Raw genomic sequence first — 144,179 nt, 5'->3', positions numbered from 1 at the left:
TTGTGCAGCAGGTTGTATACCATATCTAAGTGACAGTCTGAATCCTAGATGCTCTACTTCCAATCTAACTTCTTGTTAACGTGCCTGGGAAGTTAGTGGACAACGATGCAAGTGCTTGGACTCTTGCTACCCATGTCGGAGAACAAGATGAAGTTCTAGGCTCCTGGCATGGGTCTAACTCAGCCCTGGCTGTTACAGCTGCTTGCAGAATGGACCAGAAGATATAAGATCTCTCTCTCTGTATGCTTCTCTTTCTGTTGTTCTGTTTTTCAAATGAATGAATGAATGAATGAATGAATCCTTTAAAAATTCCATATCATCTACAATAGAATTTAGTTATTTGCTCTTATACATTTCTTTAAGGGTATATTTTTTGTTAAGGCCTTTCTTTCTTGTTTGGATACTGAGAATATTTATACCTTGATCTGCATAATGTTTAAACTTATAAATACTGGTGTAAAATTCTTCTATCTGTATATGTAAAATTTGTAAACTTATCTTGAAGTCATACCTCTATTAAAAAGGGCAATTTAAAAAATTGCTGCTAAAACCATTTATAAGTTAGTGAAGGAAATTTGAACACACCTTAGATGTTAATGGATAATAGATAATCATCTAGACGTGATGAGTATTTGTGGCTTTATATAAAATATGCATATATTTAGGGATATATAATCAATGACTTATTGATAAAAAAGATAGAATGTCTAAAGTTCATTTCAAATGAAGAAGAATGTTAGTATAATTGAAACAGTATTGATCATAGTCAATAATCTTTTAATTCAGATGATAATTACATTAAATTAATTATATTATTCTCTCAATCTATGTATATATGCATATTTCAATAGCAAAATTTGTTTTTTGAAGATTTATTTATATATTTGAAAGTCAGAGTTACAGAGAGAGACAGAAAGAGATCTTCAATCCCCAGATGGCTGCAAAGACTGCAACTGGGCCACACTGAAGCCAGGATCCAGGAGCTTCTTCTGGGTCTCCCTTGAGGATGGTAGGGGCCTCCCATGAGGGAGGCAGGGGCCCAAACACTTGGCCATCTTCCATTGCTTTTCCCGGGACATTAGTATGGAGCTGGATTGGAAGTAGAGCAGCCAGGACATGAACTGGTGCCCAGATGGGGTGCCAGTATCACATTGATTTACCCACAATTTACCAACAATGCTAGCCCTCAAAAATCTGTTTTTTAAATGATTACTTAATTCAGATTTCTAGCCTCAAAATATTACATTCTAGAGTTCCTTCCAATACAGGTTGGTGCTATCTCTCTTCACCCTCTATGCTGTGATCTTGTATTAATAGTAGTAACAATGATTGTTTACTGGCTTCGTAACAATCATTAAGCTTTTACACTCGTGAAGGAAAGATAGATGATAGATAGTTTGATAGATGATAAATAGATCGATTAATAAGTAAATGTCCAAATGGAGCCTGGCACTTGGTGCATCATTTAAGACACTGTTTGGGTTGCCTGAATTCTATATTTGAATGATTTGAATGCCTGGGTTCCAGCTGTTGCTCTTCTCCCTATTTCAACTTCTTGTTAATGCACACCCTGTGAGGCAGCAACTGAGGAGCAAAATAGTTGGGTCCCTGCCACCTAAATGAAGATCCAGATTGAATTCCAAGCTCCTGGCTTCAACCATGTCTAATCCCGGATGCTGCAGGCTTTTGGGGGCTTGATCTAACAAGTAGATCTCTCCATCTCTCTATACTTCAAATAAAAAGTGAAAAAGAAATTAATAAAAGACAACTTGTATCTTCATCTTTTACCCTTTTTTACAATCAGGTCTTAAAATGCAGCCTTTGTTTCTTAAATTTTAAAGACTGTACAAATAGGTTTGAAAGAAAATATTGAAAGCATCCATGGGCTATTTGATTGACTGAATTGTAAAACTCAGAGATTATTCATGGAAAAGATTAGAAAAGGCGAGAGAGAAGGCTTGGAAAAACCAGTCAAGCATGGATTCCATGCAGAGAATTATAGAGTTTGGGAGGAAAAAGAAGTTACAGGCAGCCAACATGCTGAACTATGTAAAAGACAATGGTGAAAATATTTTAAAAAAATGTGTTGGTCATGAAGCTTATAAAAATTAGCTACGTTATATATAATAATATTATATTTACATTTATGTTTCTAAAGAGTGTATTAAAGTCTCTGAGGAGTCTTGATTTAAAAAAATGCATATAATTATATGCATATAGTTACTTTTCGATCTCAATGATTGTCTTCTCAGTGTAATGGTTGGGACATCCTTTCTCACATGTATAATCCAACTAATATGTACTGTTTTGAAAACATCCTCTCTGCTGGTGACCAGGATTTTGTATGATCTTTATTTCTATCTGTAGCTCAGTCTATGACCTTCTACACTTTGTTGATGACAGTCTGTTCTGACATCTTTGTTCATATCATCAAACACCCCATCTAACTCTCAATTTGCTCGGCTGATATTACAAATTCCAGTTGGATCATCATTCTGGGGAGTTTCAAATGTAATATTGTATGTTTTTTATCATTTTGTTTTAAAAAGTGTTTCTTTTAGAAGCAAATGTACATATGGGGAGAATATTCTCTAAGAATAATATTTCTTAAGGAGAACTGGAAGGCATTTCTAAATAACACTGAAAACATGCTACTTCAATTGTGTTTCTTTTTTTTTTTCTTTTTTGACAGGCAGAGTGGACAGTGAGAGAGAGAGAGACAGAGAGACAGATCTTCCTTTGCCGTTGGTTCACCCTCCAATGGCCGCCGCGGCCGGCGCGCTGCGGCCAGCGCAACGCGCTGATCTGATGGCAGGAGCCAGGTGCTTCTCCTGGTCTCCCATGGGGTGCAGGGCCCAAGCACTTGGACCATCCTCCACTGCACTCCCTAGCCACAGCAGAGAGCTGGCCTGGAAGAGGGGCAACTGGGACAGAATCCAGAGCCCCGGCCGGGACTAGAACCCGGTGTGCTGGCGCTGCTAGGTGGAGGATTAGCCTAATGAGCTGTGGCGCCGGCCCCTCCAATTGTGTTTATGAATCAAGTAGTAGTGAATGTGCTTTTCACTGAATCACCTTGGTAAGTTATTTTTTTTCAACATGCTGTAAGAAGCTGGTACTGAAGTAGGCAGGCATATAGGTTAAAATTGATGAAGTTTGTGAGCTGGAAGACCACACCTTCACCATGCCCCTGTATGACCTCATGCCCCTACCTGGCCACACCTGGGTGCGCACCAGCCAATCAGGTTAATTAACCACTCCCCTTTGGAAGTGGGTTAAAAGCTTGGGACATGGTATGTCCAGGCCTGTCTCTTTGCCCTGGCCTCCTGCCAGGAGGGGGCTGGCTGTAGCCCTGCACTTCCAGGACACATGGCCTTCAGCCCACCCGCCCTAGGCTTCCTGGCCTCGATGCCCCTCCACATGGCTGGTTCCTGGTGCTCGATATGAACCCAGATTTACCTCTCTCTCTTAATAAAGCTCTCACTCTCCTATGCATCTTTCTCACTAATGGCTTAAAATGTACCATGCTGCTTCATTTATTGATGCTGGTATTTAGAATTCTTCTCTAAATATTAGGCAAGAACCCTCTTGGGTTTATTAATAAAATACTGGGGATTTATTAATATTCATGTGGTAAAATCATATGGCACCCCAAGTTCCAGTAGCATATGTGGCACCCCAGATAGTATTTCTGGGGAACTTTAAGGGGCCACATTTCTGTATCGATTTTAGGGGGTCATCTCCGATTTCAGTACTATGTCAGTGAAGAAGCTGGAGTAAACTTGGGCCCCCTTACAATTTGATGTCAAACAGCATTTTTGATGACAAATGTCACAGTCACAGAAACTATGCTCATCTATTCATAGTTTCAGAGAGATGGCTATTCTGAAAACCAAATTTAACTAGATCTTTCAGTTAGGCCCCGTTTTACAAGACTTCATGAAAAGAATTATAATAGGAAAAAATGGAAAGGGTGGACCTATTTTCCTTAAATAGAAATGTGAGTATATTGCCTCTAAAATATTCCTTAATATAAAATGAGGGAAACATGGTGGTGCCATAAAACTGAGTCATTCATTTATACTTCAGTTGCTGCCCTATATTAGTTTTTATATCTTTTATGTGATTTTGCATTTTCCTAAGTAAAATATACTGACCTGAGAATAAGAATCATACTTTTTTAATGATTTATTTATTTGAAAGGCAGAGAGAAAAAGAGAGACACAGAGAGAGAATCTTTCATCTACTGACTCTCAGCAAATGCCTACAACAGCTGGGGCTGGGCCATGTCAAAGCAAGAAGCTAAAAACTCCACCCTCATTTTCTACTTGGGTGGGAGTGACGTAAGTCCTTGAGCCATTGTCTGCTAACTTACCAGGTGAATGAACAGGAAGTTGAATTGAAAGCACAGGAAAGGGGACCCACACTGACACTCAGATGCTGGTGTCCCAAGTGCTGGCTTAACCTGTTGTGCCACAGTGGTAGCCCCAAGCATCAGATATGATATGGATTTGTACCCATTCAATTGCTAAAATGCGGGTGCAATATATCTTGAAACACATAATAAATGACTGGAAGAATGAAGATGAGTCGTCAGAAGCAAAGAGGAATCAACTGAGTTAATGTGAACCTAACAGCCAAAGAATCATAGAACAATTATCAGGCAAAAGTATGCCAAGAGGAATATGACCAAGAGTCTAAAAGATAAGAAAGTGACTGAAAATCCTTAAAAGAGAAGCCTTTGGATTTGAACAAAAGATTAAAAATAATGATAACTTCAAAAGTATGAGTGAAGATTAGTGGAGTAGAGAGAAGCATAAAATGTATGCTCAGAACCAGGATAATGTGACAGGGAGAAAACAGATAGTTATTCAAGGTTGTTTATCCAAAAAAAAAAAAAAAAAAGCACAAGAAAGGATAATAAAGGTTTATCTCTAAAAAGGATATTGAGAAATTAACTATGTAAAACTTGAGAACTTGGTGCTATTTAGAATTGAAGGGAGAGAAAACAATGAGAAGAATTTGAATTATCATAAAGACAACTTTGATCATTAGAGATTACAAAAGAAGTTCAGTTTATAGAGGTTGCTATCCAGTTGATCTTTCTCTGGGACTTGATATGAAGGAAGATATATTTAAAATAGAACTCTGAGTTTTTAGCCATTATAATAAACTTTAGTCCAAAAACAGTACTGAAATCACATTGTTGTTAGGAAAGGAAAACCTGCCATTCACACAAACTCCATTTCTATTATCCTATTTTATAATGGAGTTCACTCTTTAACATAGCTAGAAATACCTAACATTAGAGAAATTTTTCAAATTAGATAAGAATACTGAAAGCATAATTCACAATGGCATAATTTTCCAAAGGTATATGTAAAATAATGCTGTAATATATATATACATTATACAAATATATATTAATGTATATATACTATTAATTATATATACTATTATATATATTATATATATTAATATATATATACTATTCTTTATCCTAATCTTTTTTTTTTTTTTTTTTGGCTAAAGTTGATATTAGAATCCAGGATGAAAGTAGAGTGAGAAAAAAGCATGGGTTAAAAGAGTTGAGTTGTTGATAAGTCAGGCTTCATTGAAGAAGAGAGCTCATTAGAGTTGAATGTAAAGTTATGGAATAAGAAGAAGGAGTCCATCTTGGAACTAGTGAAATCCTACTGACTACTTCACATATATCCACAACTTAACTGGACAAAGATATGGCGTGTTCCTCCTCCTCCTGAGAACTCTGCTATTAAAGCATTTTCCTTGTCACCAAACAGCAAAGCTTTTGTGACAACTCAACATCTTTGTATTTAACCTAAACCAAGTTAAGAGTGGCCTTCTGGTCTTACTGTAGGCCTAACCCCTGTACCACCAAGTTCAGTTATGATACTTCCTCTCACAATGGTGATACAACACCCTAAGTTTAACCCCACACTTGGCACACTGTCACATGTGTTGAGTGGACAATTTCATTTTTAAAAAGATAATGAATAGAAAGCCTGTTAGGAAACTGGCACAGTTTTAGCCAGGTGGCCGCATGGCCCAGCTACTTGAGCCAGGCTCCACCCCCATCCTAATGGGATTCACTGCTCTTCCCTGCACACCCTCTGGCAAAGTATTAAAAGGGCCTGAACACATGCTCTCTTGGTTCTTCTCTCTTGGCTCTGCTCTGTTGGTCCTTCTCTCCTGTGCTCTCTTGGCCTCTCTTGGCTCCTCTCCTCCTCTCGTCTCTCTTCTCTCTCCTCTCTGTTCTCTCCTCTCTCATAGCTCCTCTCCTCTCTGTCTCTCTCTTATACTCTCTTTCTCTCTTTTTCCTTCGCCGCCCCTTCACTCCGGTCTGTTGGGTGTTCCCCAAAAAACCCTTTCACTTACTCCAGTGTCTGGTGTGTTTCGCGACAGCTAACATTAATATGTAACAAAGTCTAAAACCCAACTGAGCATCTTCCTCTGGGCAACCTAAGTCTTGCTACGGCTTGAATTTTAAGTCATTCCAATAGATGTTTATAAAGTCTTTCTGCTTCTGAGAAGGTAACTTTGGAACTAGTGATGTGTCCATGACTCAGTTGAAGGACTTGGCATGAACCACAGCACATGACCATGGTTGGGCAAGAGGAAAGAAGGAAATGAAAGTGCTCTCCCAAGGAGGCTGAGATTGTACTGGACGCTCTGCTCAGTTTGGAAATAAAGAAACATCACAGTTTTTAGATGAATGTTACAATTTTAGATGAATGTTACAGCTTTACTTTTATTTTAAGAAATGGCAACAGAATCTATAAAAAATTGCTGAAGGCACTGTTTCCATGGTAAGAAAAATATATATATAAATAATTCCCTCATGGAAAGAGACTCTAAATCAGCAGCCAAAAATTAACCAAATGCTGTATTTCTATTTTCATAGTATTTCATGTCAGGAAAATCCCAGACTGTCAGTATTGAGGATTATCTACTCTTTAAATTGTCATTTAATAGCAGAGAAATGCATTTTGTGGATTCCTGTTTTAGGAAGATAGCTTGTGACCAATTCTTCAGAAACATCCTCTGATCTGGAGCCATGTGAATGTTCTAACAGAGTATCCATGCAAAGTGGAGATTCAAATACTGGTAGCTTGTTCCAACACAGACATTCTGATGACAAATACAACTGTATGTTTTTATCTTATTTGAGGAGGTCTTTTCTCTTAATGCTGAGAATATAGCAATGTGAATTTATTTATTTGATTTATTTTTAAGAAAACCTAACACACTTGATTCCCTTATATTTAGAAGAGTAATAAACGTCTATCTTTGATCTGGCAAATATAATCAAGCTTTGCTAACCAGTTACCTACATTTTCCTTGTCTATTTCATGTGAAATCATTCAAGGATTTGTAGATCATTTCATGAAAAGATTGGAAATACCAACTGCAAAAGCAAGCCTTGGGAGCTTCTTATAAATGCAGAATCTCAGGTCCCAGCCCAGAGGTGATAACAAAATTTGTATTTTAAGAAGATCCCCTGGTGACTGGAATGAGCATTAAACTGTGAGAAGCCATGGTGTAGACTATAATGGTAACACCTAGAAGCAGTCTTGTTGGGTTAATGACAATATGTGATTAGGTAAATGAATTTTAAATAAGACTGTTGGAAATAACTCATTTCTCACATATGCCAGTTAATTCAGTCTCAAGTCTTATTACTTAACTACTTTCTCAATATTACTATGCTATCTCACTTGTAAAATGTTCTTGATGTACTTGGCTTTTCGTTTTCATACTTTGGGTTGGGAAAACCACAAATTATCTTTCAAATATTTCTATAGTCTTATGAGTTACAATTATGATGAATATCCAGAACATGAGCTGAAAATGCACTCAAATGTATTGTTTGTTAGTGTCTCATAATTGTGTGAAGCACTAGGGATAGGTACTACTTGGGGGAAAGCTGGGACCACTGCCTAGCCGCTCCCACCCTGACGCACAAGCCCAATCCCTCCAAAAGATGAACTATTATTATGCTTAGTTAACAAATGTTGGTAGTCATAGAGGTGGGATTATTTATGGGTGGGAAAGCAAGTAAATGTTCTTCTTTAAACTTTCTCTAGCCTCAATGCACAACACTGCAATATAGTTGAATTTCCTACTCTTTGATCAGGTTGGTGCAATCCCCAAGGAGGAGAAAATGCTTTCTCAGCTTTAGATATCCCGAATTTAAAGCATCTTCAATCTATTGCCAGACCTAAAATGGAATGGTTTAGCGCAGAAATGACTAATCTTGGCCACCCATAATTTTGAGGGCTACCCAATTAACTCATTTTCTTTTTGTCAGCTTGGGTGGAAAGAATGAGACAAGATTACAGAACTATGAATTATTTTACTATGAAGCTTGTTAATTATGCTCACCTCTATTTTTGATTTGTAAAGATATGCGATAGTCCTTTCAGCTTAGAATTATCCAAGTTTTCATTAGTGAGTTTTGCAGCTGCTTGGAGTTCCTGGCAGGCAACAGAGTTTAAGGCTGTGTAAATCTAAAATGTTTTCCCTAAAGTTTCAGTTCATATTGAAAACAGACACACACTCTTGAATGTTTAAAGCAGAATTGTTTCTGGCCAAATTTTCTGTGTCAACACAAAATACTGCAGAAGAAATTACATTTTAGTTTTCATTTTTATTTTAGTTTTTTGAGGAACTCAAATAACAGGAAAAAAAGAGAATGAAAGGTAAGAGAAAGAAATGAAGGAAAAAGAGAGGAGGAGAAAATCCTCAATGTAATTTAACTCATGTTTATGTAAATTAATTTTGAGGAAGTCATTCCTGATTACTAAGTTTTCCCCAAAAGGTTTATGTAAATCTAACATTTAAAGAGCTTTTCTTCCAAGGCTATGAAACTCAAAACCAAACCAAAACAAAAATAACAAGTAACAAACAAACAACCTTTTATAGAAACAAGTTAGTCTTCATGTATTATAATTCACCCTCAAATGACTAAGTGATTGCAGCAAAGAACCTCCTTTCAGTGGATTTTTTTTATTTTCCACAGAAAAATTGTAGAGCAGATTGATTATCAGGAAGAGTAGAAGAGGAGCAGTGTTTGGCTTGGTGGTTGGGTCACTGTGTCCTGCATGAGTGATATGTTTTACACCCAACTCAGCTCCTGAGTTGGCTTCCTACTTGTTCAGGCCTCGGGAGGCAGCAGTGATGGCTTGAGCAATTTCATTCCTGCCACCTACTTTGGAGACCAGCACTAATTTCTTGGTTCCTGGTTTAGGGAACCTTTTAAGGGCGAACCAACGAATGGGAGCTTCTTTCTCTCTCTGGCTCCTCACTATCTCTCTGGCTCTCAAAAGTAAGTAAAGACGATTTTACAAAATAACACAAAATACACTATTACTTATATCATTGTGTCCAACTACACAATGATTGAAATATTTTAGCTTTTAAGATTTTAAGAGTAGATTTTTTTTCCACAGTGTAGCATTCTTATATCTGAGATATTGGTTTTAGGATCCCCTCTGAAAAACAAAATCCATGGATACTCAGGTTCCTTATATAGTATTTGTATTTGATCTGTGAAATTCATCCCATATACTTTAAATAATTTTTGTATTACTTATAATGCCACAACTAATATAAATGCAATGTAAATAGTTGCTGCTCTTTGTTGTTAATAACAAGAATAAAAATTCTGTACATGTTTAATTCAGATGCAAATTTTATATTTTAAATATTTTTATCTTGATTTATTGAATCCATGAATGCAGAACAAAAGGTCAACCATCCTTATATTCACCATACTTCTCAACAAAATTACCTTGAAGGGATGGATTCATTCATTGTTTGAAGGTGTTGTAACACCTGGTGGTGAAAGAACAGAACAAGAAAGCATTCTCATTGAAAACAAACAGAATTTGTAGAAAGATAATCTATGAAATTGATTGCATTATCTTAAAAGTTTTTGTGTTGTTAAAATTTTTGCTAAAATATTTATGATATGTATTAAAGTGTAATGTGTGGAATAGTACAAATATGTAAACTGAAACTGGGTACTATCAAAACCTACAGAATATTTTAACATAGAAAATTGACCTTTGTCAATTAAAATTAATTCTTATCTTGTTTTTCTAAGTCAATTTTATCTCAATTTTATATTTTAGAATACCACTTGGAAACTTTTTTTAGCCATAAAATTATAATTTTTTGTTATGAGAATAGAATGGATCTGAAATTACAAGGTAAATAAGGAACTAAGATGGTCAGGTTAATTACCTGAAACCTAAGAACATAAAAGTCATCAAACGTATTTTGTGAGTGGGGAAATAATAGAAAGCACTTAATTATCAGAAAGCAACGGGCATGTTCATATGAAGGGCTTACCTATAAAAGTTAGGAAAGGATGCAGAAAGTTATTGCAAACTTAAGAAATAAAGATAGGATCACTGAAAATGTTTTAATTTCATTAAAATGAGGTCAAGAAAGCCCTCTCTTTATCTATGTTATTACTTTATAGAAAATTTTATCATGATCATCATCACCACCATTTATCACCATGCCCCAAATATTGTCCACATAGGCTCACTGCTAGATAGATCCACGAATCCAATTTAAATTTCCTGCCTTATCATCACCCAATGGTCAAACCCAGTCCAAACAATGAAATTGGAGTTGTCATAGTCTTGTGTGCTTTTTTCTAATTTTAACATTTACTTATTTTTTATTTTTTAGTCTTTTTTTCAATTTTCAGTTAGTTTTTAACAGTTTCAATATGGTGCATAGATACAATTCACAGGACATAATGAGAATCCCTTCCTCCCTCCCCCATTCTTCCTTCTCCCTCCCATCCTGCTTTCTTCTTCTGTTCTTTCTTTTTATATTTTTGAGTAAGATATTTTAAATTTATATTATAATAAAAAGACTTACCATTTCACCAAATAAGAAGTTTAACAAGTAAAAAGCAAAAATACTCTAGTTTAGTGAGAACATAGACAATGGTTACAAACCATAATTAAATGGAAAAATGATCATTTCACCCATATACCAAAAGTTTAAAGTAATCAGAGGTCATAAAACCAATTCATAAGGCTAGGAAGAAACAAGATATAACTGAGAAAAACATGCTGAACTGTGGTCCCTCAGTTAGGTTCTCAAAGGTTAATATTTAGTTTAATTACATATGAGCAAAGAGAGCACCATACATGATAGGTCACCTAAGAGAAAATAGAATTATAAGATATGGGACACAATGTACATGAAGTAGTTTACAAAGATTGAAGATAAAATTAACAAGCAAGATAAAAGTATAATCAAAATGAATAGGCAACTAGAAATTGAGGCAAAGAGAAATTGTAGAAAAAAGAAACACATAAATGACAGGAAAAATGGAATTATTAGTGAAATTATTAGTAACCCTGGTGAAGAGAATACATTAAATATATATAATATAACTAGTATTAAATTTTGTTGTGGGCTTTTTACAAGGAATGGCTAATAAAATTCACATTTAACCACTGGAAAAATAAACATAATATGCATTCTAAAACTGGAACAATGTGAAAAGTTAAAAAAATTATTTTAAATTCAGAGTTATATAGAGAGAGGGAAAGACAGAGAGTGAGAAAGAGATCTTTCATCAGCTAGTCTACTCCCCAGATGGCTGCAACAACCCAGTCGGGGCCAGGATGAGGCTAAGAGCCAGAGGCTTTATTTGCATTTTCCACCTGGATGGCAAAGCCCCAAACACATGCACCCTCTTCCACTGCTTTTCCAGCAATTAGCAGGGAGCTGGTTCAGAAGTGGAGCAACTAGGATACAAACTGGTGCCCAAATGCGATGCTGCCACAGCAGGCCTGGCTTTACTGTCCATACCACAATACCGGTCCAACAATGGAAAATTTTAAAAAGAAAATATACCAAACCAAGTTAAGGAATAAGCAGAAGAACATTAAAAAGTAGGAAAGCACATAGTAAAACATTAGAAATGTAAAATCATATATTAAAAATCACAATCAATATAAATACATCATTTTAAGATTGATATTCAAAAATTCAGTAATAATCATTTGCTACCTGCTATTTTTTTGAGAAACATTCAAGACATAAAGGCATGGAAAACTTGAAAATAAGTTGAGGCTATACAAACATGACAAACGAATGATTCAAAAATATGAAAAACTCACAATCAGCATCATATTGAATGGGAAAAGATGGAAGCATTCCCACTAAGATCCTTAACCAGAAAATGATGTCCACAATCACCATTGCTATTCAAAATATAGTTCTGGAAGTTTTATGCAAGCATTAGAACAAAAAGAAAGAAAGAAATCAAAGGGATAGAAATGGGAAAGAAGGAATTAAAATAATCCCTATTGCAGATGATAAGATCTTACACATAGAAGAACCAAAACACTCCACTAAGAGATTATTGGAACTCAAAAGAGAGTTTTGCAGAATTGTAGGATATAAACTCAACACACAAAAACCAATAGCCTTTGTATAAACAACCAACGCCATGACAGAAAAAACTTAACAAGATCAGTCCAATTCATAATAACTATAAAAACTTTAAATACCTTGGGATAAGTTTAATCAAAGGTGTGAAAGATCTCTATAATTAAAATTGTAAAACATTAAGGAAAGAAAGTGAAGGCACCCAAAAAATGGAATAATCTTCCATGTCCATGGATTGGAAGAATTAATGTCATCAAAATGTCCATATTACCCAAAGGAATTTATTGATTCAACATGATCCCAATCAAAATACCAAAGACGTTCTTTTCAGATCTAGAAAACAAAATAACTCTAAAATTCATATGGACTCACAGTGGCCCCAAATAGCTAAAGCAGTCCTAAACAATAAAAACAAAGCTGGAGGCATCATAATACCAGTCACAAGACATATTACAAGGCAGTTATAATCAAAACAACCTGGTACTGGCACAAGAATAGACATGTGGACCAATGGAACAGATTAGAGATCCCAGGAAATAATATGCATGCAAAACCAACCAATTTCTGAAAAATGAGATAAAATCAGTCCTTGGAGAAAGGACAGTGTTTTCAACAAATGGTGTTGGTAAAACTGGATCTCTGCATGTAAAAGTATGAAACAATACTTCTACCTTACACCCTATCCAAAAGTAAACTCAGAGTGGATAAGGGATCTAAACCTAGAATCTGAAGCTATCAAATAACTACAGGAAAACATTGGGAAAACACTGCAACACATTGGCATAGGCAAGCACATCCTGAATAAGACCCCAGAAGCAGAGGCAATAGAGGCAAAAACAGACAAATGGGATTACAGCAAGCTAAGAATCTTCTGTAGAGCAAAGGAAACACCCAACAAAGTAGAGAGGCACCCAACAGAATGGAAGAAAATATTTGCAAATTATACATCTGATAAAGAATTAATATCCAGAATATATAAGGAGCTCAAGAAACTCAGCAATAACAAAACTAATAACCTAGTTAAGGAATAGGCTAAGGATAGCAACAGGCATGTTTCAAAGAATGAAATACACATGGCCAACAGACACATGGAAAGATGTTCAGGGTCACTAGCAATCAGGGAAGTGCAAATCAAATCACCTTGAGGCTTCAGCCGAGCCCAGTCAGAATGGCTGTCCTATGAAATCAAAAAGTAGCAAATGTTGGTGAGAATGTGTGGGGAAAAGTACCCTAATACACTGTTCATGGGAATGTAAACTAGCACAACTATTGTGAAACTCACTATTGAGATTCCTCAGAAATCTGAAAATAGATCTACTTTACGATCCTGGGAAGTATCAAAAGAAAATAAAATCAGCATACAAAAGAGTTATCTGTACCCCCATGTACCCTCAGCTAAAAATAATTAAGGTATGGAGGGTAGGATGGGAAGTATCACTGTGTTCTTTTTCAAAATGCTGTGTATTTATTTTAAAAATTTATTTATTTATTTGAAAGGCAGAGCTACAGATAGGCAGAAGCAGAGAGAAGTCTTCCATCTGCTGTTTCACTCCCCAGATGACCGCAATGGCCAGAGCCAAGCTGATCGAAAGCCAGGAGTCAAGAGATTTTTTTCTGGACTTCTCAAGCAGGTACAGGGGCCCAAGGACTTCCGCCATCTTCTACTGCTTTCCCAGGTCATAGCAGAGAGCTGGATCAGAAGAGGAACAGCTGGGATTCGAACAAGTGCCCATACGGGATGCTGGCAGTGCAGGTGGCGGCTTTACCTGCTATGCCACAGTGCCACCCCCTCATTATGTTCTTAAAAGTGTATATATGAAACATTTGAACTTTGTTCCTTTTCTGTAAATAAAATTAAAGATCCAAAAAGAAAACTGAAAAGAGTTAAGTTAAAATCAAACAAAAAAATTTTATGTAAAAAATTATTAGGAGAAAATTAAGTCATATAAAATGATTTTTAATAAAATCAGAGTAACTGTGGCCGGCGCCGTGGCTCACTAGGCTAATCCTCCGCCTTGCGGCTCCGGCACACCGGCTTCTAGTACCAGTCGGGGCACCGGATTCTGTCCCGGTTGCCCCTCTTCCAGGCCAGCCCTCTGCTGTGGCCAGGGAGTGCAGTGGAGGATGGCCCAAGTACTTGGGCCCTGCACCCCATGGGAGACCAGGAGAAGTACCTGGCTGCTGGCTTCAGATCAGCGCGGTGCGCCGGCCGCAGCGTGCTGGCCGCGGCGGCCATTGGAGGGTGAACCAATGGCAAAGGAAGACCTTTGTCTCTCTCTCTCACTGTCCACTCTGCCTGTCAAAATAAATAAATAAATAAATAAATATAAAAAAAAATCAGAGTAACTGCAATTTAAAATAGATACATGTTGAATTAAAGAATCTTAAATTGAGCAAATAATGAGGAAAAATTGAAAAACCCTGTACCAAAATGTTATTGATGCTACTGTCTTATAACATAACTACCTTACATTACTGAATAGAAAATACTCTAATTTTTGTTTTGTTTTGTTTTTGTTTTTTAGATTTATTTATTTACTTGGAAGTCAGAGTTACACAGAGAGAGAAGCAGAGGCAGAAAGAGAGGTCTTCCATCTGCTGGTTCACTCCTCAGTTGACTGCAATGGCCAGAGCTGTGCCAATCCAAAGTCAGGAGCCAGGAGCTTCTTCTGGGTTTCCCACTTGGGTTCAGGGGCACACAGACTTGGGACATCTTCCAACATTGCTTTTCTAGCAGGGAGCAGGATCGGAAGAGGAGCAACCCGGACTTGAACCAGTGCCAATACGGGATGCTGGTACCGCAGGCGGCAGCTTTACCAGCTATGTCACAGCGCCGGCTCTTGTGTCTTTTTTTTTTTTTTTCCATATAATTCAACAATGTTTGTGTGATACTTAACTGGAGATCATGTTAAAATATAGGTTCTGGTGTGGATTCAGAAGTTCTAGTGTTCTAACCAGCTCCTACCTAGTGCTGATGACACAACTCAAGGTGGTCCATATTTTGACCAGCAAGAAATATTTGTAATGGACAATGGAGGGAGGGTAAACATCTTTCCTTTCAGTAAAAAGTCTCAAGGTGTCCACTTAATTTTCAGTTTCCATTAATATGCATGCATTCATGGAGCTGGAAGACTATATTTCTGAGGGCATCCTGGAAGGAGCTGAATTGGTGAGTTATGGAAAAGTACATGAATGGACAAAAAGTGTGTCATGCCAGTGCCAACAGAGAACATCCACTACAGAGGAGGTGGGTAATAACCAGGTTTAACTTATCTGGAGGAGGTCAATGAGTCTCTATTCTTGACCGCTCTTATGCTTGAACAATGGACCTAATCAGGTCACCATAGAGCTGGAGGTTTGTATGAGGCCACTCTCTCCTAATAAGTGCATCGCAAGTGTTGCAAAAACTGGTGTTGAGTCCTTGATATGGAACCATTCTACAGGAGACCAGGTAGTCTATTAGCAGCAAATCCAATATAGAGGGCTGCCTTCTGCTGTGAAAAGCATAGCAGTATGAATTCACTGGAGTTGGCAGTTACTCAAGACATGACCTTTCTTTCCTTGCTTGTGATTCTGCCAACATCCAAAAATTTAGATAAAAGCTGATTTACTGACTGTCGTTAAGTAACTTATCCTGTCAGTGGAATGATATGTTGTATGATAAAATAGGTGCATCAATGGGTGCATGACCAAAGGACAATTAAACTGTTGTAACAGCCTACTGAAGGAAGAGCCAGTTACAACAGGAATTGGAAATAATTTTTCTGAGCAGTTACATGGCAAATAATTTAGGCTTTGCATGTCATAGGGTCTTTGTCACACCTAACAATTCTTCAGTTAAAGTGGGAAAAAAAATCCAATAAATAAATGAATCATAATGTCTGTGTGCCAACAGACACAATAAAGGTTCTGTTGGAACTGAAACTGCAGTTATCATCTGATTACTTTGGACTTCTCATGTTAGTGCAATAGCAGCCAAAGAACAGAGTTACTGCATTGGCCAGGATAATCAAATCTAATTATCGTAAAGTACAATAGTTTATAATCAATTAAGTGAGTTCTGCAGCATACACTGCTTCCATTCCCTGTGTAAATTTTGGATAGGCAATTTCATTAACTGTGACTTGGTCAAGAGAAGTTAATCAAGGGATCATACTTCATTAAGATGAGAGCGTAGGTCAGGACACAGGAATGCAATCTAGATTACTATCAATTTTGGGAAAAATATTATGTTCATGGAGGAAAATTCTAAATATTAAATATGATCATACATGAGAATACTTTAAAAAGTTTGTGACCAATTATAAATCAAATATAAAAATAAAAATATAAACTTAATATATCAATATAAGTTCCATCAAGTTTGAGACACTTTTATAAGAGGTCATATCAGCCATTTAGCCCATCTTAAAGAGTCCTCAGAATTTAACCATGTCAATTTAATTTATTTTTACATTATTTACTAAAGAAAAATGGGTGTAATTTAAAAAAATTAGCATTATGGGACTGAAGCAAAACAGAAGAAGCCACGTGGGAACTATAAGGTGGCTGGTTAATTTTTTCCTATTAAAACTCTCACAAAATGGATTACTTACTTTTTTTGATGAAAAGAGTGAGGAGAATCATTGTCATGGTAGAGAAGGACTGGTGACACTCTCCCAGGCATTTTTTTTTTCTGATAAAGCTTTGGCTAACCCTCTAAGAACACTTTTATTAGGCAGATGTTATCATTCGTTGGCCCCCAAGAAAGGCAAGCAAAATGCCTGATCATCCCAAGAAGCTGTTGCCATGATTTTTTTCTCATGGTCAGTCTGCTTTCACTTTGACTGGACCCCTTTTTCTTCTTGGTAGCCATTGTTTTGATTGTGCTTTGTCTTCAGGATTGTACCTAGGAAACCACGTTTTATTTCCTTTTTAAATATGCAAAGTAATAATTCAAGATCATACTACATGGCTTCATTTTCTGCCTGAGTCTCCTTCAGTTGGGAGGAGCTGGTTATTTCTAGAAGGTTTTTATAGAGAATTGATAGGAAAGAATAGCAAATGAAATAAAAAATTGGATGTGACAGAAAGTAATAAAAGTGAAAATAGGAGATTAAATATTAGAAGAAAGAAATTGTACCTCACATAATGTAGTTTTTTTCTCATCTCCACTATATGCCTCAGATGAATTTAGGGATGCGGTACTGGATGTAAATTATCCACACACGTGTGCAAAACTTGGTATGTAAAAGTGAACTAAAGGACATTTGGGAAGCCAGATCATAAACATATGCTAGATGTTGGTGTCTCCATGTGCATGGTGTTGTAATCAGTGTCATGGCTATGAGGAAGAGTTGAGTTGTGGTATTAATGACATCAGTGGCAGTGACCTGACCACTGAATTGCAAATAGTGTACTGTGGCCTTTAACTCAATAGTCCAATGGTGATCACAACTTCTAATCCTGCAGAGCCTTTTAATGTATTTGTATACAGTCACTTGATATATCTCTTGATATATTTAGAATGGGTGCCTTTTTTCCTGTTCTTGGCTTATTTGAGTCAAGGTTATATCCTGCTGCTTGTTTAATTTCTCCACATTTTAAAAAGTCATGGCAGAACAACTTTCCTATTTAAACTGGAGTTACTCTTTTCAATTGAAAACAGTCTTTCTATATAATATAATGCATTAGATTCTTGGATGAGGCCTCAGCTAATTCTAAATTGTACAACTCCAGTTTCCTAAAATTATAACATTACAGTTCTTACTTAAGCACAATTAAATACAAAACCTAATTTAAGTAAGAAGGAAAGCACTTGTATCTTAGGCATCAACTCATCTCTTGGTTTGGTTCCATGCCAGACTTACGCATGTGTCTGCCAATTCATCTCTCTATGTGCCACAGCTAATGCAGTTGCCAAACATTCCAGGTGTCAATTGCTTTACTTATGCTATGTTGGAAAGGATAAAAAGAAACTCAATAGGAAATATTGCCAATTAAGAAAAATAGTTTTTTTTAAATGGGACATATTATTTTCTTCTTAAATTCCACTTGGTACTTAGCTTTCAGTTTTTCATATGTTTTATAGATTCTAAGATGAATTTCCAGTTTGGCATGTTTATAGTTTGGCCACATTTGAATATGTACATAAGAAAATGCATTTACAGAACAGATCAATCTTGGTTTCTGCCATATCATCACCTCTCAATGGGAACCACTCCATTCCCACCATTGGTTGAGGGAAGCCCCAGGCATGGCCCTATCTGTGCCTTGTAATTCCCCATCAAGAATCACATGTAGTAGATACAGAGAGGGCACTCCACCTAAAGACAGGAGACTATCAGGATGGTCATGGATCTATAATACTGTCTTGTATTTAAAGATCTGCCCAAAGATTATAATGGTTAGCTTGGCCTAACACATATACTTCTTCTTAGGAATTTGAACTACTGTCAGTTCACTAGTGATTAGAAAACTAACAGGACATACAAATTGGAGCAGAGAAAGTTCAAGGATTATGGCTCTTCAATGAGTGCATGATTTGAAGTGGTTATGAAAACCACTTGAACAATGTGGGTAGCCAGAGAATCAGATAGTGAATATAAAAGACATTTTAAAAATGCCATTTTTGTCTGAAACAAATTTATGATATTGCCCTTATACTCAGGATTCCAAAACCATGTATAATTTGAATAATAATAGTAACAGTTCAATTATTTGTTCCAACTGATATCTTAGCTTCATATTCTAAATCCATCACAATCTCAATGGCTCATTGAGGTAGTGCATAATAATATTTCATTTTCCAAAATGTGTACAAAAATCCATGAATTAGGAACCATGTTTGTACATATGTAAATACTAGACATTGCTTTCATGAGCCTAAATATATTATATAAAGTGTATACATGTGATGCATAGATATACAAGAAATGAAGCCTGTTCCTACACTGCTTTTGGCTGTGCCATGCATGTCTTCCTATCACTTTTGTGTTCTCAGTACATTGTAAGATATATGTTATGTAACATGTATCTCATATTCAGATTAATTACAACTGTGACATAGTTACCACATAAATGAAATAAACTTGATTAAAGTCAAAACTTAAAATATTTCCTTTCTATCTAAAAAGTTTACCCTTTCACTGAAATGCATTCAGCAAAGAGCTATGTGGAGGCAGCTGGATCCCAGCCTAAGTTGCCGGATCAGTTTAATCAGCTCTAGAAGGCAATGGAGTGAGAGTTGCCCAAACCATATCTCACTTGCACCCCCATCAAGTCAGCGATTCCTGTTCACCCAACTGTTATTGTGGAAGATTAAAAAGGATCCCGCCTCTGGCAGCTTGCAGTGTGATTTTGAAAACAAAAATATGTAGAAGGAAATGTAATCAAAGGCAGGCTATAATAAGATTTAAAATAGGATCATGGACTAATTACAAAAGCACAACAATGTAAAGAAAGATTATTTGGGGGCTGGTAATTAATGTTAAAGACTCAAAGGTGTGGACTCCTGTTTGACTTTAGAAGCTATAGAGAACTTCATTGTTTTAAAGTTGTGAGCAGAGAACATTTTAACTCTGCTGACATACACTATAACATTACTTCAGTTTTCATTTAACTTCTTTATGGCTGGCCTTTCTTTTGTTTCTTTCATATATTCATAGATAATCTAAAATTTTATAGAATATTATTTCTTTGCCATGTCTTTCCCACTACACAGGATCCCTCTTTATTTGATAATTATTTTCCAAATTCCAAAAAGGTTTTAAGACATTTATACACTGCTTCCTTCATATTTTTCATGGTTCAATTGAAGTTTTTGGTAGATAACATCATTCTCATATTCCTCAATTTAATATTAATAAAAGAACCATGTGCTCAGTAATTTATGGGGAGTTTTAGCTTCCAACTTTGATTAGCTATATTTGATTCATATTTATTAGCGCCCCTCATGTCTGTGCAAAATAATTTTTGCTATTGTTTGCTTCAGCAGGTAACAATGAGTCAAGAATTCTAGTCTTATCACAAAAAGCACTCTCTGTGGTGCTGTAGCCTGTGCTCATCTTCAGCAAGGAAAAATAAAAGTAAATTCAAGAAAAAATTGAGATTGTTCCAATTATTCCTTTCTACTGCTTTGTCTCAATTAGTTGATATTTCGCTAAAAAGAATTATGGACCTGAATTATTTAGGTAAGTGGATAACTGGTAGCATTTTAGAGATGCAAAACTTTGCTTATATGTGGGGTAATAGTCTGTCACCTCCAGTCTTATTTATTACATGCAGAACAGCACCACTAATTCTTCTAAGATATAATGAAACCATTTAGCGCATTATTGCTAAAATACATCAGGGAGATTCATAGAATTATCTTAAACTATATTGAATTGAATTTTAAATATTATGCTGCACGGTTTATTATTACAGACAAAATGCTAATTTTCTTTGTGTTTTGCAATCTTCTTATGGATGTTCCAAAGCTTTGTTTTATTCCCCATGGGTCTTTGGCCTTATTATAATTGTACAGTCTTTCCAAACAATTTTATGTTTTATTATTATTAATATTGTTTAATATATTCTAAATGGTAATCTAGTGGCTTACCAAATTATAGAAACCTCCCTGGGCTGCTCATTACTATCAGAGAGGAACAGCTGTAAAGAAGAATGAAGCTTATTGAAGTGTACTCCGGGCTAGACGGCCCCTAACATGTACAAACCTGAAATCAAAGATCCTCGGTAGACATTTCGTGCAGCAGTCACCTCACTGCTTGGGATGCCTACATAGTACACCTGAGTGCCTGTTTCAAGTCCCTGTTCCTCTTCATCCAATCCGGCTTCCTTCTAATACGCACCCTGGGGGCAGCAGAAGATGCCTCATGTACTCAGGACCCTTCCATCCACACGGGATACCCGGTTGAAGTTATTGGCTCCTGTTTCTCCTGGCCAAACCCTGACCCTTGAGGGCATTTTGAAGAGTGAATCAGCAGATGGAAGATGGCTCTCTGTCTCTGTCTCTCTCTCTCTGCCATTCAAATTAATGAAAATAAGTAAAATTTTTTAAAAAAGAATAAAAACAAATATTTCAAAAAACAATGCTTCAATTTCTAGCAGAATTCTTTCTCTTCAGTGGCTCTTGGGGGAATTTTCTACTGTTTTCCCAGGGGCATTCGTGGAGAGCTGGGTTGGAAATGGAGTAGGTGGGACTGCACGAGTGCTCACACAGGATGCTGGCATTGCAAGTGATGGCTTAATCCACCGTGCCACAATGTCAGCCCCTCAAAAAACAGTCTATCTAGACTACTTATTGCTAATTTTGGAGTCATACATGCCCATTATTGAAGTGCAATGTGGAAAAGAGCCCACTGAATAAACTGTCTTGGAGTAACTATGTATTTGAGAAAGTTAAATATCCACTTCTTTGGGATTATTAATTGGAATGGGTTTCTTTGCTAATTCTGATTTGTCAGCACTTGAAATGCCCCTTTGATTCAGGTAAAGTTAGAATATAAATAGGTTTTGTCTATGACTTGACTCAATGGCCCAGGGAGACTCCAAATTATCTTTGAGTTAATCCCCAAATTTCTTGGTATTTCTCAGCAACAGTAGAATCTCTATAAAACACCTTTAGTAGAGACACTTATACCTCTGCCATCAAGCACACACAAAAACTGCAAACCAACAATAAATAAAGTGCTTACTTTATAAAGAAGAAAAGGAAATATAAAAACTATAATTAAGAGAAAATAGATTAAAATATGACATAAGAAAATATATAACTTTATGGTCATATATCATTCTAATATATTCTATTTATAATACTGAGAAAGCTGTATTTTTCAAAAGAAAACAATTATTGCATAGATTTGTTAAAAATAAATACTGGAAATTATATATAAGTTTAATTTAGTGTAGATAAAAAGAGAAAAATATTAGGAGTAATTTTTTTTTTAGTTTAGGGAATTCAGATGGGACACTGTCGCTTTGTTCTATGATGTGAGAAATGATAGGTACCGCAGAGTTCACCTAGATCATTTGAAGACTTTAGGTGATAAAGGAAAGGGATTAAATTCTGTTTCCTAATGCCTAGCCCAGTCATGTTCCCTCTCATCACAGTGTTCTAGGGGAATAAATATAAGACAGGCTAGAGACACAATTAGATGTGGATATAGGTACAAAATACAAATATATGTGTAAGTTTCTACAGAAACATGTACACACTATTAAAATTTTTAAAAGTAATAGCATTGGGATAGGAGCTACTGTATATGGTTAATGGTTACCAATAGACAATAAGTCAGCGTTCTTAGTGTTGTCAAGTTTTATGAATGTCATTGTGTGTTTTTGTGTAGAAGAAGATGCATATAATTTACTTGGATCTTTCAGCCCATCAGCTGATAATCACTCATATGAAAAGACACATTAGTCACATAACTGCTAAATTGTATTGAGTGTGATAGAACATACATAAGGATGATAGAACATATATAAATATATATATAAAGTTAATTATATTCACCTTTTTTAAACTTAAATTTAACTTACAAACAAACCCTTTACCACAGTAAATTCATGGACAAAGTATATGGACCTGACAGCAGTAGCTAACCCTCAAGGCAGTGGCTGCTGCTGGTCATGACATTGCTTTCGAGTGTCAAGAAATGTTCATGTGCGCTGCTACTGTAAACGTTTGAGAAGAGAAACCACTTTTGACAGTTCTATTGACATGTCTCATCTGATTTAACAAAATAATTTTGAAGAAACACTCATTATCTAATTTTTACATATTTCAAAAATGTGAAAACTTTCTTAGAAAGTAATGGAATGACTAACCATATATTAACTATTTTGAAAAAACACATAGGTGATAATGTAGGATGCTGCCATTTTGATCAACAGGTGATGGTGCTTAGTAGTAATTGCATCTTCCCAGTTGGATTCCCTGTAAATTTGTGACATAACAACTTTGCTGTCCCTAGATTACTACTTCTTTTCAAAGAGCAAAACCAAATGTGAGTGTACTGCAAATAATTAATGGGAAATGTAAGCAAACATTAAGTTCACTGTGGTGCAGAAAAATTTTGAAATCCATGAATAGTTTTTTATAACACATTTTTCACGAGCTGTTTGAAGACTCCTTTGTATGCATGGCTTTACATTTTTTTTGCAACAGAACAAACACCTTTAATTTAATTTCTTCATGAACTTTTAGAAGTATGTAGGGATATAATCCAATTTTATTGTCTATAATTTATCCTTTTCTGTAGAGCACCCCTGGATTTGAAAATAAGAATTGCAATCCCATCAAGGTGGCATGTACCAATGCCATCTCACTATTCCAAGTGATCAATTTCAGTTCACAATTGATCATAATGAAAGGACTAAGAGTCAAAGGGAGCACATAAACAAGTCTAGTACCTGCTAACACTAACCGATGGAATAAATAAAGGGGAGAGTGATCCAACATGGGAAGTGAGATACTCAGCAGACTCATAGAATGGCAGATGTCCTAAATAGCACTCTGGCCTCAGAATCAGCCCTAAAGGCATTCGGATCTGGCTGAAAAGCCCATGAGAGTATTTCAGGCATGGAAAGCCAAGACACTCTGGCAAAAGATCTCTGTGAGTGAGATCCCAGTGGAAAGAACAGGTCTTCAAAGAAGGAGGTACCTTTCTCTGAAGGGAGGAGAGAACCTCCACTTTGACTATGACCTTGTCTAAACAAGATAAGAATCGGAGAACTCAGAGGGCTTCCATAGTCTTGGAAACTCATGACTGGAGCATAGGGAGACTACTGATGCCATAGACAGGAGTGTCAATTGGTAAAGTCAACAACAGGAGTCACTGTGCACTTACTCCTCATGTAGGATCTCTGTCCTTAATGTGCTGTGTATTGAGATTTAATGCTATAACGAGTACTCAAACAATATATTTCACTTTGTGTTTCTATGGGGGTGCAAACTGTTGAAATCTTTACTTAATGTATACTAAACTGATCCTCTGTAAAAAAAAAAAAAATTATCAACTCCCAACTTGACTCTCACTGGGATTAAACATGACAATAGGTCTGATCTGATTTCATCATCATTTAAAAAAAAATCATCTATTATTTTTCACTTTATGTTTCTGTGTGGGAGCAAACTGTTGAAATCCTTACTTAATGTATATTAAGAGAATCGAAAATGAATCTTGATGTGAATGGAAGGGGAGAGGGAGTGGGAAAGGGGAGGGTTGTGGGTGGGAGGGACGGTATGTGGGGGAAGCCATTGTAATCCATAAATCGTACTTTGGAAATTTATATTCATTAAATAAAAGTTAAAAAAAAAGTTAAAATGAATGAAATTAAAGAAAAGTAAAAAAAAAAAGAAAATAAGAATTGAAATAATTTTATGTTTGCATAAATTGAATTTATGATAATTATATTAAATATATTTACAAATTAATTCCTCCTCTTGCATTAAAATGTTTTAGAAATAATTTCTTGATTTTGATTTTTTGGTAATTCTTTAGTAATCAAGTATGCCTTTTCTTGATGTAATGAATATTGGTTTTCTGAATGTAAATTCTAAAATTATATTTTACATTATTTACCTAATTTATTTATTTATTTTATTTTGTTTAATTTATTTTATTTTGGCCAATATGATGCTGTTTAGAACAAGAGCATCTTCCTCGCTAACTCCCTATCCACAAATATGTGGAATAATAATGTTATAGTGCTCATGGAGTAGATTCTTTCCACAAGATAAAATAAATCCAAGTGTGTTGTGTATAAGATGTAATGGCATATTCCAAATTTATATTTTGGAGCAATTATAAATTAATTATAAATTATATATTAAGATTCCATTAGAACCAATGAACAACACGACATGCCTCTCCTTAGTGCACTAATCAAGATGTAAGAGAAAGACACTATATTCTTGGTGCTGGTGTTTGGCTTAGCTGTCAAGATACTAATTAAGCCATTTACACACCATGTTGGAAGGCCTGGGTTCAATGCCCATCTCTGACTCCTGATTCCAGGTTCTGATTAATGTAGATCAGCGGAGACAGCAAGGAAGTGTCAAGTAATTGTGACCATCCACAGAGAGACCTGCACTGAGCTTCTGACTCCAGGCTTTGGCACTGGCACAGCCTCAGCTGTGGGCATTGGGGGAGTGAGTGTCCTCCCTCTATCTCACCCTCCCCTTTCTGTCTCTCAAACTAAACAAAGCAAAGCAAAGCAAAACAAAACAAACAAAAAAACCTACATCCCAGATGCAGAGGAAGCTCTGAGGGAATGTCCATGTTGCTTTTTATTTTTTCTGTAAATTTTACATGCAGAATATATATATATATAATATATATGTAACATATATACACACATACATGTCACACATACATGTTTGTGTTTACTTGTCCTGATTATACATATGTGTGTATTTGCATTCCTAAAAACTTTCAATAGAATAATATACAATAAATTCCTTAAATTACTCTCAAATTGTTTAAGATTCCAAAATCTTATGACAATGGTGTTGCAGAAGTCTACAAAAAAAAGTTTTCTTTTATGTTCTTTGTCTTTCCAATGTAAATATCTAGAAATAGGGTGGAAAAACAGTAATAGATAATTTTTTAGAGTAAACAATTTTAGATGCCAAAAAGAAAAAGTAGAGCAAAGAGATCCAAGCAGGAAAAATTGTCTTCAATGTTATTGAAGAGTCTGATCCAAAATGAGAATTTCAATGCATATTTTTTAACCTTTCCTATTATAAAATCCTAGATGGAGGGCTTATAGTTATGCAAAACTGAATACATTTACAACAGTGTTAATAGTTGACGGGTGATTCACACAAGGTCAAGTATTTTTCAGTACTCCAAAGGAGTAAAAAGAATTAGAACTGAAATACACATAAATCAGGAAAAAGGAATATCCCAACAGGGATAAACTGAGATGGGGGTCATGCTTCCTAAAGTACAGCCTCTAAGTTTGGAAACTCTGGCCTAAGGCTACACTTCGGAAGGCGAGTAGAAGCAAGGAATTTCCTCAGGAAGTATAAGGTACCAATGAGTTATATAGTCCATCACTACTCAATTTCCCTCCCCTGAGCCTGTGATTGCAAAAGCATTGGAAATGGGATACTACTCCCTCCTAGGTTCAAGTCAAGCTGAGCCCTACTCTTCAAAACAAAACAAAACAAAACACAACAGAACACAACACAACAAAACAAAACAAGAAAGCCACTCAATACAAGAAAACATACTTTTCTAAAGAGGGCCAAGATACGTACTGTGGTATTGAGAAATCATTCTTATCTTGAATTGTAGGCAAGTCTCCCTGATTGCTTCTTATAATTTATTCAAATATGAAGTCCATGCCATGCACATAGCAGGATTCTGTGTTAGAACTCCCTTTCCAGAGAAGGCACAGTCAGTGGATTTCCAAACATGAATCAGGGAAAACAGACCATGTGTGGTGGCATTTAGGAAGTAGGACTTGTGTGGCCCGGATGATCATTTGACTTCTCCTTGCTCCTTAGAATGTTTGACTTTTATAATCCTAGCATCTCATAATGGAAGAAATTACAGCAAAACTATACCATTGAAAAAAAAACTGAAAAAAAAGAAAGTCTCCCAGATTATATATGCTATAATATGAAACATTGACCTTGGAAAATCATCCTGTGCACAAAAGCAACATTTCTTTCCTTACTGAGCTGTCTGTGCCATTTGTGTTTTGTAGGTTTTTTTTTAATATTTAGTAAAGAAAAACGCTAGTACATATTTAGAACAAATATTTACAGTATTGGTAAGGACCATAATTTTCCACACTCAGAATGTGCATAATTACATGGTAATAACAGCAGAAAGAACATTTCCTGGCAATTAGATTCTGATAGAAATAGCAGTACTGAAGTCAGGCCACTCTTGCCATCTGGCTATTTTTAGTATCCTAGGAAATGTCTCCTCATCAGTAGTGACTGGTGTCGGAAATGTTGGCACACCAACTTAAACAAACATACTTATGTGTGCAGTGAGGCTACCCAGAACTCAAAGTTCCCCTATGTAAAGAACTGCACAGTAAGAAATTCAGGAGACTGCTCCACACTAGGGCTTCTAAAATTAGCAGTATTGACATTTTGGATTGCAGACTTATTTTTTTTTTTTGAAGGTGGAGAGGTTGTCTCACGTGTTGTTGAACAATACCACTGAAAACCAAAAATGTCCCCAGACCTTATCATATCTCTTGTAGGGACAAACCACCGCATTAAAGTTTATTGCCTGGAGCTATGGTGAAGCTGGTTAAGCCACTGCCTGAAGCAATGGCATCCAATATGGGCCAGTTTGAGTCCTGGCTGCTCTCCTTTCTATCCAGCTCCCTGCTAATGTGCCTGAGAAAGCAGTGGAAGATGACCAGAGTGCTTGGACCCCTGCCACCCATGTGGGCAGAAGCTCCTCGTTCCCGGATTCAGCCTGGCCAGCCCTGGCCATTGTGGCTGTCTGGAAAGCGAGCCAGCAGATGGAAGATCAATCTCTGACTCCCCCTCTTCTCTCCGTAACTCTAACTTTAAAACAACTAAATAACTCTTAAAAAAAAAAAAGATTTCTTGATAACCATGCTCCAGAAACAGAAGATAGCCTGTAATAGTCTCCGCTTCAATGTGTTCCACTCTGCCGGCTGCCTGGGATTGTTCTTGGCTAAAAATTAGGCATTTAAAAGGGCCATAGACCTTGAAAGAACACAAGTAAACTCTTCCTAATATTTAGGGGCTCTTGCAGCCAGCTTCTGCATTTCCATCTGTTTGTAAAAGAAAAGAGATTCACTGCCATTTTCAGTTGCCATTTTTCGTTTTCTACTTCAGAATAGTCTAAAAGTAAAGACAGCCATAGGGAAACCATGGGTAAGCTTCCATCTTTTGCAAAACTGTGAATTCAGACCTGTGCAATTAATAACCCTCATCTACACAGCTTTACAGGAACTTACAGTTCAGGTCCAAGCACCTAGGACAACACTCAACAGTAATATTGTTTTTCTAGCTTTAAATAGGAAAAAAAATGATGCTTTCCCAAAATTTCAACCTTAACATTATGATTCATTTGTCAAAAATAAAATCTTTCTTTCTTTCTTTCTTTCTTTCTTTCTTTCTTTCTTTCTTTCTTTCTTTCTTTCTTTCTTTCTTTCTTTCTTTCTCTTTCTTTCTTTCTTTCTTTCTTTCTTTCTTTCTTTCTTTCTTTCTTTCTTTCTTTCTTTCTTTCTCTCTCTCTCTCTCTTCCTTCCTTCCTTCCTTCCTTCCTTCCTTCCTTCCTTCCTTTCTTTCTTTCTTTCTTTTATCTTTCTCCTTCTCAAATATTTCTTTTTTATTTGAAAGACAGAGTTACAAAGAGAAAGAGAAGGAAAGACAAGTCTTCCATCTGCTGGTTCACTCCCCAAATGGCTGTAACAGCCCAGGCCGGGCTGGACCACGCAGAAGCCAGGAGCCAGGAGCTTCTTCCAGGTATGCCACAAAGATACAGGGGCCCAACCATTTGGGCCATCTTTTTACTGCTTTCCCAGGCACATTAGCAAGGAGCTGGATTGAAAGTAGAGCAGCTGGGACTCGAACCAGTGCCCATATGGGATGCTAGCAATGCAGATAGCGGCTTAACTCCAGATAATCTTTTTTTTTTTTTCCTAAAAGTTTATTTTATTTATTTTAAAGCCAGAGTTACAGAAAGAGAGAGAGAGAGGGAGAGAGGGAGAGATCTTCCATCCACTGATTCACCCCCGAAATGTCCACAAAGGTGTGGACCTGGGCAGATCTGAAGCCAAGAGCTTCATCTGAAGCTCCCATATGGGTGCACTGGCCCCAGCACTTGGAGCTTCCACTTGTGTTTTCCCAGGTGCACTAGCAAGGAGTTGGGTTGGAATTGGAGCAGATGGGACTCAAACTGGGGCCCTCATGGAATGCTGGCCTTGCAGGGAGTGGTTTACACACAGCCCCAGAATATTTCCTTATAAAATGATGTTTGTGAAAACCAGGATAGTAGCCTATATTTCATCAGATATCATTTTTAATATTTTCTTATAGCTTTTCAATTCATGGATGACAATAGAAACTCAAAATTAGGTGAGCACAAAATTTGTCCAAAGAGACAATATTGATTAACTCAGTTTCTCTGAGAAATGAAACAATGAAGTACTGTGTAATGAACTTGAGAATCAATTTGCTGAATTTTAATTGTGAAGCATGTGGATAACTTTTATTCCCTTTGGTTATGTATTGGTTAGGAATATAATGAGGTGATTTCAGTTGATAAAAAAGCTAAAACTACTGTTATTTTTATTATTGATAGCAAAGATACTAGTCACAGATTATGTGGAATTACATAAATTGGATATTCTATGCTTGAAATCAAACTTAAGAATTTATAATTTTAGGTATATTAAACAAAAAGAATCCACCAAATACTCCAGTTATTATTAATCTGAATTGCTAGTGAAAAGGCTGGGGATATGTAGGACCAGAATGATGAAGGTTGAGGATGTTAATTTATGATGAATCGTTCGGAAAAAGAATGCCTAATCCAAAGAGAAACCTTAGCCTGCCCAAAGCAATATGACAGCACTGGGTGCGAGCAATGATTGTGCACATAATTGGTGGAAGATTTGAAAGCAGCAATGGAATTACTAAATGTGGTCCCAACATTTATTATCAGCCTGTGCTGATGATTGTAAACATTGTCAAAAATAAAATACTCTTTCCTGAAGAAATCCTCATAAGACTAAATTCTGAACAGTCCTTCTTCCTGATGAGATTGATAATATGTGCATGTATGCTTCAAAGAGTATGTTTTTATTAGTTATCCTTTAACAGACAAGTTAAACGAAGTTATGTGGAAAACTCTCAGTAATGTACAGAAATGCGTGTACTCTGCTATAGAATCTCTTTGAAAAACAAATTCTTAAGAATTTACAATCATTGAATATTGCATGTGGTGTGACTTGTGATGGTAATTTTATGTAAGTATTGATAGGATAGTAATTGACAAATCAAGAAACAGAAGTTGAGTTGCATAAAATCTGTCATTCTCTGATAACTTGGAATTTTGATTTGTGTAAAAGTTTTGTATATTTGAAAATTTCTAGAACAGAACATAATAGAATAAAAGACTGGATAGTAAGTTGGTTTCTAGAATCTACTATGAAATTGAATTTTCATAGATCTTTGCCAGTCTTATTCTTATGGTTAAGGCATTTTCTAACTATTTATGCATCTAAGGTGGCATGCAAAAGGAACTTCTCAAAATTGAAAATGAATGCAAATTATTCATTTGTCCCTGTAACTGATTACAGGTTGTCAAGTCTGTCTCTCCTGTCTACTGAACCTGGAAATGTGAAGATCAATCTCGACAGTCATAGTGATAGATTTGGAAATGTTAAGGCTCAATAAAAATCATGTAGTTTTTATTCGTTAATGAAACAGAGCAGTACATAGACATCACTTTCCTCTTTTTACCCAGGCATGCATTCACCTACTTAAAAAAATAATAGTCAAATACACCTTTTCCTTATTAATGCTTCAAACTTTAAAATTTTATATAATTTCATATATGAAACTTTTCACTGAGTATATTTGTTTGGGGGCTATTATTATCATTTTCTTATTGTTCCTAATTATAATTCAAAGGCAGATGCTTTAAAGGTGATTTCAAATATTTTGATGGACAAATTTGATTCAGTTCAGAAAAAAAAATTGCAGCAATCTAGAGTACACAATTACCAAGTGCATATGTTTATCCTGTGAGAAGATTGTGTGTGTGTGTGTGTGTGTGTGTGTGTTTTCCCAAATGAGTTCAGGAAGAGTTTGTGATCACTTCAGTGAGTTAGGGCAGAGGGGATTAATACACAAGGAATTTGGACTAACAACCTTCCAACTCTACATTTCAATTCTCAAGGCAAAATACTCCCTTTCTGATACTTTCTCAAGCAAAAGAAATAATACAACATGTGTCTAATATGAGAGGTTATACTCTTTGTTAGATGGATCTTGCTAACTCCTCCAGTTTCATTGATTTAAAATGCCTAGGTATATTTTTCAGATCCTGGGATTTTGCTTTCTATAACCATGTTAGTCGATTCCTTATAATTTCTCTCTCTCTCTGTCTCCATTCTCTGTCTCCATTCTATTCTTTTTTTTCTGGAGAACCTAAATATTATACAATATAATGCAAAATACCGGGGGAAAAAGCAAAATATGTCTGATTGCTTAGACTTTATATCAACAACTCCTATAAATAGTTGTTTTTGCTGTGGAATTTTCAGGTTGCTATTCACAGCCCTTGACGTTTTCTTTCTTTTTTAAAGTAATGTTTATTGAGTTGAAAGGGTTACAGAAGGAATGGGAGAGACAGAGAGAAACTGTACTACCAATTGCAGTATCATAACAAGTTAACACATGCAGTCCCATGTGATTGGCAGCATTTTATAAACAATTATATTTATGAATATATATGAATATGTGTTATTTTATTTAAGATATGCAAATTTTATATACACAAATTTAGGAACATAGAGATACTTAGCACCCAACCTCCCTCCCACCCACGCTCCCACCCTTCATCCTCCTTCCTCTCTTATCCTTGCTGCTTATTTTCACAGTGATGTTCTTTCCATTTACCTTATATTCATAAGATTAACCCTATACCAAGTGAAGAGTTCAACAAATACTAACAAGAAAGGACCAGTGATCTTCAACAGTAGAGACAAGGGCTATAAACAATTACCATATCTCAAAAGTGAATTTCATATTCACATTTCACATTACATTTTTGGTACACTATTAGATGTCCACCAATAATGTGTGTCATAATGTGTGTATAGGTATGTGTGTGTGTGGGTGCGTGTGTGTGTGTTTATTTTTTCTCACTCCTTCTATGTGTTTCATTTTCCTGTATTAACTAAATATTATTGATTTATATTTAATGATATTTTTACATTATTCATCTACAATTTCATTCTATCCCACTAATCATTTTCTATTTGAGATAGATTCATATATAATGCAAAAAATTGTTTGTAATTTAGAATGTATCTGTCACAAGTATTAAAGTTATTCTATGAATTCTACTTTTTAAAAGGGTATGCATGGGTGCTCGCATAGATGAGCACATATGCATGTAACTATTTATACTGGTTCCAATGGTTTTCTGCATTTTGAAAAATCACACTTAATTTAGTGGCAAATAATTCTCAATTCTTATTTTTTTACATTAGCAATAAGAGCCACATAAAGACAACCCTCTCTAAACTTTGTGAGTCAATTTTTGTTGTAGACCAAGTGTTACTTGTTTTATTGTGTGTGACATGATCAGAGGCAAAAATAATTTGTGGCACCTCAGTCATGTGCAATAACCATTTCACATCAAAAGCAAACAACCAATCTGACTTTTACTATTACACGGTTCATAAGAAATGTGGTTACTAGACCTGAAGCAGCAAGCAAGCATGAAATGCAAAATTGTTTAACACTCAATGGAAAAATTGAGAGGGAATTAAAGAAAAAATATTTTAAAAAGAAAAGAGGTGTAAAATCGGTAGAAAGAAAAACTGTAGTTCACATAAAGTCTGTAAGAAGCTGAATTGCTAGAGGCCTAATCTTGTGGATGACTGCCTGGCTCCCTGGTGCATGCAACAAGAAAACAGTAATTAATAAACTAGTCTTTCTACAGGGCATCCAGTTTTGTTCAAAACGATGGGAAGCTTTGATGTGAGAGATTCTTTTATTATCGGGCAGTGGTTTTGAGAATCTGTAGACACTGAATTTTGATCAGGTTTCTACAAGGGCATAAATATCTTGTGACTTGAAAGTAAAGGAGTTTGAAATTGTAGAAAGTCTTTGAGAAGAGAAAGTTGTAATATTACTTAGTGCACCAAAGGAATATAGATAAAGGACTATAAGATAAAGAGTACATCGAAAACTTTATAAAGAAATGAGAGAAAGTGAGCCAAACTTTTCTCTCTTGAACGGTTGTAAAGTACAAGACGTATTTTAAACTTAAGACGACATATTTAAAACTTAAGACAATTTTGTGTGTGTATGTATATGTGTTTCCCCAAAGAAACCTTTCATTTAAGGAATACAAACTTGATGTATTTCATAAGTACAACTTTAGGAACATAGTGATTCTCCCACAAGACTTAGTGAATTTACAGAAATTGCTGCCAGCATTGTTTTTAAAGAATCCTAATTCAGCAATTACAATCGAGGTTAAAAGTTGTTTCCAATGTGAAAGCTGCCCGTGCTGAAGTAAATAAATGTTGATGACCACAGTCATTTCCTGACTGATAATAAGCTAGATGAACATGTACAAGTGTGAAAGAGGCTCCTTCCAAAACTGTAATTTTTCCAGAAAATAAGGCACAGGCTTTTGCATGAGGTAAAAACTTAAAATGGCCTTGTTTTCTACTAACTTGCATAATAGATTTAATTCAATGACTATTGTACAACTTCTCTCAAAATGCAGTGATGCTTGTCTGATAGAGCTTGCAATTTAATATTTGGCTAAGAAACAAAAAGGAATACAATCAAAATCTCAAAATTTGCACTGTCATTAAGAAGCATACATTGAATCCCACAGGGTTACACAGAAGTGAAACAATAGCTATGGAACTGTTAGAAGAACATTTGTCAACTTCAGGAAGGGTGGAGCCTTCGGACAGCAATTGGAGGATTAGTGGCAACAGACCCAGGCATGGAGTTGTGAGTGAGTGCGGGGTGTAGAAGTGGCTGGAGGGACCAGGCCAAAGCAGGGGCAAGCTAGTGAGCATCTTAGCTGATCCATTTTGGCAGGAGGACAGGCTCCTTGTAAAACAGGAAAAAAAGCAGGCAGTGAAGAAGTGAGTTTAACAGAAGATGATGAATGCCAGGCTGGGATAGTGTTTCATCTTTGAAGCAGTCGAAAAGCACTGGAAGTTTTCGTAGAGGGAATATGCAGTGTGGGTGCTCTGAGGATTTTAGGTTTGAGCCCAGCTTCTCTGACTGGAGGGCTTGTGTATCACCTAGAAATGCACGTGACTGCTTGTGTGTGTGTGGTTTTGTGGATGCGTTTAGTGGTTTGAGGCTGAAACCTAAGAATTTCTCAACCAGATTCTCCCACCCAGGACTTCTGATAGAAATCTCAGACTCGGGGCTGACACTGTGAAACGCTTTCCCACAAAGATATTGATTTTTGTCTTGTAAGATGCCCAGCTTGCTCGTCATACTACTTTGATATCAAATGGAGTATGCTTGTCTTTTGCTTTTCGTTCATGCTAATATTGTTATTTATGTTCATTTGATGCTGACGCTATCATTTCCTTTGCTGTCAGATTAGAATGCGTTCTTTTTTGCTGTTTCTGTGTATGCACAAGCAGTCTCTTGTGTTCTGCTTCATTTCAGACTGAAACAATGTTAGTGTTGCTCTTTGCCCTAAAACATGAAGAATTGTCCCCAGGTTGCTCCATGAAGGCCCTTTATTCTCTTGAAGTGAGCAATTTCAATCACCAGATAGTCCCTCTGTTCTGAAAAACACCCCTTTAGGAGCGAGTTTTAGATTTTCCTGTACAGCAATGCTTTGGGTATTCAGATTTTGAGGCAAGATGTCGCCTTATCTCAGTCAGTGAAGTGCAGAGTTAACAGTCCAAAAAGAAACGCTAATAACTGAAGAATAATGATCCTTCTAGGTGAGCAAGAGGACCTCAATGTCAGCTTTAGACAACTTGCAAGTTTTCTAGTAGCCGTAGGAGTATTGCTGGGAGGGAGGTGGGGGGAAAGAAGCATCATGTTCCCAAATCTGCATATATCAAATGCATTAGGTTGTATTCCTTAAATAAAATAAAATATAAACAAAAGCAGGTGAAATCAATTTTAATAATATACTGTGTTTAACTCAATATGCCCAAAATAATTTCATTCAACATGTTATTGCTAATAAAATTACTAACAAAATAATCTTGTTCTCATGCCAAGTCAATGCAATCCGTTGTGTATTTTAAACTAACTGCACATCCTGACTCAAAGTAGTGCATATAGCCTCATGTGGTTCACGACTGCTCTGTGGAACAGCGGGGCTCCCCATCATGATGCCCCTTTCCCAGCAGAATAAAGACTTGCGTGATGATTGAGATATCCATGATTTTCCTGCCTATCCATGAGGACAGAGGAGCAGGCTCTTGACAAGTAGTTAAGTTGCCCGCATCCCGAATCACAGATGTTGTTCTAATTCTGGCAGCTCCACATCTGATCCAGCTTCTTGCTAAGGTGTATCATGGGAGACAGCAGAGAAGGCTCAGGAACTTGGGTCACTGCTACATGTATGAGAGGCCTGGATGGAGTTCCAGGTTCCTGATGTCGGCCTGGCGCAGCCCTGCCTGTTGTAGACCTTTGGGCAGTTGGAAAATCCTCTCTCTCTCTCTCACAGCAGACAGCTGTGCTAAGAACAGTTCACAGGAAGACAACTGAGAAATTCCATGCCTAAGCCCTCATGCTCACCACCCTGGCTTCCAGAGGGGTGCCATTTAGCTATGGCTTTACAAGCTTCTCCCTCACTCGTCTTCTTTTCCACCTTCCTGTCCTTTCCAAGAGTTGCCTGTAGTCGTCCCAGGAACCCCGATCCATGCCATAGCCACACAACTCATTCATGTCTAGAATGATTATTTTTGGTCCATCCTAGAAAGAAATCAGTGGTCTATTTGTGATCCTGGATTTTAAGACATTGCAGAGCAAGATAATAGAAATAGGAGGAAGTCTGTTGTGTAGTACATTATAAAAAGTAAAACCTTTTCTATCAAAGTGTGAATGTACAGGACAAAGATGAATGTAACCAGAAATCCCCTCCTACTGTAACTACACTAGTTTTTCTTCAAGAACTCCAAGCAATAATAATAGAACTTTTATTCAAGTCAAGAGCACTTTTAAGTTCCAATATTGTTGTTTCTAAAAACATTCAACTGTGATTATTGATAAACATGAATATAAGTGTCATATTATTTAGATATATGGAGGTATTGAATAAATCAGAAAAAATAAATGAAAGTGACTGTTACTGAAGAAAAGGAATATTTGGAAAGATATGGCAGGGTGGATGAATGCCATATTTATATAAGCCATGTAGCTTTATTAATTTGTTTTACATTACATGTTGCTAATAAAAATTATGTTAAAATATTCAATCAGCAAGATTAGTAAAATGTGTATTAGTCCACCACTACTGCATTTTATTGCTCTAGTTACAAAGAAAAATACCTACCTAGAATAAACAAAAGAAATATTTTTTTCACATGTATATATACATGTGCTCATGTATATATAAGCCCGATAAATAAACTAAGAAAAATTATTTTTAATGGAAATTCATCACTATTGGTATAATTCTGAAAAAGTAATTACATATATAAACGCACAATGAAAACATATATGGAGGGCTGGCTCCGTGGCTCACTTGGTTAATCCTCCGCCTGTGGCTCTGGCATCCCAGGTGGGCACTGGGTTCTGGTCCCAGTTGCTCCTCTTCCAGTCCGGCTCTCTGCTGTGGTCCAGGAAGGCAGTGGAGGATAGCCCAAGTGCTTGAACCCCTGTACCTGCTTGGGAGACCAGGAGGAGGTACCTGGCTCCTGGCTTCGGATTGGCGCAGTTCTGGCCTTGGCGGCCATTTCGGGAGTGAACCAGTGGAGGGAAGACCTTTTCTCTGTCTCTCTCTCTCTCTCTCTCACTGTCTATAACTCTACCTGTAAAATAAAAAAAAAAAAATCTATGGAATCAGATGATACAAATGATTACAAGACAAATATGTTTATTTATTACAGATGATTCAACGTAGGAAAATCAATTTGAGATGACACTAAGATGAATGAGAGGAAGAGATCAACATTTTAAAATGTTGGGATGGCAAACCAATGATACTGGCCAAAGCTGAAGCTAGAAAACACAAAATTCAAGAAGGGATTAGACACGTTTTTAGAACAGATTTTATGTTAAGAACAGATTGTTGTATGGTAAGAGTTAAAGAGCAAAGAAGAGTTGAAATAGTATTGTGCAGTTCCCAGAAAACTGAGCTACAGTGAATTCTCACCCTGCTGCACCACTACAAAACCCCCGATAGAAACAGTGCAGGCACAAGCGTCCTCTTATTTTGAGTGGTTGTAAAGGAAATAAATAATGATTTGCTCACTCAGGGAAATTCAAAAATGAATCTATTCTTTTGATATGTAGTTTGTAGTACCAATAAATATTTTAAGCTAAAATTATGAAACATCAAATGCACTGGGCATTTAAGATAATTTTATTAAAGCCGTTGCAGTAGGGACATCATTCATTAGTGAAGAACTTCTGAAGGAAAAAAGGGGCCTGGACTATTACAGACAGAAAAACAAGGGAATCATCACGTTCTTGTACGGGCTGTGGGAAATTCTGTTCAAACTAATGTACTATGCAACAGAATTATTGAAATAGAGTTAAAATAATGACTCAACTTGATTCAGCACAAATTACATATTTAGTCATCACAAACATTTGATGAAATTAATGCTGGCTTATTCAAACTGCACACCTGTGTAAGGTCAGGAAGAACATACCAGTGTAAAATAGTTGTATCCTTATATATATATTTTTTTTTTGACAGGCAGAGTGGACAGTGAGAGAGAGAGACAGAGAGAAAGGTCTTCCTTTTGCCGTTGGTTCACCCTCCAATGGTCGCCGCGGCCAGCGCGCTGCAGCCGGCGCACCGCGCTGATCTGATGGCAGGAGCCAGGAGCCAGGTGCTTCTCCTGGTCTCCCATGGGGTGCAGGGCCCAAGCACCTGGGCCATCCTCCACTGCACTCCCAGGCCACAGCAGAGAGCTGGCCTGGAAGAGGGGCAACCAGGACAGAATCCGGCGCCCCATCCGGGACTAGAACCCGGAGTGCTGGCGCCGCAAGGCGGGTGTCCTTATATTATATTCAATATTTTAAAATGTGACATCAGAGAAACATAGCTGTTGATTAAATCAAACATACTAAAGTAACTGTGTTTACCAGGGACGTGCCTAAATTACATTAATGTGAATACTTAAAATGTTTCTGAGGTAAGTTCTTTTAAAAAAATTTTAACGCACTGCAAGTGCTAGAGTTTCAATATTATTTTCAGGGATGATTTAAAGAATTATCTAGGGGACTGGCACTGTTGGTGTAGCCAGTTAAGCTGCCTCCTGCAGTGCTGACATCCCATATGGGTGCTGGTTCAAGTCCCGGCTTCTCTACTTCCAATGCAGCTCCCTTCTATGGCCTGGGAAAGCAGTGGAAGATGGCCCAAGTCCTTGGGTCCCTGCACCTGCGTGGGAGACCCGGAAGAAGCTCCTGGCTCCTGGCTTCGGATGGGTGCATCTCCAGCCATTGAGGCCATTTGGGGAATAAATCAGTGGATGGGAGACTTTCTCTCTCTCTCTCTCTGCCTCTGCCTCTCTGTAACTTTGCTTGTCAAATAAATAAATAAATCTTTAAAAAAAAAGGTCTCCCCCAGCAAAACCTACTTACTACCTGGCCTAGTGCAAGCCTCATGCATATGCTTAAATAAAAAAAGGAATAATGTGAATGCTACTTTATTACTAAACTTATCAGAAATGATCTACTTTAACAGGTAAGGGGTAAGGAAACAGCAATGGTAAGGAAAATGACATAAATAACGAAAGACAAAAGTCTTTATGATTTATAGATATATAAAAACTCATACCCAGAGCAAAAGTTTATAGCCTCAAATATAAAATATCACCCTATGTCAAACATAAAAACAGAAATACAAAACTCACCTCATGAGATATACATTTTTGCAACCCTTATATTATGTAATTCTTTATTGATCTGAGCAGAGTAGACAAATTGATGAACAGGAAAGTCTAACAGATTGACTGCTGTTACTCACCCAACAGAGACAAGAACTCTACAAATGATCCATTTAGAGAGATCTCCAAATGATGTGACTATGAATCCAAGAGAAATTGGTGCTGGAAATCAAGTCAGTATTCAAAAATAATGGAAATCAAATCTTTACTGTATAACAGCAGACAAAAGTGTGGAATGCAAGGTTGGGAGCTAGACTTGCCATTGGTTCCCAGCACTCTAGGGAGGAATGAGCAAAACACAAAAGCTACCACTGTGATAGAATAAACCATGACCCAGTGGTAAGTTCCAATACCGTTGAACCATGGCCCCAGACCTCTAAGGAAAATGCACCGGATATTTAAACAGATGATTTCATTCAGGCGATTGTGATAGTGAGGAACTTGTCAAGAAGATAAGGGGACCTAAGGTTTTACAGAAGCGGATAAGCAGTGGAGTCACCAGCTAATCCAAGGGACTACAAGAGAAGGGGGTAAACACGTTTTCCAGAGTCACTGGGGTGACGTGGAGATAGGACGCATCTCAGAGTACATGATAGCCCTGTTTCTCTTTGCAGCCAGCAATCCTAGGAACATAAAAAAGGTGTTCTCCACCATTGCTGCTTTCCAGGGACAGAGAGGGCTCAGGCAAAGTTCCATAAGGGTGGTCTTGTCTGATAATTGCAAATGAGTTTCTGTAACAAAATTGATTTTTCTTTTCAGAAAAATATATACTGGTGGTTTAGGAAGCATCAACTCATTTAACAAAAGATGAATTGGAGGAAAATGGATAACAAATAATTACAGTACTTTAGATAATTTATTTCTCTTTTGGAAACTTTCATTTTTAATTGACAATTTTTATTACTAAAAGTAATGTTTGTATTACTGTTTTCTGGTTATATAAGTAATGTTTATCATAGTATATAAGTAAATTCCAAAGAGTGAAAGCAAGAAAAGTAAGCAACTCATGTATCTGTGATCCAACAAAGTAGATATTAATATTTTCCAGCCCTTTTATATAAAACATAAACTTTCGTGTTCTTATTTTCATATCAAGGTATAAATATGATTGAACAAAAGTTACATTAAAGTTATTTCCCAAAATTTTTCCTCAAAGGAAATGAACCTTAAAATGATTATATCTAGCCGGCGCCGCGGCTCACTAGGCTAATCCTCCGCCTAGCGGCGCCGGCACACCGGGTTCTAGTCCCGGTCGGGGCGCCGGATTCTGTCCCGGTTGCCCCTCTTCCAGGCCAGCTCTCTGCTGTGGCCCGAGAGTGCAGTGGAGGATGGCCCAGGTGCTTGGGCCCTGCACCCCATGGGAGACCAGGAAAAGCACCTGGCTCCTGGCTCCTGCCATCAGATCAGCGCGGTGCGCCGGTCGCATCGCGCTGGCCGCGGCGGCCATTGGAGGGTGAACCAACGGCAAAGGAAGACCTTTCTCTCTGTCTCTCTCTCTCTCACTGTCCACTCTGCCTGTCAAAAAATAAATAAATAAATAAAAATAAAAAAATAAAAAATAAAAAAAAATGATTATATCTATTTTCTTACAGCCCATTGCATAAATTTTGGATTATGCAGCATTACAAAATGCTAAATGAGAAATTAAAATTTATCACTGATTCTATAAGAATTCACCAGCTGATTGCTAAGAGAGGACTTCCCTGAGCACTGTATCTAAAATAAGTCGCTCTCTCTTTCTTCGGTATCATAACTCCTTATTTAGTTTCTTCTTGACATTTAACCAAAATCACTGCCAAATACTTGAGCCCTTGCACCCACATGGGAGACCTATAAGAAGCTCCTGGTTCCTGGCTTTGTGGTCATTTGAGGAGTGAACAGGAATGGAGGATCTCTCTCTCTCTTTTTCTCTCTCTCCAGCTCTGCCTTACAATTAAATAAATAAATATATAAAAAGAAAATCTAATCCCATGTAGAAGTATATTATTTTGCCATGTGCTGTTCAGTTCCAGTGCTTACTTTATTTTCAGATTACCTACTTCAGATCCTCCTTCACCAACTGTCTCATTGCCCTCCCCTTGTTCCTCCCAAGTCTACTTTGCAAATGGGAATTTATCAGTATCTAGAGAAATAGGTACCCTTAGGATTTGGACATTGTTATTAACAGTACCCAGAAAATAATTGGGCAGGGGGCTGACTCTTTGACTCTCTGGTGCTCCACTTCCAATCCAGCTCCCTGCTATGGCCTGGGAAAGCAACTGAAGATGGCCCAAGTCCTTGAGCCGCTGCACGTGTGTGGGAGACCTGGAAGAAGCTCCTGGCTCCTAGCTTTGGTCTGGCCCAGCTCTGGCCATTGTGGCCATTTGTAGAGTAAACCAGTGGATGGAAGACCTTTCTCTCTCTCTCTCTCTCTCTCTCTCTCTCTCTCTCTTTATCTCTCTGTAACTCTGCCTTTCAAAGAAATAAATAAATCTTTAAAAAAAAATTGAGCAGTTGTATAACTTTTAGTGTGTTGTAACTCTTGTGTTTCTAAATAGGAGAGGAACCAGTTGAGAAAGATGCAAGTTCTCACTGCACAGTTCATATAGGCTTGTGCTGACTCTTTTGATATAACATAAACAACATAATTAACCCACTGGAATGTATTGAAGCTATTTTTATTTAAATTTATCAGCCTTGCCTTTAGTCAAATTTTCTTCTAGATTATAAAGTGGGATTGCTTATTGGTTACCATTTTCTGCGTGTGTTGTTATTTGTGTATTGTGCTCTGATCATAGTTTTTGGTAGAAATTAGGAGAGGGAGCCAGTGAATGCTTGCCAGATGCCACATTAAACTTGAACTTTCAGGCCCTAGGTTTTAATGTCTAAAGTAACCATTGCCAAATTGCTTTCTCAAAGATTCCTTCTACCACAAAACCCAAATAGCAATATGTGAAAGGGGCTGAGATGGTCATTATTTGGTTTCTATAATTTTAGTCTGTCCAATAGTAATCGTTTTAAAATTCTTAGACAGTATTACAATATTAAATAAGTGAATTACTTTTGCTTATTACATATGTTATCTTAACTGATGATTTGAAGGACATGGTTCTTGAAAATTTGTAGCAGGAATATATATGTTCAGACATTTACTATTAAACCTGATATAATGTGTTATATGAGTTCCATAAGTACAATGCCAATACACATCAGAAGATAAGGAACAAACTTAAGGCTAGGCTGTTGTGGAGACTTCATTAAAAAAAGTCGAATGTAGAAACAGACATTGAAGAAGTGACAGGATAATAAAATGGATTGTGAGGGTCATCGAAAGGAGAAAACTTGCTCTGAGTAAATTTCCAGCTTAATGTAAAGCAGTATACCAAGATGTTGGCACAAAGCAAGGCATCATGCTGGGATGCAGGACTGTATAAAGGGATATGGGACTTGTTCAGAAAATGTGTGAATAGGCAGTGTTTTGGGACTAGATAATTTGCATTGTGGAAATAGTTTAAGATAAAGATTCTGAATAGCTCGGGGGAGATATTTAATTAACTTTGAACTTCTTTGTAGACAACATGCAATTGAAATGTCCCACAAAATTATATGATAAAGCTTTAAAAGTACAGTTCTAGAATGACAGTAAGGGCCTGTTAACTGGACACTAAATGAGAGTGAAACAACCGGTAAAGGGATCTCCAAGATCAAGGTAGAATGTTTAAAAAAAAAAAAGCCATTATCTAAATTCCGGTAATTGGACTGCAAATAAAAAAGCAGCTGCAAGACTCATTTTATGTGCAAACAAACAAGACTTCAAACACTGCTGAAGTGGGAAAAATAAAACTATGCTCTTGCTTATGATTATAAGGCCTCAAACCTAAATATCTGAAAATACAGTGGTACTATTTGTAAAAGATCTTTAAAAAACAAAGATTTATGAAAAACTGATTTATATTTTAAATATAACCATTTTTCTGTTATTTTACTGGAGAAAAATTAACTTAGCTAATTTAAGACATTATCTATAAGACTAGCCATGTTTCGATGATGAAATGCAAACATTAGTTTGAAGGCTTTCTTAACCTATTTTTGGAAGTAAATATATAGTCATGATTGTGTGGCATTGAACACCATCGCTGGTTGGGGAACAGCAGGTTAAATTGCCACCTGCTATGCTGGTATTTCATATCGGAGGGATGGTTGAAGTCCCATCTTAGCTTCCAATCCAGCTCCCAGTTAACGTGCCTGGGAAAGCAGTAAATGATAGCCAAGATACTGGGGCCCCCGCCACCCTTGTAGTAGAACCAAATGGGATTCCAGGCTCCTGGCTTTGGCCTGGCCCAGTTGCAGCCATTGCAGCTGTTTGGAGAATGAACCAGCTGATAAATATCTCTCTTTATCTCTCTCTCTCTCTCTAACTGCCTTTCAAATAAACATATAAATCTAAAAAATCACTCTCTCTGTAACTCTTGACTTTAATTAAATAAATAAATCTTTAAAAAAAGTCATATGTTAAATGAGTTGTGGGCATAAATATTTGTTCATATCTCTATAAAATACATATATTTAAATTTTTCTCATATTTAAATTTATGGAAAAGTGAAATGAAATTTTTTTCAAGATAGAACATTTCTTGTTCTTAGATCTTAGGAAATGTTAGCAGTTATGCTGTATGTTAAGTTTTTCAGTGAGAAAAGTAAAAATAAACAGGACACTCTCTTAGCACTATGTTTTATTATAGTAAATAGAATTATGTGCAACATTTCTCAGCTTCTTTTTTCTCCTTTAAGTTTTCCATCTGTTATTTTTTGTGCCTTACACCTGCTGGGTTTGAGGAAATTATATGAAAACTAGAGAGACCAATCCATTTTTTTGCAGAGATATTTTTATATAGCACTTTATTCTGAAACTAATAAAAATTGCAAAGTTACTAGACACTTTGTCTAGTCTCTGGTTTGGAGAAAGTAGAATTTTTCAAAAAAATAACATACATTAGATGCAGAGAGGAATAAATGTTTCTTAAATTTCATTTTGCTAAAATGTTTACCAAAGTCATTGACTGGAACAAATAATATTTTGGTACGACCATTGGAATGTCTGTATTAATTGGTCACTTTATAGTTTTTGTTATGAGTAACATGAGAAACATAGATTCACCTATCAAATTACACTTACCTTCTAAAAAATATGTAAGAATATAGTATTCAACTTCCTTTATTGTTCAGTTGTGGATAATTTCAAATATTTATAAATATTAATCCCCTTCAGGAAAATGCTAAAGAACTACTTTTACTTGAGGAACTCCTAGAACATTGAGGGGGCATACTAACAAGCATTTAAAGGAACTGTCATACACTACAAACAGAGGCCATGGAGATGAATAAGAATTTGACCCTGTTGTTGGAGATCTTATGAAAAGTGCAGCGAAATGCATAATGAATGTAATGGTGTTAAAGTACTCTAGTAGTGCAAAGTGGTAGATGTGGCAACAGAAACATGCAACATTTATGAAGTCTGAGAAGTTTCAGTGTGGCACTTATGTGTGGACGATCTTGAGATGGAGTAAATGTCACAGACATAATGCCAGGTGGTCCCTGTACCATGTGCATTGCCTTCCTTTCCCCAGGCACATACAAGGGATCCTTACATATGGAATTCTTGCATATGGATTAGTTCTTGTAATCTGAGGATGGTATGTGAACAGGAATCATTTAGGCCACTTCCAGGTCATGCCCTAAGAAGTTCCCACAGTGTAATAGTGACTCTGAAATATAAATCATGATAGCTATTTGAAAGGCAGAGACAGACAGACAGTGAATATCTTCCATCTACTGGTTAATTCTCCAATTGCTCCCAAAAGTCACAGGCTGGAATTGGGTCAGGGCCAGAGACAGGAGCTGGAATGCAATCCAGGTCTCCCATTAGGGTGGAAGGAATCCAATTACTTGAGCTATCACTGCTGTGTCCCTGTGAGTACATCAGCAGCAAGCGAGGGTCTGGAACAGGAACCTGAATTGAACCTCGTTATTCTGATGTGCGGCTTGGGTATCTTCTCTGCTAGGATAAATACTGTCCTGAGAACAATCTTTTTAGCTTGTGTCTGTAGCTTGAGATTCATACTTACTATTTTAAGATTAATGTGAACTATATGCCTTTCCTTAAACAGCTTAAAATTTAGGTGCAGTATGAAAATTTCAAAGGGAAGATTAAAATAGAGCACAATACACTAATTTATACATCAAAAAACATGAGACATATATTATTGATGTATTTGTTTGCCAATATTATGTCTTTCACTAAGATAACCTTGAAACATACAAATTAAACTTCTTAAAACTATGTTGGCTGGCCCACGGCTCACTAGGCTAATCCTCCGCCTTGCGGCGCCGGCACCCCGGGTTCTATTCCTGGTTGCTCCTCTTCTAGTCCAGCTCTCTGCTGTGGCCCAGGAAGGCAGTGGAGGATGGCCCAAGTGCTTGGGCCTGGCACCTGCATGAGAGACCAGGAGGAAGCACCTGGCTCCTGGCTTCAGAGCGGCCCAGTGCGCCGGCCGTAGCGGCCATTCGTGGAGTGAACCAACAGAAGGAAGACCCTTCTCTCCGTCTCTCTCTGTGTATCTAACTCTGCCTGTTAAAAAAAAAAATATGTTGCACAAAACTGTGTAATTTTGATTAAATGATACTATAGCATTGGGTCCTGTAAACATATAATTTCTATATTAATTTGTTATAAATCAAGTATATGTTGATGTTTCAATACTGTCCTGAAAATAATTCCATGTCTATCCATAGTTCTTTATACAATTAACAAATATCTGTGAAAAACTTCTCCAAAGTGATTTTATATAAAACTTCATAAGAATAAAAGAATCACATTGATTAAAATATTCTAATGGTTGTGGAAAAAAAGCACCCCACTGGATCTTCTTCAGTGTTTGCTCATGTTTGTTCATTTTTCCATGGTAGGTCACACAACTTAAGGAAGTTGGACCCTTAAGCCAGTGTTAACAACATTATTGTACTGAAGAATTACTCTCCCTGATTAGAGCTGTGAAGCCTTCAAGATAAAAAAAATATCTTGAACAGGTTCATGTATTGAGCTATTGATTAGAGTCAGTATCATTCTTTACCTTGATTAACTTCAGTGGTAAGTGATCTCTAAAGGAGGAAGATATAAAGAAATCGAGGTAGTGTGGATATTGGAACCATGAATGATCGCCAATGAAAAATACACATTCACCATAATCAGAGTGTTCATAGAGTCCTAAATTTTGTAATGTAAAATCAAGTGATAAACCGGGAGGCCAATGCTGTTGCACAGCTGGTTAAACCATAGCTTGCACTGTCAGTATCCCGTAACAGAGTTCCGGTTCCAGTTCCAGCTGCTCTGCTTCCTGTTTAGCTTCCTGAAGCTGTGCCTTGGAAGACAGCGGAAACTGACTGAAGTATCTGGGCTCCTGAAACCCACGTGGGAGACCAAGATGGAGTTCCTGGCTCCTGGCTTTGGCTTTGCCCAGCCCTGACTGTTGTGAATGTTTGATGTACGAACTTATAGATACAGGATCTCTTTCTTTGTCTGTCTTCTCCCATCCCCTCCCCTCCTCTACTCTGTTGCTCTGCATTTCAAGTAAATAAATAAATCTTAGAAAAAAAAACCACAATTGATAGTAATACCAAGAGGACTAGCTTTTAAGAATTCAGGAAAATAGAACATCTGAGAGAAAATATAAAACTCCCAACAGTGTTAAATGCTGCAGAAAAGCCACATCTGATAGCAGTTCAAAATAGAAGATTACAATAATGTCTTAAAAAGGATCATCTTTGATTCAGTTTGCCTTGCTGCCTCTCAAATAATATTCTACAAGTCATTTAAATGTTGAGGTGAACCCACGGCATGGTGTGTAGTGACTATGTACTCAGTATCTCTAAGAGCAGACTGCCTTTTGAGGGATATCTTCAGTGATAGTAGACACATGGGTTAAAGGATATAAAAGACATATTTACACAAACATTAATAGAAAGGATATAATCAGTGCAAGGCTGGAATGCATTGAAAAAAGTTAAAGACAGGCCGGCGCCGTGGAATAGGCTAATCCTCCGCCTTGTGGCACCGGCACACCGGGTTCTAGTCCCGGTCAGGGTGCCAGATTCTGTCCCGGTTGCCCCTCTTCCAGGCCAGCTCTCTGCTGTGGCCCGGGAGTGCAGTGGAGGATGGCCCAAGTGCTTGGGCCCTGCACCCCATGGGAGACCAGGATAAGTACCTGGCTCCTGCCATCGGATCAGCGTGGTGCGCTGGCCGTGGCGGCCATTGGAGGGTGAACCAACAGCAAAGGAAGACCTTTCTCTCTGTCTCTCTCTCTCATTGTCCACTCTGCCTGTCAAAAATTTAAAAAAAAAAAAAAAAGAAAGAAAAAAATTAAAGACAGATGCTAGTTCAGGGTACAGAAAAGCATAGGGAGAAAGGAAAACGATGGGAACAACATGCGATGTTCTCAGCTTTCTCTGGAAAGGAGGGGGCTCATCTTCCTGGATTTTTGAAAACCAAATCCAACACAAGTGTTTCTAGACAGCATTTTACTCCCAACACAATCTTATTTGCATTTAATAGCATGGGTGTCAATCACAAGAAGAGAAGTATACACCACTTATGCTTCAAAATCTTGACATTCCTAAGAATATACCCCAAACTTACTCTGGCAGATGGTGTCATAAAGGAAGTTTTGGAGAAGAGGAGATTGGTGAATTCAGCATGTTTTGTGTCACTGATGATTGTTCTGGAAAAGACCATTGACCTCAACTCATTATATTAGGTCAATATAAGAGTTAAAGATGAAGACAGATGCTAGTTAAAATACTGAGGACAGATTTTAAGCACTAATATGCGACAGTCTTGCAGTAGGGAAACAGAATCTGCGGTGAAGTGACCTTAATGTGGTACAGAGGTGACTCCTCATTTTAGCTGAAGAATGAAGTTGACAGGACATGAACAGAGACGCAGCAGAATAGCAGAAGTGAAACATTACAAAAATCGGTAAGAGAGGATTGGTCTCTGTGAAATGCTTCTGACTTTAACTGGTGTTGGCAGAAGTGAGGCTCCTACTATCTCACACAGACTGAGAACATACCCCTGTATTCAGGTTCTAAGTGGGAAAATTTTCAAAAGTTTATGACAACCTGGAGTTTTCTTAAGCAGGCACTTTATTTATTTTATTTTTTTATTTATTTTATTTTTTTTATTATTTTTGACAGGCAGAGTGGACAGTGAGAGAGAGAGAGACAGACAGAGAGAAAGGTCTTCCTTTGCCGTTGGTTCACCCTCCAATGGCCGCCGCGGCTGGCGCGCTGCGGCCGGCGCACCGCGCTGATCCGATGGCAGGAGCCAGGAGCCAGGTGCTTCTCCTGGTCTCCCATGGGGTGCAGGGCCCAAGCACCTGGGCCATCCTCCACTTAAGCAGGCACTTTAAGGGGTGGGGGGGCAAGATCACCCTAGGGATGCAACATTGAGCTGTTAGAAACTGTGTTCATGTCTAGTTCAAGTCTTCAAAGGACGAGGTTGAGGCCAAGAAATGGCTCTGATGAGTGTGGCAAGAGTTTGCTCAGAGAATCAGACTATTCTTGATGCTATCAGTGGAAAACAATCCTTACTAAAATCCCTTCCAATGCCAATAGTAGGGCATGTAGCTAGCCAGATTATTGAGTGCTTCTGTTTCTTTGGATAATTCTATAGCATCTACCTTCATATTTTTCTATTCTTCAGGTTGAATAACACCTGATTCTACCTTTTATTCTTTGCAGAATTTTTGTCTTTTTTTATTTTTATTTTTTGACAGGCAGAGTTAGACAGAGAGAGAGAGAAAGATCTTCCTTTTGCCATTGGTTCACCCCCCAAGTGGCCGCTACAGTCGGTGCGCTGCACGGATCCAAAGCCAGGAGCCAGGTGCTTCCTCCTGGTCTCCCATGGGGGTGCAGAGCCCAAGGACCTGGGCCATCCTCCACTGCCTTCCCGGGCCACAGCAGAGAGCTGGACTGGAAGAGGAGCAACCGGGACAGAATCCAGCGCCCCAACCAGGACTAGAACCTGGGGTGCCGGTGCCGCAAGGCGGAGGATTAGCCTAGAGAGCCGCGGCGCCGACCCAGTATTTTTTTTATTTGTTTATTTTGGGAATATGAAATACATTTACTTATTTTTTGTGGATTTTTACTTCAGTTTTTTATTTTTAACACATTTAATATAGTTCATAGATACACTTTTAAGAATATATTGAATTTTTAAAAATAATACAGCCCATCCTCTCTAAATGCTCTTCACTCATTTTTTGAGAAAAATTTATTTGAAAAATCAGATTTGCAGAGAGAGAGATGGAGAGACAGAGAGAGAAAGAGAGGTCTTCTATCCACTGGTTTACTCCCCAGGTGGCCACAAAGTCCAGGGCTGAGCCAGGCTGAAGCCAGGAGCCAGGAGATTTATCCAGTTGTCCTATGTGGTTGGCAGGGGCCTGAACAATTGTGTCATCTTCTGCTGCTTTTCCCAGCCCATTAACAGGGAGCTGGATCAGAAGTGGAGCAGCTGGGACATAAACAAATACCAGCATGGGATGCCAACACTGCAGGTGGAAGCTTTACCTGCTACATCACAACACTGGCCCCTCTTCATTCACTTCAATAAGTAGAAACTATGGTTAGTTATGCATGTAGCAAAATAATGAAGATGACCATGGGTGGGGAGACAAAAATGCTAATGAAAGGTGGGAAGGGTTATAATTAGCATTAACTGAGAAACAACAGTGTGCTATAAAGTGATAGCTACTTTATAAATTATTTAATATCTCTAATCACATTCTTTTTTTTTAAAGAAACAAATTTTTAAACTTTTATTTAACAAATATAAATTTCCAAAGTACAGCTTATGGATTCCAGTAGCTTTTTCCCTGCCATAACTTCCCTCCCACCCACAATCCTCCCATCTCCCACTCCCTCTCCCATTCCATTCACATCAAGATTCATTTTCAATAATCTTTATATACAGAAGATCAATTTAGTATATATTAAGTAAAGATTTTAACAGTTTACACCCACACAGAAACACAAATGTAAAGTACTGTTTGCGTACTAGTTATAGCATTAATTCACATTGAACAATACATTAAGGACAGAGATCCTACATGAGGAGTACGTGCACAGTGACTCCTGTTGTTGACTTAACAAATTGACACTCTTGTTTATGGCATCAGTAATCACCCTAGGCTCTTGTCATGAGTTACCAAGGCTATGGAAGCTTTTTGAGTTAGCCAACTCTGATCTTATTTAGACAAGGTCATAGTCAAAGTGGAAGTTCTCTCCTCCCTCTAATCACATTCTAATATTGCAGAACAAGGAATTAAGATTTGCCTAATTAATCCTTTAAAATTACACAATTTATAAAGTGCAAATGTTTGTCAACTCACATATGCTTTATCTATTTGAGAGGTAGAAAGACACTTACTCATACAAGAGAGAGCCCACCCACTGGCTCATTTCCCAAATGCCTGGGAGCTGAGAACCCAATTCGTGTCTCCCTGTCTCCCATACAGACAGCAGAATCATGCACCTGAGCCATCACCCATTGCCTCCTAAGATGTGCTTTAGTAGGAAGTTGGAGGCAGGAGCCAGATCCAGGACTCTGACCAATGTACTCAAATATGGGAAGCAGACATCCCAACTGGCATCTTAGCCACTGGACCAAATGGCCATCCCTGCTTATTCTGCAGAAGGATGAGGGTTGGAGAGCTTGGGAGGGGGTGGCTCCAATTTTTTGTACTGCCTCCTAAAAAAATATCCTTTAAGCTTTATTGGTTTCCAGATTCTCTTTGTCTGCAGCAGATTGAAAACATTACGTTTGCCGGGTGTTCTGAGAGTTCTAGTGTTTTATTATAGTGAAGGACATGGATTTCTTCTTTGTGTCAAGCTCAGATCCCTCATTTGCAAGAAAAAAAAAAAAAAGGATCTACAGTTGCAGGACACATGCTCTCTCTCAACGTTTTGTGAACAGCAAGAATTCAGAAAGACTTACCAGAATATTCCACTATCTAACATCTTTCAAAAACATTTACCTTAGATATAATCATCTGACTCTGCTGTTACTGTCAACATCAGTAACATTAAAATTAAAAGGAAAATAACAATGAGAATAAACTTGATATGTAGGTTTTGCGCTACATTCTATACTCAGAATAAGTTACTACTTTCAAACTAACAGGTTCTCAGCTTGTTAAAAGTTAAATTGCTCATATGATTCTCATCTGTATTAGGAAAAATTTAAAAGTACTCCCTTTTATTATGGTTGGGAATAAGCCTAAGTAGTTCTTAGGCTGAATAATACCAGCAGAATTGTTTGTTTTGGAATTCAAGTTAATTCAATAAATATTTATGGAATACCTATATTTGCAAGTCTGGGACTAACATTTAGAAATTGGTGGTCTCTTCTGAAATTTCATTTGAAGGTGCCTGATTCCTAGTTTTTTTTTTTTTTTTAATCATTTTCAAAGCTTAGGAAGAGTGCCTTAGTATGCCCATTGAGAATTAGCTTTTAATCCTTACAGAGGTTTGGACAGACCAGACCCTCAAATCACAGTAGGGACTTCATTACAGCCTCAGGTGTGCTGGCCCACCATGGATTAAGATGCATGCAGAGATCACATTGTTTTCTAACCCAAGAACACACACCACAGAGGCTGCCGCAGATGGGAATGCTACACTGGCATCCACCTTTCCCTAGTGTTTGGGTTTCTTCTGCTACTTATGTATTTTCCATGTAGCTCAGCTGCCAAGTCTCACACCTAAAGGGTCAATCCCTCATTGCACGTAGTTTAAGTAAAATTCCACATCTACTTCCAAACTGATGCTTATACCAAGGGATTTCCAACCATTTGGTTAAAAAAAAAATGCTAGAGGTAGACATATCACTTGGTACTGTCTCACTTACAGATTACTCAGACAGACTTGCGGTGACTTCCCTCACTTGCTAATGACCAGTGCAGACCTTAACTGCTTGTCACAAGCTTTTCATTACGCAGTCCATGTTACTGACTGAAGCTTTTGTGGAGAGAGAACACAAATCTTCACAACTAGAATATTTTTCCAGTACTGCTAGATATTTCTGTAGGGACAATTTCCTGCTGTCACTATTGTGTATTGTTAGGGAAATGATATTACATTAAAATAGTTTGTGTAGTCAGTGTGAATTCACAGAGCCAACTGGCACTAACCTTACCTCAATCCCTTGAAGGAAATAACAGGAGAGCAGATTTAGTACCAATATAATACTAAGCAAAGCTACCTAAAGGGAAAAATGTACTTTCCACTTTATTATTACGATTTTAGAGTCCTTATATAAAGGCCTAGGTCAGGAATTTCAGTCTTGTGTTTCTCTACACACTTGTACAGATTTAATGATTTAGATATGGCACTGACCCATTTTGGTTTTCTATGTTCTAGGTTTTTTTAAAGCAACTATATACTTTATCTAATGATAAGCACTGTTGCAGGGATGGGTATTTGGCTTAGCAGTTAAGATGTCTGTTGGGATGTCCTCGTCTCGTATTAGAGTGCCTGGGATGGAGACCTGCCCCTGTTCCCAAATACAGCTTCCTACTAATGCACGCCTGGGAAGGCAGTAGGCAACAGCTCAAGTTGTTGGGTCCTGACTACCCACATGGGAGGCTGGGACTGAATTCTCTATTCCTGTCTTTGATCCTAGAGAAGCCTGGCCATTGTAGGCATTAAGGGAGTGAACAAGTGGATAGGAGCTCTCTTTCTATCTGACCTTCTATCTGTCTCTCTGTCTCTCAGATACCAATAATAATAATAATAATAATAATGAATGCTATAAGAATTCTATTTACAGAAATAATAAATAATAATTAGAAACTTCATGCTGGAATCTTCAGAGCTTCTTTAGGGGTTGATTAATTTCTAGACAGAATTTCTGAGATGTAAATAAGCTATTGGATCAAAACAAAAAGAAAAAAATGGGAAATAAAAGATCGATGGTGACTGAGAACCTACAACATATCAGAAATTGTGTTGTATATTTTATAGACATTCCCTCACATAGTTATAGGTACTAGAAACTAATTACTTGTTTATCACTCATATAGGAACAAGAAATGAATTAATAATTCAAATTAAGGCCGGCGCCGCGGCTCACTAGGCTAATCCTCCGCCTAGCGGCGCCGGCACACCGGGTCTAGTCCTGGTTGGGGCGCCGGATTCTGTCCCGGTTGCCCCTCTTCCAGTCCAGCTCTCTGCTGTGGCCAGGGAGTGCAGTGGAGGATGGCCCAGGTGCTTGGGCCCTGCACCCCATGGGAGACCAGGAAAAGCACCTGGCTCCTGGCTCCTGCCATCGGATCAGCGCGGTGCGCCGGCCGCAGCGCGCCGGCCGCGGCGGCCATTGGAGGGTGAACCAACGGCAAAAGGAAGACCTTTCTCTCTGTCTCTCTCTCTCACTGTCCACTCTGCCTGTCAAAAAATAAAATAAAATAATAATTCAAATTAATTTTACTTAGAATACCAGCTGGGGACAGGCCCTGGAAAATTCAAAATGAAGGAATATGAAGTCCAAGCACTCATTTCCTTTTTTTTTTTTTTTTTTTTTTTGTTTTGTTTTGTTTTGTTTTTTTGCATGAAGATTAAGACAGGAGAATAAAGGATCATAGAACAGAGAATTGAAAACAAATAATTCACTTTACCATACATTTTCAAACGCTTTGCTGATCAACCTATACCATGCTTATTCCCCCATAAGGCACTTTTTAGTTTTGGGGAATGGTTACATAGGGTGGAAAAAGCTCTACTTCTTATCCGGTTTCTACTTTTTCTTTTTTTTTTTTTTTAAGATTTATTTATTTATTTGAAAGGCAGAGTTACAGAGAGGCAGAGAGAGAGGTCTTCCATCTGCTGGTTCACTCCCCAGATGGCCATGGCAGCTGGTGCTGTGCCAATCTGAAGCCAGATGCCAGCCAGGAGCTTCTTCCAGGTCTCTCACGTGCAGGGGCCCAAAGACTTGGACCATCTTCTACTGCTTTCTGAGACCATAGCAGAGAGCTGGATCGGAAGGGGAGCAGCCGAGACTCAAACCATGGTCCATATGGGATGCCAGCACTGCAGGCGGTGCCAAAGTGCTAGCCCCTCTGCTTGTTCTTGATGCAGATGGAGAGGCCTGGACACCATAAGTGCTGGGTTTTTAATTTTTTTGGTTTTGATTTCTCATTTGTTTTTTTTTTTTTTAAATTTTTTAACAGACTATGTCTTAAGATTTAAAGAGCTGAATTATCAGAGTATAAAATATGTATTATATGTTAATATAGATGTTTATTATTAATATTCTGCCAAAATATTCTTGTTAAGTTAACCCACAGAATTGTGCTTCCTCTGCGGTCAGTATTTCAGGTAATGGGCTGACTACAGTGCCTTTCTAGGTTAATCCTCTATGGTATTACTCACTGGTTAATGAGCCTCCCTTCTTCAGGTGATGCTGGAGAAGAAATACCTTCAGCCTAAAAGAAATTGAAAACCAAAATATTCTGTAATCATGACCATAAAATAATTCTTCAGAATCTTTGGGGATTTCTACATATAACAGAGCCAATTTGTTTTCAAAAGCTGTGTTTGGGAGAGAAAGAGGAAGATGGAAAGGAGATGAAGCAAAAGGAAAAAAAAATACCCTGTTCTATGTGTGGTGATGCCCAGGGGTATCATAGCTTTTCCCTACAGTTCCCATCTTAGAAAATGCTATTCGCTGCAGAAATTCTTAAAATAAATTCCTCAACATTCAGAGCCTAGAAGAGAAGAATTTTGTGACTCAGTTTCTAAGAGTCACTGATATCTGCAAAATAACTCTCAAAAAAATTCATCTTGGTGTGCAATTATCAAACCAATTCAGAGACTTAACCTATGTTTCCTTGGCCAACATTTACAGCAAATCTAATCACATTAGATGTTGAATGCACCCTCAGTTTTTTTTGTTACTGTTTTTAATGAAACAGACCTTACACAAATTGGGAATGCATGTCTAATTCCAGAAACAATATTATAAAAATACTAGTTGACCTCATTAATGGTTGTTGTAACTTTGGAGGTCCAGAAAAATCACTCCTTAATTAAACCTTCTCTCTCCTTCTCCAAGAAGTTACTATCATCATGGGGTGCTAACTATTCTCTTAAGTTCTTTAAATTTTAATTTACCTATACATAAATATAGATATATATGTTCCCCTAAAAAGTTTGTAGTTTAGTTTTCTCTATTTTACAGTATATATAGACAAATATTTTATCTCTGTTCTGTGATTTTATGGTTTTGCATAGTGTTATTTATTGAGGATTTATCACTTTGGATGTTTGTATCTGGGCCATGTAGAATTCTGTTTCAAGATGATGGAATAACTGATTTAACATTATTCAGATGGCAGACATTTGGGTTATTGGTAGCTTTTAGTAAATATAAAAGATGAAGTTATGTACATTATTATAAACATTTTCTATGCAATATGTATATGAATTTTTAGGTATGTATCTAGAAATGGAATGTCTGAAACACAATGTATGCATATGAAAAACTATTAAGTTATGGCAAGTTGTTGCATGGTTGTGCCACTTTCTACTTCTACAGGTAAACTGGTGATTCCTGTTCCCTCCTTTGTTCTGCTTTTGATCCATTTGATCCACTTGATTAATTCTCTAATACAATATATAATAAATTATATATACTCTGCTATTAATTTTAATTGGTTACATATGATGCAAATATCTTCTCCAAGATTACATAATCTTTACATTCCCTTTGATGGTAAAATCAACCTGAACAATACACTTTTCCTATGTTCTTTAGTTTTGTGGCACTGTTATTTGTTGTATTCAAGATTTCAGTGAAACTTTTCAAGATATCTGTTGACTTTCCATCACACAATATGCATATAAGTTTTAATAGGTGATAACTCCCTTGCCACCCCTACTACCAGTGGTAATGACTTTGAAAAGCCATTGCTGGACATACCATGGCAATTCAGGTAATCATTGAATCATAGCACCTAACAGTTTTGTCTCACTGGAAGGACAAAGAAGACTACAATTCCCAGATGATTTTACTGGAACAGGTAAATAAAAAGAATAATGGGTTCATACTTAAAAAGATAAAGAATATTGACAGGTGCTTTCTGTTAGTGGCTGCCTGGCTTTCTGCAAAGGTGTGTGGTTGATCACCAGGGCCTCTGAGTTCAGATGAAACACAGGGAGGTGGTTTGCAAGCCATGAAGCGTACGGAGACTCCAGTAAAATAAGTTTGTCAAAGCCTTCCAAAATCTATCTGCAGAGGTGGTTGGTACAGAGATGAGTTTGAACCCAAAAAGAATAAATGAGAACCTACTAGGTATAATCACACAGCCAATATAGGAAAAATAAGAGGTACCGTTGATAAACATTCTCTCAAAGCAGTGGAAGCCAGCCCAAGTGCTTGGGCCCCTGTGCCCACTTGAGAGACCCAGAAGAAGCTCCTGGCTTCAGATCAGCCTAGCTCCAACCTTTGCAGCCATTAGGGGAATGAACCAGTGAATGGAAGACCTCTCTCTCTCTCTCTTTGTGTCTCTCCCTCTCTCTCTCTGTCATTCTGCTTTTCAAATAAATAAATCTTAAAAAATAAAAAAGAAGATACTAGACCTTTCAGGCAACATGTTCCGTTGGCTGCTAGAGGGCGAGAAAAGGCAATCAGTGGCAGCAATTTGAAAACCGAAATTGGCCAAGAACTAAATAAAACGAATATTACTCTCAGAACCTGGATATTACTACCAGGACTTCAAAACGAAAATATTCTTCTGCAGACATAGCGCAACAATGATTCAGCAGCTGAAGCATAGCTGCCACAGCACAGCCAGCAGATTATTTTGACTGGTTAATTGATTGATTATTTGAGAAGCAAAGAGAGAGACAGAGAGAGAAAGAGAATGCACTGCTCCACTGCTTCATCCCCCGAATGTACACAATGGTTGGGGCTGGGCTACTGCCAGAAGCAGGGGCCAGGAACTCAGTCCAGGCTTCCCCTGCAGTGTGGGGGACAGGAACTGAACCACAAGAGCCATTGCCACTGCCCTCCAGGGTGCACATTGACATACAGCTAGATGAGGAGTGGAGCTGGGACTGAAACCTAGGCACTCTGATATGCAATGAGGGCATCTGAACTGTTAAAACGAATTCCAGCCCCCACAGCAGATTAATGAACTGAAAAACCAACTACACTGCCACCCCGCCAATGGATTATGTGTAAGCCCTCAAGATACATAAAGGTCGATGCAGAAAACAAGAATACTTATAGTTTTGTCTGTATAAAAATGTAAAGATGCTCAAAGAATGACAACTTCTCCACTGAAAAACATTGTTAGAAGATGCTGTAGAAATGTTTGAAGCCAGACCAGGAGAGGCCAAGAAGTGGAGGAACACACACAGAGTTATCAAAGAGACCCACCTTTTCAGCAACGTGCATATGAAAAAGACAGTGTCAGATCTCCACTTAGCAGCCAAGGCTGATCAGGGCCTCTGCTGTCTCTGGGACATAGTTTTGTACACACTCAACTCAGGAAGCTTGGCTGTTGGCCTCACTTTGTAAAGCAATTTGCTTAGGATCTTCAGACTGCATATTTTGGAACCAGGTCATGTTTTAGAAGTAGCATCATCAAGGCCACATTGAAGAATAAACAGTCAGGAATCTCAGTGCAAGCTTTGGCAGCTCAGGCACATTTGCACTCAAGTTCAGCAGTTTTGGCATCAAGTTCTAATTTGGTTGGACGTTCAGGGTGTCCACTCCTGTCTCTGCAAGATAACACCTTCAATTTAGAAACCTCCGACTGGAAACAAGAAAAATGATAAATATCTGAGTTGGTGTGTTACAAGAATTCATTGTAGAAGTGTTCAATCTGTGGGTATATTTTTCTAAAACTGATGTAATAATTCAATGACATACCAGGATATTCATAAAGTTTTAACATTTTTCTCAGCTCTGGAATTTGAATTCTGCTCAGATTTGCCAGGCTGAACATCTTTTATTTCTTTATGTTAGAAGACCCAATTGTGTATTCTCCTTTATTTTTTAAGTGTAAAATTATTTTTACACTAAAATTTCATTTTTACACTAAAAATTATTTTTACAGTAATTTTTTTCCTAATGTTAATAATCATATTTTTGTCTATAAGTTTGATATTGCATAAATAAATGTGTGCTTATTTCTTACCCAGATGAGGTGATCTCTAGCTACCGTCATTACCATTGTCCTCCCTTTGCTCAGCGTCTACCACTGTGTAAACAATCAAATGTAGTGTGTCATCAGCTAGTAAAAAATAAAATAATAAAAGTGGTCTATGCAAAGCAGACACAGAAGGATTTGAGGTTCTGGAGACAAATTGCACTACTTCAGGATGGCTTTACAGTCTTATCTCTCTGGCGTCGTGTCCTCCGCTATGATGTCTCCTGTCCTTGTTCTCAGGACCTGTGGGTCCACTGTGCTTGACCATTTCTATTGACCACATGATTCTACTGCAAATGTCATAGAGTCCTCTACCCCCACCAGGAGCATTTACCATCATGGTACCATAGAAGAAAAGTTACATCGTCATCTACTTCTGAAAACTCCATCTATCTCAAGGTGGTACAATATTTAATACAGAAACACCTTTTTTCCATTACAAATTCCACATCCCTCCAGGGCTCTTGGCATCTTTTGACATTTACTATGACATCTGCTCCACAGGGTATTGCTCCATTTTCCCTTGTGTCAAACATTATATAACTTCTACATATGAGCTGAGAAATTCAAAATAATCTACGACAAAATGTGTATGGCTCATCAAGGGATGTCGGTCCCTCTTCTGCCTTTAACAGATAACAGCTTGCAAGGTGACAGAAAGTTGTAACACGGACTAGTTCTGCATAATTTGGGGAAGATATTCCCCTGAGCAACTTGGCCTCCAGACTCCAGCTGACTAGAATAGTTCTGCCATTTCTATCTGAAGTCACTCCCAATGTATGCGAGATTTCACCTTCAATTAGGAATGATCAAGGGAGCAACAAGAAAGCAGCGCCTTGCACACTGTCCTCGGCTGAATCCTAATAGAGAAGGCTTAAATGGGGTTTTTATTCCTGCCAAAGCATCAGGACTCAGATGCACAGATAGGTTTTGATTAGAGAAAGGAGAGAGACTTTGCAATTTATGTTCCAGGGAAATGGAGCAGAGAGTCTGTCCAGAGACTGACTACAGAGATTTGGGTCAAGTGAGGCGAATGTGTCAGGTAAACAGGGAAGTCCTTATTTCCCTTCTTTAATTTCTTTGCTGTGTCCCTTTTTCCAGCCTTCTTTGGGTTTGCTCATTAATTTATTCCACAAATGCCTATCATTTCACTTACAAAATGTATTAGTATGTGAACATCAGAGCCATGGCATATGTCAATAACTGATTTCTAATAAATGTTTTACCCTTGCCAAAGAACTATTTAATTTTAAATTCCATATCATCCACATTGTCTTCCCTTATCTAAATCATCTGTCAATCCTCTTAATTGTCGAAGTGTGGATGAAGCACGTGAAGATCTTGTTTTGATGCAGATCTTGATACAAAAGGTTTTGGAACAATAGGGAAAGCTGAGTTTCTGCACTGATAAGAATCTCATATCTCTGCTGTTCCTAGGTGTTTATAGACTACACGTTGAATAGCAAGGATCTAAATTATCTTTCATTCTCTATTATAACTCTTTGGTCTGGTACCACTACAATACCAAGACTCAACACCTCGTTGTAATCTTTGAAAGTGATTGTCTCTCACTGCCCATTTGATCCCCATGCTTGCTTTATTCTCACTCCCAGGAGCTAATGTGCCTATCGTGTACTCTCCTAATCCTAATTCTGACCTTTTGGGAAAATAAATATTTGGTGAGCATCTCTAAGAGAATAAAAAATACAGGCTATAAGTTTGGGGAATTTTTTTTCAGCTCCATACAAAGGATTAGTGTCTAGAATATGAAAGAACTGCAAATATTCACAGTAAAATAAAACAAACCAACCCAGTTAGATAACGGGAAAAGAATCTGAGCAGAGAACATATACACATTGTGTGATGGTTAATTTTTTGTGTTATGTTGACTGTGTTGAGATGCTTACACAGTTGGCGAAGCATTATTTGTTGGTGCGTCTGTGAAAACATTTCCCAAGGAAATTAGTCAGCCCTTGAATTAGCAGACTAAGTGAAGATCTGCCCTCACCAAGGTGAACATACACATCTAATCCATTGAGCACCCAAGTAAGACCAACTGTCAGAGGAAGGCAAATCCTCTTTCTCCTCCTGAATCAGGACATCATCCTCTCCCCCACTTGGACATCAGTGCTCTGGATTCTTGGACATTCTGGGCCTCTGGGACGCACACCACATCCCCTTTATCCACATTTTCATTCCTTCAGATTCAATCTATTAAAACCACTAACTTCCTGATTCTCTAGCTTGCAGGTGGCATATTATCAGGCTGTTTGGTCTTCATAACACATGATTTAATTTCCATAATAAGCTTTTTTGGAGAGCCCTAATTAACACGGGTACCTTCAGTTGTGTACTAGCCCTGGTCACTGCAGACATTTTGGGAGTGACCTAGCAAATCAAACTTCTCTATTTCCATTATCATTATATTTCTATCACTATTTCTGCTTCTCCAATAATTAAAATTTTAAAGGAAAATAATTAGTGGGTCAAGACTAAAATCTAGTATAAGAGGGTCATTGTCTAATATGATTTCAATGCCTGAGATACACATTCTCTTCACATCATCTTCTCTATAGCAAAATATTTTCATTTGATGAAAGCAAATTGACCAGTTTTCCCTTGATGGATCTGTTTAAAAGTAAACAATACTTACCTTCTCAGATGTCATCCAAGCAAAGCAATTCTAGAAAAACTAAATGTATTAAATAGTTCTTTTGAACTGTGTTATTGTCATAGTAGACATAAATATAAAACACACCCTTAATTGTAAATTTATCTTAAAATGAAATAATCATTGGAGTCCACATGTATATAGGAAGAGACCTTCATGTCTTCTAAAAAAGTATGTATTGTATCACTGCCAGGCTTATTTTTAATTGTCATATATACATAAATGTCATATACACATATTTATATATGAATATAAATTGCAGTTTTCAGGTACATCTTCTTTTCAGAGTTATACTATGAAATTCCCGTAAGACACTGAAGGTTGTATTTCTAGTCTATGTATATGTGAGATTTAGTGTGGTATTTATTTTTCTTTTTGCAGGTCTCTAATGGAGCTTACTGAATATTAACGGGTGCTATGTATTTTAACATTTCTTAGATTTATTGTGCATCACTAATATCTTTATAATATTAACTTTAAAATTTACTTTGCAAATAAACATGAAACGTTACTAAAATATTGCAAGAAATGCAGAATAGTCTTAAACACATATCTTCTTAAGCAGACTTGATTGTGATATTTATTACCAATATTTCATTTTCAGTTACAGAGGAAACCCTCTGAAGGTCTTCTCCTATGGTGGTCCCTGTGGAAGTACTTTCACAGAGTAATCAAATTTTTATTTGCCCAAATGAAGGACTTTGAAAAACAATATTCAGCCTAGAAATTTTAATGCATGTCAGAACATGTTATGTATGTATGTATATATGTGTGTGTTTCCAGTATATCAAAAACAGTTATTTTTAAAGTCTCTTTTCCTTACCACCCACATCTCTTCAGCAAGTCCTGAAAACTCTGCCTGGCAAGTAAATTAGACAACCAGGGTTATTACATACTTTACTCAATCCTGCCTTTCACCAAACCACTTTTACTCATATTTCCTAGATTTTTACAAAAGCCATCTAACATCTCTTTGTCCCTACACTTTCCATGTTCAAGCTGCTACTACAGAAAAGAACTCCCATATGATTCTTCTGTTGAAAACTTTTCAATGTTTTCCAGCTACATTTAGAATGAAGTTCACATTCTACAATGTGGTCAACAAGCCCCTACCTGATTTGAACACACTAGCTCTTTTTTTCACCCCCCAACACCCATCTTCTTCTCATTTGCTTACAAACTGAGCTTTGCGTCACTACTTAAAACCTGCAAGTTTGCTCCCATCTCAGATATATTACTTGCTAGTCCCTCTGCCTGGAACATTCTCCCTTCAATGTTCTTATAATTACTTGCTTTCTGCTAAATAAATAAAGTGTTCAAGTTATTTTTTCCTTAGAAAAACCTTAAATCACATGCTAGACATTAACATAGTATTTACAATATAGTTCCCTTTATAGTACTTTCTTTTCCATTAGCCTTAGTTATTTCTTCAGAGCACTTACAGATAATCTGAGACTATAGTATCGACTCTGTAATCTACCTTCTTATTCTTTGTCTTCATATAAGAGTCCAAACGACCAAAAGAATATGGACTTTGTTTATGATTCTTACAACTGCAACTTAGAACCATGAACACTGCCTCACACATATTAGATGCTTAGTAACTGTTTCTAAATGAGCAAAAGTACCACATTAGAAGTGATCTTTAAATTATTCAGCTGAAGAGAAGATACAGGATAAACACAGTGGCTGAATTTAAAACTACCTCAATATTTATTAATGTAGTGATCTCAAGTAATAATTTAACTTATCCAAATCTCAGCTACATCAACTACAAAAATTAAACATTACATCCCTCATACAAGGCTAGAATACTCTAAGACATTACTTGAAATGCTGTGTAATTAATAGAGATTAATTGAAACAAATGGTTTTAGCTCTAAAATAGAGACAAATGGTTTTAGCTCTAAAATGGACAATGAGAGGGTAAGACCAAGGTAGATTTCAGATTTCAGTATCGGACTAGTAATAGAAGGAATTTGTAGGTAGAATAAGTCTTGTTTAAAATTTTTCAATTATTTTCTGGAGACAATGGTTTGGTGATGATACATAACAAAACATATGTATAGCATACTGTTACAGGTGGATGTTTGTACATGGTGCCATGTAGTAAATTACATGCAATGGCTCATGAATTATCAAGTGATCATTGTTTGTAGGGAAGGGGAAAATAATTTCTTTGAAGAAAAGTTCCTGAATTCAGTAGATCCAAAGATCATTGGAGGTAATGGATGAAGAAAATCAGACCTGAAACCATATATAACTAATTTAGAGTATCCAATGCCACACATTAGTTAATATATCAATACTATATCATTTTTATACATTAAAAAGTTTCTTTCCTTGAGATGCTTTATCTGCTTAGCAAAGACATCCAGGAAATTGCTACAATTCTAATTCAATGCTTAGATGCTCATCAACTGATGCATGGATAAGAAAAATGTGGCATATATACACAATGGAATACTACTCAGCCATAAAAATAATGAAATCCTGTGTTTTACAACAAAATGGATGCAACTGGAGACAATTATGCTTAGTAAAATAAGCCATCCCAAAACACAAATATCATGTTTTCTCTATGTAGTAGTTGAAGGAAAATAAAGGCAATTTGAGTTCTACTTCAAAATGTAAGCATGATAGCCTTATTTAAGAACTGACAAAAATAAATGTTTCCAGTAAGAAAGAAGTATAACTTCTTTACTGACTTGCTTCCGATTGCTCTACATTTAAACTGTGTTTCTCCAAATGGATTCAATTCAAGTTGGTTTCCAGTGAATAACTTTTCTCTGTTGGACATTTTTCACACTGAGCCTTAGTTCTTGCATTCCATAGGCCAAATCACAGATACAGGGACAACTATAAATCCAAGATAAAGGCATCATTGAGCAATCCACTGAACATATAAAAAGGTAAGCGCACAGGAGAGTAACCACTACCCTTTAATAAGTTTGTTATTTATTTCAATTACTTCCCCCAACGACTTTCGGGCTTTAACCTAAACTTCAATTGGATAGCACGTGGGATCCTCATCTCCATTCTCCTCTCCAATCCTGCTTACAATCCTCTCTAGAGACTTTGAGAATAAAGCGAAGATCTTTCCCGTGGATTGTCATGTAGGTTTGATAAGTAGACGTCAAGACTGTGCAGGCTGGCTGTTGTGACTTTAGAGTTTGACTGTGTTCAGCTCTCCCTAAAGCTCTGACGTAACATCCCACTTGACTCTTCTCAGGTCAGTGACTGTATAATCTTTCCTTTCACCGCAGCAAGGGACACAGCAATTTCTATATTCCTCCCGGGACTCTCAACCCTTTGACGTAGTAGATCCTCCTTCATCCTTTCATTTATTCAAAGAACGCTTTCTCCAGGAAGTCCACCAGGATATTCACTTTATCCAGAGCACAGAACTCCTTGTTTGTGCGATGAACTTTTACTGATGTCTCGCTCCAGACCTACACTCCCCAAAGACAGGGATATTGTTTACTTTTACTTGCCCTTTTATTTCCAGCATATAATCCCTGCTTGGCACATAATAGGTGTTGAATAAATATTGGTTGGAAGAATTGAGAAATAAACAAGTTAAATACTATGAGCCCTGTCTGCACATTCTACTGTTACTTGATCCTTTGTGAGTCTGATAATCCTACTGATATTTTCTTGCCATGTTTTTCATATGAAACTAGAAAAAAGCTCTCAGCAATCATGAGTTAATATTCTATGAAAATATAATGTGACTGGTATAATTTTCAACATCTGTATTACATAGAAACTTAGGTACTTTCCAAAGTTGTCTCCTTTTCAGTAATCTGTTTATGTATCATTTTACTTTCAAGTAGTTCACTGAGCCATGAAGAATGACTTTCTTGATGTGCACACAAACACACACACAAGAATGTAAGGAGTCAATGGTAAGAGTGCTGGAACATAACTCATCATCATTTCTTCTTCATTAGCCCCTATCCCTTGCATAAGAGAGGCAGGTGTATGTGGAATTATTGTGCAAATGTTTGCCAAACAGGGTGAGGAAAACCGTAACAAGCAATTTACTATGTGTCAGACACCATTCAGATTGTTTTGTAATCTTACTTATTAAAGCTTGTAACAAACTTGTTGTTGGGTGAGCACAGGAAAGAAAACTGAGTGACAGATAAATTAACAAACGTATACAAAGCCCAAGTTGTTATATTGAAAAAGACACCTTAAAATCTCAAAAAGAAAAAAAAAAATATGACCTCAGTTTTTCTCCCTGTAAAACCCTATTAAAATTCCATGAGGTTGGCCGGTGCTGTGGCTCACTAGGCTAATCCTCCGCCTTGCGGTGCCGGCACATTAGGTTCTAGTCCCGCTCGGGGCGCCAGATTCTGTCCTGGTTGGCCCTCTTCCAGGCCAGCTCTCTGCTGTGGCCCAGGAGTGCAGTGGAGGATGGCCCAAGTGCTTGAGCCCTGCACCCCATGGGAGACCAGGAGAAGTACCTGGCTCCTGCCATCGGATCAGCACAGTGCGCCTGCCGTGGCGGCCATTGGAGGGTGAACCAACAGCAAAGGAAGACCTTTCTCTCTGTCTCTCTCTCTCACTGTCCACTCTGCCTGTCAAAAAAAAAAAAAAAATTCTGTGAGGCTATGCTTTTCCTCACTATGGTAAGCAATAATCTCAATCTATCAACAGGTTGTGTTGGTAATATTTGAGTAGACGGCAATGAAACACTGAAACTGTGGATTTATTCAGAACATGAGGGTATCTTTTCACTTAACAAAGAATATTCCAATTCCTTATATCTAAATATTTATTTTATTCTGATAACCACCTACATTTAGGGTAGTGCAAAAAAGTGAACCGTTTTTAATCAAACAAAGCCAATTTTATTTTCAAATACAAACTCTGAACTTGTGGCACACATTATGTGGTTTTACATACATACTGTTTTCAAAACAAGTTGTCATTTTGCTTGAATACTTGGCTGTATGTGTTGACCTGTTACTCCAGGTTCAAGCATAACTGCATCATTCACTGTTGTTTCACAGTAAGCAGAGGAAAGAAATGCGGGGATGTGTTATAGGTTGGGCCTTGGTCAGTTGACATGCTCATTTGAAAAAAAAATCTCTGACTTCCTGTTGAAATCTAGAGATGTTTTAAACTAAAAGTAACATTCTCTCTAGTTTTCATATACTCTTGTTATTAATGAAATAGACAGGTGCATGTTCAGTGCTTTTAAAAATATTTGAACACATTCATAAACTCAGAAAAACAAATGTCCTGAAAATAAGTCTAGCTAACATTGCTTTGTTTCTGTAAGGAAAACAAACTCCTTTGCTTATGGGTGAATGCTGTTTTTTTTTCTAATTTTATTTAAGTTATACACATTTCATATATTTCATATATACAGATTTAGCAACATAGCAACAACTTAGTTATAGATGAATTTATGAGTGTATAGTGGAGTCATATAAACTGCTAGAAAATGATAGAACAACTTACAAAATGTTAATTTGGAGTATCAGAGTGTACCAACACAGAAATATCATTGAGAGATGCAAAAATCTGGCCTGTCTTGGTAGTTACACTTTTTTTGAGATTATGTTGTGCTCTTTATGACCAAAAATAAAAACTTAAAAAAAAAAAAAAACAGCTACTGCTAATCAATCAATAGCCCTTCCCTTTCTCTATTCCATCTACGGTTTTCTCCGGTACGCCTAATTAGCTGTTCTGGGTGTACTCCTACCTAGAGACAGGGCTGAGGGTCAGGGTCTGAACTTTTCACTGAGGAGAAATATTGGGGAGAGGTGCTCTTTGGGCCCAGCCTCCACCTCACCACCGCCACCTTCAGCCCTGAAAGGTCAGGCTACTGGTGGTGAAGGAGTTGGTAACCAATGGACAGAATGAAACAGCGTGTTTATCTCTGGGGGTGAGGGACTGCCAGGGTCTATTGCTATGCCCAGAGGGCTACTTCTCCAATTAGGGGCGACTGGAATTTGAAGGGCCATTAGGCTGGCCTTGGGGAAAGGACTGGAAGGGTTACAGGCAGTCTGAATGCAGGTTCCAGCCCCCAATCCCAATGCCCGCAGCCTAGGATGCTAACGCAAGCATTCCTCCTTTAGGTCTCAGAGGGTATAGAGAGCTGGGAGAAGGCCCGCTCAGTGGCTCTTCACAAAGACAAGCATGCAAAGTAGGATGGAGGAGATGGTTTGGGTTCCGAGGGTCAGGAGTGGCCAGGGAAGATGAATGTCCAGGAAAATCAGGCCCTGCCTAAGGACAGTGGATCCCTGCGAATCCGCCTGTGACACCCCCCACCCAGGTCGTACTAATGACTCGCAGAGAAGTCTGAGCAACAGCAGTCCAGATCTCAGATACTAGAAGAGGCTGGAGAGAGACCCGAAATCCAGCTGTGGGCTGGGAGCCCCGTTTCTGCGGAAGCAGGCGAGCGGCAGCTCGTTTATGTTGGGACATTGTGCTGGATCTCATGGCTTGCCCAAGTCTGTAGATCTCTCAGCCGCTTCTTCAATCCAGAGCGGGCTGAGAGCCGCAGGACTCCACGTTGTAGTAAAACCTCTCTGGCTTGCTGTTGGGGTCATGGGGAGCCTGGGACTCGTCCTCATCCAGCTCCGAGTACTCATGCTTGGGCCACCCCCAGGACTTGGGGTACACGTGTGTCTCAAGGGATTGTCTGGATCCTAGTCCGAAGCCGCCCCGGCAGGGAGATTCCAGTCGGCATGTTCCTTGCCGTAGGCTGGAAGTCTCAGCTCCTGGCCCTGTCTCAGCTTGACAATGAGGATATCCTTCTGCTCCACAGAGTCTTCGGGGTCATTGCCTGGATTCTGGGATGCTGGAGGTGAGGTCTCAGGACGCGCCATGGCGAGTCTGATCCGCATTGGAGCCCAGGGCAGCCCCTGTGGAACCCGTGCTCCTCCGCGAGGCACCCTCTGTGGTGGGCGCTGTATTGCGTCTTCCAGGTAACTCTGCTAGAATCAAACACTTATTCCCCAGGTGCTGGGAATGCTGCTGCACAGTGTCCTCAGCTGTGCACCCTTCGTGACTCACTATCTGGGGTGACACCACCTTATAGGAACAGATTTCATGAAATGACTGCTCCTGGTCGGAAGACACAGACCCGCTGCCCTTGAGCCTTCATTTCTGAAAGGTCATACAGGACCTCCAACCTCCCTTCCTTGTGCGATGTCTCCTGGGGCGTCCTTGGGATTGATTTGAAACTCAGCTTCTCTCTCTGACACTCTTGCTTCTTTTTCCTTCCTTCCACAGCTACTGATAGCCTGGCAAATTTCTAAATAAATGCCATGCCCACAATCTCCATGTCAGGGTTCTGGGAAATTTAAACTGTGATGGCTTTAACTTCCCTACCTGTGAAACTGAGCTAAGACCACCACTGCTTACCTTACAGGGATTAGTTTCTTGAATGAGAAACTGAAAATATTTTGAGCGGTAAAATGTCATTAAAAATTAAAATTATGGTCATTTTTATAGCTACTTTTATCCAACTGTTTCCCTAAGCCAAGAAATCTTATGACACCCTTAGTCAACTTAATAGAAATCCAATATTTATGCTAATGAAAAATGTACCGTTACCGTCACCTATGAGTGACACTTCACATCAACATCCACGCACCTATGTGAACACTCATATCCTTAGGGTGTGTGTAGTGAAGTATTTCCCCTATTAATGAGTTTGTTCTCAAAACACAGGGAGTATTTATTTTGCATCACTTTGCAGTACGGAGTGCATATGTTGCTGGAGGCTATTGGACACAATTCAGCACCGCAGAGTTAAACTCACAGTTCTAAGGCACAGCTAGTGTGCGACCTTCTGAAAACTGCTATCCCTTTTGCCTTTTTAATGAACGGCCTGGGATATAGCCCAAAACTCTCCAGCCAGTTTTGTTGTGTGCACCCTAGGCAATTCAGTCCTTCCAGCACTGTTAACTGGAGTGGAGTCTCTTTCTTAATGCCTGCTAGGTTCTGGATTATGTGTATCACAAAATTAATGTGCTTTTGCATAAGTATCCCGTTGGCTAAAATATTTAACTTTAAAAATACCTATTTAAGACATCTAAGCAAATCATTTAGGTTTTCCTCTGACTATATTCTTCTTTAAGGGATGTGTTCAAGTTATAAGCTTTTCAAATCCTTTTTTTTTTTTTTTAGATGTATGGTTCAGTTAATCTCTACTTGTTGCTATGGTATTTAAAGGATTAACATCCATTTGTTTCTGCTTAATAATGAAGAAAGGAAAATGAAGAATTAGAAAAGAAATATTCCTGGGTCTTGAATGAACACAAAATGGATCTTTAAAACCTGTAGATACTTTACCTACATTAAAGCTGAGCATCTCTCAAATTACTTTGTATTAAAAATAGATGAAAATATTCCAGGCAATATTTTTGTCAGTGAACTGCCTTTAGGATAAAAGCAAGCAAACAAAGGTAAATCTACAATTTGAACATGATAAAAATAGAAGAGCCTTGACAAATGCTGTATTTAGATGAGCATGTGGGCCACGGGGATGCACTGCTTTCCAGATGTAGGGTGATGCAGCTAAGCCAATACAGAAAGATCCCAGCTTCTAAGGTTCCTTCCGTTCAGCAGTGCGCCCTCATTCGGAACCACCCAAGCATCCTCATTGGCCTGGCAGCTGTAGCAATCAACACACCCAGACTGGTCTGATTAAAAAATACCAACATCTTTATCGTAACGGTACAAAAATAAATGAATTTATGCACAGAGTCAAAAAAAAAAAAAAAAAACACCCACAATGTTGAGCTGACAGCAAAACTAAGAACATTAGTTTAAAATGTCAGACAATTGAGAGTTGAAAGATAACAAACCTACGGTTGATGGCTGGTTATGGAAGATGCTGATTATGCCAGGAGAAGTATGACAATAACAATATTGCTATTTAATGGGACAATATTCAATATACTATATAAGGATGCATTACTATGTATTAATATACAGTATAAAATTATCATGGAGTATTGTTGCTTCGATGTAAGATTGTAAAGTTTCCAAAAAGTTTTCAAATATTTCATTTTGGATTCAGTGTCTCTAGACAGCAAAAATAGATTCTACGAGAAGAATAATTAGAGATGGACAATATTTTTTTTTGTTTATTGAATTTCTCTGTGAGCCAGAAATATTAAAATAAACTGAACATGAATGTCGCCAGCTCACAGCATGTAGAGCAGAATCTGAATGGAAAAACACAGCTTGATGGAACAGGATTGATGTGACCCTCACCCTGATTGTGCACTTCCCAAAACAGATTAGTCAGCGACACAGAGAAAAGTTCTGCTTCTACACCAGAGGGTGACAGGTTGCTTCTCAGAGCTGAGTTGCAGAGTGAAAGAGAATAATTTCTGTCAATGAAGTTACATTTTTGCAGAGTTAACATGGGGGGTGGGGCTTATAAGAGAATTTTACATTTTAAACAAGTGTCTTGGATGATGGATTGTAAAAGATACAAGAATTATAAAATATGGGGCCAGCTCTGTGGCGCAGATGGTTAAAACCCCAGCCTGCAGTGCCGGCATCCCTTATGGGCACCAATTCGAGTCCTGGCCGCTCCTCTTCCAATCCAGTTCTCTGCCATGGCCTGGGAAGGCAGTAGGAGACAGTCCATGTCCTTGGGGCCCTGAACCTGTGTGGGAGACCCAGAGGAGGCTCCTGGCTCCTGGCTTCAGATGAGCTCAGCTCTGGCTGTATCGGTCATCTAGGGAATGAACCAGTAGAATGGAAGACCTCCTCTCTCTCTCTGGCTCTACCTCTCTCTGTGACTCTGTCTTTCAAATAAATAAAATAATTCTTAAAAAAATTATAAAATAAAAGGCATTGCATAAAATTCTGTAGAAACCTATTTTAATAGTATTAATCAAGTACTCGATCGTGGATGCCAAATTCTAGGTGAGACTCCAATTTGTATCTTTTCTTGGTCTGAGAAGTTTATATTTGAAGTTGGAAGCAAATACATGGAAACAATGATTGTGTTGCAAGGTAGGTAGCAAAGGGGATTAAAGATGAAAAGACTGGGGTTGGCACTGTGGCATAGAGGGTAAAGCTGCTGCCTGCAGTGCTGGCATACTCTATGGGCACCAGTTCATGTCCTGGCTGCTCTACTTCCCATCCAGCTCTCTGCTATGGCCTGGGAAAGCAGCAGAGGATGGCCCAAGTGGGAGTCCCAGAAGAAGCTCAGCTCTGTTGAGCTCAACTCTAGCCATTATGGCCATTTGGGGAGTGACCAATGGACAGAAGACCTCTTTCTCTCTCTGTCTCTACTTCTCTCAGTGACTTTGTCTTTCAAATAAATAAAATAATTTTACAAAAAAAAAAGCAGGAGAATGTGCAAAGTCATTTGCTACATGAGTAATGAACAATATTTCTGTTCAACTGGTCTGCATTTGTCTATAACTATTAAGTATTAATCCCAAATATTCTAAACTAGTCTACAGTTTAATTTAAGATCATAGAATTTAAACAAGAAAATTATCTCAAAGTTTTGATTTGGCATGTGCTAAACCATTTTAAAAAATTATAACTTTGAGGCATTTTATTATAATAAGTCAGTATTCACATACAAACTAATCTAAACTGGAAATTCATCATGTATTTATTTGATAGCTTGACTTTCTAGTCCATTTTGTACTTCATTCATTTTTGGCTGATCAATAACTAGATCTTCCTTTGTCTGCATGTATTGTCCCAGGTATATTAGCAGGGAGCTGGATGGAAAGTAGAGCAGCTGGGATTCGAACTTGGCAGCAGTATGAGATGCAGACAACAGCTTAATTCACTACGCCACAGCGCCAGCCTGTACCGAATATCTTCTTATACTCTAATCACTGTCTTAAAATTTTCTTTTGTATCTATTTTTATTCCTTTACAAATTCCTCAAGATTTTCCATGTCTCAACAAATAACGTGAAGAAAATGTTTGACTTTCAATGCTTACGATCCTCTAACAGTGTTCTTGTTTCCTCACTCTTTTTTTTTTTTTTCTGTCTGCTACTAAAAATCTACACCATTACAGTCTTCATGGACCACAGCTGAAGTAGCTACAGCAGTTCCAAAGTCATGCCTATAGCTTTGTGTCCAAGTCTTAACGTTGTCTTTGTGCATTGGAAAAGCAAATGATCCAAACAAACTAAAGCTCCTCCTAGGGAAAGGGTTGCACACACAACTGTCATTGCTGCTCTTGTGCCACCCACATTATTTGGAGTGGATCCCATAGAAGGGGCTGGAGTAGATGAGACGCTGAGACCACCAGCTGTGTAGAAGTCACAGGCAGAGTAAATAGTGCAGCATTTGCTGCATACTTACTGATCCCTAAACTGCAAACTGTTACAGCTGTAGATGCTGTGACTGGAATTCCCAGAGTTAAGACAGTATTTACAGTTATTGCCACGACTGGGTCTGTTTATTCTAGACTGAATCTAGTGACAGGCTGACATCCAAAAAGTCCAGTTCCAAAATCCTCTGAAGTTGCAGATGTAGAATTCTCTAATGAGACCCTCAGAAGGAGATGAAAACAGAACCTCAAACAGAACCTGAAGCTTAGGGTTCTGCTCAGTAGGTACTTACTCTTTAATGCCTACAACCTGTAGAAGAGATGGTGGCAGTTGCCTGTGTCCAGGTTCTGTCCATCTCATCAGGTCTGTGGTAGTGGAGCCTCGTGTCCAGCTCCTGACTGAAGGTCTGAGTATGTAACTGCATTCTGGGGCTGAAGCTACCAGCCAACTACAAGGGTTTGAGGTGGTTGCATACCTCAAATCTCAAGCATCAACCATTTCCAGGTGGAGTAGAATTCCTTAAAGTTAAAGTACTTGCTTTGCAAAAGATGATGTTAAGAGAAAAAAGGACAAGCTTATAGACTGTTGGGAAAAGTATTAAGAAAACACATTATTGGTTAAAGGACTTGTATTTAAAATACACAAAGAACTCAAATTCCACAATAAACAAAGAAATAATTATTTTAAAGAATGGATGAAAGATTGGATCAGATACCTCATCAAAGAAGCTTGTAGACAAGCAAATGGAATATTCTCAAAATTAATTTTCATCAAGAAACTGCAGATTAAAATAACAAGGTGCTATCACTACATGTGTTCTAGGGTATCTACAATCTAAAACACTGACAATACCAATTAGTGGCTGAGGCAGAACAATACAACTCATTCATTGCTGGTGGGAATGCAAAATGATGCAAACTTTTTGGAAAAAAGTTTAGCAGTTTTTGCAAACCTAAACATAGTCTTACATGTGACCCAGCAGTCTTGCTCGTAGTCATATAGTAACTCATTAGAAAATCCTTGTCCACACAGAAAATTGATTATTTATTCAAACCAAAATATATTACAAAAGGTGAATAGACAAACTGTGCTATGTTCACACAGTGGAATATTATTGAACAATGAATACAAGTGAGCTCTCAAGCCACAGAAAAATTAGATGAATTTTAAGCTCATATTCTAAGTGAAAAAGTCAGTCTAAAAACTGGAAAGATGTGGGGGTTGGCATTGTGGTGTAGCAGGCTAAGGCACTGCCTGTGATACTGGCATCCAATATTAGCACTGGTTCGAATCCCTGTTGCTCCAATTCTGAACTAGCACCATGTTAATACACCTGGGAAAGCAGTAGGAGATGGCCAGATTACTTAGGTCCCTGACATCCATGTGGGAGACTGGGATGAAGCTTTTGGCTCCAGACTTTGGCCTGTCCCAGCACTGGCCATTGGAGCAATGTGGGGGAGTGAACCAACAGATGGCATATGTATGTGTGTGTGTGTGTGTGTGTGTTTCTCCCTGCACCCACTCCCCAACTCTGACTTTCAAATATATAAATAAATCTTTAAAAATACTGAAAAGTTGAAAAATGATTCCTTAATAACATGACATTTTTGAAAAGAAGAAATTCTTATCAATTATAAAAATTGGCTAGCGGTGGTTTCCAGGAATCTGGGGGGAAAAAGACAAGATTAAACAAGTGAAACACCAGTGACCAAAGGCAGTGAAACTATACAGCATGATATGATGCTGGATATGTGAAACTGTGTTTTTATCAAGATACACAGAAATTTATAGCACAAAAGAATGAAATTCAATGCATAAAAGTTCACCAGATAAAAAAATAACATTTAGGATGTTGAGAAATCTTAGGACAGAATGCAAAATATAATAGAAGAGTTATCTGAATCATAAATGTATGAGGCAACTTCCAAAATGTTTCTGACTCAAATAACTTTGGAAATAAAAAAAAAAAATTGTGAGACTGAAGTCAAAAGAAACCACACATAATCAATCACTAGACTCTAGTTGATAAACTCATTTCTTCTGGGTGTACAGGTTAACTATTCTGAGACCATCATACACATGTACTAAAATCAATCAGTGGGGTGAATGATTAAGATTGATTAGACGTAGGTCTGTCACTATTGGGGCATTAGTTGTCAGATAAACCAAGGAAGGACGCTAGAATAATCCATTTGGTAATGGATTTGAGTACATAAACATGATGATCACATACAGAAATATTTACAGATACTTGTAGATACAGGGATTAGCATACATACATTACATGTATATGCATTCCCTTGCTCTGTCAGCTAAGACCATCCAGAAGCAACTGCACCCTAGTCACCATGAACACACCTAGCACTCAATGTCAGAAAGTAAGAAAGTTCCCATCATAACAAACACACAAACATGTGTCACAGGGATACGGTAGCCAATTAAAGACATCTCAAGGGCAAAGGCATAGGAATTTAGGAAACAAAATAAAGTTGTATTGGACAATAACCCAACACATAAAAGCAATGCTAATGAGTTCATAGGATAGTAATTAATGAATGGATGACTGATTGGGGGGAGTTAAATCTGTTAAGAAAATTTCCAAATGAGTTATGTAAATGATATGCCCTCAAGGAGGTGGAGCAAGACTCCCCAGTTCTGAAGTGTGAACTGCACATTGCGACTTCCTTTCAGAGAAATCAAGTATGAGAAGGGAAAAGGAGGAACATATTTCCAGTGGAGAAACTTGAAAAACACGGCCTAAGTCACTGACTCAGTTTAACATCAGCAATGAAAAGTCAACTGATAATATGTACCCTTGACACAATGACATGAAAATGAAACTTGCCGTCTTTGCTCTTTTTCCTTCGAACCCATAATTCCAGTCCAATCACAAAGGAAAAATAATCAGACAGATTTCAATTAAGGGCATACTTTAAGGTACCCCCTCAGTAGTATCAAAGTCTTCAAAAACAACAAAAGCGCGCACAGCTGTTACAGCATAAGGAGTCCTGGGATCTGCAATGACCAGATGTGATGTGGTGTCTACATGGAACTTGGGATGCAGACACCGCACTGGTAAAAATCTGGGGAATCTGAATCATTTACAAATTTTAATAATAATGTGTCAATATTGGCTCGTCAGTTGTCACAAATGGACTGTAGTAATAGAAGGTGTTAACCTCAGAATAACTGGTTACAGGAGATAAGAATTATGTGTGCTATCTTTGCAATATTTGCTATGAATATAAAACTGTCCCAAAATAAAATATTGATTTAAAAATCCATTGTGAATAAAGTGAAGTGGAACAAAACAAAGTAGTATTGTCCCTTTAAATGTGAGTCAGCGACTCCATGTCATTGCATTGTAATGACAGGATATGTGCTGCTAATGCTAAGGGAGAACACAGTACAAGCAGTTCCATCCTCTAACCCAAATTAATTTCTTAAGAACCCAGAACAGGCTCTGTCTGGATGGCAAGGCAGTGACGACCTTGGAATGTGGAAACATCTGCGTGGTCACTTTTGTCTTTTTATATTCTGCCTCCAAAAATGTCTAACTTTGAATATTTCAAGGCAAATAGCATTGAAATGTTCTGAATCAGAACACATACATAATGTATTAAAATGGAAGAGTTATAATTCTGATGGCAAAAAGGATTTGTCATCAACATAGCAATTGTAATATTTATTGTTGAAACCCAATCTTCAATGATAAAAAACACCTTTAGAGTTCAAGTTTGTAGATATTTCCTTCACTAGTGGAATCCTTTGAATGCCCTAAATAATTGAGTGTTCAGAAGCCAGCAACTCAAATTGAAGTTAGAAGTGTTGTTTGTACAGGTGGTGTGCCTACTGGGAGTCTAAATTCTTACTGTTGTTGTCCATATCAATTATTCTGAGACTTTGTCTGTTTAGTGTCTGCCAGTTTTTATAACAGCAAAGGATTCTTTTTAAAAACTGCTGACACAACATTTATCAAATTATCCTGAGTGAAATACTAGTTCCAAATGAAAGAATCAATGGTGCAGGAAAATGCCTGGGTGAGTAAATTTTGTCAGTTACATGCATTTCTCAGATGTAGACACTTAAGATGTGTTAGATAAAACTGTTAGCAACATGCTCTTAGCAAATAGTCCTTTCTGAAGCATTTTCATTCTATTATACGAAAGAACAGCATTTTAAAAATTCATCTTCAAATTTGGATGTCCGTGCTTTTGATTTGAAAAACTTTGATGCATTTGAATTCTAAATTAAAACCAGTAGAAAATATTGTTATGGGAAATTTGTTTAGCACTTAATTTTTTAGTATTATTGATAAATTAGATCGCATACAAACAATTATATATACAGGACTAACAATTGTGAGAGAATTTTGAACACATCTTACATAGAGATTCGCATTCTTTATATAACAAAGTGAAAATCTCTTTCCACATTTTATGTGTTGAAATCCAATCATTCGTTTTTAGTATAAATGTTTATTATTTCACAGAAGGAAGGATACTGTTATATTGGGGAATAATTATATTGCTGCGAATTTTGTGTAAAAGGTAAGAAATTTAATTTTTTTTGACATGCAGAGTGATCAGTGAGAGAGAGAGAGAGAAAGAAAGAGAGAGAGAGAGAGAAAGGTCTTCCTTTTTCCAATGGTTCGCCCCCCAATGGCCGCTGTGGCTGGTGCACCACGCTGATCCGAAGCCAGGAGCCAGGTGCTTCTCCTGGTCTCCCATGCAGGTGCAGGACCCAAGTACTTGGGCCATCCTCCACTGCACTCCTGGACCACAGCAGAGAGCTGGCCTGGAAGAGGGGCAACCGGGACAGAATCCGGCGCCCCGACTGGGACTAGAACCCAGGGTGCCGGCACCGCAGGCGGAGGATTAGCCTTATTGAGCTGCTGCGCCGGCCAGAAATTTAAATTTGAGACATATTCTTTAAAGATTTTTTTTAGTTTATTTGCTTGAAAGGTAGAGTTACAGAGAGAAGGAGAGAAAAAGAGAAAGGTCTTCCATCTGCTGGTTCACTCTCCAAACAGCTGACATCCAAAGCTGAGCCGATCCAAAGCCAGGAACCAGGAGCTTCTTCCTGGTCTCCTACGTGGGTACAGGGATCCAAGCACTGGGCCATCTTCCACTACTTTCCCAGGCCATAACAGAGAGCCAGATCAGAAGAGGAGCAGCCAGAACACGTATCAGCGCCCATATGGGATGCCAGCGTTGCAGGTGGAAGCTTAGCCCACTACCCCACAGCACCGGCCCTGGAGATGTACTTTAATTGTTGGTATAATTGGTATAATTATTGATTGTGCAATAGGTAAAAATTAGGGAGATTATTTTGATTCTTTTGAGCCATTAAATGTATATTTTAATACAGATCACTCCATTTAATAATAATATATTTTATCATTATTCTGATATTTTATAATAATTTTATGTATTAACAATATACTTGAAAAACAGCTTTCAAAATATATTTTCAATTTTGTTATTTAATAGTTTTTCTTGAATCTTTATGGAACAAATTGTATTTTTATTTTTCACATATTGTGAAAATGGATTTAAAGCAAAATACCAACTTTAATGCCTCAAAAATCATAAAGAATAAAAAATCCAAAATCACAAATAATTAATATTGATTTTTAGCATTAACTATTTTACATTTGGCCAGAAATGTGGTTTTGGAGCACTTCACAAATAGTGTCTGGTACAAGCCTAAGTCTTTTATTATTATTATTTATTTTATTGTTATTTATATTGTATGTTGTATATATTATATTATATCATTTATTATTATTTATAAGTAAAGTTGCATTTCTAGATACAAAATGGGAACAATTTTAAAGAAATGGCTGATTAGTTGGTTGGGGGTTAGGGTGGGGTGAATATTGCTCAAACAGGAAAGTATAGAAATAAAAAAGGACAGCTGCAAATGAAAGTATTGGACATTACTCATCTTTGCCAGGCATGAAAAGTACCCATCACATTCTACTATTAAGTCCTGCATTACTTTATCTGGTTGTGAGTACGGTGGTCAGCATTTCCCTTCAGTGGTACACGTTTCCTTCTCAGTTGCTCATATATCTCTGAGATACAAACTTGGAAGAGAAGGCAAAGAAAATACAATAGACCTCAGGGACTCCAGCCAGACATTGTCTAAGGCAGAGAGGAAGGGAGGCACTTGATCAGAGAGGTCACTGCAGGTGAACCCAAACAGGACTTACAAATCGTTTTTTTATTTGTTTGTTTGCTTGTTTTTAAACTGAAATGCTAAACGGGTCATATTCTCATTGATCTCTATAAGAGTAATAATTGTCCACAGGATTTTCCTAGGGTGAAAAAAGTTCATGTGATTCATTTCTTGGAACCAGAGGCTTCATAGTGCTTTCTCATTCATTGGCAGTTGACTTGGTCTAAAGAGAATAGTCAAGGTACAGGGTTGCATCTATACCAAAAAGTAGTGAAGCAAGATCACACACTGTAGGAGGAACCTCCTGACACCTAATTTTTCTTATTCTGAAACCATGTTCACTGAGCAGGCTAATGAATACAGTGTGGCTTCCCCAAAGGAGTATCAGCAGAGAGAAAGTTCTGGCCAAAGACTCAAATGCCTGGTCCCCTCATTGTAAATTAATAAATCAGGACTTTGATTTTTAAAATCAGTCCCTTGAGCTTATTTAATATCACCAGGCCCCTTAGAAATAGACAACCAGCTTTCAGAGTCTGGAAAGGCTGCAGGCCAGACGGGGAGCCAAGCAAATCTACCCAGGTAATGAGAGTCTAAGAGGTCTTTTGGAAGGCAGCCTGCTGGCATCCCCAGCACCACTCCCTCTTCTCCATGGTGTAAGCCAAGCTTGCTCATTTTTCCAAGGTGAACTCTGCAATAGGTATTTTGTAGTGATAGAAAATTTTAAAAATACTGTCCAGTCTTACCACCTACTTTACCTCGAAACAGACATTTATGGAGCTTCTCACGTTTAATGGAATAGGTTTTCAGCATACTCATTGAACTCGTTTGTTGATGAAGAAAGTAAATAGATGGGTATCATGCACCCCCACATTTTTTTTCCATGTTACAATTTTTTTTCCTTCAAAAATGACAATCTCTGGAAGAAAGTTTGAGCTGATAGTGTTATTTTTATTTTTCTTTATTTATTTTTTTTTTTGACAGGCAGAGTGGACAGTGAGAGAGAGAGAGAGAGAAAGGTCTTCCTTTTGCTGTTGGTTCACCCTCCAATGGCCGCCGCGGCCAGTGCGCTGCGGCTGGCACACCGCGCTGATCCGATGGCAGGAGCCAGGTACTCCTCCTGGTCTCCCATGGGGTGCAGGGCCCAAGGACTTGGGCCATCCTCCACTGCACTCCCTGGCCACAGCAGAGAGCTGGCCTGGAAGAGGGGCAACTGGGACAGAATCCGGCGCCCCGACCGGGACTAGAACCCGGTGTGCCGGCGCCGCAAGGCGGAGGATTAGCCTAGTGAGCCGCGGCGCGGGCCAGTGTTATGTTTATTGATGTGGATGCTGATGGGTACATTCAGCATGAATGAATCAAGCTATATTTTCTGTAGACATATCATACTTCAAAGAAGTTAGTGAAATTTTAATTATACTGACTTTAAAATACAAAATAATGTTTTTGTTGTTTTTTACTTATCTTTGTATATTTGAACTTCTTAAGCTAAATACAGTCAATAAATTCTCCAGCATATATTCAGCTGAAACTGAATCTTACTTGATAATCCCTTTCTTCAAAGGAAATATTAAAGCTGTCCACATAAAGGTGCTACTAAATAACAAGTTCTTGATTGTTTAAAAATTCATAAGGAAAATTGGAAAAATGAATGTGTTATTGTATTCTAAATGAAGTTACACGTTTGAAGAATCTGGTAGGCCTTATGAATCAGTGAAGGTCATAAATCAAGTTAAAATTTTTAGGATTCCACTGGACTGGATAAATTGTACCTAGAGGTGATAAATGAATTATTCACAGGAATATTTTCCAAGAGTTAGATGACCTTGCAGATTAAGGCCTCCATGTGAAGAGGGGTAGGAAGGTGTGGGAGTGGGATGGAGTTCATTGAATGCATGTGTGACTCAATTTGACTAAAAGCAAAATGCATAACACTATAATGGGATGATCACATAATCACTTCCAATGCTTGGGGTATCTCACAAAGAAGAATTATAAACCCTCAAATTATTTCATTTCATTTGCAGTGACTGGTCTGGAAATACCCAACCCTGAGAGATGTCTTGGCCTTACATATTGGAAACTGAAAATGTGCCTGCTGGGTCTTTTTTTTTTTTTTTTAATTTATTTATTTGAGAGGTAGAGTTGCAGACAGTGAGAGGGAGAGACAGAGAGAAAGGTCTTCCGTCCATTGGTTCACTCCCCAAATGGCCGCAATGGCCAGAGCTGCACCGATCCGAAGCCAGGTGCCAGGTGCTTCCTCCCAGTCTCCCATGTGGGTGCAGGGGCCCAAGGACTTGGGGCATCTTCTACTGCTTTCCCAGGCCACAGCAGAGAGCTGGATCGGAAGAGGAACAGCCGGGACTCGAACCGGAGCCCATATGGGATGCCTATGCTGGGGGCAGAGGATTAACCTACTGTGCCATGGGGCTGGCCCCAGGCTGGGTCTTTTTAAAATAATCAATGGATACTAGGTTATGGGTGTGGGAGAAAATAGGACTCAGAAAGTTAGAAGCTGTTGCACACAAACATGTAAGGATCACTTCACTTTGTGTTGATTTTAGACCTATGCTTAGAAATGGGATTAGTTGTACCATCTTTCTAGGTTGCTTTCTCTATTCGATGCAACTATTTTTATTTTTCATCATTTCTGAAATTTATACTAACATTACAATGATCTCTTTATGTGTTCCACAAGTATCCTACAAAGATAGAGTGAAGAAATACCATAAAATGTGTTTTGGGGAACCCTGGGTTTGCTGTAATACTTGGCAATCAGGATCTAGGGAGATCCTTGTCGCTCCCCCTCTTCGTGGAGGAACGACACTAAACCCTGCCTAGGCTTCATATCCGAGTCACGGCACCATTATGTCACTCCCCGTCTTTGTGGAGGAACGACACAGGACCCTGCGCTGTTCTTTTGTCTGCTCGGCCCTCCCCGGGTTTGCTGCTGGTTCTTCCCGGGTTGGCTACCGTCCCTTCCACCTCCGTGGAAGGGCGGTTCCCCCTAGCCACTTTCCCCACTTCCGCTGGGGAGTGGCACACTGCCGGCCGGCTCTCTCGGGGGCTACACAGGTGTTCCCTCAGATGTTCCCCTTAGATGTTCCTGATGCATGTTGTCTCTCTCCTCCTTTATAGTCCTCTTCCGCCAATCCCAACTCGGCTGCCCACATGCCGAGTACGCTGCTCTCCTGCAATCAGGAGCAGGTCCTGCTGTTTATTGGTTGAACTGGAGGCAGCTGTGTAGAAGCTGCTTCTCCCTTCTCAGTGCCATATTGTGGGAGAGCAGATGCATAGAATAAGTCTTAATTCCAGTAACTTAGTCTAGTCCGGGTTGCTCCTCACAGATCCTAAAGACAAAAGAGTTGGAATGCCACAGATGGTTTTAAATTATCCTAGGTATTCCTTCTCCCAACTGTCTTAGTCACTACTGGTGCATAATTGGGGGGCAATTTTGCCATGCTTACAGAAGACACTTAGCAATGAATAGAGATGTTTTTGGTTTTCATAACGTTGTGGGAGGGAGGTTATTAGTAATTTGTCAATAAGTTCCGGGAATGTTGGTAAATATCTACAATGCATCAACGTGAACAAAAACCTAACTGACCTTTGTCGCTCCCCGTCTTCGTGGAGGAACGACACAGGACCCTGCGCTGTTCTTTCATCTGCTCGGCCCTCCCCGGGTTTGCTGCTGGTTCTTCCCGGGTTGGCTACCGTCCCTTCCACCTCCGTGGAAGGGCGGTTCCCCCTGCCACATTCCCCACTTCCGCTGGGGAGCAGCACACTGCCGGCCGGCTCTCTCGGGGGCTGCACAGGTGTTCCCCTTAGATGTTCCTGGTGCATGTTGTCTCTCTCCTCCTTTATAGTCCTCTTCCACCAATCCCAACTCTGCTACCCACATGCCGAGTATGCTGCTCTCCTCCAATCAGGAGCAGGTCCTGCTGTTTATTGGTTGAACTGGAGGCAGCTGTGTAGAAGCTGTTTCTCCCTTCTCAGTGCCATATTGTGGGAGAGAAGATGCATAGAATAAGTCTTACTTCCAGTAACTTAGTCTAGTCCGAGTTGCTCCCAGTTGCTCCCCACAGATCCCCCTTTTTTTTTATTTTTGGCGTTGATATGCGCCTGTCTTCGGTGCCCCGCGGCACACACTCTGCTCTGCTTGCTAGAGTTGCCCACAGGTGCTTACAAGCCCTATCAATCAGGCAAACCGAATCCGGGTCCTCTCTTCGCCATGTTGTGAGGAGGTTTTTAGGCGCTGATGCGTGCCTGAGTTCGGTGCCCTGCAGCGCATGCTCTGCTCTGCTAGAACTGCCTGCAGGTGCTTACAAGCCCTATCAATCAGGCAAACTGAATCCAAGCCCTCTCATTGCCGTCTTGTGGGGAGACTTATTGGTGTTGATAATGTGCCTGTCTTCGGTGACCTGCGGCGCATAAGCTGCTAGCCGCCCGCAGGTGCTCACCACCTCCCTAATCAGGCAGACCAAATCCAAGCTCTCATTGCTATGCGTGTTGTGGGGAGGCCTTATTTTTCTCTATTTCTCTACCTCCGGGCATTCCTGTTTCTCTTATTTTACTTCTATCTGCCAGCATTCCTATTTCTCTCATTTTACTTCTACACTTGTTTCTCTTATCCCCGCGGCTTCCCGGCGCCCGCCCCGAGGCTGCTTCTCGGCGGCTTCCCGGCTCTGAGCCGCTTCAGCCCGCGCTTCTCTCATCTGCGCAGCTTCCCGGCTTCGCGCGCGCACTCCGCGGTCTCCGCGCCCGCACCACGGCCTCGCACTAGCCCCGCGTTCCCTATCTATTCACGCCCCATGCTCTCTCTGCACGCAGCGGCTTCCGCGAGTCACACAGCGTAGCTTACGTCTCCGCCACTATCATTCAATCCAAGTTCCCCGGACTAACCTGGCGAATTCCAACCTGGCGGCCCACGTCTCTGCCTCTGGTTCCAGATCTTTGCCTCTTGCTCCCCGGGGTGACTTGAAGAATTCCAAGATGGCTTACGTCTCCGCCTCGGCCTGCACTCGCGGCTTCATCCTCCCTAACATTTTTCTCTACCCGGTATGTTTCCCTAAGTTTTCTTCCAACAATATTCCTCCCTCATTTCTCCTGGCCTCTCCCCACAGTCCGTATCCAAGTCTAAGTTTCTTTTAGGTTTCACTTTCACTTTCAACCTGCAGTCCGTATCTGAGTCTAAGTTTCTTCTTGCTTTCACTTTAAATCCTAACTTCTTTCCCACAGTCCGTATCCGAGTCTATGCCTAGGCTTTCAATAGCTTCTTCTGGCACCTTTTTCGTCCGGCTTTTCCCTAGGCTGTTTGCTAGTCTCTCTCTCTGATATTTTCCACTTCTTCCCGTTTCTTCCCTCCTAAGTTTCCTATCCGAGTCACGGCACCATTATGTCGCTCCCCCTCTTCGTGGAGGAGCAACACTAAACCCTGCCTAGGCTTCATATCCGAGTCATGGCACCATTATGTCGCTCCCCGTCTTTGTGGAGGAACGACACAGGACCCTGCACTGTTCTTTCGTCTGCTCGGCCCTCCCCGGGTTTGCTGCTGGTTCTTCCCGGGTTGGCTACCGTCCCTTCCACCTCCGTGGAAGGGCGGTTCCCCCTGCCACATTCCCCACTTCCGCGGGGGAGCAGCACACTGCCAGCCGGCTCTCTCGGGGGCTGCACAGGTGTTCCCCTTAGATGTTCCTGGTGCATGTTGTCTCTCTCCTCCTTTATAGTCCTCTTCCACCAATCCCAACTCTGCTACCCACACGCCGAGTGCGCTGCTCTCCTCCAATCAGGAGCAGGTCCTACAGTTTATTGGTTAAACTGGAGGCAGCTGTGTAGAAGCTGTTTCTCCCTTCTCAGCGCCATATTGTGGGAGAGCAGATGCATAGAATAAGTCTTAATTCCAGTAATTTAGTCTAGTCCGAGTTGCTCCCAGTTGCTCCCCACAACCTTAAATGTTAATAATTCTGAGGCTGAGAAACTTAAATTGAGCCTAAATAGTTCAAGTACAGGGATATTTTGAGTAGGGGACTAATCAAGTTCCTCACTATAGGAAGGTATATTTATTTATCAGGTAGTAATTTTTAGGATTCTACTTAATGATAGATGCTGTGCTAAGGAGTGGAAATATGGTGGTGCACAGAAATAGCCATTGCATTTCCACCAGCAAAGCTTATGGGCCCATTAAACAGGAGTCTGGTAAATAGATCACATAAAGACATACAAATAAACTGTGATAAACGTCATACCTCTAAGGATTAAGTTTGTCCATGTAGCTCAGAATAAACCCAATAAAAGAGGCTTAACAAAATGGGTTTATTTTTCTCATGCAATGAAATCTCCTGAGATGAACAGTCACTCCTATCACTGAAGAGATTCGAAGATCAAGTCACTGTGATCTTGGCTGTTTGTCATTGTTGCAAGATGTTTTTCAGCTTTTGTTCTTGCATTCCGACTCAGGGCTGGAGGAAGGAGGAAGAGAGAAGGACAAAAGCTTTTCGCTGCCTGATGTATTTCTTTTTAACACATTTTTGTGGATGGTCCATCCATCAGTGTCCACCTTCATTTCATTGGAAAGAAGTAATACGATCACGGAGCTGTGAGGAGGACTAAAATATCTTTCATTTTTAAAACATGTCACATTGCTATCCTCAGCAGAGTGAGCTTTCATCAGAAAACGGGGTGAGGGTGCTTACTCTCTGACACAGGGCCCGGAAGGAAAATCCTAGTGGCTGTGGGCTCAGTTAGCAGGTAGAAGGACTTTCTGAGGAACTGACATTTTTGGATGATTTGGAGAGAGCATGCCTTACCAGTTGAATAAAAGGCAGGGTCATATCTCAATCCTACAAACAGAAGGCAGAGCTGGCCCTCAGAGCAAGTTACCCTTTGAAAGCACAAAACCCCTGATTACAAAGAAGCAAGGCTGTGACAAAGATTCTCTATGAGAATGATTCCCTATTAAATGTCTGATTCTTGGGGTATTTTCCCTTTGGTGGTAGTCATGCAAAAGAAATTTTAAAATCTTTATTCCTCCCCATCTTTTACTCTCAGGTGCTTTTCCACTCACCTATTTTTAAAAATATGTATGTATGTTTGTATGTATTCATTTGAAAAGCCAAGTCAGAGAGAGAGAGAGAGAGAGTTCTCCCATACACTAGTTACTTCCTAAATGTCCACAAAAGCCAGGAACTTCACACAGGCTTTAGGCATGAGTGGCAAGAACTTGAGTACTTGAACTATCTTCAACTACTTCCCAGGTACATTAGTAGGGAGCTGGATCATAAGTGGAGTAGCCTGCCTGGACTTGAACAAGTGCTCCAGTATGGGATGTGAGTGTCCCAAGCAGCGGCCTAACGTGCTATGCTACAATGCTTGTCCCTCATCCTCTTAAAAAAAAAACAGAAGAATCTCCCCTTATGAGTCTTGAGGATGGACTCTTCCGTCTGGCTTGTGGATTAAAACATGTTTGAGGAAAACAACATCATCAGAAGCTACCATAATAAACCCCATATTCCCCTAAGACAAAACAGTTGAAAGCCCATGGAATTAACCTACTTTTTGACCCTAAGTCCTTGACTTGGCTTTATTTTTCCAATCAAGAAGTGTCCTGATATTATCAATAGGAGTTTGGCCTTACCCACAGAAAATGAAATCAAATCCATATTTTGTTACTTCTTCTTCTGTGTAATAACTCTTGCTGGCTAAAATCAAGTTGCATTCCTCCTTCTCTTATATTTATTAGGATGAAAACAATGACAACACATGAAGAAAAACCACTATATTCTCTGCCACAAAGTGGGTCCTCAGTGAGCTTCTCTATTTGTTCAAACCCTCACTCCTAATCTGAGTAGTGATTGAATTGGACAGTAAAGAATAATGACCTTATTAGTACCAGTGTACTTACACCTGACATTGTGAACCATGAAGAGACAGGATAGTAAAATTAAGTGTGCCCTAATATTATCCCCAGGGACATGTAGGAAAAATAAGAGAATCTTAAAAAGGAGAGGGGGTACATTGTAGATACTTGCAAGGAGTAACCAGCAACAGGATAAGGAGCACCCAACAACAAAACCAAAGGCAAAGAGGAGAATCCCAAAATATAAAGGAACATCTTTCTGTGTGTGGATCACCCAGGAGAAAGTGAAAAAAAAATAAAAACTACAAAAACTCCTTCCCCTAATGTATAGTAAAGAAGGTTGACCTTTGAGTTGCTTGAATTTTATTTCTTTGAATATTTTATGTCATTTCTCTAATTCGCTATCTGAAACATAATTTTCACCAATGCAAACAACCTGTAGGCAATGTTTTACTATTTATTTGTAATCATTACTATGTTTAACCTGGAAAAGACACAATGGTTCCCCTGTGCATAATATATTCAAAATTGAAGACCAGTAGCAAGTGCAAATCTGGTCGTATGTCCTGTATGCCTGAATACGATGTATACCAAGAGTTTCTTAAAATAGTACTACATATTTCATGATTATCCCATCAAGAGGCAGAATTTATGTTTCTACTCATTAAATTTGGGCTAGTTTGCTTTCTTTAACATACTGTGGAAAACGTTATGAAGTGTTACTTCCTAAACTCTACCTCAAAAAACCTTTCTTCTTCCACTCACTCTTTGGGGGCCCACCACCATCCTGCAGACAGGCCCAGGGTCAGCTGTTTAAAGAAAGCAGACCCGTAGCCCAGCCATTCTTGTTCCATCAGCCATCAGCCAGAAAAACGAGAAATCTGCGAAAAAGCTCATTTTACTCAGTGCAACCTTCATTCAACACGCAGATTAATTCTGACACATGGACGAAGCCAAGCAAGAACAGCAGCCTTGTCCTTTTAACTCAAAGGCAATAATGAACACTTGCTGCTTTAAGTCGCAGAGTTTCTGTTTATTTCCTAAACTACAAACAATTGGTACAGATGTTAGTATGTGCAAGTGAAATACTACTAACCCAAAACATCAGACTCTGGCTGAAAAGTAAAGAAGTAAGCAAATAACGGAAATTTGCTGATCATATATTTAGTAGTGGCTGGAGAAATGTGAGAGGTTGCTATTGGGGGAAGGAAAAACAGTCTCATGTTATGAAACAATGGAAAGACTATGTCAATAGGTATGTTTCTAATAAATATACAGACTTTGGTAAAAGACAATTTCTGGAAAAGTTGAAAGTGTCAGATGCTTTCTTTTACCTGTGTATAATAATTTAGTACAGGAACAATATGCATGACAGCAGGTCAGCTTTTCCTGTAAAAGCCCACATAGTAACTCCTTTTTGTTTTGTGACTTTACAGCCTTAGTTTCAACTACTCAACTACTCAACTTTGCTAATGTAAGTGCAAAAACAGCTAGTGCTCACATGTAAGTGAATGAGTACAACTGGAATTCAAAAACCTATTTATGGACACTGAGATTGAAATGTAACATCGTAATTTGTGTGTAACATAAAATTGTATCCTTCTTTTGATTTTTAAACCATTAAAAATGTAAAGCGTCTTTCTTCACACAGCAGGCAAAAGTAGGCAATAGGCTGGATTTGGCCTGCAGATGTTAGTTTGCCAAACTCTGAGTGAGAGAAAGAACTGGGGAGTTTTCAAGGAGAGCTTTGAGGAGGGATCCACACACACACACACACGTATACATACATGTATACATACACACATGTATGTATACATGCATATATATATACACACACACACACACACACAAAATGGTTTCACACCTTCTATCTTCTCAACCAGTACTAGCCCCAACATAAAACATGTGGAGGACAAGACTAAATTATATATGTTATAAGATGCTTCGTCAAAATTTAAGTTAGTGACCAGGATGCTGCTTCACCTAGATAAAAAGGTTTCAAAGACATTTAAAGATCTTCCCCATAACATTCTGACATGACCTTGAGTTTGATACATAGGAAGCCAACAAGTTTTAAGTGATATGAACTTTCAGAAGAGTTTCATTCTTTTGTAACTTACTTAGCCACCAGATGAATAAACATAAACTAGCATTGGTACAACCTGTCAATCAGTTGATTGGTGCAGCCATCAACATCAGTCAAATTCCATAAAGCACAGCTACAAAGCTGATTCAGAGACGACCAGAAATGATGAGGGAGCATGTTTTTGACTAAAATTGGCCAGATGAACTGTAGATTTGCAAACAATAACAGACATATTTCTTTTTATTTCTATATTATTTTTATATTGTTCAATTTTTTTTAATTTGACAGGCAGAGTTAGACAGTGAGAGAGAGACAGAGAGAAAGGTCTTCCTTCTGTTTGTTCACCCCTCAAATGGCCGCCATGGCCGGGGCACTGTGCCAGTCCAAAGCCAGGAGCCAGGTGCCTCTCCTGGTCTCCCATGCGGGTGCAGGGCCCAAGCACTTGGGCCATCCTCCACTGCACTCCCGGGCCACGGAAGGGAGCTGAACTGGAAGAGGAGCAACTGGGACCAGAACCTGGTGCCCATATGGGATGCTGGCGCTGCAGGCAGAGGATTAACCAAATGAGCCACAACGCCAGCCCTCTATATTATTTTTTTTTTAACTTTTATTTAATGAATATAAATTTCCAAAGTACGACTTATGGATTACAATGGCTTCCCCCCCATACCGTCCTTGCCTCTATATTATTTTTAAAAGTATTTATTTACTTAAAAGAGTGACACAGAGAGAGAAAGAGAGAAACATTCTGTCAGCTGGCTGTCTCAGCAAATGCCCAGAACAGTCAAGGCTGGTAGGTGGTCTAAGCCAGGAGCCTGAAACCAAAACTTCATGCAGGTCTCCCACATTGGTGGCAGGGACCCATTTGGACAATCACCTTTTGCCTTCCCAGGTATATTAGCGGGAAGCCAGATTGGAAGTCATACTTCTTTGCAAGGTCATAAAATTTGGGAGTAATTATTGTGCAATAATAGCTAGCTGATAGAAAATATTTCCTTTTGTACTTGTTTATGTTAATATTCTTTTGGATGGTCGGAGTTGGAGAAGAAAACTATGCAGAGGAGTTTCTTACCATATAAGGTGTTTATAATTGAAGAAGGTGGGTAGATCAAAGTTTTATATAATGTATATAATAAAGATTATTTTGGCTTCTTTTTTTTGTAAATTTTAATATTTATGAAAAGGTTCAGAGTTCATAATATAGAAGAAACATCAGTTCATCTTCATAAAGTAGAGTTGAAGTGAATGTATGTTGATTAAATGAATGACACATAAATTCATTCATCCTAAAAATATCCTCAAGCATATTTCACAATATTTTAAATAGACAAAAGCAAAGTTTATTACCAGTGCAATCCAGTTATTTGTTCATATTCTGGGAGAAAATTAGTCCACACTTATATAAGGACTCATACACACATGACTTCTCACATACATACACGTATTATTACAGATACATTTAAGGATGTTCATATGAATGCATGTGCCTGATAGTGTTATTTTTTTTAGCATAAAACTCAAAGTCTAGGCTTTCTAATGGTGATTAAAAAGAAATTTAAAAATTTATACACTTTGTACAAAATTGCCTATTATTTCAAACTTCTCATGCTCATCAAGATTTTTTTCAGGTATATTCTCATTTCTATAAAATGAGCATAAAATCCCTGCTGTATTGGTATATTTCAGTTACTATCATGAAATACTTGAGGCTAGAGAGCTTCATCAAGAATTTTTATTTTTAGCTTCCAGTTCTGGGGATTCAAAGTCATGGTGCCAATGATGTCAACATCAGCTTATCTCCTGGCGGATGGCATGAGACTGCATGCATTGCAACAGAAATAAATATAGATTATATACAAAATATAATATCTAAATATATTTATATGTATTTATATATTTATATATATTTATTTCATTTTTGTTTATTTGAAAGGCAATGGAACAGAGAGGGCTATTCCACCCACTGTTTCACCCCTCAAATCCCCACACACTCAGGGTTGGATTAGGCTGAAGACAGGAGTATGGAACTCAATCCAGGTCTCCCACAAAGACCCAAGTACTTGAGGCATCACCTGCTGCCACCCAAGATGTAACTTAGCAGAAAGCTGGAATCAGAAGTGGAACTGGGAGTTGGAATCTAGGCACTGCAATATGGGATCCAGACATTACAATTGGAGTCATAATTTACCACTACACCATATACCTGCCCTGATGGTGTATTTTTTTTAAAGGAGGACTTTCTGGGTTAGAATATCAGATTAACTGTTCTGAATTTTCTTTGGTTTCTAAGTATGGGTATAGTAATACATGTATCATGAACTGTTGTGAACGGAAGATTAAATAATATTTTGTAAGGCATATCATAGAAGATATGAAGGTTTGAGAGGTACTTTAGCTGTTTGTTCAGCTGTGGGGAGCAACTCAGACTAGACTGTTACTGGAATTAAGACTTATTCTATGCATCTGCTCTCCCACAATATGGCGCTGGGAGAGGAGGAAACAGCTTCTACACAGCTGCCTCCAGTTCAACCAATAAACAGCAGGAGCTGATCCTGATTGGAGGAGAGCAGTGTACTCGGCGTGTGGGTAGCAGAGTTGGGATTGGTGGAAGAGGACTATAAAGGAGGAGAGAGACAACATGCACCAGGAACACCTGAGGAACATCTGAGCAGCCCCCGAGAGAGCCGGCCGGCGGTGTGCCGCTCCCCCGCGGAAGTGGGGAAAGTGGCAGGGGGAACCGCCCTTCCACGGAGGTGGAAGGGATGGTAGCCAACCCGGGAAGAACCAGCAGCAAACCCGGGGAGGGCCGAGCAGACAAAAGAACAGCGCAGGGTCCTGTGTCCTTCCTTCAAGAAGAGGGGGAGTGACATAATGGTGCCGTGACTCGGATAAGAAACCTAGGCAGGGTTTAGTGTCGTTCCTCCACGAAGAGGGGGAGCGACATTCAGCTTCTCTAAACTTCTTGGTGGTAGAGACCTTTTGGGCCAGAAGACACTCTGGCCTATGAGACCATAATTGTTTGGGGGATAGGAGTGGAGTGAGGGCTTGGGGCATAAAACAAATGAGTGGTATTGTTGCCACTGGGAAGCTAAGGAGCTGGGGGAGACAGCCATACTAAGAGGTAGGCAGAGCAAGAGCTTAGAATCTTGAGACCCATCTATAAGGTAGGAGATTTTACATATACATTTTTTAAAGATTTATTTATTTGAAAGGTAAAGTTACAGAAAGGCAGAGCCAAAGAGAGAGAGAGAGAGAGAGAGAGAGGTTTTCCATCTGCTATTTCATTCCCCAAATGGCTGCAATGGTCAGAGCTGGGCCGATCCAAAGCCAGGAGCCACCAGGAGTTTCTTCTGGGTCTTCCATGTGGGTATAAGGGCCTAAGAAATTATGCTGTCTCCTATTGTTTTCCCAGGACATAGTAGAGAGCTGGATTGGAAGTGGAGCAGCCGGGACTCAAACTGGCACCGATATGGGATGCTGGCATGACAGGTGACAGCTTTATCCGACAGCACCAGCCCCCAGGGATTTTACATATTATTGAAATAGAAAGGACTAGTTAGGTTGGTACCATTTCTCAAGCTGATAAAACCAAAATATATCACTCCTAACTAAATGAAGACAGAGATGCCAGCCTGAGCCCTGAACATGTAACAGTTTGTATAGCACACTGGTCACAAACAGCTTCAGCATAAATTCATCTCCCCAGGGCAGACGGAAGGCAGACCTCTGGAGAGAGGGAGTGTCCCACCTGGGTCAGAACTGCCACACCTCTGCCTTCCTCATGCAGGCCTCCGGTCACGCCTGCGCTTCAGTCGGAATCCTGACACCGACTCCTAACATGACGTTCCTGTCATTCTTGACGCCACTGCAAAATCAGCTCTTCAGTTCCCAACACCGTTTTCTCAGGATCTTCTAAGCACCATTTCCTCTCTCTACAAACCTTCCTCCCAACTGCAACGCACATTTTATTATAAACAACTCCCGCATCTTCAGTACTGAAGCTAGTCGTTATTGGAGCTGAAATGGGTATGTTTTGCCTCTTGAAAGTTTTTTTTTAATTTTAATTAATTTTTAACAGATTCAATGTCAGCTGTAGACACATCTAAGAACATAATGATATTCCCTCCCTCACTCCATCTTTCCCCCCTAACCTTTTTTCCTTCTTCTCCCTTATTTTTTTTAGTTTTGAGATATTTCAAAATTACATTACAGTACAAAGGTTTACGACTTCATAAAATCATAAGTTTAACAAGTAAAAAGCAAAATGACCTTACTTTAGTGGGCATATAGACAGTGGCTATAAACAATAATTGAAAAAAGCATTTTACCCATATATAGTAAATTTTAATCACATATCATTAGAACTATAGTAGTATAACATTCTTAGCCATTGGTCTGACAAAGATATAAAACAATGTTTACAAACCCATATTTGCAGCAATGCTGATACACACAGACATTTCTTTCTTTGTGTCTTTTTTTTTTTTTAAATTTTAGCTCCCACATGTAAAGAAGAACATGCAGTAATTGTCTTTCTGGGTCTGGCTTATTTTACTCAACATGATATCATCCAGGTGCATCCATTTGGCTGCAAATGGTAGAATTTCATTCTTTTTCATAGCTGAATAATATTCCATTGTGTATATATACCACATTTTCTTTATCCATTCATCTGATATTGGACACCTTGGTTAGTTCCAAATTTTGGCTACTGTGAACAGTGTCTTATTAATATCAATGATTATCTTAATTATGACAAAATTTATGTAATTAGTATAATTTAATTTTTTAAGATTTATTTTATTTCTCTGAAAGGCAGAGTTAAAGAGAGAGATTGATCTTCCATCTGTTGGTTCACTCCCTAAGTGGCCTCAGTGGCCAGAACTGGCCAATTTAAAGCTAGGAGCCAGGAGCTTCTTCCGAGTCTCCCACAAGGGTGCAGGGGCCCAGTGATTTGGGCCATCTTACACTGCTTTCCCAGACACATTAGCGGAGAACTCAATAGGAAGTGGAGCAGCAAGGACTTGAACTGGCGCCAATATGGGATGCAGGCACTGCAGGCAGCAGCTTTACCAGCTGCACCACAAGGCCAGCCCCCTTTGTTGGTTTTTGACATCTAATCCAGTGGAGTAAGTAAGACTCATCAGTGAAACTAGACCAGCCTCAGCCAATTACAAACAGCCAACAGCTGATTGGTTTTCAATTGAGTACCACCTATCAGATCATATCCAAATAGGGAAAATACCTAGTCGTAGCCAACTGGGTCATTACTTTGTTTCCATGGTTGTTTAATAAACACTGCCTGTTTATACCTCAGAACAGAGCTCTCTGCACCTCTTCTGGTTCTGAATGCTTCCCATTGATGAACTGTTCTTTGATCAAATAAAATTTGTTAAATTTAGTTTGTCTGAAGTTTTTCCTTTAATGCACCTTTGGATGCTAATGTCCATATACTTGCGCTAAACTGTATTTATTTTCACCCTACAACATAAAGTCCAAAACAAAACAGAGCACAGATACATACCCAAAAGGACATAAAATGCAACTACTTTTGTGTCAATGCCATGCATTGAAAGAAAAGTCCTCGCTAAGGAGGTTAACATGAGGTTCCGTCTGCATGATTACAGCAGCTATGGAGGGATATGGCTTGCAAGATTTTCAAACACATTGTAACAGGCAGTGTTTCCTGACACTGTAAGTTTTGTAGATAAAAATCTGTGAGAAGGAAAAAGAGATTGACTCAGCAGCAGGTCAATTAAACAACACTTAATTGATCATGAGACCATTCTTAGCTTTATTCTCACTTTTTTTTTTTTTTTTTTTTTGATGAGAGAGAGCGAGAAGAGAAAGAGAGAGGGAGGTTGTGTTTCATTTGCTCATTAACTATCAAATTAAAGAATATCTGTTTGTGTACCTATAGGTCCTTTCCAATCACTGCCAATGCCAGAGGAGGGGTGCAACTTTCTTAGTAAATTTCTGTGAAATTTAAATGGTTTCTCTAAAATAAGCAGAACCAATGAAAAGGAAAAGGAATTTGTTTTAAATGATCAAACTGGAAAAAAATGACCAGAAAACCCTTCTGGCCATTTAAAAAAAATACTAAAACTAAAACTGCATTCTTCTAACCATCATTTATGGGCCACTAGAGAGGGGAAAGAAAGGATGTAAAAAGCCCTGGAGATATTGTAGCTGCCTTAGCAAAGCACCAGAACACATGTAAAAGGCTTGTAAAGCATTTGGCACTGCAACCCTGATGTATAAACTGTGCTACAATTGTCTTCATTTCCTCCTGTCTCTGACTCATTCATGGTTTCAGATTCTGATGATACAAATGCTGACCAGAAGGAAAATTAGAAAACATGGAAATTCCTATACTTCAAAATAGCTGCACAAATTAAAATTTAAAAATGGGAATATAAGGAGCTGAAATTGTAGCACAGCAGGTTAAGCTGCTGCCTGCTATGTCAATATTACATATGACCGCTGGTTTGAGTCCTGGCTGCTCTGTTTTCAATCCAGTTCCCTGCTAATGTGTCTGGGAAAGACAGAAGATGGCCCAAGTGCTAGGGCCCCTGCACCCATGTGGGAGACATGGAAGGAGTTTCAGCCTCCTGGCTTTAGCCTGGCCCAGTCCTGGACATTGCCCCATTTGGGGTGTGAACCAGCAGATGGAAGATCTCTGCCTCTCCCTCTCTCTGTAACTATGCCTTTTGGATAAATAAATACATCACTTAAAATGGGAAGATAAGCACACTGTGCATATTCATTTGCATTACTGAATATAACATTTTATTATGGCTTTTAAATTGTCCTTGATTTTGATTTTACACATTATTATATGCCATTTTCTGCAATATGAGGAATAACATGCAATGCAGATTAAAATATATGTCTAAGTGTACTCAACTGTGAGATTTTAAGAAAAGTAGAAAGATTGGTTGATGTTGCTCCATTGTAATGGCTGGAAGAAAGGTCATGGCTGAAGACATATTCTATGTGAAAGGGATTCAAATTGATTACTATTAATAGATTCTGTATCTACATTCTGATCTATCCCATCTTCATCACCATTAAATAACTGTATTAAAAAATGTCATGCAAAATAAAAAAAAAAGAAAGAAAAAGAGAAATTGCAGTTGATTGCAAGATTTGATATCCTAAATGTTAACAAACTGAGTGGAATAAACTAAGAGAATAGTTAGAAAAACAATTGAGGTTTGAATTTGCTTTTTGCAAAATGGAGCCATGATAAATTTTATCAATTATAACAAAGGGGATTAACTTTGCTAGACTCAAAGGTCTTCTCAGGTCAGAGTTGTGGTGTAGGGTCTGTTCCAGTCCCTGCTGCTCCAGTTTTGAACTAGTTCCCTGCTTATGTGCCTGAGAAACCAGTGGGAAATGGCCCTAGTGCTTGGGCCCCTGCACCCACATGGGAGACCAGGAAAAAGTTCCTGGTTCCTGGCTTAGCCTAGCCCAGTCCTGGCTATTGTGGCCATTTGGGGAATGAACCAGAAGAAGGAAGATTGATCTTTCTGTCTGTGTAACTCTGCCTTCCAAGTAAATAAAATAAATCTTAAAAAAAAAAAAAAAAGTCTTCTATGTCTTCTTTCCCTGGATGTTACTTGTGTAAGCATTTGAATATCAATCAAGATAATTTTGTAACTTTAGGTGTATAAGCTTTTATAATTTAATATTAAATTTTTTCAGCTGTGTATATGAGAACTAAGAAATAGAAATTCATAGGAGATGATTTTATCACTGATTGTAATAGTGTGCCAAAATTAAACTGATTGCCAAATTTATTAGATCTCATATGTCACAAAATAAAACATATGGTGTTTTTCCAAGATTATTCTTAAGAAATTACTGTCTCAGACTCTTAAAAATATCTCAGACACTTAGGTGTTCTCACAATTAGATTTTGTAAACCATCAACTATCATTGAGGAAAGCTACACTAGCCTGAAATGGTTTCTAGTTTCTAAATATTTCTATTTACTTATGTATCAATATTAATATAAAACATGTGTTATAAAATCTATATAATAAATGTAAGTAGGAGGTTGTATAAATCCATTGTAGGAATCATAAACAAAGGAATAGGGTTGAGTCTTGTAGCACAGTGGATTAAGCTGCTGCTTGGAATGAAAGCATTTCATATCTGATTGCCAGTGCAAGTCATGGCTACTCCACTTCTGATCCAACTTCCTGCTAATGCAACCTGGGAGGCAGCCACTGATGGAGTAAGTACTTTGATCCCTGCCACCCAAATGAGCAAATGAGGTGGAATTTTGGGCTCCTGGCTTCAGCCTCACCCAGCCTTGGAAAGTAAACTAGTGAATGGAAGATCCTTTCTCTCTCTCTCTCTCTCTCTCTCTCTCTCTTCTCCTTCTGTCACCCCACTTTTTCAATAAATAAATACATATATATAGAAATCCACAAAGTAATAATTTAAGCATAATATAAGTCTAAGCATTCTTTCAAAGTGATAAATATTCCAGACAAGTCTCCCAGCAGTCACTGTAAAACACCACGTCATCGATCAGTTGTAGAGTTCACAGATATGAAGGAGGAACTTAGAGTGTGGGATACATTTTGAAGTACAGCATACAAAGCTTTTAAAAGTGTCATATCACAACCATTCTAGAATGAAATGAAGACCAGTCACACTGAAACAAAGAGGAAGGAAGGAAGGAAGGAAGGAAGGAAGGAAGGAAGGAAGGAATAGGAAGGAGGGAGGGAGGGAGCTTTATTTTCCAAAAAGAGGCTCTGGAGATAGCAATGGCCTATGACAAGTATGGAAATCAGATTTCTTAAAAAGATTTATGTATCTTTCGAAAGGCACACTGACAGAAGGGAAGAAACAGAGGGGGAGACAGGGAGAGAGAGAGAGAGAGAGAGAGAGAGAGAGAGAGAGATCATCCACTTGCTGGTTTGTTCCTCGAATGGCCATACAACAGCCAGGCTGGCCAGGCCTAAGCCAGGAGCCAGAAATTCCATCCAGGTCTCCCACGAGGGTGTTGGGCTCCTAAATACGTGGGCCATCTTCTGCTACTTTTCCTGGCACTGGACCAGAAGCACAAGCTCCAGTGTGAGTTTTCATCTTTGCAAGGGGTGGTTTATCCCACAGCATCACAGTGGCACAATGTTGGTTCTGCAAGTCGGAATTTGAAGAGGCTCATATAATGTACGAGTAATTAATAATTAATTTTCCTATTAAGATAGTATTTTATAGAAAATCTAATTTTAGAAATTGCAAAATAAATCAATACATCTAAAGTTTTTTCATAAGTTCTTTTTTTGGGAAATGAATAATGGTCAAAGCTTGATCTTGGAATAAACAATATTGTTACAATGGTTAAGTGATTATGGTCAGGATATTATAAAGGAGAATGTAGTGGGAAATAAATTTAAAGAATAGTGCTGAAATGAAAAATGGCTTTGATATTCTGGGAAGTAGTCAGGCATAATGGAAAAATGCACCTTTTTTAGTTAAGAAAAGTAAATCCCAGAAACAAAGATCAGGGAAAGTTGAAATTATATGAGGATAGCATATAAATGATCTTATGGACAAAAGATTAGCAAAACTGTGAGTCATTCTGATGTATTTATCACTAAAACAGAAATTAAATATATGGCATTTTGTATCATATTATCACTCAAGTAAGTAAAGTTTATTTACGGTTGTCATTCTTTTGAAAGCCTGGAAAGTTATAAAGTTCTACCCTAAAATGCTTACATCAACATGTGATTTATCTAATCAATTCTGAGAAACTGAGTCCAAGATTAAAACTCTGGTTTAATTCAGTGCCTTTGCCTTCAAGGTCACTGGAAGTAATATCCACTTGAGAACAAGGTGTCTTGTCTCCCAATTAAGCAAACTGGTTCTCATTTGTAATTGAAAACTGAGAGTAATGATGCCCAGACTTGCCTAAACAGCAAAAACAAACAGATAAAAGTATTAAACAACTGGTATATGTACTAATTATATTATTGAATAGACTTTTTAATATAATCTTAAGACAGATTAAAGGAAAACTTAAACACTTATAAACTCAACTGTAAGACACATAATTCCCTCTTTTAAAAACACTTAAAAATTATTTCAAAAATTATTGATTTATTTGAAAGATAGACAGAATGCTCCCATCTGCTGGGTCACTCCCCAAGTTCCTGAAATGGCCAGGGCTAGGCTGGGTTGAAGCTGAAGAGCCAGGAATTCAATCCAGATCTCCCCTGTAGGAGGCAGGAAAGCAATTACTTGAGCCACCACCTCTTGGCTTCCCAGGATTTGCGTTAGCAGGAAGCGGGAGTCAGGAGCTGGATTCATGGACTTGGATGTAGAGCTTGCTTACCTTACCCAGCATTTAAACAACTGTGCTTTTGTTTTCTTCTTTTTTAAACTTTGACTTTGCTGCTCTACCATTAAATACTACTATTTTCTTTTTGATCAAACACTAAAGTTTTAGAAGGCAGAAACTAAGTATTATTGGCTGTAACCCCAGGAACAAATGCAAATAAACTAAACTAGTGTCTGTAAACATTTGTCACCTTCAAAGGTATGCACCGTTGCAAATACTTCCTACAACTGCTGGGAGTACTACCTCAGCACAGAAGCTCAGAGCCTGACCTGTAAAAGCCTTCATCCTGCAAGCACAGGGGGGCTCAGAGTGCAGAGGGGGCTGCCTTTCTCTACACTGCTGCTTGTCCTGGAGCTTGGCTCTCATTAGCCAGCTGCAGGGAGACAACGGTGCTTATGCTATGAGGAAAAGCTTCTCCAGAGTCCACTTTATGGTTTCCGTGTGGTTCCCAGAGCCTCCTATCAAATGTAGGACAAGCCCAAAACAACAGCAAATACGCATTCAATTGTAGTCTTTGCTAAACCGGGTCCCTCTACTAAAAGAACTAGCAGAGGAAGCAGTTCTCTTAGTTGGTGTGTTATTAAAACAGAATTTAAAGCAATGGGTGAAGAATAAACTCCAGGCAGTAAGAAAACAGATATAGGATCTGAAAGGAGGGTAACATTATGCCAGACAATGTGCTAACATTTAAGAGGGTCTCCCTATGTTGTTGTGTTTTGCTTGTTTGTTTGTTTGTTTGTTGCTACAAAAGCCCTTACCTTTAATTGTTAGAATATATGTCTTTTTTTTTTCTCTCTGGTCCTTATTATTAAGGGGTAAATACAAATATGTATCAAGAGGAATCAGAAGATTCAGGAAGAAATCTCTTTCATAAACAGAACTCAATTCAAATAAGGATGGGTTTCAAATCTCAAAATTTGATTACAGTGAAAATACTTATGCGAAAGCCAAAGTAAAAGAATCAAAAAGTCCTGAAGCATTTGAGAATGTGCTGGTAAGGACAGGCTTTCAAAGGCTCCTTAGAATTTTCAAAGTGAAATGATAGTCTTGGGTTTGCTGATATGTTTATTTTGAACATTAGAGGGATAGTAACTGATTGCTATTGCTCACTTTATGTGTTCACAAGGAACTTTTTGTTTTAAGATTTATTTATGCGTTGGAAAGCCAGAGTTTCAGAAAGAAAGGGAGAGATAGAGAGGGAGATCTCCCATCTGCTGGTTTACTTTGCAAATGGACACAATATCCAGGGCTGGACCAGGCTGAAGTCAGGAGCCAGGAAATTCATCCAGGTGTCCTATGTGTGTGGTAAGGGCCCAAACACTTGGGCCATCTTCTGCTGCTTTTCCCAGGCCATTAGCAGGGAGCTGGATGGGAAGTGGAGCAGTCGGAACTTCCACATGTGATGGACATCACAGGAAGCATCATTACCTGGTCCCATCCAGCTCCCTGCTAATGGCCTGGAAAAGCAGTGGAAGATGGCCCAACTGCTGGGGCCCTTGCACCCAGATGGGAAACCGGATGAAACTCATGACTCCTGGAGTTGGCCTGGCCCAGCTCTGGTCTTTGTGGCCATCAGGGAGTGAACCAGCAGATGGAAGATCTTTTTGTCTCTCTCTCTCTCTCTCTCTCTCTCTGTAACTCTGGCTACTGAGCCTAATCTTGAGAAGTTCAACTTATTAGAATTAACTTACGATGATTCATTCTCAAATGGAGAAGAGAGAGGTTTTTAAAACTCTTAAGCACAAAAAAATTGGTTTCAGTGAAATGTTTTGGCACCTATGGGAGTATGAATTAAAGAGTCACTCAAAAATAACACATTTAAGTGGATATATTTCATTTAATGTCCAAAACTTCCACGATTTTATCAGTTCATCCTGGCTTTCTTCCTCTCATCAATCAACCTAAATCTCAACAACCTCTTAGAGGCTGCTACTCTGAGAAACCCTCACTACCCAGCCCAACAAACACCTTTAATGGGGTACCTGTTGTCAACATTTCATTTGTTCACATAACAAAACTGGTCTTTTAAAAAGTAGGCTTAACTACTACCCTCGGGAATTTCCCAGTTTACTATACATCAAAGAAATCATTTTTTTTTTTTAAATTGAACTCTCTAAGTTTACTGCTCCAAACCTCCTGCAGTGGACAGTAGAGGCATTGGAGAGACAAAAGCATATCCAGTTAAACTCTCCTCTTCTTTTTTATTTTCTGTCCTAAAGAACGTCCAGTACTTTTTAATAGATTTCGACTTCTACTGAATAGGATAATCACTGACATGAAAAAAAACCCTATTAATTGTGATGAGTTACAGACTGGATGAAGTATATCTGTCTCTCTGAATAAGAGGCAAGAGGTAATTCCTTAACTAATATTACATGACATTTTAAAAATCATCTGTAGGTGCAAACAAGTGCTACCAATTTCACTGGTTTTGCAAATTCCATTTTTTTCATTTTCATCTCAAGATACTATGAGAAATTCATTTGCTTCCACAGTGTATCTTTTACAGTTTTGGAAGCTTTTCAGGAAAAATATGAACCTCATTAAACTAGTCAGCTAGAAATCTTGAAATCTGAGTAGAATGGAAATTTTAGAGTAAGTTTTTATTTTCTTTTTGGCCTTTCATATTTTATCTGCATATTTAGTTTCACTCCTTAGCTAGTAAATTTAACTTTCCAGTGATTTTTATGCATTTAATTTACATCTGTCTCACGAGCTGAACTGTTTTCACTAAAATTCATATCTTTTTATTAAATTATTTTATTTTTAAATTTTTCTGATTAACACATAATACTTGTACATGTTATGGGGTACAGTGCAATATTTCAGCACATATGTGCAGCATAAACCAATCAAAACAGGCAACCGGATTTTTTATTTACTTACATTTTCTTTGTGTTTAAGACCTACTAGGTACTCTGTTCCAGCTCTTATCAATGCAGTATAGAATAAAATATTGTGAACTATCATCTCACTGTCCTATGGAAAGTTAGAGCTTCTATACAGTTCTGTTTGACTGCATTTTAGTTCCTCTTATGCAACCTTTCTGTACCCAACTTCTCCCACCCATCCCAAACTCTTGTAATCAGGACTCTAAATCCAGATATACTTTTTTAAAACTTCCACATTTGAAAGAAAACATACAGAATTTATCTTTTTCTGTCTGGCTTATTTCACTTCAGATAGCAAGCTCTGATTTCACCCATTTTGCTACAAATGTCAGGATTGCATTTTTTATGGTTGAATATTATTCCATTGTGTATACATACCATGTTTTCTTTTTTTTTAACTTTTATTTAATGAATATAAATTTCCAACATGTTTTCTTTATTTATTAATCCATCAGTGGACACCTGCACTGATTGCATACCATGGTATTGTGAATACACTGCAGTGAATTTGGTAGTGCAGGTATTTCTTTAATATACTTTCTGCATCTCCTTCAGATGTTTATCTAGAATTGGGATAGCTCAATCATAAGGCAGATCTATTTTTATAATTTAGGGCAACATTTCTTCTGTTCTCCATAACTTGCATTCCTACCAACAATGTATAGAGGTTCCCTTTTCTCCACATCCTCAGTAGCATTCGTTATTCTTTTGTCTTCATAGTAGTAACTCTAACTAGCATAAGATGTTAATGGACAGTGGTTTTGACTTGCATTTCCCTGATGGATAGTGACATTGGTCATTTTCTCATATATGTATAGACCATTTGTATTTCTTCTTTTGATAAATACCTATTCAGAGATTTTGCCCATTTTTAACTGCTTTTTTTGTTGTTCTTGAGTTTTTTGTGTCCATTATATATTCTAAATAATAATTCTTTGTCAGATCCATAGTTGCAAACATTTTCTTCCATTTTCATGGGATATTTCTTCAGTATCTTGACTGTTTCTTTTATTATACATATGACTCTCAGTTTTATATAATCTCACTTGTTGAGTTTTTCTTTTCTTTTTTTTTTTTTTTTTTTTTTTTGTGTGTGTGTGTGTGTGCTATTGGGGTGTTATAAAAAATCCTCTATGTTTTAATCTAGTATTTTATTAAGTTTCAGGTCTTACAGTTAGATCTTTGAACCATTTTGAGTTCACTTTTATATAGATGAGAGGTTAGAGTTCTGCTTAAATTTTTTGCATATAGGTGACCAATTCTCCCAGTACAATTTTCTAAAGAAACTATTTTTCTTGGGTGTATGTTTTTTGAACATTTATCAAAGATGCATGGATTAATTTCTGTTATCTCCTTTTTGTTCCATTGGTCCATGTGTCAGTTTCTATGAATCATCATGGCAACATCCTGCCATTTTAGTTAGCATGTCCTGAAATCTGCTGTTGCGATGTTTCTAACTTTGCTCATTTTATTCAAGATTGCTTTGGCTAACTGGAGTATTTTGTACAATCACATAGTTTTTAAGATTTTTTGTCTAGTTCTGTGAGGAATAGCCTTGGTATTTTGATTGAGACTGTGTTGAATCTATGAATTACTTTACGTAATACAGATTTTTAAAAATTATTCATCCAGGGCTGGCACTGTTGCTTAGCAGGTAAAAGCTACCGCCTGCAGTGCTGGCATCCCATATGGGTGCCAGTTCAAGTCCCAGCTGTTCTGCTTGATCCAGCTCTCTGCTATGGTCTGGGAAAGCAGTAGAAGATGGCCCAAGTCTTGGGCCCCTGCACACCCGTGTGATGCTAGTGTCACAGGTGACAGCTTAACCTGTGGTACTGCAATACCGGCCTCATCATTCTTTTATCATTTTTCTTCCTTTTTTTCTCTTTTGTCTCACTCACATATTTCAAAAAACCTGTCTTCCAGTTCAGACATTCTTTTTTTTTTTTTTGCTTGATCTAATCTATTACTAAGCTTTTCAATTATGCTTTTTGTTTTATTAAATTATCTGTGTCTAAGCTTTCTCTTTGGTTCATTTTCACAATCTCTATCTCTTAGCAGAATTTCTCATTCATAAGATGTACTGTTTTCCTGATTTTATTCAACTCTGTATTCTCAATATATTTTCCTTTGCAGTCTGTCATTAAAGTATTTTTTTTTTCCTTTTGGGGCATCTCATTGCCATTCTTTTCTATACTTCCTATTTCCTGTGTTGATAATTGTGTGTCTAGCAGGTTAGGTGTTTCTGTAATTTTCAATAAGTGGCTTACACAGTCAAATGATTTTTTCCTGAACTTCCACTTTGACTATGACCTTGTCTAAATGTGATCAGAGTTGGTGAAATCAAAAGGCTTCCATAGCCTTGGCAACTCATGACAAGAGCTTAGGGTGATTACTGATGCCATAAAGAAGAGTGTCAATTTGTTAAGTCAACAACAGGAGTCACTGTGCACTTACTTCCCATGTAGGATCTCTGTCCTTAATGTGCTGTACATATTGATTTAATGCTATAACTAGTATTCAAACAGTATTTTTCACTTTGTGTTTCTATGTGGGTGCAAACTGTTGAAATCTTTACTTAAAATATGCTAAACTGATCTTCTGTATATAAAGAGAATTGAAAATGAATCTTGATGTGAATGGAAGGGGGGAGGGAGAGGGAAAGGGGAGGGTTGCGGGTGGGAGGGAAGTTATGGGGGGGAAGCCATTGTAATCCATAAGCTGTACTTTGGAAATTTATATTGATTAAATAAAAGTTAAAAAAAATAATAAATGAAAAAAAATGATTTTTTCCTGAAGTTTTATCTTCAGGTATCTGTTTGGGAAGCTATTGTGGCTTTATTCTCAGTTGAATGCTATAGTATATCTTGCAAGCAGTTGACAGCAATGAAGATGTGGAGGGAGGAACTACTGTCCCTTTCAACAGGAGTATTTATGTTTGCTTATTAATCCATAAGTTAGGATGTGTGTTCTGGGGGATGCTGATCCTTAATCCAGTGCAAATAGTTTGTGGAATTGCTGGCCTGGAAATCTGAAAGGGTTGCTTGGGTGCCCACATTCACAGAGGTATTGTTAGGGATTCCTGTTGCTAGCCCAAAGTTTAGCAGTGTTACCTGAGTCCCTATGATGCCAGCTCATCTTTCCACAGAGTGTCTTAGAACCATATTATGCTGTTTAGAGTTCAGGGAGTCATGGAGTGAGCAATCCTATGCCACTATGTCTGATCACGCTGAAGTGAACCAGCAGCTTAAGGCTGTGGCAACCAACAATAGTAACAGGTGATGCTGGCTGGAATGTAAGTCTGATTGGCTGGGATCATGGATCTCCAACAACACTGGAGCAGATCCTAGAGATCCATTTGCAGGCACTGAGTTGGGGACAACAATCTTACAGTGACTTTGCCATATCCAAGGTGCAGTGTTGTGCTCACTTTGCTGATCTAACCCCCACTGACTGGAGTCTTGCATCTTTGGGAGAGTGGTGATGAAGGCACTCCCTTGACCACCCAGCTGACACTTACTATGATGCTTATTGCTATTTCCCATATATCATTATAATTATTATACTAAAACCAAGTACAATGGTCCTTGGCTCTTGAGAATGTGACTTGGTGCATGAATAGCTCTTGAAATTTAATCTTTGAGAAAGACATTCGCCTGAGAATGTAAGTCACTATCTTGCATCACCCCCCCTGAAACTGATATGTTGAACTCCCCAAGTTTGGTACCTTGGTACCTTGACTGAATTTAAAGACAGGGCTTTGAAAATGTAAGTAAAAATGATGTCATTAGGATGACTCCCAATTCAATAGGGCTGATGTACTTGTAAGAAGAGATTGGGGCCAGCACCGCAGCTCACTTGGCTAATCTTCTGCCTCCAGGTTGGGGCACTGGATTCTGTCCCAGTTGCTCCTCTTCCAGTCCAGCTCTCTGCTGTGGCCCGGAAAGGCAGTGGAGGATGGCCCAGGTCCTTGGGCCCTGCACCCACATGGGAAGCCAGGAGGAAGCACCTGGCTCCTGGCTTTGGATTGGCACAGTGCCAGCCATAGCCGCCATTTCAGGGGTGAACCAATGGAAAAGGAAGACCTTTTTCTCTTTCTCTCTCTCTCTCTCTCTCACTAACTCTGCCTGTCAAAAAAAAAAAAAAAAAAAAAGAGAGAGAGAGAGAGAAAGAGAGAGAGGGAAAAAAAAAGAAGAAGAGATTAGGTCACAGATAATACAGAGTTAAGACCATGTGAAGCCAGAGGAAGCCAGCAGCCATCAGCAAGCCAATAATAGAGGCCAAAGAAGGAATCAAACTTGCTACCTCTGGAGCTTGGACTTCTCACTTCCAGAACTGCGAGAAAATAAATTTCTGCTGTTTAAACTACCCAGTCTGTTGTAATTTGTTCTGGAAGCTCTAGTGAACTCATACCACCAGTTAGTCTATAAGTAATTTAACACACATTCCGATATATAAAGCTAAAAACCAGCAAGCGTTTAATTCCTAAATCATTTCAGGTTGGTTAACCAAACCAACTTCAGATCAAAAGATTATGTAAGAATCAGATGTAAACCATCTAAAATATAAGGAATAAAAGATGAATTTCTTTATAATTTTGATCAAAGATATATATGTGGAATGTTTGACACTAAGAAACTTTTCATCTATAGTTGTTTTTTTTTTTTTTTTTTAAGATTTATTTACTTATTTCAAAACCAGAGCTACAGGGAAGGAGAAAAGGAGAGACAGAGAGAGACTATCCATCCACTGGTTCACTCCCCAAGTGGCCACAACAGTTGGGACTGAGCCAGACCAAAGTCAGGAGCTAGGATCTTCTTCTGGGTCTCCCATGTGGGTGGCAGGGGCCAAATACCTGGGCCATCTTCCCCTGCTTTCCCAGGCACATTACCAAGGAATGGGTTAAGATGTGGGGCAGCCAGACTCCAACGAGCACACATATGATATGCCAAAGCACCGACCCCTATAGTTTTCTTTAAAAAGTTACTAACTTTAGTAACCAAAAAGTTATTAAACTTTGGAAGATTTATTGCGGTTGCAATTCACAGTAGTCTGTACCTCCGCTTCCTGATGAGGGAGGAAGTGTCTCTGCCCTTGCTTCCTGAATATGTGAATTCCACAGACAAAATGTCATTGAGAGAAGAGACAGCCAGGGAAAGATTTCCTCTGAAAAGGCTAACTGACCTGGGGAAACAGAACCGTCTGTTCATGTTTAGATGGATTATCTCCTCTGCTCCTACAAAACCTAATGAATGAATGCAAGTTACCTACGTTGTCTTATTTAACTCAATTTCCCAAATGCCTTACATTTACTTGAACTTAACAAATAACTTTAACCGAATGAGTAAATGAAGGTATGGCTGCCATCTCCTTATTTTATTTGAAAGAATGGATCAGAAAGGTGTTGACAAAAGATAAATATTTCAGAAAAAAGTGATGTTCAGCAAAACCATATTTACAATACAGATGCTATACTTTGTTCTATGTCTCTTAAAATATTGTCTGAAATATGTCTTTATATCAAGTAAATGAATTAGAAAATAGTTATGTTTTCCCCTGATTTATATGCTTATATATAAGTTTCTTTTTAGAAATTTTTTCATGGCATTAACTTCTACAAACATTTTATTTGCCTAATTAATTTTAAATTTTATTTTATTATAAAACCTGAACTGATATCTGAGAAAAATAAGAGTGATATTTCTTGTTTTAATTTTATTTTTAATTCATTAGGTAGAGATACAGACAGTGAGAGAGAGAGAGAGACAGAGAGAAAGGTCTTCCTTCCGTTGGTTCATTCCCCAAACGACCACAATGGCCGGCGCTACACTGATCCAAAGCCAGGAGCCAAGTGTTTCTTCCTGGTCTCCCATGCGGGTGCAGGGGCCCAAGCACTTGGGCCATCCTCCATTGCCCTCCCGGGCCACAGCAGAGAGCTGGACTGGAAGAGGAGCAACCGGGACTAGAACCCGGTGCCCATATGGGATGCCAGCGCCGCAGGTGGAAGATTAGCCATGTGAGCCATGGCGCTGGCCCTCTTGTTTTAATTTTAAAAAGCAAAAATTGTCATCAGATTGAGAGTTTTTCTTTAGAGAGCACTTGACTTCTACTATTGATTTTAGAGGAAGCTGATGGTGGGCATACACAAACACACACATTACACTCAACATAAATAAATTGCTTTTCACATCTTTCCAACAACTAAAATTTTGATGTAATGGAGTTTGACACTGAAAGCAGAATTCTAAGAAATATTGGTCATAAAGGGAATGTAAAACAGTCAGATCAATGTCTCCACCTTTTTACTTTCTTATTGTAGTTCTTTTCCTACTCTGTATTTTCCTTGACATGATGATCCATTGGGAATTGTACTGTGTTTATGTGTGTTTTACAATAAATTAAGCACCATAAAAAATATACTCCCACATCTACCACATGAAACATCAATGAAATATTTTTCTTTTGTCATGCCCTACAAAAAGAAGAACTCATTCTCAGGTAAAGATAGTCTGCAACCTTCTCATCTGATACATCAATATAAATCTTAATGTTTAATTTTCCATATTACAATAAAGTAAAAGTGATCAGCATTTTTAGGACTGCTCACTGCCTTTTTCTTGGAAGAAGCAGCAAAAAAATATATTCTTGATACATGGATAAGAGAATAAATCTTTAAAATTATTTAACCAGAAAACAAGTAATAAAAAACAAATAACAAAATGAATTTCCAGACTTCCAAATGACTTTCTCCTCCAGAAATATATGCTGAATTCCCATTAGTTTAATTGTTCAGGTGGTTTTTCAGAGTGATAGACTGACAATTGCCATTTGTAACATGTGATCTGGGAGCCAGTATAAAATATTGGCATCACTACAACATATACAAAGGACTCTCAGAAAGGTCATGGAAAATGGAAATAAAAGATAATCCTATTTTCATCCAAAAAATCTTGACATCCATGGATATGAAAGGTCTTCAAAGCATTTGTGGAAATGTGATTATGAGAAAACTATGTAAGGATTTTTTTTGAAAATTGCACCAAAATGAACATCTTTTAATTTCATTTTTTCATGGATCTTTAGAAGTATTCTCATGTAGTGATCTTCCATGAAGAAATTCAGAGTAATGAACTTCAGGTTCATTTCCATGTAGTACGTTCTGTTTCTAAAGTACTCAAGTTGAGTGGACTAAATTTAAACAAATCCACTATGCAATTTTAGACTAGCATGATGCCTGACATATAATATGTAATAAATATATTTACTGAATTAATGAGTTACAACCTAAGGCTAAGTAATAATATTGCTTTAAAATTTAACTTGAGAGAATTTTAAATTAAAATTCTGCTTTTTTTTCAAAGATTTATTTATATATTTGAAAGCCGGTGTTATATAGAGAGAGGGAGAGACAGGTCTTCCATCCACTGGTCCACTTCCCAAGTGACTGAAATGACCAGGGCTGAGCCAGGCCAAAATCAGGAGCCAGGAGCTTCATCCAGGTGTCCCACATGGGTGACAGGGGTACAAGTACTTGGGCCATCCTCCACTGCTCTCCCCATGCCAGGCAGCTGGATGGATAGTGGAGCAGCCAGGACTTGAACTAGTGGCACCACAGGTAATGGCTTTACCACAAAGCCACAAAGCCACCATGCCAACCCCTAAAATTGCATTCTCTAATTTTGACAGGCCATTTTATGAATGTAAAATGCTGGTTTCTCAATTCTATGCATTTTTACTAAAGCATGTTATAAACGTAATTTGAGAATACTCTATCAGCATTTAATAGTTGTCTTCCTCCTTTTTTTTCAATAATTTTCTTCATTTGGTGATCTTCTCTCAGTGGATGACAGCTTATTGAATATGCACGTAAGGATTTTGTTGACTGCTACGCTTAAGAATATATATGCATACATTTTTACTGCTGGATATCTAAGCTGTGTATAAAGCTATTCTGATTAATTGTACATGTCAACTGGGCTGGGCTGCAGAACCTACATGTATGATCAACCACTATACTACATGTTTTGGTGAGGGTATTTTCGGTGGTATTATTAAATAGGTGGAGTTAGTGTAAAGTATGCTGCTCTCCATGATATGAGGATGCCTCATTCAATCAGTGAATGCTAAAATTGAACAAAAAACCTGCCCATCCCTTGAGCAAGAGGGAGTTCTGTAGCAGAGAGTTTTCAGAAGGAGTTGCAAAGCTAGCTTGTCTTGGGTTTCCAAAGTTAGCTTGTCTTGGGTTTCTAGGCCGTCTACCTACATTCAGATTTTGTACATGCCATTCTCTCTATATATTAAGCAATTTCCTATTTAAGATGAGCTACCCAATTTTACAGAAATGTGTCATTTAAAGTGACTGGTTGTTATTCTAGATCAAATGTTATGATTGACACATTGTTATGGGTGAAAAATGTAATGGAATTTTTTCTTGACTTCATGAAGATTGGAATTTGCTGTCCTATGAGGAATCTCAATACCAGAATATAGGACAGGAACATTTTGCAAGAAGCAAAATATTTAATGGGAGTCAATCTTTATTGAGACTCAGATAAAAATATTTTTGGTCTATTGAAATCCTCTTGAATATGAAATCTGGACATTCTCATGTCCTACAAAGGCATCTAGTTGTGAGAAACAAGGGTTTTGAACTAGTGACTCAGAAATACTGCCAATGTGCAGACTGCTGACAACAATCACAGGGCAATTGATTGAGGTTGAGTATAACAACAAAGGAGTTATACCTCCACCCTCATGGAGAATTTATTTTATTCATTTATTTCCATGTTATTTGAAAAACAGAGATAGAGGGAGAGCAAGAGAGAGTGAGCAAGAGAGAGAGAGAAATAGGGACAAAGAGACAGATTTTTCATCTGCTGGTTCACCTCCCAAGTGCCTGCAGTACTCAGAATGGGACAAGGCCAAAGCAAGGATCCAGGCAGTCCATCACCATCGTTCACATGGGTGACAGGGACACCTGTGCTTGGGCCATCGTTTGTTGCCTCACAGAATGTGTATCAGCAGGAAGCTGGATGAGAAGTTTAGTAGCCCGGTCTTAAACCAGACACTAAGATGTAAGCATGCTAAGAGAGGCCATATCTATCCTTTTAGGTGTTCCTAACTTGTAGACTTGATGGAACTGTGAGTAAAGCACTTGACTACAAACTATTATATAAAATGAATGTTGTGAAAAGAAATTGAGGTCCACACAAATAAATGAGAAACTTACTATGTTCTTGGACTGGAAGAATTAATATTATTACAATGTCCACACTATCTGAAGTGATCTATAGATTCAAAGCATTCTCAATCAAAATTCTGATTTTGTTATTCACAGAAATAGGAAAGTAATCCTATGATTTTTGTGGAATAACAAGACTTGATATAGCCAGAGCAATCTTGAGCAAAAAGAAGAAAGAACTGAACATTATGCTACTTGACTTCAAAATATATTACAAAGTGGCAGGCCTATTAAAGGCTGCTCTGTACGGTGATTTGCCCTCAAAGAGACCCAACAGGCCAGTCCACTGCAGTGACTTTCAATGTGGAAAGCCTGGGCTTCAGCAGAAGTCAGCTTGTGAAGAGCCCTGGCAGCTCTGCCAGCCAAGAGTCGGATCACTGGAAATGGAACTGCCCTAGAGTCAAAGGACACCCAGGTCAGAGCCACAGATCTTGCTGGCTCTAAGCTGAAAGCCCTTCACTCAGCCCAGCTTATAAAGTAACCACCGCTGCTGAGGGGACAGCCAAGCAGGGTCAGTAACATTGCAAGGCAGACGATGCCACGTGCTTTTACCTGGCCAGCTCTCCCCCTAGGCCAGCTAGGTAATGGAAATCAACAGGGTGCCTTCCCCAAGGAGGTTCACACCTCCCTTAAGATGTAGCCTATGTGAAGAGCTGAGTCTGGGCCTCATAACTGGCAAGGCCTTAAAGCCCACCTGATTATTATCAGGCCCCTTCTGCCAGTTTCTATTTGCCTCTCAATCGGAAAACTTAGTCGTGATTTAGACAGCAGACTCTTAGGTTCTCCAATAATGACTCTGTCCTTTGTTCTAGGCCCTGTCTAGCCCACTTGGGCCTCATTCCTTTGGAATCATAGCCTCTACTCTAGCATCAGTGGCTCTGCACCCAACCTGTGTGTACTGATGGTCCTCCCCCCACTTAATGTTGTATGATTGTTCAGAACTTCTCTACAAACCCCTCTACCTGCAAAAGATGAGTGGCCTTTCTCCCAGTCTTGCCTGAGGTCAGCTTTAAACCAAGTCCATCAAACAGTCTTCACATTTCCTCTCCTCTGTGAAATCCTCTCATTACTTTGTTAATGCCACTACTTAGGATCACTGTTTGCTATTCTCATCCTGTCTTCATGCTATTGTATCTGTTTGTTTACAGGAGTAGATAATGGACCAAACCAAGGCCATCTCCAGCCAGGCAGTCAGCCAAATGCTGCCACAGGGATATACTGGGCTCTCCACCCAGGAAACAGCGACTTGAGACATCACCCCATGCCAGCAAAGAGAATACCTCTTGCCCCATGTCAGCAGGAAGTAACAGATCATCATCCCTCTACCCCTCCTGGACTTTTGGGGCTAATGTAATCCCATACAACTCTTGCTTTATAAAAAACAAAAGGGGGGAATGTTAGTAAAATGGTGTAGTCTTATCTATGGCGTGATCTATGCCCCAGACTCCATCCTAGGCTCTAGCTCCTGCTGCCATTGCTGGAAGCCAGGTGACCCCATGGCTCAACCACTGGTGTCACTTCCACCCCCAGCCTAATGGAATTCGCTGCTCCTACTTCCCTGCCCATCCCCCACACAACGTTTTAAGATAACCTGTTCCTGAACACATGGCTCTCTCTCCTTCTTTCTGTCTCTCTCTCTCAATCTCTCTTTCTCTGTCTCTTGATCTCTCTCTTACACTCTCCTTCTCTCTCTTTTCCTTCTTCACTTCTTCCCTCAGGTCTATTGGGTTTCCACCAATAAACACTTTCCTTACTCTGGAAAAGAAATATATATATATATATATATATATATATTACAATATATATTACAAAGCTATAAAAACAAAAACAGCATGTACTGCTGGAATAAAGCAGACACTTTGATCAAGGGATACAGAATTCACAAAAATACATTGAACAATGAGCTAATATCTGAAATACATAAGAAAGTCAAAATGCTGAATAATAAGAAAATAAATAAACCTATTTTAATATTGGGCAAAAATAGACTAGACATTTCTCAAAAGAAGATATACAATGTATGTGGGTAACAGATATATGAAAAAAAATGTTTAACTTCACTAATCAAAAAAGAAATGCCCCAGTTGCCCCTCTTCCAGGCCAGCTCTCTGCTGTGGCTCAGGAGTGCAGTGGAGGATGGCCCAAGTGCTTGGGCCCTGCACCCCATGGGAGACCAGGAGAAGTACCTGGCTCCTGCCATCGGATCAGCACGGTGCGCCAGCCGCAGTGCGCTGGCCGCGGCGGTCATTGGAGGGTGAACCAATGGCAAAAGGAAGACCTTTCTCTCTGTCTCTCTCTCTCACTAACTCTGTCAAAAAAAAAAAAAAAGAAATGCAAACTGAAACTATAATGAGATATCATCTCACATCTGATAAAGTGGTTATTATTAACAGATATTATTAGCAGATGTAAGATATCAAGTGCTGACAAGGATGTGGAGAAAAGGAAACCTTTTCACACTATTGAATGTCAGCTAAGACAGTTATTAAGAAAAAAAGTATGTAGAAACCTCAAAAACTTATCAAATGATCTAGCAATCCTATCTCTGGATACAAATATGAAGGCATTAAAATCAACATGTCAAAATACAATTACACTCCAATCTTCACTGCACACCATTTGCAATAGCGAAGGATGGAAACAACCAAGCTCATCAAGACATGAATTATTTTGTTTAAAGCTTTTACTTAATAAGTGCTTTTTTCATAGGTACAACTTTAGGAATACAGTGGTTCTTTCCTCCATTTCCATCCTCCCGCCCCAACTCCCATCCCACCTCCTACTCCCTCTCCCATCCCATTCTTCATTATGGTTCACTTTTAGTTTAACTTTATATACAGAGGACCAACTCCATGCTAAGTGAAGATTTCAACAGTTTGCACCCACACACATACACAACATATGAAGTATATTTTGAGAAGAACTTTTGCAGTTAATTTCACAGTACAACTCATTAAAGACAGAGGTCCTACATGGGGAGTAAGTGCAAAGTGACTGCTATTGTTCATTTAACAATTAACACTCTTATTTATGACATCAGTGATCACCCAAGGTTCTTGCCATGAGCTGCCAAGGCTATGGAAGCCTTTTGTGATCACAGAGTCCATCAATATTGCCATAAGCAAAATGGAAGTTCTCTCCTCTCTTCAGAGAAAAGTACACCTTCTTTGATGGCCTCTTCTTTCCACTGGGGTCTCATTCACAGAGATTTGTCAAGCAGGATAGTTTTTGCAACAGAGTCCTGGCTTTCCATTCCTGAAATGCTCTCACAGGCCTTTCAGCCAGACCAGGAAGCCTTAAGGGTTGATTCTGAGGTCAGAGTGTTACTTACAGTGAATGCACATGAATGAATTTAAAATACATCTATTTAAAGTATATATATATACACATATATGTCTATACATAAAATATTTGTATATGTAATAAAGGAATAATATTCACTCACAACAAAAGAAAATTCTATCATAAAAATGTTTATATGCTGCTTCCTATCAAGGTTCTTCAAAAAGTTCATGAAAAATGTTTATTATGAGAAAACTATGCATGGGTTTTGAAATTTTTTTTCCACCAAAATTAACTTATATTCTAATTTTATTTTTCCACAAATAATTTCAAATTCCCTCATAGGTTTTATGCAGTATTTTAAGTACTTAGCATATAGTAGTTAATTTATCTATCGCAATGACTCTGAAGTAAATGCAAGGTGTCTGGCACCTAACAAATCTTCCCAGGCAGATGAATCAATTAATTCACAAGTTTTTATTGGGATTCCACTCCCAGGCAAGGTTCCCCGGTCCCAACAGAGCAACAGAGCGGGGGCCAGGGAAATCTCGCATCAGAGGTTGGGAGGGCTCCTTTTATAGATACAGGGTGTGGGGGTTAAAGGTTGAGGCAGGTCTGATCCTCATTGGTTGACCTTTAGGCACCTGTGGGATCTTGACAAGGATTTTTCTTCCCCGGAAATGCAGGTAGGGACTCTCCATTCCCGGAAGTATAGGCCTTTTCTCCTTGCAGATCCCAAAGCTACCAGTAAGTTACCACTATCTTCATATTACAGGATAGGAAACTGAATCAGAGAGGATTATGTAAATTTCAGGGTCAATTATCTTGTGTTCAAGCCCTAGATGACTGGCTAAAAAGTTGTTGCTTTCAGTCACTATGGCCTACAACCTTTCAAATGAAATGGGACTGATTCAATGAAGCAAACATTTTGTAAATATCTTTTTTGTAGTTGAGTCTATGCCATGTGCTAATTCTAATAGGATGATGATAGAAATCATCTAAAATTCCAAGGTCCAAATTTATTGTAATAAAACGTTTGGGAAATAATTTAGGTCTGGACACAGGTTATTTATCCTCTCTGTGTGACAGTGGACAAATTATTTAACCTCTCTTAAATGTTCAAGGTGCTGTGAAGTGTTGGAGATTAAAAAGCTTACTTGGGGGCTGATGAAAAGCCACCACCTGCAGTGCCAGCACTCCACTTGGATGTGGGCTCTGTGAGGAGTCAGATGGGCTAATAGGCACTCAGGGTGGTCCCAGTGGAATCAGGGGTGTAGACTGCTTGCTTCCCCCCAGAAGGTTATCTACAGCAAGAACATATTGACCACCCTCCTTCCTTAGGGGTCTCCAAAATGTACCATGAGAATAGCAAGGGTGTGGTGATCACAGTTTATTATGAAAACAAAATACCTTCTGGATGGTTTTTGTTTTAGCATGAGCAAGCCTATAGCACAGAGGATTGTAAATTCAGGTGTTTTGATGGGCTTTGTCCCCACCTGATAACTGAATTTCAATCTGATTGTCAAGTTATTTTTTTTCCTTCAAAATTGTGCTTAAAAACCCCAGTGCCATCGGGTCCTTTGGGTTTTTCCTCTCTTGGAAGCCCCCTCCATGCTGTTCTGGCTGGAGGTTATTAACTAACAAATCTTGCTTTTAAACCTTTAACTTTCACTTTTCTCTTTGCCTTGTCTGCTTGGAAATTCTTCTTCCATATGAGACAAAGAACCAAGGTAACAATTTCTCTGCTGCCGTTTTCCCATGACAGTTCAAGACCCAGCTGTTCCATTTCTGATTCACCTCTCTACTAATGTGCCTGGGAAAGCAGCAGCAGATGCCCCAAGTGTTTGGGCCCCTGTACCCATGTGGGAGATTCGGAAGAAGCTCCTGACTCCTGGCTTGGCCTGGCCAGCCCCAGCCCCTCAAGCCATTTGGGGAGTGAGCCAGCAGATGGAAGATACCTCCCTCTCTCTGTCTCTTCTCTCTGTGTAACTCTGACTTTCAAATAAACAAATAGGTAAATATTTTTTTAAAAAAATGTTTTTAGTTGTAAATTGCTTAGAACAGTGTTTGTCATGTATATCATTATTATACCATTAATTAACAATTTTATATACATGAGCTATTTTAGAAGAGAATAAACATAAATAAAAACAAGCATTATTTTGTGTGTGTGTATATATATATATATATATATATAATTCCTTCCACATACACATGATAAAAATTGCTTATTTGCTTAAAAATAGCCATTAGCACCTTGACATGGAAGGATAGTCTTTACCCTCTTACTGTCTAGTGCATGAGTCCCCAAGGCAAAATTGGGACAGGTTAATCTAGAAGAGTGGGTGTGTATAAGGTGGCTAATGAGTGCACAAGGTGTAGACCTGTGACTGTAAGCTCTCCCACCTTCCTGAGAGTCCCCTGGTAGGTGTGGGAGTGACAAATCTGCAGAACTCCTTGGATAAGTGTAAACACGAATTTTTGCACTGTAATTGTTACTGTGACTCACCAAGATAGGAACAAATGATCTCATCAAGCGCTACACTCACTCAATTCCCAGTTAGGCCACTTTCTTTTTATATGTGTGTATCACAGCACAGCATAAGCCCTCAGAATTTTTTGTTGTTTCTGGGAAGCAAACTTCCTATAGAAATTTGTACCTGAAACTACTAAAAAATGATTGAATTTTCAACTAGAATTTTTTTTTGTGCCTCATGCTTTCTTTTATATTTCAGAAGGAGTAGGACATTTGACTAAATTTGACAAGATGATGACTTTCAGCTCCTGAAGTGGAAAACTTGGAAATGAGATGGATTTGGGGTCATCCAATTCAGTTGGATTAAAACAAATACTTATCACTTGCTACTATCTCTCTTACATACTACTGTCAATGTGACAAAAAGATGAACAATTAACTGAGAACAAGTAAAAATAAATTAGTCTTTACTAGTTACTTTACAAACTTAGATAATGTTGAGCTAAATTTTCATCTCTTTTTCCCAGGAATAACATACTCAAAATATATGAAATGAAGTCTCAAGACTGTTTTTTGAAGGTTGTTTGTACAATTCTAAGCCTTGTAGGAGGCCATATAGAACTGTGTACAAAGTGATTATTCAGCCCCACATCCCTTCTGTGGAGAAAATGTATAAATGATGCAATCTCTCCAGCTTGGGCTTTATTGGCTTTTTTGGTTCTGCTACTTCAGGCCTTAGCTTAGGTCTGAAGTACAGTAGTTTTGGGAGAGAGGGTGGGAGGAGTGAGAGAAGAGAACTTCTGTTTCTGCTTTTAAGTAAGAAAACAGATATCAGGCCATAATTTCTAGGATTGTTATAGTCTCTCCACAAATATATTGTCCTTTGACTTTGCTTTTAGTTCAAAAACAGTAGCTTGGGGACAAGAGCACAATGTTAGAGTCGGAAAGGAAAAGCTCTCCTGTCTTAATAAATATACCAGGGGATAGGAAAGAATGAGCCTAGGCAGGGCAGAACGCCATGGATACATGGTAAAGGGATTCCCAAGGACACCACAAAGAATTCCACAAGTATAAGCTTCCTAAAGAAGATGACTCTACTCCATATTGAAGCATTTAATGCAATTTAATGAAAATAAGCAGATACTATACACTGAAATGCACATATGTGTTACAGATTGCAGCTTTTCATCAGTAACATAATAACTCCCCTTAGGTTTCACAGGCCTTTCCTAAAGAGGCAGACAGACACATATGATACTTTGCCTTTTGAGAGATATGTAGTAGGATTAAGCTGATCAAAACAGAGGTTGTCTATTTTGATTCTACTAGGGAATTTTTGGTCTCCTGACAAATTTAATTTCCTTTTTCTTTCTTTTTTTTAAAACAGAACAGTATCTTAATTATATGAACTGTATAGTCTGTTTGTCCATTAGACAAATTAAATATTTTCTCTGTGTATGTGGAATCTGTTTTGTTATGTAACATACTCACCAAGCAAAAATAGCATATTCACCAAGCAAAAATAGGTATGTGGTTTATGCTTGCACACATTCCTTAAAATATATAACTGTCCCTGATGAATAGATATTTTTGACCCCAGAGAAGTGTGTCGTAATTAATACTGATGGAGAAACCAGAGTCAGGGATTTCTAGAGCGGACATTACAACACATTTTCGACTGTGGCGATCCAACTCACCATAGGTGGCACTGTACCCTTGAACATCCACTGACTGAAAATAATTCAGCAGGTTTAGTGCAATAATCTCAACCAGGAGTCTGCAAACACTTTCTGTAAAGACCCGAATAGTAAGCAAATGTTTTAGAAATTTAAAGGTTATATCCTCTCTGCCACAACTCGTCAGGTCTGCAATGTTGACTGAAAGCAGCCAGACACTGTTAAATAAGTGACTGTAGCTGAGTTCCAATAAAGCTTTATTTAGAATTGGTTTGCTGACTGGACTTAGACATTACAAGGCTTTCAAAAAGATTAAGGAATTTGGTGTGAATTTGCCAACAAAGTTGAATGTCTTTTAAATTTCAACTTTTATTTATTAACTTATTTATTAATATTTTAAATGATTAATGTAACCACATTTAATCATTCATGGTTATTGCTCCTTTTTTATTATTATTTGGAAGAGAGAGAATTATTCCATCCATTGGTTCACTCTCCAAATGCCTAGACCAGCCAGGGCTGTACTGAGCCAAAACCAGGTCCTGGAAAGTCAATTCAGGTCTCCAAGGTGATTGAATCATCATATACTGCCTTCCAGGATGTGCATTAGCAGGAAGCTTCAACTCAAAGCAGAGACAGGACTCGCTCCTGGGCTCCCTGATCTGGGGTGTGGGTGTCCTGAGTGGTGCCTCAACCAGTACATTAAATGTCCACCGCATATTCTAGAATGTTTTAACAGATGTTGACATACGTAGATACAGGATAAGATAAAGTTAGGGCATTTGAGCAACCTGGGGAACTGGACTATGGCAGCATAGAAAATTAAGATGTTCTAGGAAAAGGCCAAGTAAAGTCATGAAATTCCACCTGAATGCTAGAAGTGGAACACATACTTATTTCTAAACAACCAATGTGAAGCAATAAATACAATCTGAATGTTCAAGAGATGGAAGAAACTTTGTCTCCCTGGTAAAGTACAGCAGAGAATTCCTAATCCTCAGAAAAGAGAATGTTTTTTCTTTATCTTTTTGCTTGGTCTCCCGGTTTCAGCCTGGCCTAGCCCAGGTCACTGTGGCCATTTGGGGAGTGAACCAGCGGTTGGAAGGTCTCTCTCTTTCTCTCTGTCTGCCCTTCTCTCTCTCTAACACGGACTTTCAAGTAAATAAATATATTTTAAAAACAAAGAAGGTAGAGAGGGAAGGCTGGAAGTTGCAGCAATAATTCGGATGGGTCCATCTTCAGTTTACTGAGCTTTGTGGGTCAGGAAACATTAGAGGTAAAAGAATCTTTGGGAAAGAATTCAGGGAAAAGCCACATAACAGTGAACATGCTATTTCCTATGCTGTATAGAGACTTTTACCCAAAGCATCAAGTAAAAGGAATTCCCATGGCAGGTGTTTGACGAAAAGGCTTAAATTGCCACTAGGATGCCAGTATCCCATGTCAAAATGTCACATTTGAGCCCCTACCACCCAGCTCTCCACATAGCCTCTTGATAATATGCAGCGCAGAAGGCAAAAATTATGGCTTCAGTATGAGGTCCTGCCACCCACATGGATGATCCTGATGATGGAGTTCTAGGATTTTGGCTTTAGGCTTCTGACTTTGGCCTGCTCCAGCCCAGGCTGTGTGGGCATTTGGAGAATGAACTAGCAGGAAAAAGATTCAGATTCTCTCTCTCTCTCTCTGTCTCTCTCTCTCTCTCTGTCTCTCAACTTCTCTCTTCCTCTCTCCCTTTCAAATAAAAATTAAAATATGTTAATTAATTTAAAAATGAAAAGAAATGGTTGCTCACAACCCAACTAGGGAGTGTGATAGAAGACTGAGAGCTGAGAATAATCCCACGGCAGGAAGGAAGTTCATGCTAAACCTGGGATTTGTGCCCAAACTCCATGTAGAGAGGCACGGGGACAGCCCAAACCCGGACTGTGGTGAACACTGGGAAACCAGCAGCAGCAGGAAAGGAGTCCAGGTGTTTCTGCACAAGCAGAGAGAAACATCTCCATCTCACTTTCACAAACCCAGTGAGTGAAGCTGCACAGCAAAGAGACGGAGAAACGGTTGAGTGTAAAGAACAGCAGCAAACTTCCTTGAACATTAGAAAAATATCTCAACTCAGCAGAAAGTGCTAAAATCATTTTTCAGGAGATTACCTTCTCAGAGATCTTCCTCCCAGAAAAGATGATCATCTTGGTGGTGACAAGTGTGGAATCCACAAGGAGAGTCAGATTGGCCCTGATGGTTTTCCTCAGTGAAGCGCACACACACATGCACACAGACATATGAAATAAAAGTACAACTTAATACTTGATCCCTTTTAGTATTTTTTGGTCCTACTTAATACTATCGGTTGTACTCTGTAATTAACACACAATTATTCTTAGGTGTTTAAATTTAATGAAAAGTGATCTCTGTTAAATATAAGAGTGGGAATAAGAGAGGAAGAAGATGTACAATTTGGGACAAACTCAAGCTGACTTGCCCCAAATGGTAGAGTTAGAAACGTTTTTTTTTGTTTGTTCTACTTAATACTTTTGGTTGAATACTGTAATCAATACACAATTCTTCTTAAGTGCTGAAACTTAACTGAAAAGTGATCACTGTTAAATACAAGAGTGGGAATAAGAGAGGGAAGAGATGTGCAATTCGGGACATGCTCAAGCTAACTTACCTCAAACGGTAGAGTTAGAAACATACCAGGGGATTCCAATTCAATCCCATCAAGGTGGCATGTACCAATGCCATCTCACTAGTCCGAGTGATCAATTTCTGTTCACAATTGATCATAATGATAGGACTAAGAACCAAAGGGATCACAGAAACAAGAATAGTGTCTGCAAATACTAGCTGATAGAATCAAAAAGGGGGAGAATGATCCAACATGGGAAGTGAGATACACAGCAGACCCATAGAATGGCAGATGTCCTAAACAACACTCTGGCCTCAGAATCAGCCCTTAAGGCATGCGGATCCAGCTGAAATGCCCATGAGAGTATTTCAGGCATGGAAAGCCAAGACACTCTGGGAGAAAAAAAAAAAAAAAAAAAAAAAAAAAAACACCTAAATGGAAGATCTCTGCGAGTGAGATCCCAGTGGAAAGAATGGGTCATCAAAGAAGGAGATACCTTTCTCTGAAGGGAGGAGAGAACTTCCACTTTGACCATGGCCTTGTCTAAATATGATCAGAGTCAGTGAACTCAGGGGGCTTCCATAGCCTTGGCAGCTCATGACAAGAGCCTAGGGTGATTACTGAGTGTCAATTTGTTAAGTCAACAACAGGAGTCACTGTGCACTTACTCCTCATGTAGGATCTTTGTCCTTAGTGTGCTGTACATTGAGATTTAATGCTATAACTAGTACTCAAACAGTATTTTTCACTTTATGTTTCTGTGTGGGAGCAAACTGTTGAAATCTTGACTTAATGTATGCTAAACTGATCTTCTGTATATAAAGAGAAAAGAAAGTGAATCTTGATGTGAATGGAAGGGGAGAGGGCGTGGGAAAGGGGAGGATTGTGGGTGGGAGGGATGTTATGGGGGGGAAGCCATTGTAATCCATATTCTGTACTTTGGAAATTTATATTCATTAAATAAAAGTTTGAAAGCAAAAAAAAAAAAAAAGAAAAAAAAGAAACGTGCCTGGGGATTGCAATTCAGTCCCATCAAGGTGGCATGTACCAATGCCATCTCACTAGTCAAAGTGATCAGTTTCAGTTCATAATTGATCATAATGATAGGTCTAAGAGTCAAAGGGATCACATAAAAAAGACTAGTGTCTGCTAATACTAATTGATATAATTAAAAAGGGAGAGAACAATCCAACATGGGAATCGGGATACACAGCAGACTCATAGAATGGCAGATGTCCTAAACAGCACTCTGGCCTCAGAATCAGCCCTTAAGGTATTCGGATCTGGCTGAAAAGCCCATGAGAGTATTTTAGGCATGCAAAGCCAAGGAACTCTGGCAAAAAACAAACAAACAAAACAAAACAAACAAAAAAAACCTAAATGAAAGATCTCTGTGAGTGAGATCACAGCGGAAAGTATGGGCCCTCAAAGAAGGAGGTACCTTTCTCTGAAGGGAGGAGAGAACTTCCACTTTGACTATGACCTAGTCTAAATAAGATTGGAGTCAGCGAACTCAAATAGCCTTGGAAACTCATGACAAGAGCCTAGGGAGATTTCTGACGCCATAAACAAGAGTGTCAATTTGTTAGGAGTCATTGTGCACTTACTCCTCATGTAGGATCTCTGTCCTTAATGTGTTGTTCAATGTGAATTATCACTATAACTAGTACTCAAACAGTATTTTTCACTTTATGTTTCTGTGTGGGAGCAAACTGTTGAAACTGTTGATCTCCTGTATATAAAGATAATTGAAAATGAATCTTGATGTGAATGGAATGGGAGAGGGAGCTGGAGATGGGAGGGTTGCGGGTGGGAATGAAGTTACTGGGGGGAAAAGCCATTGTAATCCATAAGCTGGAGTTTGAAATTTGTATTTATTAAATAAAAGTAAAAAAAAGAAAATGAAAAAAGAAAACCAAGTAAAGGAAGATTTCTATAGTAAAATATTGAAAGATAATTCAATCTGACAATTTGTCTCTTTTTAGAAAACCTAGATGAAATTGTACTGGTTATTTTATGTAGGGAAAATAGTAGAGGAAAAACACTTTATTTGGCATTCAAAATTTCGTGTAGAGTTTGGAAGAATGCTGACATTCAATGTGAATAGTGGGAACATTGCTCAGCCTTTGTAAAGCTCCCTATCTCTGTAAGAGAACCTCCCATCCCCCTTCCCAGGCTGACCACCACCTCCGACTACCTCCTCCGCCAGCACTCTCCCTCCCTCAGTGGTTCAATTCTAGTTCCTACCCAGCAACAAGAATGTGGACTAGAGGTGAGCTGATTGGCTTTCAGTGGTGGCTCTGTCACTTCATCTCTGGGGCCATGGTCCTGTTACCCTGTATATTCTTTGCACTGCAGTTTGCAAACCTGTAAAATGGGAATATTAGAATTGACTTCACAGGAATAGAATCAGATAAAAGGGAGATAAGAGGTGTCAAGCATTCACTGGAGCTTGCAGGATGATCTCAAACTCCACATTAAAACCCTAGACTTGGGTAACGTAACAGCATCAAAAGACAAGCACTACTAAACCATCAACAGTAAATCATTATAATTCAGACAAAGCAAAATGGACCCATTTGGCCAATATTTGTTGGCCACATGTGGTTTTGTCATAGTTCTTTTCAAAAAAAAGGCAAGAAATCTCACCAAAAACAGTTGCTAAAATAAAAGTTCTTACCATTAGAATTATATATTTATTTCAATGTTATTTAATTATATCCTAGATGATGCAAAATGAAGTATATTTTCTTAAACTATGTGTTATAAAATGTTTATCTACACATTTTTAATTTCATCAGCAACTAGTATTTCTTTCATTAAATCACATATTATCTTAAAACTTTTACCAAATGCAGTTAGAACCCGTATTTACTTGGCCTCCCACTTGTAATCTCAACTTTTGTTTCACACTGTTATAGGTCTTGTTACAAAATCAGCAGTGTGGAGCCATTAGCAGAGCACTGGCATCCTATGTGAGCACTGGTTCACGTCCCTGCTGCTCCACATTCAATTCAGCTCCCTGCTAATGCACTCGGGAAAGCAGCAGAAAAGATGGTGCGAGTACTTGGGCTCCTGCCACCCACCTGGGAGACTCAGATGGAGATCCAGGCTCCTGATCTTGGCCTAGCCCTGCCCCAGCCATTGGAACCATTTGGCTAGTGAATCATTGGGTGGAAGATTCATTCTCACTCCCCCCCACCCCGCTCCTTCTCTTTTTTCTCTCTCTAACTCTGCCTTTTAAGCAAATAAATAAATATCTAAAAAGAAAATCCACAATCCCACAAATGACCTATGGTTATAAATTACACAGATTTGAGCAAAGATTTCACTTCATCTTACTGTAACCTTTTATAGAACATATTCTGAAATTCTTTTAGTTGGATCCCTTCAATCTCTCCTGTTATTAACAGCCTCTTTCCTGTCTTCCCAGTACAGACATTCCGAATCATTTTCATTTTCCAGAGATTCTCTCCTTAGTTTACATCATGAACTCCGGAGAACAACACTGGAATAAGCTGACTTTTTAAAGAAGACCTTTCAAAAAACAGATCAAAGAAAATGATGTGTCCCTTGTTCTCACACACAGAGGGGTTATGGCTTCTGCGAAATCTCCTCTGCCAGAATGGTTTGGGTTCTTACAGGGTACACTGGAAACAACCTGGTTGTGTGCACTTCCCACAATGAGTTAGTCTATTTTTCTTTACTATAATGAAATACCTGAGGCAGCTTACTCCAAAAAGAAAACAGATGCCTTTCATTCATGGTTCTGGAGGAGCAAGATTTAGGGGCTTCATCTTGTGATGGTTTTCTTGCTGGCAGAAGCTCAATGCGGCACAGAGCACTGCTTGGCAAGACAGAGGGAGTGTATATGCATATGTGAGTGTGTGAGTGTGTGTGTGCGTGTGTGTGTGTGTCTGACACCAGGATTCAATCATGAGGGCCTCAGCCTAATGACTTTATCTAATCCCTGATGATTTCCCCAATGGCCCACTTCTAAACACATTGTCAGATGAAGGTTTTATCTTCTTATTATGTTACAATAGAAATTACATTTCAGCACATAAACCTTGGGGAATACTCCAGTTAGGTTTCAATAATGGAATTCACTATAACATTTCCCTGGACCTGAGTGCCTTTCTGGAGGAAAGCAGCATCAAGGTTGGGCTTGCAGGCCCAGCACAGCATCTGCACAGCCCGTCTGATCCCCCAGCAGCCGGCACAGAGGCTCTGGATTCAAACCAGCTGAAAAGATTCTCAGAGCTCATTTCAATTCTTTTTAACAATTATTTATTTGACAAGCAGAGTGACACACACACACACACACACACACACAGGTCTCCCATGTGCTGATTCACTACTCAAATGGCTGCAACTAGTGGGGCTGGGCCAGGACCAAGTCAGGAGCCCAGAACTCCATGTGGGACTCCCAAGTGGGTTGCGGAGGTCCACACTTGGGTCATCTTCCTCTGCAGGGAACTGGATCCGAAACAGAGCAGCTGGGGTTTGAACCAGAGCTCTGCTCTGATGTGAGATGCCGGCATCACAGGCAATGGTTTAACCTGCTATGCCATAATGCTGGCTCCTCATTTCAATTTGAAGTGTTAATGAATTGTATTGCTGTTTATACAGTCATAAAATGAATAGTACTGTGGTTTATGTGAAAAGCTGACTTAATATACATCCATGTTTTATATGTACTCTGATGTCATTATATACATGTATGTGTGTATGTATATCTAAATAATTTTTTCCACTGTCTCCCTCTGTCTTATCAGGAAGTTACTTTGTGTTGGTACAGAGGAGCTGTTAAGATCTGGTTTTTAATTCTGTGATGCTTTCAACAATTTTTCCTATCTAGAAAATTTCCGTTCTTTCTCTCCAAATGTATTCAATATGGCTCCTTTTTGAACCCTTCTATTCCTGCCTGTGATGAGCTAATCACTAGCTCTTCCAAATAACTTCTATTGTTTACTTCTCATGTAGTTCTTATTTTTTTCTAATGCAAAGTTCATACTCTTCAATTGTTACAAGGATCTTGTATTCTTCTTTCCTAGAAAACTCTCTTCCACTTAGAACAGGATTTATGTTAATTGAATATATTGAAGCCAATGAGACAGATTACTGGTCTGATTTTTCAGATGTTAATTTTTATAAGCAGCTGTTTTGCAATTGGTTTGTCACCAGATGAACAAAAATATATTTAATACAGATGGGCACAAGTGAACAACATTCATGATTGGTCTTGTAAAAAAAAAAAAAAAAAAACTCCATCTGCAATTTCATCTTAAAAATAAGGAGACACCAAAAGGATTTCTCGAAATTGCCATTATGCTGGTAGAAATGACAACATTTTTTTCGAACTGGGATAAAATTTGGTCATTTACACTGTACAGTGTGGGTACATTATAAAACTTATGGTTGGGCTATTTTAAGATTTTACTTATTTATTTGAGAGGTAGAGCTACAGATAGAGGGAGGGAAAGACAGAGAGAAAGGTTTTCATTCTCTTGTTCACTCCTCAAAGGGCTGCAACTGCAGGAACTGCACCAATCCAAAGCCAGGAGCTTGGAGCTTCTTCCTGGTCTCCCACGAGGGTGCAGGGTCCCAAGGACTTGGGCCATCTTCTACTGCTTTCCCAGGCCATTGCAGAGAGCTGGATCAGAAGATGAGCAGTCGAGAAGAACCAGTGCCCATATAGAATGCAGGTGGTGGTTTTACCCACTATGCCACAGAGCCAGCCCACGTCAGGCTTGAAAACTAGATTTCTAAATGTGTGTGTGTGTGTGTGTGTATCAATACACAGAACAGAATTAATTCTTGCTTAGCTGATTCCATTATAAGCAGTGCACTGATCAATGGTAAGAAGCGATTACAAGTGTGCAGGTTAACACAGAAGCATACCACCCTTGGACCTGGTGAAAGAGAACACGGCCACGACTTAACAGCAGCAGAATGGAAGTCTGAAGTGTACAAGTCCATCATTAATCACTGTTTCTTTTTTTTTTCCTTTTTTTAATTTTTTTAAAAATTTTTTTATTTGTGTTTCTTTTTCTTAAACTGTTCTAACCCAGCATTTGGGAAATTTGTTTTTATTAACACCTCTAAAGTTCTGTGAAAAGAATTCAGGAGTACATCAGAAAATCTTCACTTCAAATAATGCCTGTATTCTCTGTGGTTTAAATCATTTTCTTACACCCATTTCAAAAACATGTTTTGCCTTTATGAAAAAGAAGCCCTCCGAAAAGGCTTTAAGTTGATAAAACACGTATGTGAAACCACAGCCTACTGATCTTAATGTAATTTTCTGGAGATTCGTGGGTATTCTTGGTTCATTTTCCGAAGTCTTACAATGAAAATTTCTCCCAAACAATAATGATGGCATTATTTCAGTTCTTTTTCTACTATCAAATAATTACCTGACATAAAAACTCAGGATAATCTAACTTTCTGGGAGTTTGTTTTTTAGCATAGTTGAGTACCTACATTGTAGACACTGATGAAAACATAGATCCCTCACTACTCTGCAAATTTCTATCAAAATACTGGCACTGAGCTATAGTTTTATAAAGGTTAATGAAGACAGAGCTGCACAGCATAAAATCCTCTCTAATATATAATTACAAATGGGTGAATAGTAATGAAGTATTACAGAAATGTAATAAAATGTTCATATTAATGATAAAGAATGTAGAGGTGCTGATTTTAATAACAACTTGATTTTGATTTTTAGCAAACTTTTTGTAACTCAGATGCCTGCATTAAATATTTGTTACCATTAAGCTCCACCATTGCTGTTCTAACTACGACTATGAACAGCAGGACTAAGGAAGAACTGAGCACCTTGCTTTTGATTTATACTGCTTACTATTATATGCAACCTATCCCTTTTAGTTTTCTTTACTGAAAACTAGTGGTTTTTGGATAAAGTCATATCTTGAGATTAAATTACATACGAATGTTTAGTCTCTTCTAAATTCAAGCTGAAGGAAAAAAATCTCTCTTATTGCAGATCAAATTTTTGGCAACATTTTAGGATGGAACTTGTGGCTGTGATACTGGAAAGCTACCGAACAAGAAATAACATCACTTAGGGTTTGCAGCCCAACACTCGTGTGTGCCAAACTCCTTGTCTTCATAAATATTTATGAGTGATCTCTGCCATCTCATTAGAATTTAACTCAAAGACAACAGGTGCAAGCAATGATTGCTCAAGCTAGGCCAACTAACTTCACTAATGTGTTCCAAGTTCTACATTTAGAAGAATCTGGAGAGGGTGGACTCTGACTTCTTTGGTTTATTCATATCATTTAAAGAGTGTTGTTTGGGCACTTCTAAGTATCAGTGACTTGCTTCCAGAGAGCTGCAGTCTAGTTTGAAAGGGTCTACATTAAAGGAAACATGAATAACCGTTGAGTTACATTTGTGCAGATGTACTGAGAGAGATGTAGAGTTCATTCTAAAAGAATCTGGCAGTGAGACTTGCCCCAAGAAGAGCATTCAGCAAGGGATTCTGGAACCCCCAGGATGGGTACGTGCTCACTAGGTCAAGTAGGGTTGGAAAGGAATGACTTGTAAGAGTTTGTGATGCCTGGAATAGGGCCTTGAGGCAGGATGACATCTGGTTCCTCCTGAAGACTGAGATAAAACAAGAATAAATACATAGGGTGCAGTGAGTCAGAGGGAGGTGTTACAAGAGGAGAGTGTCACACAAATGGACTAAGGATATGAACAGCCATTTTTCGAAGGATGACATACAAATGGCCAAACAGACACATGCAAAGATGCTCAGGATCACTAGCCATCAGGGAAATGCAAATCAAAACCACAGTGAGATTTCTCCTCACCCCAGTTAGAATGGCTCTCATACAGAAATCAACAAACAACAAATGTTGGCAAGGATATGGGGAAAGAGGTACCATAATCCACTGCTGGTGGAAATGTAAAGAGTACAACCACTATGGAAGACAGTATGGAGATTCCTCAGGTATCTGAAAATAAATCCACCATATGATCCACTCATTCCATCCTGAGAATTTTCCCAAAAGGAAATGAAATCAGCATTTGAAAGAGTTATCTGGACTCACATGTTTATTGCAGCTTAACTCAAAATAGGTAAGATAGGGAATCAAACCAGATGTCCATCAACTGACTAATGGGTAATGAAATCCTGGTATATACTATAGAATATTACTCAGCCATGAAAAAGACAAATAGCATGCAACTGGAAACCATTATTTTTGGTTAAATAAGCAAGTCCCCAAAGGACAAATATATGTTGATTTGTGGAAGTTAATATACAGAGTAGAAAAAATTAATATATATGAGTGAAATTGACATTTTGAGATTTTTATTAGTTTATAGCACTTGCCATACTCTTTTTTTAAAGATTTATTTATTTATTTGAAAGGTATAATTAGAGGCTGGCGCCGCAGCTCACTAGGCTAATCCTCCGTCTGTGGCGCCAGCATACCGGGTTCTAGTCCTGGTTGGGGCGCTGGATTCTGTCCCACTTGCTCCTCTTCCAGTCCAGCTCTTTGCTGCGGTCTGGGAAGGCAGTGGAGGATGGCTCAAATCCTTGGGCCCTGCACCCGCATGGGAGACCAGGAGGAAGCACCTCTCTCCTGGCTGCGGATCAGCACAGTGCGCTGGCCGTAGCGGCCATTTGGGAGGTGAACCAATGGAAGGAAGACCTTTCCCTCCCTCTCTCTCTCTCTCTCTCTCTCTTTCACTGTCTAACTCTGCCTGTCGAAAATAATAATAATAATAATAATAAGGTATAATTAGAGAAAGAGAGAGGCAGAGACAGAGAGAGAGAATCTTTCATCCCCTGGTTCATTCCTCAAATGTTCGAGAGCCAGGAGTTTCTTCCAGGTCTCCCACGTGGGAGCAGGGACCCAAACATTTGGGCCATCTTCCACCCTCCCAGGTGCATTAGCGGGGAGCTGGATCATTAGCGGAGCATCTAGAACTCGTATTGGCACTCAAATGGAATGCCAGCACTGCAGGCGGCAGCTTTATTGGCTAGACCACAGAATCTTCCCCTTTGTGTATTCTCTCTCTCTCTCTCTCTTTCTCTCTCTCTCTTTTAAATGATGTATTTATTTGAATGGCAGAGCTATAGAGGCAGAGAGACAGAGAAAAAGAGAGAGAAAGAGAGAGAGAGAGAGAGAGGTCTTCCATCCACTGGTTCACTCTCCATGTGGCCACAACAACCTGATCTGAAGCCAAGAGCCAGGAGCTTCTTCCAGGTTTCCCAAGTGGGTGCAGGGACCCAAGGACTTAGTCCATCTCCTACTGCTTTCCCAGGTCAGAGCAGAGAGCAGGATTGGAAGTGGAGCAGCTGGGACTTGAACCAGTGCCCATATGGGATGCAGGCACTGCAGGTGGTGGCTTTACCTGCTACACCATAGCACCAGTCCCTTGTGTTTACTCTAGAGGAATAGTCATTTCCTTACTTACCACTTGTGAAATTCTTTCTTTAGCAGGGGGTTAGGCTTGTGATTGTAAATTAAATTGAAACCATGTCATTGAAAAAATTAAAAGAACAGAAGGAAGAAGGAGGGTAAGAATGAGGGAAGGATAGAGAATAAGATGGAACTATCATTATGTTCTCAAAACTGTATAAATGAAATTTCTTTCCCTTATATAAATAAAAAGTTTAATTTTTTAAAATAAGTAGGATGAGAACAGCAATATAGTTAACAATGAGTTACTAAAGAATTTTATAAACCATGGTAAAATATCATTTACTCATCCAGTACATTCAACACATATCTCCTGCATGCTGAATTTGTGCTAGGTAAAGTTCTATGGGCTGGCATAGGGCAGTGATTGAAAGAGAAAAACAAATCCTGTTCTCACACAGCCTGAACAGCAGTGGGAAAACAGAAAATAAGTGAATGAATAAATTCATAGTCGACCCCTGTGTGCTATGGAGAAAAAATAAAGGTAATGTGGCCTCTAAATAAAGTCACTGGGGAGCTGGGCGGGTCATGGGGCCTTTATCACAAAGGAAAACAAGTTGAAAACTGAAGGAAATCAGGGATGAGTAAAGCAGATACAGGGAACAGAATATTTCATGAAATAGGGATTTTTAGCCTGGATTCCCAACTAGAATTCAGGTTGCCCCTGAACTTGAATAGGAAAAAAAAAAGAGAGAGAGAGAGAGAGAGAGAGAGAGAGAGAAATGAAGGAAGGAAGGGAGGAAGGGAGGGAGGGGAGGAGGAAGGGAGGGAGGGAAGGAGAGAAAGAGAGAAAGAGAAAGAGAGAAAGAAAAAAATGAAGGAAGGAAGAGAGAGAGAAAGAAAAATAAACGATACCCTGGCCAACATCTCACTAAGATTTAGTATTTCCTTCAATTATCAGTGTTATCATTTTCAATGTTATCCACAAAGCCCCTAGTAGCGTCAACAATTTCATTGCCCAATTTTCCAGGATATTTAGTTTACATAACAACATAGAAGCACCTTGAAATATCATCTACTCTAACCACTGCTTTGAGATTATGATTATTATTCAATGTTCTGCTCAGTTGTCATTATTTTGATGAATTAGTGAAGTGTGCACGTTACTATATAACACATTTAATTTGAAATTATTTGTGCTGTTTTTCAATATAGCTGGTTTTATTTGTAGTCCAGTGAATTTTTTTCCCTATGCGTGTGAAATATCCTCCTAAGGGCAAATCTGCTTCCCTCAGCTGTGAGAGTTTGAGGGAACACATCGGGGCGTCCCTCTGTGTAGGCAGGATGAAGCTAGAAGTCATGATGTAGATAGGTGCTTGTCCCATCCAAGACACAGCTGAGCGTCAGTGAGGAGGAAGCCGGGCAGTAATGGGGATGATGGGACAAGGGATCAGGGAGGTGTGAGCCAGGAGCAGCAGATCGTGCTGGGGTTTTGCCCATTACAGTGAGACATTGTTAACGGGCTTTAAGTTAGGAGCTCAATTAAGAACATCCAGAAAGTGTGATAATAAAAAACAAATTAAAAATGAAGGCCCTGAAATTTTTCCCTAACTAATCTCCTTGCTCTCCTTGAGAGTTATGGAGGTCATTTACCTTCCACCAAAGCTCTTGTTCTGTTACATCAAGTGTTTCAAGGGTTAACACTGGGTTACGCTTTATCAGCTAGAAATTAAGCCATGCGAATTGGAATACCATCTAGACACCATTTCCTTCTCTGCTTTCAATTATCTACATGCCGAGCTTTCTAAATGTGCATTCGTGTTATTCTCCAATAAATTTGCCTTCTTTCCTCTCATCTTCATTTCACATCTGCAGGACTCACTTTTTAGGGGTCAGAATGAAAATGGCATAGCAGCACTCATTGTCTTCTGTGTAAGTAAAGAAATCACCCACCTCGAATAGCACTTTCCATCACCCTCACCCCCATCACGTAGGCTTCCAGGACGCACTCTGCAGGCATCCAGGTGAACATCTCAGGAGAGAAGTCAAGCTGACCTCCTAGCACATGGTTCTCCACTAGCCTCTTGTTTTTGCTACTTTCACACAATCTGTAAGCAAAGGGATAAATCTGAGAGAGTGTAGTGGGCAGTTTTAAGACCAGACTGAAGAAGTAGGCAAAGTAAGATCAAGGAAGGCGTGGTAGGCCATATTAAATATTTTGGATCATGTTCCTGGGGAAGTGGAAAATAAAGGATTTCTATCACAAAGCTGAAACATGTGATTTGAATTTCATAAAGTCAATGCCGTGAAAATATTATGGAAAATGAAAGTAAGAAATAAAAGAGTAAATTATTTTTTAAAATTATATCCGTGGTAGCTTTTAATAATGAAAGAAGAAAGGACTGGACCTATTTGGGAAAAATAAAAAGGAAGCCTAACAACACGACTGGCGGTGTATGGGTTAAAGCAGACAGTGAGTTAAGGATGATCAGGATAGTAGAGATCTGTGTGGGCAGTAGTGCCACATTCTGAGACTAAGTTCTCTAGAGAAAAATAGCTTTGGGAAAAGAGGATGGTGTTTCTGTTTGAGGTTTCTTGAATTTGAGAAGCTGATGCCAAGTTCATGTGGAGATGGCAAGTGGCAAGTGAACCCAGAACTGACTGGGTTGCAGTAAACACAACACAAAACACAAACTATAGAGACAGTGGATGAAAACTGTCAGGACTTTGTGGACAGCAAAATCGGGAAAGGGTCCAGAGTGAGTCTGTGGATGCCTTTAAACCTGTTCATCCTTTATCTGTGAAATCTGGCTTCCTTTAGAAGGACCTGATACAGGCACAGATGTGTGACCCTGCGGTGGGTTACGACAAACTGCAGTCTTCCCAGGTACACCAAGTTCTTGCCTTGGACAATAGGAATCCGTCTGGAGTACAAACCTGGCAGCGTGGGAGTTCCACGTGGGCCACTCGGCAGTGCCAGACGCTGGGGTGCAGTTCTCTGTGTAGCAGAAGACTCACACGTGGTGGTTCCTGAAAAAGAGGGGAAAAGTTTGATCCATTACTGCTGATTTTCTCCCTAGTGAGGGGCTGATAGGGTAAAGCCCTCTCGAAGTGCCTAACTCAATAAAGCAGAAAGAGAAATTGTGGTGAGGGGAGTAGAACAACAACAGCAAACTCACAGTCCTCCCTGCGGACACACACCATGTTCAACATTGACTTACTTGACGTCCAGGACAGAGGATCCAGAGGCAACCCAAGCACTACCAGTCTTATCAGGTGAAAGAAGCAAAATAGTATCAGAAGAATTGCCCAACTACTCTTTCCCTTAACCTCTAAAGCCAGAGGAAGACTTTAAGTAAACTATACTTTTAATAAAATAGTGTTTCTTTGATATTTATTATTTTTGCATTTTTCTTTTACTTTTTTTTTTTTTTAAATTTTTTGACAGGCAGAGTGGACAGTGAGAGAGAGAGACAGAGAGAAAGGTCTTCCTTTGCCGTTGGTTCACCCTCCAATGGCCGCCACGGCCGGCGCACCGCGCTGATCCGATGGCAGGAGCCAGGAGCCAGGTGCTTTTCCTGGTCTCCCATGGGGTGCAGGGCCCAAGCACCTGGGCCATCCTCCACTGCACTCCCTGGCCACAGCAGAGAGCTGGCCTGGAAGAGGGGCAACCGGGACAGAATCCGGCGCCCCGACCAGGACTAGAACCCGGTGTGCTGGCGCCGCTAGGCGGAGGATTAGCCTAGTGAGCCGCGGCGCCGGCCTTCTTTTACTTTTTTAAAAAAAGATTTATTTATTTTTTTTGTTTGTTTGTTTGACAGGTAAAGGTATAGATTTATTTATTTGAAAAGCAGTTACACACAAACACACACACACACACAGAGAAAGAGAATCTCCCAGCCTCTGGTTCACTCTCCAAATGGCTGCATAGACCAGGGCTGGAACAGGCCAAAGCTGGGAGCCAAGAACTCCTTGCACGTCTCCTACATGGGTGACCATCTTCCACTGCTCTCCCAGACAGACACAGTAGCAGAGAGTTGGATCAGACACAGAGCAGTCGTGACTTGAACTGGCACTCTGCTACGGGATGCCAGCTTTACAGGCAGCTGTGCCACAGTGACTGCCCCTGTTCTTTTATTTTTAAAGATATTCTCAATGTACTTAGCATTGACAGAAAGAACAGCTATTAGAGATATTCTAAATATAAATGAACTTGGACTCTGCTAGTCCTTTTGGCTGAATGCAAGAAGAACAAATGAAAGCCACTGCTAACAAATGCATATATAACTCTGTGAGAGACACTGGTGATTGTAGTAGACATGAGGGGGTCTAGGAGAGTTTGTAGAATTGATAGGGTGTTGATTCATTGAAGTGCCGAAGCAAATAGCTGCATATGATGATTTCATGTTAATTTATCATGGAAAATAGCAGTCTAAAGGAAGATAAAAATGATAAATTAATTGTTTCTCAGCTCCTCTTTTGGGTGCACGACATACAAACATTTCCTCTTCTGTTTTTCATGGATTTATAATATACAGGTTATACCTCTCATTTAAATCAGAATACGTTATCATAGTCTGAAATTATTTGAAATAGTTGCACATATAAGAAGAATGAGATAATTACAATCAAGTATACCCCATCACAATTTAATAAAGAAGTCACTAGAAATTGACATATTCAACCATTCCTGATTTGCTTATTGATTGTTTACCACAGGCCACTGTGTCACAGTGAATACAAGAAAATCTTGGGGCCAGCGCTGTGGTGTAGTGGGTAAAGCCGCTGCCTGCCGTGCCAGCATCCCTTACTGGTGCCGATTCGAGTCCCACCTGCTCCAGCTCTCTACTATGGTCTGGGAAAGCAGTGGAAGATGGCCCAAGTCCTTGGGCCCCAGCACCCACATAGGAGACCTGGAAGAAGCTTCTGGCTCCTGGCTTTAGAATGGCACAGCTCTGGCCTTTGCGGCCAATTGAGGAGTGAACCAGTGGATGGAAGATCCCTCTCTTTCTCTCTCTCTCTCTCTGTAATTTTGACTTTCAAAAAAATAAATCTTAAAAAAAAGGAAAATCTCTTCTCACAGGGGTATTCACAAGAGGAGAATTTGTTAACGAAAAACAAATAAACAACCATATACCTACAGAATTTCAGTGATCTTTTTAAAAGGTTAAATTATTTATTTACTTTAAAGGCAGATTAACATGAGGTCGGGGAGAGAATGAGAATCTTTTGCTGGTTCACTCCCCAAACAGCTGCAACAACCAGGTGTGGGCCAGGCCGAGGCAAAATGCCAGGAACCCCAATCTGATCTCGCATGTGGGTGGCAGGGGCCTAAGCACTTGAGCCATCCTGCCTGCCTTCCCAGGCACATTCATGGTGAGCTGGATCAAAAAGCAGAGCAGCAGGGGACTAGAACTGTGGCAAGTGTCAGCTTAACCCGCGGCACCACAGTGCCAGCCCCAGTGCTTCACAGACATTAAGGGCAATAACGGATAGAAAGTGAGGGAGGCAGTGGAGGTGCAGTAGGTGTGCTGTTTGATAATTATGAGCATCGAGTCACATTTGAGCGGAGGCCTGGTGAAGGAAGGGAGGGCCTGGCCAGAGTCTGGGAGATAGCGTTCTAAGAGTGAGCAAATGCACAAGTCACGGCACTGAGGCAGGAGCACGCTTCGCTCAAGAGCTAAGAAAGCGCTTTTCATAATGTATGTGTTCTTAGCCATGCTTTGTCTTCCAAAACTGATCTACTCCTTAAAGCAAGCCATCCAGGGGACAAAAAACCAAAAACAACTGATTAAGTAAGGTTCTAGATTTATTTTTATCTATGTGGATGTGATAGATGAAATGCACTTCTTACCTAGGCAAATATGAAAGAATATTTTTTTTTAAATAATGCAACCTGTTTACAGTCATCACTAAAATATTCCATGGACTATTGGTTCAACATTCCGAGATCATCATGAAGTAAAATGTGTCCCTATTTCTGTAGTTCGCTCTAAAGTTTCAGGGCAGCTCTCTGCAAAACGAAACACCGCCTTTACCCCATGCAAGCACAAAACAATGAGGATCCCTGCACCTTCGGTACAATCTGTGTCTTAATTTTTTAGCGAGCAGAAGCCTGCACAATGTACTGGGTCATGGAATGAGGAACTTACCATCGATTCAAAAGCATGCTGGGAACGGACGACTTCCCCCACATGTGTGGCTTGGTACCCAGCAAGTGGCTTTAAGATGTGATCAGCCCCAGTTCCTAAAACAGGGTTTCTTGCCTTCCTACTTTCCTACTGCCAGGTCACATGAAAAGAAGTAACAACTTTCTTTTCCTGTTAGTCTAGCTGCTTAAAAATAACACATTCCAGCAAGGAGGGAGGGAGATTACAAGCAACAGGACATATGAGCCTTGCCAAGGGGCCAGCATTTCCTGGCTCACAATTGCAGGAAAAGCTTTGCTCCATTATCAATGGGACCTGGATGCTTTGATAGGCAATTGTTGTAAAAGCTAAACAACATTTGCAGTTGAAATATTGTGTGTGTGTTATACAAGGCTTGTGTGGAGGAAATATAGCACCAGATGGATCAGACAATAGTCTTGTCTGATGTTTTGTTCTTTTACTGGTAATAAAATAAAAACTCAAAAAATGGTCATATACAACTTTGCTCTTAATAAAGCCTCTGTTGTTTTAGAAAAAGAATAGTGGAGCTGTCATGAACAATACACATTTCCTTTTCAATAACTGCTGATTTTAAAATGTACTGAGTTAAAATAGACCTTGACCAGAAACAATGGAATGGCTGTAAAATCACAATCACTTTGTGTAAGGACATTCCTTATTAAACACACCGTTATCTCATCTCTAGGTGGAATTAGGAAAATAATACTAATAGCTGATGGGTTAAAATATGAAGAACTTCAAAAACTTCATGGAAAATGTATAATTAAAAGATTACGTGCATTTTCCATGAATTTTTTGGAGATTCCCATATACTCCTCCTATTGACAGGATGGAGGTATGACATCCAATAATTCCTTGATTTCTTGATGAAGAATTGCTTTGCTCCCCATTTCTTGTTCTTATGAGAAATATGTAAATAGTTTATATGTATTTAATGATTCATATTTAATAATTATGTAAATCTATATATTCATATTATATATAAATTTAAATACTGTTCAATACTATTTAAATGCTGTTTAAATACTACACCAATATTTGCAGATTCTAGATATAATATTTAAATGTCTAAAATATTATTTATTTTAAGATATCTACACATATGTTCTCCCTTTCTCAGAAAATTCATTAGCTGTGGTAAAGTGTGGACCTGGAAATTGAATGTCTGGCAAATAGTAGGTTCTAATTAAGTTTCATGCCTTCCACATCCTTTCCATTGATGATAAATATACTGAGAATTCTAACAGAGAAACTTCTTCATAAATAAATATATATAATTTCTTTTTTTTTTTTTTTTTATTTGACAGGCAGAGTTAGACAGTGAGAGAGACAGAGAGAAAGGTCTTCCCTCCACTGGTTCACCCCCCAAATGGCTGTCACGGCCGGCACACTGTGCCGATCTGAAACCAGGAGCCAGGTACTTCTCCTGGTCTCCCATGCGGGTGCAGGGCCCAAGCACCTGGGCCATCCTCCACTGCACTCCCGGGCCACAGCAGAGAGCTGGACTGGAAGAGGAGCAACCTGGAAGAACCCAGCGCCCATATGGGATGCCGGCGCAGCAGGCAGAGGATTAACCAAGTGAGCCACGGCGCTGGCCCCAGTATATACAGTTTCTAATATCCTGAAGTGACATTTCTATATCCTAAAATAAAACACATCTTTGGGTATTGGTCTTTAAGAAAATCTATCTATCTTTTCTGTTTTGGGATCTAATTTGATATGACTACAAATATCCTTTGCCCCAAATCTTTTAGGCCAACCCCGATTCTGAGGATATTATGAAAGTAGCAAAACTTCACACAGGTCTTTTATAGCGTGGTTACATAGGCTTATAGAAAGGTAGTATGCATTCCTAGCGCAATACTTGTCGGAGGTATCTTGGAGCACTTGGAGGGCAGAGGTGGTGAGTAGATTAGTGATAGCAGTCCAAAGAATCTTATTTCCAGGGAGAAACATATTATTAAATATAAAAAAAGATAAGAAAAATATTTTACCATCAAGTTGAAGAAGTTAAGAAGATAATCAAGCAGAGTATTTTTAAAAATCAATGGCAATATTTATAAAATAGAATTAGGTTCAGACTTAATATTTACTTTTATTTTAATACTGACTCCTAATGGAACTTAGAAACAGCTGGCTTTGTTGATCTAATGGTCTGTGTAAGACTGAATAGGCAGAGTTAGAACCATTAAAGTTCCATTCTCATCAGATTTATGCTTGAGAAAACTGAGCATACTCTTATAGTAATTTATTATAGACACTCCTTGGCTTGCATTAGATATATCGTTGAAATGACAGGAAAGTTTGGGATGAAATAATACAGCAATTACACAGTTTAAAACTTTTAATAATAGAGAAGCATTCAACCACAGTTCATCACCACCATCTGTGTTGTATATAGCATCTTAAGATTAATAAGGAGACAGAGTTTTGTTTGTTGCTTTGTTTATGGGGAATTCAGACAGAGATGGGCTTTTTCCCATCTCTGAAGAATATTGCACAAAGAAAGATAGTTATCTTTCTTGGATGGCAGCGACATTCTCAAGGTCTTTTCCAGACTATTTCTCCCTTAATTAGCCTACAGTAGTGTCTCAGCATTCAAATATTTTTATTCAAAAACATATATTATCTCCTCACCTAACTAGTGAGAGGAAATTTTTTGATAATGACCCATTCTCATCTTCTGGAATGCCAACTACAACATTGGTTTAAATTTCAATTCTATGTTAGACTCGGGGCGGAGAAAAGTCGTTATTTGTGGCTTCCCGGCACTAATTTAATGTTCTGAATTGCATCTCCTCCTAGTGGCTTCATAGAGTAATCACAATTTCCAGAGTGGGTACCTCAGTTAATTCAATTCAATTCACTCCAGTTCCATTTGATTCAATGCACTTTGTCCAACCCAATTTCAGAAGTCGTTGCTGAATACTTACTGACTAAGGACACCCAGACATAAATAGAAAAATACAAGGGACTCCTATCTTGACCTCAAATGAGCTAATTTTATGAGTCAATGATTTTAATCACCAGTTGTAGCATTCTTTCTTCCTTTATTCCAATTTTTAATTAAATGGTAATAAAACAGTAGTTTTTTCTGATGCTAATAGATACTGAAACTTTCCTCTCCAAAGATGGCAACATGGCTGAAACTGAGCTGATGTACGACAGACAGAACCTCTATGTCAAGATAGGGAAATCTAAAATAAAGTATTCAGGGGACACAACACTTGAAAGTAGTGCAGTATATGGTGTAAGGACTCAGTTCTAGGAGGAGGACATCATGCTGGACTGGAAATACGATCATTTGCTGACTTGGAGTCAGAATATTGTTTTATTTTGTTTGGTTTGTTTTGATTCTGACTCTAATATGAGGTTGTTGTTGTTTTTTGTTTGTTTTGTTTTTTATTTTTTACGATTTATTTATTTATTTGAAGGAGAGTTACAGAGAGAGGACAGAGATGCAGAGATCTTCCATCCAATGCTTCACTTCCAAAATGGCCACAACAGCCAGTGCTGGGCCAGGCCAAAGCCAGGAGCCAGGAACTCTGTCCGAGTCTTCCACACAGGAGGCAGGGCTCCAAGTTCTTGGGTCATCTTCTGCTGCTGTTTCTGGTGCGTTAGCTGGGCACTGGATCTGAAGTGGAGTGACTGGGACGGGAAGTTGCATTCATATGGGGTTCTGGGGTCACAGACTAGGGCTTCCCCCTTGCAGTCACAGTGCCTGAGCCTCTAGCACCAGTTTTGTGATCTCAGATGAGTCATCAAAGCTCCTCCATCAGTCTTCTTAGTCATAAAGTTAAGGGGCAGTCGAAGTAGTTCCTAGAGTCCACTCCTGTGGCAGATGTCCACATTTCTACTTTCTAAACTATCATATGATAAAACCCAAGTAATATGTTGACAAATCTTAACAGGCCTTAAATAATTTTAGAATCTCTAAATTATTTATCAGGCCCACAATTCCATGCATTGATGATTTTGCATTATAGAAGTCTCTTCGTTTTTAATCTTATCTTAAAATGCAAAATAAAGTAATTCACAATACAGAACAACAGTGATATGAACACATGAAATAAATATGTAATATGTGTAAACTGGTGGAGCTATTGACTTCTAAATTATTATGTATTTAAAATCAGTAATGACTGGAAACAACTTGTAATTAATTAATATAAGCACTTTTAGTACTTTTTTAGTATTTGACTAAATGATTTATACATGCCAGTTTAAGTCATCCTCTTAAAAGCATGACTGAGTTGGGTATTAGGTTTTACAATCCCTCTTTTCTAAAAACAAACAAAATTAACTTTCTCAAGGACTGAAAGTGACTAAACCAAGGACAGAATTTGAAACGTGGAAGTGCCACTGCAGCGTCCGCGCTCTAACCCTCGGGACTTGCTGCCCAGGGCCAAGAGCGTGCAGCATCTTCCAGCACCTCCAATTCAGTGCGTCCCTAACCGCACACTGACCAATCGGCTTCACTTTCAGGAAACTGGAAGCGACATTCAGTACTGTACAGACTTGGAGCCAGACTGGGTTAATGCAGACACTGGAGAGCAAAGACTAGAAAAGCTGTTACGGTGTCTTGGCAAGCTTCCCTGGGGGTTGGTAATGAAGATCTTCCTCCAACTCGATCAGATATTACCCTATCTTCACTATAAATCAGTGATGCTTAACATAGTTTCTGTCGCTCATCATCTAAAAACATGAACCAATACAAATAAAAAGGTAAAAATAAACATGTTGAATGCAGAATACCATGATAAAAAAGTGCTATGTACTCATCAAAATATTTGGACTATATTTTGTCTTTAGAGTTTATGCAATGAGTAACTTCTAGTTTCACTGTTCTCATTGTAGCTCTGAGCTTCTTGGCTAAATATTCTCCATGGTAAGACAGGGAAAAAAAGAAGGAAAGAAAGGAAGGAAGGAAGAGGCAGAGAAAAATAGATACATTCTTGCAAAAGGAGAATTATACTAATCATTTCAGATAACTACGTATCACTCTCAGCTATTAGATAAAACTCAGTGAGGCTAATATCTTAGAGGTCATTTGTAATGCACAACCCAAAATTTTTTTTAATTATAAGGAGGCTTTAACAAGGTCCTGGAAAGGGAAATGTTTGTCGAAGTTGTTAAGATGCTGCATGGAAAGGCTCCCCTTCACATCACACTGCCTGTGTTTGTGTCTTAGCTCTGCTTCTGACTGCAGCATCCTGCTAACGTGCGTGCTGGGAGGCAGCAGGTGACGGCTCAAGTAGCTGGGTCCTTGTCATCCATGTGAGAAATGCGGCTGAGTTCCCTGCTCCAGACTCAGCTACTGCAGGCATTTGGGGAGTCAGCCAGAGGTGAGAGATCTCTATATGTCTGTTTGTCTCTTTCCCTCTAAATACATAAATACCTTTTAAAGGTTCTTGGAAAATTCAGAATATCTACTTTTTATGTTACTTTTTATTTATTTATTTATTTTGACAGAGTTATAGACAGTGAGAGAGAGAGAGAGAGAAAAGTCTTTCTTCCATTGGTTCACCCCCAAAATGGCCGCCACAGCTGGCACTGCACCATCCGAAGCCAGGAGCCAGGTGCTTCCTCCTGGTCTCTCATGCGGATGCAGGGGCCCAAGCACTTGGGCCAACCTCCACTGCCTTCCCAGGCCACTGCAGAGAGCTGGACTGGAAGAGGAGCAACCGGTACTAGAACCCGGTGCCCATATGGGATGCTGGCACTGCAGGTGGAGGATTAACCAAATGAGCCATGGCGCCAGCCTGCAGAATGTCTTTTAATTTAATTTTCCCTGAATATTTTAAAGTCTCCTTGTATGGTTACATTAAAACCTCATTGGTCTAGCTTACACTCTGAGTGATCTACTATCCATGTGCAATATGATATGCTAAAACCACGCAATGATCACTTAGAAAGGATTGGTTTACTAACTTGAAGAGTTATTGTAAATGCTTGGCACAGTTCAAAATAGCAAAAATTGTGTTCATTAATATTACCAAATACATCACACAAGTCTTAAAATGTTGGGAACCTGTAAAGCTTACCATGGCAAGTAGACATCTTCCAAATTTTGACTTTCACTTTATTAAAATCTTGAATTTTGTCATTGGAAACAAGTGCTGTCAGTCATTATCTTAATCTACAGGTACTCTTTATTCATTTTATAGAAAATGTCTGATAAAAATGCAAATCTCAATAATCTTCGCTTTTTAAAAAATATTATTTATTTAAGAGAGAGAGTCACAGATAGAGTGAGAGGCAGCGACAAAGGTCTTGCACCCTCTGGTTCACTTCCCAAATGTCCACAATGGCAGGAGTAGGCCTATCCAAAGCCAGGAGTCGGGAGCTTCTTCTAGGTCTTCCACACAGGTGTAGGGGCCCAAGGACTAAGGCCATCTTCTACTGCTTTTCCAGGCCATAGCAGAGAGCTGGATTGGAAGAGGAGCAGCCGGAACTAAAACTGTGCCCGTATGGGATGCCAACATTGCAGGCAGAGGCTTAGCCTACCACACCACAGCACCAGCCCCTAATCATTCCTTTTTGGTCAGTTTTTCCTTCAAGTATAAACAGTGTTTCATTAAAACAAAACAAAGCAAAAAAGTAGCTACTTTAGCTTGCAACTCAATTGGGTAAGTGCTTCTCAGGAAAGCCCTCACCCTGCAGTGTGCAGAAGTGCTTATCTAAACTTCCCATTCCAACACAAGGTATATTAAGTAGCTGTGTCCTCAAGTCAAGATGTAACAGAATCACTGGGTTCCCTGCTTCATTGTGTTTACATTAAAGTGCACCTGGATTTTCAATCTCCCAATAGCAATGAAGAACATAGACTAAAAGAATACTACTCATTTGGATTCCACTGCCTTGACTGGTGACGAAGTATCAGGAATTTTACTACCATTGATTTTACACCATCAGTGCAAATGTTAACACAGTGAATTAAATAATTCATGCCTTAGGGTCAATATAAAAATAATTGTAATGTCATTGAATCCATAAAAGGCTTTGGGGGCTTGTACACCTCCATGATTTATACTATGAGGACCATTGACAAAGAGAAAAGACCTAACTACAGGATTTCATGTTCAATAAATAGATAAAATTTAGATGAGTCATTGACATGCCTAATAACTCTCAACTATAGATGCATGACTTTCTTTTTTGTAAAGAAGATGTGAGTAAAACTTAAATTTGAAAAAAAAAAAAAACCTCTAAATTGTTATCATGTGTTGAGAGATTTTGTCCACAGTAAGAGAATGGAGAAAACAAATTGTCATTTTCCCCCCAAAAGTGAAAGTGGTAGATTGCATTATTTATTATTGTCAAAATATTCATTTTTCTCGCTAGGAGAGTTATGCAAGTTCCATTTTATTCTATTGATATCAGTCAACCACAGATAACTACATGACTTGCTTTGGTGAATGAGATGTGAACAGAAGTAAGGTTGCTACTTCTGAAAATAAACTTTAAAGATATTTCAAACTCTCATCTTCCTCT

The 144,179-nt window shown here is 38.7% G+C and overlaps 1 long non-coding RNA gene across 4 annotated transcripts; it reads right to left on the bottom strand.

The window, feature by feature from the left end:
- Positions 1–54,686: 54,686 nt before the first annotated feature.
- On the bottom strand, positions 54,687–136,838 carry LOC108178130 (uncharacterized). 4 transcript variants are annotated; one of them, XR_016211985.1, is made up of 5 exons: positions 136,668–136,837; positions 133,453–133,545; positions 132,469–132,623; positions 57,700–58,078; positions 54,687–54,742 (listed from the first exon to the last, which is right to left on the bottom strand). It is a non-coding gene; the product is annotated as an uncharacterized LOC108178130 (long non-coding RNA). The 4 variants fall into 4 exon arrangements; XR_016211986.1 differs by lacking the exon at positions 54,687–54,742 and adding an exon at positions 57,305–57,599 and having other exon boundaries at positions 136,668–136,838; XR_011378042.2 differs by lacking the exons at positions 54,687–54,742; positions 57,700–58,078 and adding an exon at positions 122,964–123,475 and having other exon boundaries at positions 136,668–136,829.
- Positions 136,839–144,179: the final 7,341 nt, after the last annotated feature.

The sequence above is a fragment of the Oryctolagus cuniculus genome, chromosome 8 (assembly GCF_051225735.1).
Source record: "Oryctolagus cuniculus isolate XC-2025 breed Fujian yellow rabbit chromosome 8, ASM5122573v1, whole genome shotgun sequence".
Taxonomy (NCBI): Eukaryota; Metazoa; Chordata; class Mammalia; order Lagomorpha; family Leporidae; genus Oryctolagus; species Oryctolagus cuniculus.
Note: the sequence above shows the minus strand (reverse complement) of the source record. Positions and strands in the feature narration are given on the sequence as shown.